Here is a 144,179-nt window from a genome sequence, read left to right as displayed (position 1 = left end):
TAGTTTTATACTTTCTTCCCACTAACCACTGTGATATAAGAATTTAGTTTGCTAACATGTAAACTAATTGTTAATTTGAATTCTAGGGGTAGTTCTAATTTTCTCTGTATGTGTGTGTTTTGCATTTCAAGCATTCTACATGGCCTTTATAATCATAAAAACAGACTTTTGAATACTAATATTAGGTGTTTCATGGATTCCTATATCGAATAATAAGAGACTGAAGAGGTCAGGGAGGTATCTCAGTGGTATGAGTGATCTAAGTTTGAAGCCTGCACCACATGCAACCATTCCCCTCCCTCACCTAACACACACACACACACACACACACACACACACACACACACACACACACACACACACCACCTCCTACTCCTACAACCTTGGAGGCTCCTGCTGACTTGGCTCTGGTGATTCTGATATTTTCAGGCCTTAGCACTAAATAACCCAACTCAGTTGACCAAGTTTAGCTGGAAGTGGCTTCCAGAGCCCCCTCTACACTTCTTGAAAGATTTTCTCCCCTCAAATGAAAATGTACATAAAGTTCTGTAGCATGTATGTATGCATATGTGAGGCTCTGTTCCTTCCTGAAAATGTATTTCTTTGTAATAACACATTGTATCACAGTGAGCTGAGGATGCCATAATGGCAAAGACCATTGTAGGCAATAAGGGATTTCCTGGCAAGGCAAGGTCACCCATTGTCAGGTGGGTACTTCTTTGCTCTTTCTCCATTCTTCCTGTCCTTTTAGTCACTGTCCTAGGCTGTTCAGGTCTTTCTCATCTCCTGCCCACATTGTCCACTCATTTACTTTTCTTATTTTTTTTGTCTCTAGGAAACTTCACCTCCACTGACTACCCTGCATTCAAGATAATTATTCATTGTTGATTATTCATTCTTATCTATGCTGTTGCCACAGGAAGGCATTCCTATTTTCTTGGTGTGGTACCTGCATGTGTGTATAATCTAGCTTCCATCCACTTTTCTAGAGGGCATCTACTTCTCCATCATATCCAAACACATAGCTTTGATCCCAACCAAATAGGATTATATTAAAATTCCTAAGCACTTCATTTTTTTTCATGATCTTTTTTTAAATTTTTTTTATTAGTGAAACACCATGAGGTACAGTTGTAGATTTACTACTTTTTGTGCTTGGGTTTCGATTATACAATGATCCGATACCCATCCCTCCACCAGTGCCCATTTTCCACCACCATGGATAATATCCCCCCCACCCCCACCCTCCCATCCCCCCCTGCCTCTGTGGCAGGGCAATCCCCTGTGTTCTCTCTCTCGTTTTGGGTGTTGTAGTCTGCAAAAGAGGCATTGAGTGGCAAACATGTTCAGTCCATAGTCTACTTTCGACATGCATCTCCCCTCCTGGGAGGATCCTCCAAACACCCTTTATTTGGTGCTCCCTTCTCTATCTGAACTTCCCTTTCCCCTAGAATACCCGGCTGGCCTCTAAGTTATGGAAAAATACTCCTGGTGCTGATCTCAGCTATTCTTGGGTGTTAGTCTCCTATTTTGTTACTTTATGTTCCCCAGATGAATGTAGTCTTTCTATGTCTGTCCCTCTCTTTCTGATTCATCTCGCTTAGCATGATACTTTCCATGTTGTACCACTTGTATGTAAATTTCATGACTTCATCTTTTCTAACAGCTACATAGTACTCCATTGTGTAGATGTACCAAAGTTTAGCACTTCATTTTTTAAATGTCTCTACCTTCCTGGAGTGTTCTTGTCTTCCTTTCTTCATCTCACAAACTCCTGTTTGCCTTTCCAGTCAGTTTCTCCCTATCCTGGGCTGAAGCAATAGCTCAGCAGGTAGGGTGTTTGCCTTGCACCTGGGTTCGATCCCTCCATTCCTCTTGGAGAGCCCGGCAAGCTACTGAGAGTATCCTACCCGCATGGCAGAACCTGGCAAGCTACCATGGCATATTCAATATGTCTAAAACAGTAACAACAAGTCTCACAATGGAGGCATTACTGGTGCCCACTTGAGCAAATTGATGAACACCAGGAGGACAATGCTACAGTGCTTCTCCCTGTCCCATTCCCAGAAATGTCTGTGGAAACATATAGTATATTTCTAATATCATAATCATTTATATGTCTGTCTCCCCCACTGGTCCATAAGTTTTAGAAGAAGGAATTACATTCACCTTTGAAACATTGCCACCTAATATGGGCCTTAACACATTCAAGGGATTTGTTAACATATCCTTGAATGGCTTTTGCCAGTGTTGTACCCTTTGGCATAAAGCAAATCATATATCTACTTTTGCCCTGGCTCTTTTGTAATGCTGACTTCACTAAGTCCACAGTCACCAAAGTGATATCTCATAGTTGTCATCTGGACTGCAGGGGAGCTTTTGGGGAGAAGCAGAGCCCCTCAATTACCAATTCTGACAATCCTCATTTTAGCTCAGGTCACCCCATACAAACAGGCAGTTGACATGTGATTGGAGAAGAAATAGAAGTATGTTTCTATTAAAACCATGTTCCTTAGGTTGTCACTCTGAATTTATATCCCTCTGGCCCTTGCCAAGTTGGCTCTTGGATATGTTCTATCCTGAAATAAGAGCATTCTTCCTAGAGCCCCAGGAGATGCCTACAATGCCTAAAGATTGAAAACAGACCTTGCAACATGGATTTGAGAATTTGTAGTTTGATACACCACTGTCCTGTATAACCTGCCCTAGATAACATGCATTTCCTTCACACCTATGATTAGAGCTTTATTGGGGTAGAAAATTCCATTGTGGAGCAGTTCTCTTACTATTCAAGGGGAAGGGAATAAAACCTAATTGGTGGAGAGTAAGTCAACGTGGTACAGAAAAAAAAATGCCACCCTTGGTCAACGCATTTTGACTTTTAGACATAATCAACTGTGGAGTATGTTTATCCGTGTTTTAAAACCAATGATACTAAGCAGCTATTAGATGCAAACTATTTGTGAGATTTCTTGCTGACTTGGCTGGAGAATAAAAGGTTGAACAACAATGAAAAAGTTATTGCCCCTAAACTGCTAATTTTCAGTAGAATACAGTATTAGGAACCGTAGAAAGTGCTGTGTGTTGGCCAACTGGTTAATGTGGAATGATGGGATGAGCATAGACTTAGCAGCTAACCACATTCAGACCAAATAAAAGTTTAGTCCATAACCTTTGACAAAGTACTGCACACTTCCCAGAACCTGTTTTCCCAACTGTGATAGGGTTCCAGTCGCTTTCCAAAGCATACTGATGGAGATGGAATGAGATAGAGCATGCAAGCTTCTGCTGAAAGTGGCCCTAGCTTTTCTCCCTTTTTCTGTCAATCAGAACTGAGACCTAGCAAGCTACCAATACCTAGGAAAACAGTCAAGGACTCAAGAAGGAGTGTCAGTAATGGAGACCCAAAGCATTGGAGGTGAAAGCTGTTGCCCCATTCTTAGAGTTTTCAGAAGAATTACTTCCTGTTCAGTGACCTTGAGTTTGCCTGCTCTGAACTTCAAAATGCTGTCAGACAGGTGAAATGTTTTCAGTTCATTTGGATTACAGTTTCTGTCAGCCTGAGAAATTGAGCTGGACTTATTCAGACCAGGAACTGAGGAGCATTGGTGCCTTCATTGCTGCTCTGTTGATGTATCCAGCTCTTTGCCAGACCGCAGAACACATAAGAAGAAAATAAAATCAACTGGCCCCAGAAGACATGGCCTTCTCCAGGTAGAGACAACTACTCTGAGCTGTAGTCTTGAGTGATGCAATCGAGTTTGGGTAATCTTACTTTACTATATTTTCTTGTAAGAAATCTCAAACATTCTACAGATGAGCACAGGCAGTGGCTATGTATCTGTAGCTTGTTCAATTTATATTTTCAGCACAGAAAATTTCAAGATCTATCTCTGATTAGTGGAAATGATCCAGCTTTCTTTTTGTGCCTTCTTTTTTTCCTGAACAAAATTTTGTGCAAAAATACTATGCTAAGGATGACACTTAGCATAATGCTGAGGCCAGAGTTATAATACAGCAGGTGGGGTGCTTGTCTTGCATGTGACCTACCTGGATTTGATCTCTGGCATCCCAGATGGTCTCCCAAAACTGTCACAAGTAATCTTTGAGCAGAGTCAGAAGTAAGTCTTGGGTACCACTGGGTATGGTCCAAAAAAAAAATAGAAAGAATGATAGTCATGCTTGGGGAATTTTGATACCATATTACAGATAAAGTGCCAGACTCATTAAGTAAAGACTGGGGATTAATTTTATTTATTGTCATTATTTATTGTCATTCTTTTTATTGTTGAATCACCATGACATATAGTTACAAAACTTCCATGATTGTGTTTCAGACATAAAATGATCAAGTATCATCCCTCCACCAGTGTACATTTTTCACCGCCAATGTCAAGGGGTCAATTCTATTTCATCTACCAGCATACTGAGGAAACTTTTCAAGCAACTCTTTACATCTTTCATGACTATGTCTCATGACTACTGTACCCATTTAGAAAATGGGTTTAATATCACCTACAGTGTAGTAGTATATTATGTACAGCATTGGTCTGTATATTAAACATTAGCATAAGCAAGGATATGACACATTATTCAATGCTAATTTGTCTCACAATTCATATCCATGAGATATTGAACAGGTAACTCAATGTTAAAAATTCTCTTTTGTACAATTAGGTTCGTATATATTACCCTTTCTGTTGGCAGAGCTAATTCAAAGTGTTGGTGGATTAAACATCCTTTCTAACTGGAAAACCTGAAAGCAATATAAAAACAATAAAGCAATGAGGACTACGCTATGAAATATGTGGTAATAACTCAGGAAAGGATAGTATGTCCTTCTGGAGATCTGCTCCTTCAATCACCTTTTAGATCTGAGGGTCACTTTATAATAGACTAGATGGATGGATCAATTATCATCAAAGAGTTGGAAAAAAAGTTTAGGCTGCTGTTAAAGTCAGACTACATTGATTATATAGCCAAATCCTTTGAATATCATATAGCTTTAAGGACAAAAGTCTAAAAGAAATCTTGATGCCAGTTCTGTGATTACCTGAATATATCTTAAACACTAAGTCATGAGCTCAAAGAGGATTGTTTTTCCAACAAGTGAATGCTCTTAGAGAATTATAACATGATTTATCCTCATAAGCCACCTAGAAGTCCGGTTATAGACTATTTGTCCTCTTCATGAGAAATTAGAAGGAAGCATGTTTCAAAGAGGAGAGATATGAAGTTATCACTATGGACCTTCATAGTATTCTTGCTTCATAGGAGCAAGGAGTTCATGAGTTGAAATGTGTCTCTTGAGAAAATCATCCCAGTTTAAATGGATCTTCAGGATAAAAAACTACGCTTTGTAAAAGTTGATTTGATTTTTAATAAATGTTAATACGCCAAAAAGAAAGATAGTTGCCTCTGACCTACAAAATTGTGAGATCCTTGAAGAAAAATGTGTATGAGATTCTGTTGATATCATATTTCTAGTTCCAGGATTCATGAACATTTGGTCTTCAGAAACCCAGTTCACCATATTTATGTCAGGAAAAGTCTGCACTATTCAGTGAGAGCTAAACCCTAATTTTCCTGTTGAGTCTCCTTTTTCACCAGTTCCCCACATGGATCAAAGGATAGTTATATGAATATAAGCAAGTGTATTTGAAATATTTCTCCTGAAATAACCAAAGAGGCACAAACTGGCCAGTTTAGCATGTTGGCTTGATAAATGGCATGACTAGTTCTAACTTTTTGATGGAAAGGCATTAAGAATTTATTTTATTTTCCAAAATTCATATATGAATGTTATAGCCCCCTTCCCCACCCCATGCGATAGTATTTGGAGATGTAGCCTTTGGGAGCTAATTAGATTTAGGTGAAGTCATGAGGGAGGGGACCATGATCTGATAAGTTCTTTAAGTTCTCTTTTAAGAAAATGTACCACAAAGCTTAGATTCTTTTTCACTGGTGCATAGAAAGCAAAATCAATGTGACCACATGATGAGAAGACCACATTACTACTTTCACCAGAAACCAACTATCCTGCCATATTTTGGGGGCTCCGAGATTTCCAGATTTCATTTGCTCAAACCTTGAGGCCTAGAAAATTTTAGTAGGGCAGCCTAGTTGACTAGAGGAAAGAAAATTCTTTCCTGAGAGATGATACCAGCATCTACCCATTGGTCACTGCCCAAATACGTCACGGGTAGCAAGCCAGGCTTTGCCATGTGGGCAAGATACTCTCAGTAGTGTTGGATGTGGGTCAGTCTCTGTGGTGTGAGATGATATCTCATTGTTGTTTTGATCTGCAACTCCCTGATGATTAGTGATACAGAGCATTTTCTCATGTGCCTCTTAGCCATTCGGATTTCTTCTTTGGAAAAGTTTCTGTTCATTTCATCACACCATTTTTGATGGGGTTAGATATTTTCTTCTTGTAGAGTTCAACCAGTGCTTTGTGTATCCTTGATATCAACCCTATATCAGATGGGTATTAGGAAAATGTCATTTCCCACTCTGTAGATTGTCTTTGTATTATCGTTACATCTTTTGAGGTGCAGAAGCTTCTTAATTTAAGATAGTCCCATTTGTTTATCTCTGTTTCCACTTGGTTGGTCAGTGGAGTGTCGTCTTTGAAGATACCATTAGCCTCAATATCGTGGAGGGTTTTGCCGAACTTGTCTTCAATGTATCTTATGAATTTTGGCCTATTGTTAAGATCTTTAATCCATTTTGATCTGACTTTTGTGCATGTTGTTAGGTCGAGGTCTAAGCCCATTTCTTTGCATGTGGTTTTCCAGTATGCCAGCAACCATTGTTTAAGAGACTTTCCTTGTTCCACTTCACATTTCTTGCTCCCTTATTAAATATTAGATGTTCATACATTTGTGACTGTGTGTATGGATATTACCCCCTGTTCCATTGGTCTGCAGCACTACCTTTGTTCTAGTACCATGCTGTTCTAATTATTACCGCTTTGTAGTAGAGTTTGAAAGTGGGGAGGATAATGCCTCCCCACGTCTTTTTCCCAAGGATTGCTTTAGCTATTCGTGGGCATTTGTTGTTCCATATGAATTTCAGGAGTGCTTGATCTACATCTTTGAAGAATTTCGTGGGTATTCTTATAGGGATCGAGTTGAAACTGTATAATGTTTTCGGGACTATTGCCATTTTGATGATGTTGATTCTTCTCATCCATGAGCAGGGGATATATTTTCATTTCCTCATGTCCTCTTTTATGTCATGGAGTTGCATTTTGTAGTTTTAATTGTAGAGATTCTTTACCTCTTTAGTTAGGCTGATTCCAAGGTATTTGATTTTCTGGGGCACAATTGTGAACGGGATTATTTTTTTTCATGTCATTTTCCTCTCTCTCATTATTTGCATATAGGAAGGCCATGGATTAGTGGGCACTGATTTTATAGCCTGTGACTTTACTGTATAAGACTATTGTTTCTAGGAGTTTCTTGGTAGAGGATTTAGGATTCTCGAGATATAGTACCATATCATCTGCCAATATTGAAAGTTGATTTCTTCCTTTCTTCTCTGGATGCGTTTAATGTCTTTTTCTTCCCTAATCGCTATTGGAAAAACTTCCAGTACTATGTTAAACAGAAGTGGTGATAGGGGGCATCCTTGTCTTGTCCCTGATCTTAGAGGAAAGGCCCTTGGTTTTTCTCCATTGAAGATGTTTGCCATGGGTTTGTCATAGATGACTTTGACTATCATGAGGAAAATTCATTCAAAATCCATTTTGGTGAGAGTTTTCATCATAAATGGGTGCTGGATCTTGTCAAAAGCTTTCTCTGCATCTATTGATATGATCATATGGTTTTTATCTTTACTTTTGTTGATATGATGGATTATGTTGATTGATTTTCTAATGTTAAACCATCCTTACCTCCCTGAGATGAATCCCACTTGGTCGTGGTGTTTGATCTTTTTGATGAATTGTTGGATTCTATTGCTAATATTTTGTTGAGAATCTTCGCATCCATGTTCATCAGGGATATTGGCCTATAGTTTTCTTTGTTGGTGGTGTCTTTGTTTTCTATAGGTATTAGGGAGATATGTGCCTCATAGAAGCTGTTTGGGAGAGTTCATGTTTTATTAATTTCCTGGAAAAGCTCGGGGATAACTGGCAAAAGGTCTTCTTTGAATGTTTGGAAGAATTCACTAGTGAATCCTTTTCGGCATGGGCTTTTGTTTTGGGGAAGATTTTTATTACTTCTTCAATTTCCTTGATATGAATGGGTCTATTCAGGTATCTTAAGACTTCCTACTTCAATCTTGGGAGATTATAGGAATACAGGAATTTATCCATTTCTTCTAGGTTCTCTTGTTTCATGGCATACAGACTCTCAAAATAGTCTCTGATGATCTTTTGAATTTCATTGATTTCTGTTGTTATGTCCCCTTTTTCATTTCTGATTTGGTTTATTAGGGTTCTCTCTCATTGTGAGTCTTGCTAGTTGTTTATCAATCTTGTTTATTTTCTCAAAGTACCAGCTCTTGGTTTTTTTGAACTTTTGGATTGTTTTTTGGGTTTTTTGGGTTTTTATGTCGTTAATTTCTGCTCTAAGTTTTATTATTTCTTTCCTTAGGCCAATTTTGGGTTCCTTTTGTTAGTCTTTTTCTAAGATCTTGAGCTGTGCGGTTAGGTTATCTTCCTGAGGAATGCTTGCAACGCTATAAATTTTTCTCTTAGCACAGCTTTAGCTACGTTCCAAAGGTTCTGGTAGTTCATGTCTTCATTCTCGCTTTTTCCAGGTATCTTTCGATTTTGTCTTCCTTCTTGACCCACTCATTGTTCAACATTGAGTTGTTTAATTTCCAGGTTTTTGATTTGTTTCTCAGTTTCTTTGTGTGATTTGCTTCTATCTTCAGTGCATTGTGGTCTGAAAAGATTGTTGATACTACTTCTATCTTCCTGATTCTAGTGAGGTATGTTTTATGGCCTAGCACATGGTCTATTTTGGAGAATGTTCCATGTGCACTGCAGAAGATTGTGTATCCTTTCTTTTGGGGGTGTAGAGCCCTGTATAGGTCTATTAGCCCTTTCTCTTCTAGTTCTTCCTTCAAAGCCAGTGTTTTCTTGTTGAGTTTTGTGCTAGTTGGTCTATCCAGAGGTGATAAGACAATGTTGAAGTCTCCAACTACTATTGTGTTGCTAGCAATGTCCTCCTTAAAATTTGTTAGCAGTTGTTTTAAGTATTTAGCTGGTCCTTCATTAGGTACACATACATTTAAGAGTGTGCTTTCTTCCTATTGTACATATCCATTGATAAATAAAAATGGCCTTGGCTATCCTTTCTAATCTTTTTCAACCTGAAATTTTTGTTGTTGAATACTAGTATGGCCACCCTAGCTTTTTTGAGGGAGCTGTTTGCTTGCAGGATTGTTTTCCATCCTTTAACTTTGAGTCTGTGTTTACTCTGTTGGTTCAGATGAATTTCTTGTAGACAGCAGAATATTGGTTTTGGTTTCTGGATTCATTTTGCCACTCTGTGTCTCTTGATTGGTGCATTTAGACCATTGACATTGAGAGAGATAATTGTCAAGGGGTTTTGTGCCTTCTTTCTGTAGGGGTTGGTTGTGTTTATAAGAGCTTTCCTTTTTATCTTATGGGAGCCCCTTTAATCCTTATTTTAGATTTGGTTTTGAATCTATGAAGTTCCTGAATTGTTGTTTATCTACAAAATGGTATTTAGTTCCAATAAGTTTGAATGAGAGTTTAGTTGGATAAAGTATTCTTGGTGAGGCATTTATTTCAGTGAGTTTTTTCACTGTATCCCACCATTGCCTTCAGGCTTGGAGAGTTTCCTCTGATAGGTTGCTGTAAATTTAAGGGGTGCTCCTTTGTATGTGATTTCCTTCTTTGACCTTGCTGCTTGCATATTATGTCTCTGTCCACAGCATCCATCATTCTGACTTTGATATGCCTTGGAGTGTTTTTGTTAGGGTTTCTTTTAGCTGACACCGTTTTGGCTCCTTGGATCGTACGTTTGCATTCTTTAACTCTGGGAACTTTTCAGCAATGATTTCTTTGACTGTGGGTTTTTCATTGAGGTTGCCTCCCTGTCCATCTGGTACTCCAATGATTCTAATGTTGTTCCTCTAGGCGTCATCCCATTGGTCTCTGATTCTCCTTAGAGCCATTTTGAGGTCTTTTCCCATTGCTTGTTTTCCCCTATGCAATTTCTGTTGCTCATCTTCAAGCTCACTGATCCTGTCTTTCACCGTATTCATCCTACTGCTAAGGGCGCCTACTGAGTTTTCAATTTCATCTACTGAATGCTTTATTTGTGACACTTCTTTTTGTAGCTTTTTTATTTCTGCTCTCATTTCTTCCTGTATTTTCTCTACTATCCATTCTACTGTTTCTTTTATTTCTTCCTTTAGTTTTCTGGATATCTCTTCCTTTGATTCTTTGAGTAAATCCTTGAAAATCCTCTGCATTTCATCTCAAAATTCCTTATTGGAGAGAGCATATTTGTGGATAACCCCAGTTGAGGATTCATGACTCTTTTCTTGTCCTCTTCTTGTAGTGGACATTTACGCTGTTTCTTCATGTTGTTTTGGTTATCTAGTGGTAAAACCCTGAAATTCATTAGTACTGTTCCCTCTTATTATGGAAAAGGATTCTGGATAAGGTCAGTCTTTGGTAGTCACCCTTCTCTCTTTCTAGAGTTTGACCTTCCTCTCAGGCATTTTTCTTTGGCTTATGATGGACATCTATTGAAGTTTTGGAAGAGGTGCTCTTTAATATTGGGCTTGTATAGCTTCTTGCATACTGGTCTTTTGTTAGAATTGGAGTAGGCCAGTGGATTATTGTTGTATTGTAGTTGAGGTTTCCAGCATTTTGTCCACAGAATTAGGTGATAAAGGCTGGGCTGAAAGTCCAGAGTGCTAGAAGTGGGAAATATAACTGCAGCTGCATGAGCAGCGGCCTGCCTCAGAGAAGGACACGCCCACTTTTGAGGAAGCCACGCCTTCTAACGTTGTGGCCATGCCCCCAGCCAATCCAGATGCTAGTCCACAAATCTGTTGGGACTGCAACTGGTTGGACTGGCACTCACTGCAAAAGTGGAGGCAGGTGCCCCAGGCCGAGTCCCAGCATCGGCAGGCTTTTAGCTTTGCGAGTTTAGGTCGGGGAGGAGGGGGACAATTCTGCCACTGGGAGGGTACCTGTATAGATGAGCAAAGGGAGGCGGGATGGCTCAGCTTTGGGCTCATGAGGAGTGCCTCAATTCCCATCCCCCGCAGACCAAGGATGAAAACTGGCTGTTCTCACCAGACGAAAACAAAGCTGAACTGCTCCAGGTACTGTCTCCTCATTCAACCAAGTACCCGCCCGGCTCCAGGGTCCTTTCCTGGAGCCGCGGCAGCTAACGTAGCCACGAGTTATTCTCCTACTACTTAGCCCATAGGAACCATAAGTTACCCTCTTAGATGGAACTTTCACTAGGTTAGCTTAACCACCAGAAACACATTAGCCAATAATTCATTAAGCCTACCTCAACTCATTCTGTGTCTCAAGCAGAATAGTAGCAGTGAGCGTGAAGGTCTAAACCACATTGGTCACAGTGGTAAAACAATGCAAAAGCCCACCAAGCTTTCTTATTGAAGAGGCTAGCCCAGAAGACACCAACAGTAATGAAGTGCTAGACAACCTATCTGACAAGGAATTTAGAAGGGAGCTACTGAGGATGCTTACAGAGCTAAAAAAAAAAAAAGTAAAACAATGCCAATAAAAGACAAGAGGATTTGAACGTAGAAATGAGGAAAACGCAAACGGAAATGTCAGACCTGAAAAACCTGGTAGGTGAATTGAAAAACTCAGTAGAAGGCCACAGAAGCAAAGTAACAGCTGCTGAGGACAGAATCAGTGAGCTTGAAGATGAAGTCTAGAGACTATCCAGAAAAGAGCAAAAAATGGAAAAGAGTCTCACAGTTTGGGAACAGGTGGCAAGAGATCGTGATGAAGTCAAAAGTGGTAACGTAAGAATTATTGGAGTCCCAGAGGGACAGGAAGAAAACCCTGATGAAGAAGAAACTGTCAAAGACATCATTACTACAACGTTTCCAGAGCTGAAGAAAACATGTGACCACATTCAGGAGGCCCGAAGGGTACCAGCTAGAAGAAATCTGAATAAAAATACCCCAAGACACATCCTGATCAAAATGACCAAAACCTTAGATAGAGATAAAATTCTGAAAGCACCAAGATCAAAGAAAGAAATTTCCTACAAGGAGCATCCTTAAGATTCACAGCTGAATTGTCTGATGAAACCCTCATGGCCCGAAAAGAGTGGTGGGATATAGTGAAAAAACTCAATGAAATAAATGCCTCACCAACGAGGCATTTACCCAGTGAGACTCTCATTCATAACAGAAGGAACAACACACAGTTTCATAGACAAACAACAGCTCAGGAACTTCATAGACTCAAAACCATGGTTACAAGAACAACTAAATGGGCTACTTTAAGACAAGACAGGCCCCTCAAATACACCAAATTTCAACACAAAAATGGGACAAAACACCATAACAATAATCTCTCTCAATGTCAGTGGGTTAAATGAACCAATTAAAAGACAAAGAGTGGCAGGACGAATTAAACTCATATTCTGCTGCCTGCGAGAAACACATCTCAATAGTCAAAGCAAACTCAGGCTCAGAGTGAAAGGCTGGAAAACAATCCTACAGGCAAACAGCTCCCATAAAAAAGCTGGGGTAGCCATCCTAGTATCAGACAATCCTATTATCAGGGGTTGGAGGTTTACTGGGATTCGTAGTGGTGAAAAATGGGCACTGCTGGAGGGATGGGTACTTGATCATTGTATAATTGAAACCCAAGCACAAAATTTTTTAAGTCTACAACTGTACCTCATGATGTTTCACTAATAAAATTTTTTTAAAAAGTTACAAAACCATCAAAAACATGGAAATAAAATTTAGTATATATTGCTAAGATTATCACAACAAGCTCCCGGGAAAGCACAAGGCAGAGTCTCCTACCCTGTGTCTGACTATCCTCGCCAGGGCCCAACAGCTGAAGACCTCCAGGCCCCAACCAAGGCCTTACTGGGGCCACTCTCCACACACTTGGATAAGCCTCAGACATAACAGAACTGGTAGAGGAACCCAGGTGTGTGGGACCCGGGGCTGAGATCTCCAAGCCTGCACAGTTTGGGACTGGACCTGTCAGTAGCTAGACAGTTACACCCTCCAACTGCCGTGTAACCCCAACAAAGGCCAGGATCCAGAGATTATCACAACAAATTTACTTTTCTCTATGTTTTCAGGGTACCTTATCCTTAAATATCCAACCCGCACGGCAGAGCCTGGCAAGCTACCCATAGTCTATGCCAAATAGACCAAATGATATGCCAAATCCAGTAATAAATGGATCTCATTTCCCTAACCCTGAATATGCAGAGTCGAGAAGGATATGGAAGGAGAGGCTGATAAAACACCAAGGCAGACATAGGCTGCCAAAACGCAGAAAAACAAAAATGATTGTCTGTACTTTTAATGCTTGTACGCTGGCATCTGCTGCATCCATTGAAGACCTTATGGTACAAGCACGAAAGATCAAGTACGACATCATTGGTCTGACCGAAACGAGAAGACATCAATCCCATCATGCTGTTTTCGACACTGGAGAAGAACTGTTCCCTGGAACATGTGATAAAAGAGGCGTCGGTGGTGTCGGTATCCTTGTCAACACAAACTTAGTCACGAGCATTGATTCATTTGAATGCCTAACAATCCGAATCGGACGATTACACTTGAATAAATGTGGCTCACTACCGGCAGTTTCTGTCTTTGTTGTCTATGCACCAACATCCAGTTATGGTGAAAGAGAAACTGAGAAATTCTACATGGAGCTGGAGAAGTTCTATAAAGAAGATCACACCTTCTACAAGATCATTGTCGGTGATTTTAATGCCAAGATAGGACCAAGAAGATCAGTCGATGAACTCCACATCGGAACCCATGACCTGGAATGGAACGAACAGGGTGACAGACTGTCTGAGTTCATCATGTCAACCAAAACCTTCCATGGTAACTCACAATTCCAAAAGGCTGAATCTAAACGTTGGACATGGGAGTCTCCCGATGGACGGTTCCACAATGAAATAGACCACATCATATTCAATCAGCGGTTTTGCCTAACCGATGTTGCTGTTGTCCCAAAATTCCAAACGGGATCAGACCACCGTCTTCTTCGTGCAAAATTCTACCTCACAGAACGAGGAGAAAAGAATGCAAGGTTTAAGAAGAGGACTCCCAGAACAACCACCAACTGGGAACTCTTTGACTCTATTGCGGCAACATGGGAAGATGCCATCATTGACAACATTGATGAGGAATACGATCGAATGATTCAGCACCTCCATGATTGTGCAAGGAATGCCAAGAGAGAGATAACCACAAAAAACCGTCTTTCTTCGAACACTCTTGAACTTATTCGCCAACGTGGCTTGGCACGTGCCTCAGGCAACCACAAGCGAACGTCCGAACTGGCAAAACAGTGCAGAGAAGCCATCAAGGATGACCTCAAAAACAGGAGAGCAGCAGTACTGGTAGATGCAGCAGAAGCTGGGAAAAACATTCGTAATGCCCGCCTGTCCTTCACCAACTACAAAACCAAGATGACTGCCCTCCGACATCATGATGGATCTATCACATCTTCCAGAAGGGCAATGGAGAAGATTATTCATGACTTCTACTCAGATCTCTTTAATAGCCACATCCACTTGCCCACATACCACATACCACATGATGGATATGTCGTTCCCAATGTTCTCCCTTTCGAAATCCAACATGCCATCTCGTCGGTAAAGAAACAAAGAGCACCTGGCCCAGACAAGATCAGACCTGAACACCTGAAGAACTTACCATCAGTACTCATCAATACATTGGCTCGACTCTTCACATGCTACCTGTCTGAATGCAAGGTTCCATCCCAATGGAAAACCAGCAGGACTGTACTACTATACAAGAAAGGAGACATCCACGACATTGGCAACTATCGCCCAATCTGCCTATTGTCTGTCATCTACAAACTATTCACTCAAGTCATCCTGAATAGGATTAGCAGAACACTAGATGAAGGACAACCATGTGAACAAGCTGGATTCCGAAAAGGATTCAGTACCATCGACCATATCCACACAATAACCAAGCTCATTGAGGTATCTCGGGAGTTCAAGATGCCGCTCTGTCTAACGTTCATTGATTTAAAGAAGGCTTTTGATTCTGTTGAGACGGAAGCGGTCATGGAAGCCCTAGCCAATCAGGGCGTACAAACTCAATACATCAGGATCCTTCATGAGCTCTATTGCGGATTCACTACCAAGATCTCACCATTCTACAAAGAAGTAATCATCCATATCAAGAGAGGGGTTCGGCAGGGTGATACCATTTCACCAAAACTCTTCAGTGCCACCCTCGAGAACATCATGCGACGACTGGAATGGGAAAACATGGGAGTGAAGATAGATGGTCGGCAACTACACCACCTCCGCTTTGCTGATGACATCGTTCTAATAACACCAAACATCAACCAAGCGGCACAAATGCTGAACGACTTTGACCGTGAATGTGGAAAGGTCGGACTACAGCTGAATCTTACGAAGACAATGTTTATGAGAAACAGCCTTGTTCCTGACGCTCCATTCACTCTCAACGGAACCACCATCTCCGAATGCAACAGTTATATATACCTAGGTCGAGAAATCAACATGATGAATGACCTGGCACCTGAGTTACGCAGGAGGAAGAGAGCGGCTTGGAATGCCTTCAAGAGCATTGAAGAAATAACTAAAAGGACAAAGAACCTCCAGCTACGAGCACATCTCTTTGATTCCACTATTCTTCCTGCATTAACATATGCCTCAGAGACCTGGACCCTACGAAAAAAGGATGAGAACACTATTCGGGTCTCTCAAAGAGGAATCGAAAGAACTATGCTTGGAATATCACGATTCACTCAAATGAGAGATAGAATCCGGAGTTCTGATCTTCGTCAACGCTCAAGAATCAGGGACGCTGTCTCATTTGCCAAGACATCAAAAATCAGATGGGCTGGACACGTAATCAGGTTTACAGACAACCGCTGGACTAGAGCCATTACTGATTTGATTCCACGAGACATCAAAAGATCACGTGGACGCCCACCTATAAGATGGTCAGACTTCTTCGTCAAGACCCTAAATGATCGGTTTGAGGCTCTACATGTTCCTAAAATGAACATATACCATTGGGCTACGCTAGCACGCAACCGGGATGAATGGAGACGTTACTGGCACCCGCTCGAATAAATCGATGAATAATGGGGATTAAGTGATTAAGTGATTGCTAAGAGAAAAAAACCAAAAATACTGACCATTCTCAGGGGATCTAGTTAGACGTGCTGCCCCAGGAAGGGGCCCTGTCACCAGGCGGGATGAGTGAGCAGAGGGAAGTAGGATTGCTCAGCTTTGGTCTTGCACGGTGTGCCTCAATTCCCATTCCCCACAGACCAAGGATGAAAACTGGCCATTCTAAGGGGATCTAGTTAGATGTGTGGCCCCGGGAAGGGACCCTGCTGCTGGGCGGGTACCTGGATGAGTGAGCGTTTTTTAAAAGTCAAGGTATAGTCCCACTTTAAAACACCTATGTTGAAATGACCCCCTTTTCATTTCTGATTCGGTTTATTAGGGTTTTCTCTCTCCCTTTCTTTGTGAGTTTTGCTAGCGGCTTATCGATCTTGTTAATTTTCTCAAAGAACCAGCTTTTGGTTTCATTGATCTTTCGGATTGTTTTTTGGGTTTCCATCTCGTTAATCTCTGCTCTGAGTTTCATTATTTCCTTTCTCCTGTTCAGGTTGTGCTCCTTTTTTTGGTCCTTCTCCAAGCTCTTAAGCTGTGAGGTTAGGTTACTTATGTGTGTTCGCTGCTCCTTCCTGAGGAATGCTTGTAGAGCTATAAACTTTCCTCTTAACACAGCCTTTGCTGTGTCCCATAAGTTTTGGTAACTCGTGTTCTCATTTTCATTCGTTTCTAGGAATCTTTTGATTTCCTCTTTGATTTCCTGTCTAATCCACTCGTTGTTCAATAGTGCACTGTTTAATTTCCAGGTGTTTGATTTAGTTTTCTGTTTTTGTGGGTGATTTACTTCTAATTTCAGCGCATTATGGTCTGAGAAGATTGTTGATACAATCTCTACCTTCTTAATTTTATGGAGCCATGGAGGATTACTCCATAACTTAGAGGCCAGCCGGGTATCCTAGAGGAAAGGGCAGTTCAGATAGAGAAGGGAGCACCAAATAAAGGATGTTTGGAGGATCCTCCCAGGAGGGGAGATGCATGTCGAAAGTAGACTATGGACTGAACATGTTTGCCACTCAATGCCTCTTTTGCAGACCACAACACCCAAACGGAGAGAGAGAACACAGGGGATTGCCCTGCCACAGAGGCAGGGGGGGATGGGGGGATGGGGGTGGGAGGGATATTATCCATGGTGGTGAAAAACGGGCACTGGTGGAGGGATGGGTATCTAATCATTGTATAATTGAAACCCAAGCACAAAAAATTGTAAATCTACAACTGTAAAAATAAATAAATAAATAAATAAATAAAACAAAAAAAAAACACCAATGTTTAAGACATCAACCTATGTATGCATCTTGTGTAGGACAAAATACAGACTATATGAAACTTCCACGAACATACTAGTAAGAAATACTGGGTCTCATTTTCACCCTCATTTCTCATTTCTCATTTCAGCAGACAAAGCTCAGAGTGATACACAGAGATAGGCCCAGGAGTGAACTGTGGAATGTAATACCACAGAAAAATTCTGAGTCAGTTACAGATAACTGCTCTGTCTGATAAGTGAATGTCAACATATCAGACCATTCTTCAAGACTCATTCACTCTCAGACAAACTAAAGGTTCAACTGTTGAGCTAATGGGAGCGGATATAGAGCAGTGTGAAGACTGTTGTGCTAGGAACAATTAGCTTGGACCCCTACACAGGTTTTACTAAGTTGCCATCAATACACTACTCAATTTCCCTGAATATTGACTTCTTCTGCTGAAACATTAATCATTAGAAATGTTCTGCTTTTATGACCAACTATTTGAATCTTCTATAAAAGATTGAGTTTTTAATGTTCCCAGAAGATCCTATGGTCAGTCATGTTCCAGTGACAAAGGACAGGACAGTAGCCTGTATCTGCTAACAGTAAGAGCATCTGGCCTTCTTGATAGTCCCTGAGTGGGTGTGAAGGGCATTCTGTGTACTGTTTTAGGCAACAAAGAGAAGAGTTTCTAAAGCTCCCCATCTCTAAGCAGTTTCAAACATTTCACAAGTTTAGAGAAAGGAATAAGTAAAGAACCTATATAATACACAGTCTCAGACACCATACTAGGTTTGTGATCCCATGGAATTGCTCTAAGAATCCTGCCCAGGCACACCCCATGTTACAAGTGAGGGGCTGTTGGATGCAGAAAAGGGAAACGATCGGCCTAGCAGGCTGATCAGAAGAGGTAGTTGAGCTGGAGGTAGTACTGACAACAGATTCCAGTCTTGCAGAGGCATCTTATCTTTGGCATAACCATTCGGGGATGGGTCCTGGGCCAATGACCCACAGCAGGTGCTCAACAGAATTGCAGGAATGGCATGAAGAAACCCTTACTGAATAGCCATGTATGCTAGGTGTTGTATTTTACCTTCTCTATTTGCACCTTCTCACCTCAACCGAGTTTGATATTGTCAAATCATGCCATGGGGAGTTGGCGAAGTTAAAGAACTCATCTTTTAAGGTACAACATATTTTAAAATTATGGTGAAGTAATGCCCATAAATGTCCCTAACAACCTACCTAGAATGCAACGTTGTCTGTGTCTTGAAAAATATTTATTTCCTCATTACTCTCTCATGGATGGAGGCCAACACAAAACTGGAAAGGAAAAGTATTATTTGACATAGCCATAACAAGAAAAGCATGGAAAAATGACAAATATATTTTTAGTGATTTGAAAAATTAAACAGCAAACTGACAAAATCCGGAATAAAAGAAAAAATAAAAGATAAATGGTTAATATCAATGAAGCAATTGAAAAACCATTGCATTCGTTTATCTTTAGAGACATAGAATTAATGCTATCATGTATATCACTATATATTAATAGTACCATGTATAAATATAGTATATGTGATCTACATATATATATATAAACATCTAGATGTAGATGTATATATACATGGAACAGAGAGAAATTAATTTTTAGTAACTGACTCATGATAGTAGAGACTTGGCAAATCTAAGATCTATAAGATAGGCTGGCAGGCTAGAGGTATATGGAATAATTTCAGTTCTAGTTCTAAAATAGTATGTTGCTGGAATTAATTCTTGCTCAGAGGATGTCTGTCTTTTTTCTATTAAGGTCTTCAACTGATTGGAAAAAGCCCAGTCATGTTATGGAAGGGGTAATGTACTTTACTCAAAGTCCAACAATTTAAATATCAATGTTATACAAAAGACTCCCTCATGGAAATATTTAGAGGCAAATTTTAGTAGTTTAATATTGGGACCAGTGAATTAGATCCAGTCCAGTTTGTGGGGGTAGGGGCAATGGCCAGGACTCCTGTTCATTTGTTACACAAAATGAGCCATTCACCTTATTTAGAGAATGAATCTTTGTTAATTGCAAATTGCTTGGCTGAGTTACCAAGCACGCTGTCTGTAGCACACATAACTCGGATCTTGACCAGGTCTTTTGCTTCTCTCAAAGTAGTGCCAGTACAAACAACCCCAAACTCAATCAAACCTGACTCAGGAACTGAGCCCTTGCTGGAACTGGGATCCTCTTCTAAAACAATAATTCAAAAATAGAAATCAATGTGAACCTATCATCAGGAAGAATCTTGTCTCACTCCCAAACTGGCCAGAGTGTTCCTGGTGGTTCCTGAATACCACAGGGCCCAAGAAATGCTGGTATCCTGGGATGCTAAGCATCAGCCAAATAGCTAAGTTTACTAGGAGTAGTCCCTAGGGCCCCCGAGTACTATTTGGGAGCCTTTACAACTACCTAGATTTTTTTCCTTTTGGTGTGATGTTTAGGAAGGAGTAAAAATATGAATATTACATCATATTCTTCCTTATCTATGTTCACATTGCCTATGAGCAATAGTTTCATAATGCTTATACTTTCTTATTAGAGAAATTCTGGTCAGGTCCTGAACATATGAAAAAAGAAATTTGTTTTTCTGGTTTTAAATAAATGTAAAACTTTTATGGGTTAATTTCCATGAACACCTCTTTTTCAGAAGAAAGTTAATTTCCAGAGGAAAAGTCATGGAAAACAAGTTCCAGAAACTTACCTGTGTTAGGTGTCTACTGATACAAGTATAACAATGTCACACTAGTGAAGGCCTTTGAGGGTAAGTTCTGCCAAGTAAGCTGGCAATGGACTCTATCTGGAACACAATAGATGTTAATATAGATGTAGATATAAGTATAAGGCAATGGACTTATAAGCTTGAGATTTGTGTGTTTTTTTCACATTATGAACTTTAAAGGATATGTTTAACTGGAAACAAAGAAAGAACATGAAATAAGCATGAGAATTTTTTGTTTCCACCTAGGCCTAAGAAGAGGAGCCATGAGCAAGAGAATAACATACTTGGGTTGCCCAGAAAAGAAAAAGCCAGACGTTTAGGCTGTGATCAGTGGATGAGGACATTCTGCTCATTGAAAGTTTGCAAAGTTTCATTTCAGGATAGGATGAAGGAAGGAAAAATAGAAATTTAGGACATTGGGCTGGAGTGATAGCACAGCAGGTAGGGCATTTGTCTTGCATATGGCTAACCCGGGTTTGATTCCCAACATCCCATATGGTCCCCCGAGCACCACCAGGAGTAATTCCTGAGTGCAGAACCAGGAGTAACCCCTGTGCATCATTGGGTGTGATCCAAAAAGAAAAAAGTAATTAGGACATTTTGAGGAAGCTAAGGGCATTAGGAACAAACTATTTCCCAAACTTCCTGGGGAGGAGGGGAAGGGGAGGGAGGCTTGCATACATCTCATTTTCTTTTTTTTTAAATTTTATTGTATTACTGTAAGTTACAAGATTTCATGTTTAGGTTACAATCACACAATGATCAAACACCCATCCCTCCACCAGTGCATATTCCCCACCACCAATATCCCTGATATATATCCCCCACTTTCCCACCCCTCCCCCTGTGTCCATGGCAGACATGATTCCCCATAATCTCTCTCTACTTTTGGGCATCATGATTTGCAATACAGACACTGAGAGCTTATCATGTTTGGTCCTTTATTTACTTTCTGCACACATCTTCCATCCCAGCCGATTCCTCCAGCCATCTTTTTCTAAGCGATCCATTCTCTATCCCAGCTGCCTTCTCCCCTTTGCTCATGAGGCAGGCTTCCAGCTATGGAGCAATCTATCTGTCCCATGTATCTACTATCCTTAGGTGTCAGTCTCATGTCATGTTGTTTTATACTCCACAAATGAGTGCAGTCCTTCTTTGTCAAAACTCACAAAGAAAGGGAGAGAGAAAACCCTAAAAAAACAAATCAGAAATGAAAAGGGGGTCATTACAACAGAAAATACAGAAATTCAAAGAATCCTCAGGGATTACTTTGAGAAGCTTTATGCCATGGAACACGAAAACCTCGAGGAAATGGATAAATTCCTAGATTCGTACATCCCATTTTCTTAAGAAACTATGTTGAAAAATTAAATGAAATATGAGTTTGGGGTAAACAAAAACTGGGTTTCATCCTGAAACATGATGAGCCTGAAACAAAAATCCTGAGCCATTGTGTGGGGGGGGTGTGATCTCCTGTGGGATACTTCAGGAAAATGGGATATAGTCCCAGAAGTGGGCTAACAACAGTTACCTAACATTTTGGTGAAAAGTTCTGATGAAAACACTGTATTCTTGAGAGCTCTCTCCATGTAAATGGATTATATGTACATGCAGAAATAAAAGGAATAAGGAAGAGAGTGATCTTTTCTTGGTTTCTGTCCTCACACTCCCCCAACTACCAGAGTTGCTTCTCAGACAAAGGAAACATTACTAAAGGCGTGGATTTGGGGATGTTTTCTAAGAATTGCTTGGGTTTTAGTGAAAAAAGAGAATTCTCCCAAACAGAATAGTCTTGTATTTTCCAAATTACATGCTCTAATTGCGTCAGAGACCCAAGGCTCCAAGTCACTCTGCAGGCTATGTGTTGGGCTTGACTCCCTGGAAGAAGAGCAAGCTGGCCAAGGCCAGTGTGGCTCAAGGTCTACCAACTGCCTTTGATTGTGTCTGCTGCAGGACTGAGTGCAGAGGGGTCTGCCTGAGCCCCCCAAGGACTTTTAGAACAATTCTGACTAAGAATGACATATTTGATTTCTAAGAAAGCACATTCTGGGTCACTGGGGCTGCCAACTCATTGGACTCTCAGGGAATTTATTGGATTTCTCATGAGCAGTGCTCCTGGGATGGTTCACTCTAGCTCACATGTTCCTGGATAATAAACCATTCTAGTGGAATGAGGAATTTGTCCATTTACCCCAGTCAGGGTCTCTCTATCTCCTAAATTTAAGAGACACAAGAATAGGAATAACACACTGACTTATATAAGATTAGCCTACCAATTCTCTCCCAGAATGTTTCTGTCCTTCCTCTTTCTCATAATTCCCCTACTCTGATCTTCTCTCTTTATTTCATTCAGTAATACACACTATTTTCCTTTTCCTCTAAAGTATATAAATGTTCACATTTAATTGATTTCTTCCTTCAAAGTGTAGAAATTTATTTTAAATAAATGCTAAGAAAAAATCTTTGTGCCTATGAATTTTGAAACAAGGAGAACAAATACTGAAGTCATATGTGATCTGTGTAAAATAATGTAATTTGGGGTCAGTCGTATCTATTGGCTCACTCTCAGATACTGTGTAAGATGCTTAAGATAAAGTTGGAATATTCAATTTAGTGACCATTCTCTGTGTCAGGATCTCTTGAAGGTTTTCATTTTCTATCATTAGTTTATTGAATCCTCTTATAACCCCTAGGAAAGACTATTACCCCTCTACTATAAGGAAATGGAGACTTAGAAGACTAAAAACTTGACAAGACTGACCAGCTAGTTAAAGGGAGTTGATCTAATCCCAGAACACCAACCTGTATTGCAAGCCTTTAATTCATGTTATCTTCTGTCATCACAACTAACCTGCAAAGTAGGTTATATTGTCCCCGCTTCATAGATGATGAAACAAATTCAAAAAGGTTGAGTAACTCATTTAATGTCACACAACTGATCAATGACATTAAAATCTGAATCGAAGCTTGTCTATCACCAGAGTATGTATTCTTCTCATCAATCCATGAGTCGCAGTCTCTAAAAGCAAGGTGTTCTTCATTTATTAAGATTATTGCAACATATAAACAGATGGTCACCATCATTAGAAAAACAAGTGTGAAGGAGGAAAAGTCACCTCTGACTGTGGGGGGAGGGGTGTCAATTAAGGCACAGAAAGCACAGAGATGGGAAATATGGATTGAAACCCATGAACCAACAACATTTCTCAGGGTTAAGATTTTTCCCCTTTACACTGACTTGCTTTTTGGAAATTCTAGTTCTGACTTTTCTTGGTAAAGTTCTTTCTCCTTAAAAAAATCTTTGGCAGAGGATATTTGAAGAGAAAAAGAATGGAATAGAAATCAATTGGAAATGGTTTTCTAAGAATATTAAACCACAGTTTCCAATAATAAAAATAAAACCCTACATATTATTAGCAATAATATTATAAAATAATAATGACCATTTTTAGCTGTGATAGAATCTTTCACCCAAATGCCAACTGCTAAGTAGTTAGCCTCATCATTAATGAAACTACCTCCTCAGTCCTGATTACAATCTTATGATGGAGAAATGGTTTTCAGAACTGCCGAGATGGGATTCTGAAAATAGGTCACTATGTTTGTACAGCATATGTGTAAAGATTTCCAGGATCCTTTTCACGCCATTTGTTTTCTTGTCCCCAAGAAAATAGCCTATCTGTGTATCTACTTTGGAAGAGGAAGAAAATGGAGCTTAGAGATATGATGGCTTCAGTTCATTTTTGTCTGAAGTGAGACTGGGTGCTGTTGTACCAGAAATAGCCTCCAAATCTCTACTCACAATGGTCTCCTGATGATTGCACAATGGAAAAGTTACATAACTCACATTTGAGCAACCTAGAATCTTGCTTCCAATCATAGGTTTCACAACCGCATAGTTGATTTCCAGTCTCCTGCATTGCACTTGGTCTAATTATCAGAGGCCAAAGAAGAAATCAGGTCAACTCCAAGAATTTGAGAAAGCAATAAAGACTCTTGAGAGCTTACAAATGGGTCAAGTCTTGGACTTTGAAGGCAAGTCTACTGATGGAGTGAAGAAAAGTTAGGATCCAGAACATCTTCACACACAAACTTTTGAGCTAGGTTAGAAAGTATGATAAGGAAATATACAGGTAGGCAGAAAAATGATATTTCCTCAAGCAGAAAGAAGCATGTTCAAAGATTCAACAGTAAGAAGCTGCATGAATTTATGAAACTGGTAGTTTAAATAACATCATTAAGCTCTGCTACATTCAACCATATTATTCAAGCAGAAGAAATTATTGCAAGTCATCCTTAGCAACTATGGAAAGTTTGAGATTCTGAATCTATTTGCACAAACTGAATCTTCACACTGACCCAGACCTCTAGGAGTCTTAGTATTAGAGTAGTAATTTATAGAGATCATGAAACTTTTCTAAGTTCTGCAGTGGTTTTCGAGTGACCCTGGAATTAATCTTAGGGTTGTAAAAGTCACAAGAAATTGGTTGCGCATCTGTGCAGGTAGTGTCTGAGATTAATGAACAGTTATACTCCTCTATAGTTTTGCAATTTCAATTTCTGAAATGAAGAGAGATCAAGAAGGGAGACTAAGTAATTTTACACAGAGAACAAGATGCACTACTGATGCTGCTTGCAGAAATTTGGAAAAAGTTATTCCCCGATCTTCTTTCTGTGCTGTTGTCTCTGCTTGCTATTTTTTCAATAAAGTCACAGTTATTGAACTTTTAATTAAGTTCTTCAGCAACTTATTTACAGGTCCATCCAGTGCTTGGGTAGCATTCTTCAGCCTATGAAATGAATGACCATTGGTGCTGCAGTACTTCATCCCAGAACATCATCCCTGAAGGGACCATATGGAGACTGCTATCATAACTTTTGTTTGCTCACTAATAATAATAAAACTAATCAATAGCTACTAGCATAAATATCCCTTTGCCCATGAAGAAAGTCATGTCACTTATAATATTTCCTTTGTTACCTCTAAGAATGATCTCAGATAGCTACTGCTAACAATGGCTTCAGTTTATAGGAGGAAACGTTTTCTGCAAAACAGCATAAAATGCGCAGTTTTATAGTTATGGATAAGTCAAATATTTGGGGACAAGTTTTTCATGTCTCCAAAGCCTATCAGCTTTCAACACATTTTCTCTTGAAGTCTTTTGAAGCTCCACATGAATACCAGTTTGAGATTCCTGGGGCTAAATGCCCTGTACGTAGTTAGATCACCCTTTAACTTCTTGTCTTGCACTGGGAGAAAAAACTCATTGTGTACTGAATAGTCAAGCAGCGAGCATAGGCCAGCTAAACAGCTATGAGTTTTCATAGCTATGTCCACTAAATGTGCCTGCTTCTGCATCAAGCAGTCCTGTTTTTCATGCTTACTGCTCTAGTCACAGCACAGTATGTGGTACATGCAAGACATTTCATAGGATTCCTTCAAGAGAGATGAGCATCTCCACCCCTATTTCTTAAAGAAGGAAGCTGAGGCTCAGAGGTACCTACTTGATATCACACTGCTAGCACACTCTCTAACTTACTTGAGAATCAGAGATTGTGAGAGTTTTGGAACTCAGGCGTAAGGTCGCTAACCCCATGCACACCATTCCAACCCATTTATACCAGAAGTCTAGATTGCCAGAGTTTTTCTAGCTACCAACTTCTTTCTTTTTTTTGTACTAAAAGAAGTTCATAAAATTGCCCTTACATTAAATGTGTGCATTGCACGTGTGTTTGTGCATATATACACATGTACCCAGGTGCACACACATGCACACACACGTGTATGTTTGTGGATACTTGGGGTGGGATTTATAAAGATATCACATCCTTCTCTAAATTTCATTTGTTTATACTTAGTAGACTCTACATTCCTGAGAATTTATTGTTAGGAAACATTTCTAGGAACCTGGTTATTTGAACCACTTTTCGATAATTCTACATGTCCTTTCATGCTCTTTGGTGTATTTACTTCAGAATGAACTAAGACTATGCCTCTGATACAAAATATGGCCTTTTATTTTACAAACTATGGCCATAATTTACAAACTATGCAGTCCTTGAATGCCCAGAAAATTTAATATCTCAGTGTGTGTGAGACTCAGATGATGGAGGCTGTCAGGTGAAAAACATGAATTTTACCATGGTGATGGTGACGGTTCTTTCTTTCTTGGGGGTAAAAGAGGGTTGCCTTCTCCATTTTAGAGACTGCAGACATCTATGATTAACTATACAAAGTGCCAGTTTGATGATAAAAGCTGTACTTAGCATTGACTCCTCTGCTATAGCAGGAGTCTGGGGGTGGGGTGAAGCTTTTGAGGATTTTTTTTTAATGGAAGCTTTTGTTAACAGCAGATATCTAATTAACTTAGGTTTTAAAACTATGGAGCTGCTGGATTCTTAAGAAGGATGGTTATCAAAATAGTTTCATCTAACATAATTATCCTAAACCTACCCTGGAAGAGAAGAAGGAAAATGTTTCTTTTTTTAAAGAGCCAATGTATTGAATGACATGGAAGCATTTTGTTGTGGGCTCCCTGTCTATGCAGTTGAGGCTAGATCAACTTACTAACCAGCATAATTATCGTAGCCAGAGTTTGTCTCTGTAAATGCCTTCCAGAATAAGGAAAACACAGCGTCTGTGCCCACAAGGATGATATGGCTCCCCCCAAGGATGAAAGGCTTCAGCTGTTCTTCAGTTATAATCAAACTGGCTCTCCCCCAGCCTCCTCTGGCTCATCCATCACACAGTAATAACAGAGTTGCTGGCTGCCGAGATCCAAAATGGTGTTTAGGACATCAAATGCTTCAACCAACTACTACCTATGTGCCTGATGACTCTTATGTATGTGTCTTCAATGCAGATCTTCCTCCTCGACTCTGCAAGACTCCAAATAATGCTCTTCTGCTGCCCACTGGCCATCTGGACTTCCACCAGTCTCTCCAAGGAAGCGTCTGCAAGATCATACTCATTGATTAGTCCCTCTTTTAGTCCCCAATATCAATGAATCTCCCTTGCACAAATTCTCTTATCAGTCCCAGTCTCCTTAAGGATTAGTTACAACTCTTATTTTTAGGGTTAAAATTGTGTCTTCTTTAGAACTGTCTCAGGTTTTCAAAAAATATGGAGAAGATAGTACCAAGTTTCTTACTATTAATTGATAGCTCATTTTTCTATTAGCATCTAATAACAGTATGAAGCATTTCTTTTGGGAGGAGGTCTATATACAGTGGTGCTCAGTGTTTAATTCTGGTTCTGTGCTCAGGGGTCATGCCTAGTGGGCATGAGGGACCATATAGGGTGCTGGGGATCAAACCCAGGTTAGTCACATGCAAGCTAACTTGCATACATACATACATACATACATACACTACCTCCTGTACTATTGGTTAATTAATACATATTTTATGGCCCCCTATGAGGTGTATTTCTTCCAATTAACAAATTGTTCAATTTGTTCCCAAGGACAACAGAACTGTCACCCTAGTAAATTAATACATATATGTTATTTACATGATAATCCCAGTAAACTGGATCTTAACATATGCTAAGACATTGACTTTGCCGTGCATTCAAGATCTATCTTATTTTTAGGAAAGGGCAGTGTTCTGCACAATTAAACAGTACTTTATTATTAATGAAAGCACAAACTTGATTCATATTTCTTTCGATTTTGCCTAATACCCTTTTCCTTTGCCCTTTCTATCCCAAATACCTTATTTCAATTGCTTATCCTATTGCTTTAGGTTCCTCTTGGTTGTGACAATCCTTCAGGCTTATCTTGTTTTTACTGACCTAGGTAACTAAAAGAAATACTGGTCATGCATATTAAGGATATTTTTTATTGGAATATGCTGAATTTTTTCATGATTGAATATATATGTTCATGTTTATGGACCATACCTGCTAGTGCAAAGGGGCTATTGCCAGCTCTTTGCCCAGGGGTTACTCAAAGGAACTTTTGATGCCAGGGACCAAACCCAGGTCTCCCACATGCAAAATATGCGCTAAGTGCATGCTATATTTCTCCAGTCCACTGACATTTTGAAGACTTTGTTTAGATATTGGAGAAGTCTGATCATTGACTGTATTAAAAGAAAAGACTAATAAATTCTGTTATGGTACCTGTTAATTTGAATCATGATTATTTATTTTCCTCTTTTTTTGCCTATAAAATTCTTTGAAGTGGACACTCTACTTATCATACAATCTAGCTCTGGGCATGAGAACAAGTCAAGGCCTGATTCATGTTTCAAGTTTTGGTTTATTTCTTCATCTGTAGATGTAATGTAACTTACTTCTTTGAACTTTTAGTGATTGAATTAAATTTCAAAATATATGCTACAGGACCTTGTGGACTATAATGCACTGAGATATATTAGTTGCTATGTTCTTGGTCACTATCACTAGGAACTACACATTAAGAAACATATCCAGGAGATGCAAGGTATTAACATTAATCTGCTCTGTATCTCATGTGATAAATCAGTGATTAGAAAGGCCAAGCTCGTCTTGACATTTTAGAGAATTTTCTTCTGTAAAATACATGTTGCACTTAGTTTTCTTTGACAGGACTATTTTGATAAGACTTCTTGACAGTGGTCCAGACCCAAAAGAAACAAAAAATATGACTCCTACTCTCAAGACTTTATATACTGACTGTCAGCTAATAACACAGGACAGCATTTGATGAGGAGCCAAGAAAAAGAACTGTGGGTTGGGGATTTCTGTGAAGGAGCTGTGCCTGGGTGGGCCTTATTGTTGCTATGGCCTAGGATGTGGGCATTGAAAGATGGAACAGATTTGGGTGGTCAGAGAGAAAGGTTGGAAAAGTCATAATCAAGAATATGGAAGGAAGGAAGGATAGAAATGCAGTGCCTGATATGGGTCCAACCTGCCAGATACAAGAAGTTATGCTATGAGGAGTAGGTGGTAATATAGAACAGGACAATAGAAAAAAGCAAGAAAACAGGATGTCGGTGATTTGAATGATGGCCTAAAGAGTAATGGAGTGACACTTAGATTTTTGAACAACTTAAGCAGATAAAGACAAAATTTGGAGCCATAGAGATAATACAGGAGGCAGTCACTTTCCATGTGACCAATGTTAAGTCTGTAGACAGATTTATAGTCCCTTGAGCACAAAACCAGGAGTAATTCCTGATCAAAGAGCCAGGGACAAGCCCTGTGTATATCCAGGTATGCTACTTCCACCCCACAAAAATAAGGTGGAATTTTTTTTAGTAGTTACATGTCTGCAATGAGCATGACTAATTGGAGACATAATAGTGGTAGGAAGATAAACATGCCATTTCATTTATTTGTTTATTCATTGGTTACATAAGCTCTCAACAAATGTGTATGGAGCTCCTACCAGCAGAAATTGGACATGAAAGTTTTTAGGCCCATGGACTACAGAAGGCGAGATTAAAGAAGTTTCTGCTATCCATATATCACAAAAAGATTATACAGAAAATAATGGAATAATATATGGGAGATAGGATAGATATATATTATTAAAACAAATGTCTGTGCATAGAGATCATTTTTAAGTGTACACTTACATTTAAATTGTATTATAGTATAATAGACTATATTATATGATAAATACATTAAAATATATTTATGCATATGAAATATGCATACCTTTGTTTCACAACACAGATTTGAAAGATTTAGCGTTATAATTAGAAAAAGGAACCTTTAGGAAATTCTCTTCTCCAAGTAGTAAAACCCATCCAACTGAAATTGATGTACTTACTGACAAATGAGGACTCTTAGAGATAGAAGCTGCTAATGCAAGCAGGTGAGTGTTTGAAACAAGTTGAATATTATAAAGACATAAATACAATCCAAATATAATCAACTGGAAACAGTAAAAAGGAGGGCCACTGTCTTCAGTCTCTGTCAAAGGACAGATAGAGAATCATCACTATGGGAAGAGCAGAAGAGCACTCTGAGGAAAAGGACGGGAAGGGCAAGACCAAAGCTGAGCTAGATGCTGGTATCACTCTTCCCTGTGAGAAACACAGGGAAAAAGAAAAGCGGACAGGCAACAGCAGAGCAGAGACAAAAGTGTCTTGGTGGAAAAGGAAGGCAAAAACCTAATGAATGGGGTAGTCAAGGAAGTCCAGTGTTTCTGGAACAATAGCACTGACATGCCCTGCAACACTGACACCTAACAGCAACCACAGTAATCAGCAGCAACCAATAGTACTTTAGAGTGGTTACTATGTCTCTGACATCATTCTAAAATGCTAAATACCTGTTTTCTTTTTGCTGTTGTTTCTGTTGTGACTAACGCAGCACAAGGCACCCAGTAATTCTCCATAAGTGAGTTGTGTTCTAGGGAAAATGACCACACTTAGGAATCAAGAGCTTTAGATAATATAGCTGGTGCTGGAATGTTAGAAATGGGGATTTTAGGTTGATAAAGTATCTGTTTCTTTTCTTGGGCTAGTTTGTCTGGTTAAATCATTAATTACTTTTAGCCAATAAAATTCTTCCTTGATAATATGCCTTCAGCCTTTCCTGTAAAAGAATACATTTCATACTTATGTGGGATTGAGTGAAACCCCACATATCCTTCAATTCAGTAACCTCTGTGGCCAATAGAAGCTCTAAATAGTCACATGCACTTTGGGAGGGATTGTGATTCTTTTTTGGGGGGCGGGGGGAGGTCACACCCGGCATTGCACAGAGGTTAATCCTGGCTCTGCACTCAGGAATTACTCCTGGCAGTGCTCGGGGGACCATATGGTATGCTGGGAATCGAACCCTGTAGGCTGCGTGTAAGGCAAACACCCTACCCACTGAGCTATCCCTCCAGCCCTGTGGTTATGATTCTTTTCCTAAAAGCATTAATCTTATAAAGTGCCATCCAAAGGAAAGGGCTCAGTACGAGCATGGACTGGATTCAAACAGGGAATTCAGGGGAGTGGACGGGAGTGGTAGGTACTTTCAAGAAAACTGCCAAAGAATTTGTTTTCATTTCTTTCAAGGGCATCTCAAAGCTGCTCTCTATTCATTCAAAGACTTACCATATACTAGAAGAAGAGTTTTCTCAGAGTTACTTTCTGTTTGGAAAAACAAGATCTTCTAAGAATGCATTTTTAGAGAGGTGAGCAACACAGTGTACCTGCAGTGCAGGTTTATGGTTCACTGACCTACTCTGTCTACCATATGCAATCACTTTGCTTCAAACAAATGTCTTTATACATTTTCTCAGCCAACAAAAGTCTTTAGAAAGAACATTCAGATATACAATGGAAATATACAATTAATATTATACAGATAGAGAATACAACTAATGAAAACAAACATTTTCATTTAAAACTAAAATTTTTAAAAGAAGCAAGAATCAGTACCAGGAGAATTACTCCATGCCTTAGAGGCCAGCCAGGCATTCTAGGGGAAAGGGCAGCTTAGATAGAGAAGGGAGCACCAAATAAAGGGTGTTTGGAGGATCCTCCCAGGATGGGAGATGCATGTTGAAAGTAGACTATGGACCGAACATGATTGCCACTCAATGCCTCTTTTGCAGACCACAACACCCAAAAGGAGAGAGAAAACAAAAAGGAATGCTGTGCCACAGAGGCAGGGTGGGATGGGGGCGATGGGGGTGGGAGGGATACTGGGATCCATGGTGATGGAAAATGGCCACTGGTGGAGGGATGGGTATTTGATCATTGTATAATCGAAACCCAAGCACAAAAATTTGTAAGTCTACAACTGTACCTCATGGTGTTTCACTAATAAAAATATTAAAAAAAAAAAGGAGCAAGAATTCTGGTGCTAAAATAAACTCAGCAAGCAACCTTTCTAAACCAACAATCCTATCCTGTCCATAGCCTTTCCTTTAATAAAAGTAGAATATTTTTAAAAAACCATGCCTCAGGCGCCCTCTAAGTAAGATTTAGTTTGAATCCCTTCCTGCTCTGATCTTCAGATGCCATCTAGAAGACTTAGAGCCAAGCATTGTTCCTTATTTGACTGAAATATTCTATCCAAGATCATCATTGGTGGATGGGGAATTCAGGGTTTCAAGCCTGGTATTAATCGGCACCCAAGATTTTTTTCTATTCATATGACAGCTTTGGATTGATTTATTTTTAATTGTATAGCATCATGAAAAAAATAAATGCAATGTTGGAGTCTATGAGGTAGACACAGCAGTAACAGGTTCTACAAACTTACATTGAATCCATAAACAATTAAAAGTCACAGGCAAAAACACATTCTTTGGGAAAGCGTTATGAGGTTAGGTGCTGAGTGTTCACACTCTGGGTAGCTGGATTAGGATGGTGGAAAATATTAGACATCAAGAGTTGTTTTTGTCATTTCAAAGAACTTGCTCATCGCCTAATTTCCTATAAGTCAATACTCTTATACAGTATTTTTAAATTAGATGTCTACAAATGTATGATTTATTTTCAATTGTATGTTTCAAATGTGTATCAGGATATGAATTATATAGGAAAGCTGTTCCAGATCCTGACCTATGGTAGTTAGTGAAAACTTGTAAGAATTTTCTACTCCCGTCTTTGAGGCCATTGATTTTCACAATAAACAAATGATTTCAACACTGGCAGGAAATATGAAGGTACACAAACAGTCTGTTATAGTTGAAACACACAGTGGGGAAATAAAAACCCATGTGGTCAAGAAAATAACCTAAATAGCTCTGAGAGAGATGCTTTCAGAATGGGAGTGATCCCTGATGTCTGACGCACTGGTCCCAGTAAGAACGATCAGGATGAGACATATTTCTTGTTCATTTGGAACTTGGATTATTTTTTTAATTGTATAACTTCATGAAAAATGAATAAATGCAATTCTGGAGTCTATAAAGTAGAGACAACAATACATGTTCTTGCAAATGAGAATCCCCAGGGTTTTTTTTTTAGCTTCCTTAGTGGAAAGGATTTCTGTAACTCCCAAAATCACACATTATTCTTGCACACAAATTTTACCAACCAAACCCTATCTCTAGATTCCATTATTCCAAAAATTAAAGCAAATTCATCTAAAATTGATGGGATACTTGGGGTAAAAATAAGGTCATGAATTAATAGTTCAATTTCATAAAACTTAATTCAGATATTTATTTCATATCCTACAGAGTGTTGCTTGAGTCAGTCAGACTGGGTTTCTATTTTTAAAGAATCACAGTCATATTGTCAACCCTCTAGGCTTTGTTTCTTTGTGTATATACTTCTACAGCCCACCTTAGATGTGAACATCTGAAGTTGCCACATTCCAATTACTGAATTAGAACTCTAAAGTTTTGGAACCCAAGCACCTGCATTTTCAAATCAACTACTTAATTTTTATTTTAATTTAGATATTCATTTATTTGTGAGGAGCTTCCCAAGCAGTGAGTGGTCAGGAAGGCTGGGGTCTCCTCTCGATGATTCTCAGTCAACTGAAACTGTGGTTCAATGAAAGGGCCTGAAAATCGGATGCTATTTGGACTCTACAGGTGCCTCATCAGTGCCACCCCAACAGTGCTTAGGGACCTCCAGGGTTGCACCTACCAATGCTTAGGGGGCCATTCTGTGAAAAGGATTAACCTGAGTCAGCTGCATATAAGCCTTATACATCTCTGGAATCTCTATTTTTGAAGCAACCAAAGTTCATTTTTTTGGTGGGTTTGAGATCATCTTCCTTAGATTCTTAATTCCCTTGCTAATATTTTTATATCTTAAACATGGATAACACTCAAGTGACCTACCTGGTGATTATGTGGAACACATTGAGAAGGAAGGGGCATGCTTTATCAGCATACCTTTCCTGAAACACTATGGTAGGAAATTACAGATGACTACAGAGAAGTCATCCAACCAAAACTCTTCTTGGTCCATACATCACAAGCACAGCCTTAAAGAAAATTAGAGGACAGTGACTTGAAGAATGATATGTAATGTAGTACATGAGATTCAAATTCATATTTGCCTACTGTAGACAGGTTCCATCTCTTCTACTAACCCAGTGTGTATTTCTCTGTGAATATTTAGCAATCTGTTAACAGAATAAAGATGCCATCTTAGTAATATTGAGTGGCTTGCTAATGCTACAGGAAATTTAATTTAGCTCCCCAAACTCCAAATGCAAGATTTTTTAGATCCTTCCAACTGTCAAAGAAATACTGTGTGAATTTCACATCCAAGAATAATGTTTCAGTGGGAAGTAGACTAGAAGTAGACCAGTCCACTTGCTAGTTCCTGATGATGATGTGTTACAAATCATTAATTTAACCTTGGGCCATAGGCTTAGTTCAATGGCTAACTAACTAGGTGGTTTTAGGCAGGGTGCCAATTGTCCATGCAGCAACTATAGTCAACCACCTAGGGGGTTTCCTGACATTTCCCTTCTCCATCAATTTCCACAATCCATGCATATCCATCAATCTCCACAATCCATGCATATCCATTCATACTGGTTTGCTTTGTAAATATCTGAGAACATTCACTCTTCATCTCCATTATTCTTTCATTTTTCATATTTAATTTCTCTAGGCATCAGAGTTACATGTAAAAATAAATTGTTTATTCCTATTCTCCTTTTAATAATAAATGCATCATTTTTTTATTATTGTTTTTATTATTATAGGTTAGGTAACATGTTGACATTGACAATAGTATTAGTATTTATGATTTTGAGGTATACAGTTATCACACCTCATCACCACCCAATATCATTTCTAGTTTATCTCATTCTTCTCTCATCACCCACCATTCTTCACTACAACTTGGAATTCTTTTTTTTTTTTTTGTAATCCAAGGTCAAGGGTCTATTATTGTTCCATGGTATCCATTCCTGTGTTTAATTTATTTACATACGACATATAAATGAGGTCAGATGGAAATTGTGTTTCTCCTCTGACTTATTTCACTGAATCTGATAGCTTCAGACCTTCAGGTTCTAATCAGTTGCTGTGAACTGGAAGATTTTTATCTAGTCCTCTACTACCATAAGAACCCTTGATTACTCTCCTACCATTTTATTCCTGTAGTTCATCTTCTCCCAATATGTTTCTTCCACAACAACCTAAGTCAAAGCATGCAATTACCTTACCTAAGACTTTCAGCAGTATCCAGTTTATCTCAGTAAAATTCAATTTCCTGCTGAAGACTAAATTTCCCAGTCTCCCTCTGCAAAGTTATCTCTGCTTCTTCTTGTTTTCTAGGTTAGGTATTTCTCTCACTTGCTCCATGTTCTTTTCTTTATTTTAAAAATATTTTTATTGAATAACCATGAACTATGGAGTACAAAGTTATTCATGGTTGAGTTTTAAGGAACATACAATGTTCCAATAATCCCTTCACCAATATCTACTTCCCTCCATCAATGTCCTCAGTTTCTTTCCTGCTCCCAGCCTGCACTTATTTTTTTCCCCTATGGTTGGCACTTATTTTTTTTTTGGTTTTTCCTTGTGCCCCTTTTTAAGGACTCGGTTTACCCTCTTGTTGGTTACTGTTAAAGCATTATGCAAGTCACTTTACCTCTTTTCAGCACCTAGTCCTGGTTCAGAGTGACGGTTTTCCTCTCTCATAGTCATAGTGGTCCCTTCCTTCATCTGTCCCATATCTCTCCCACAGCCCCAAACACCCAATGACAAATTTCCTACTAAGGACCAATTCTGCTTTTTGTTTCTATTGTCTTTGGGCATTATTATTCCCCTACAATGGTTCTTTATATCCTGCATATAAATGAGACTATGCCGTTGTGTCTCTCTCCTTCTGACTCATTTCACTCAGCATGATACTCTCCAGACCCATCCATCTAGCAGCAAATTTCATGACTTCATCTTTTCTTATGGATAAGTAGTATTCCATTATGTATACGTATCATGGCTTCTTTATCCAGTGATCTGTTCTTGGGCACTTAGTTTTTTCCCAATTTTTTGCTAACTAGTGCTACAGTGAACATAGGAACGCAGATGTCTTTTCTGCACTTTTTTTGGGGGGGGGGGGTCCTTGGAATATATTCTTAGGAGGTGGTTTGCCGGGTCTTATAGAAGTTCAATTTTAAATTTATTGATAAATGTCTGTATTGTCCTCCAAAACAGCTGAACAAGTCAAAATTCCCATTAGCAGTGAATGAGGTTTACTTTTTTGCATCCACACCAACCACTGGTAGTTGATCTTTGTGATGAGTGCTTATTCTCTTTGGTGTGAGGTGATATCTCATACCAAAGAGATTTTTCTTTTAATCTACATTCTTATGATGCTTAATGGTATAGAGCATTTTTTTCATATGCCATTTTACCATTTGTATTTTTTCTTTGAGGTAGTTTCTATTCATCTCTTCTCCTCACTTTTTCATAGGATTGGATGCTTTTTGGTTGTAAATTTCTTCCAGCATTTGTGTATCTTGAATATTAACTCTTTATCAGATGTGTGGTAGGAAAATGATTTTCTTCAGTCTACAGACTATCATTATATTCTGGTCATCATTTCCTCCAAGGTGCAGAAGCTTTTTAGTTTAACGCAGTTTAATTTTTAAAAAATCTTTGTTTTATACTTGCTTGGTCAGTGGTTTTTCAACTTTAAAGATGACTCTCAATGTCATGGAGGCTCTTCCTATATTTTCCTCTACGTACATTACAGATTCAGGTCTGATATCTGGGTCTTTAGTCTATTTTGACTTGAATTTTATGTATGGCATTAGAAAGAGATCTTAGCCACAACACTCAAAAGGAGAGAGGGAACACAAGGGATTGCCCTGCCACAGAGGCAGGGTGAGATGGGAGGGATGGGGGTGGGAGGGATACTGGGATCCGTGGTGGTGGAAAATGGGCACTGGTGGAGGGATGGGTATTTGATCATTGTATAATTGAAACCCAAGCACAAAAAAATTGTAAATCTACAACTGTACCTCATGGTGTTTCACTAAAAATAAAAAATAAAAAAATTAATAAAAAAAAGAAAAAAAAAGAAAGAAGTCTTAGTTCTTTTTTTTTTTTTGAATGTGGCCAGTTTTCCCAATACCACTTATTGAAGAGGTTTTCCTTGTTCCATTTTATATTTTTTACCGATTTATTAAAGATTAACTGACCATATACCTAAGGTTCTGTCTCAAGGTTTTCAATTCTACTCCATTGATCAGTGGGTTGTCTATTCCAATGCTATACTGTTATAATTACTACTACTTTGTAATACAGTTTGAAATGGGGAAAATTCTACCTCCTATCTTTTCCTCAAGAATTGATTTGACTATTAGGGTTGGGGGAGGGACATTGTTCCATACAAATTTCAGAGTGTTTAGTCTATTTCTTTGAAAACTTTTATGGATATTCTTATAGGTATTGCATTGAACCTGCATAATGATTTGGGTATTTTGATAATATTACTGCCATTTTGATAATATTAATCTTCCCAATCCATGAGCAGAGGATGTGTTTCCATTTCCTCCTCTCATGTCCTATTTTATTCCTTTAAGTGGCATTTTATAGTTTGCTTTGTATAGGTCTTTCACCTCTTTCCTTAAATCATTTCCTAGGTACTTGATTTTCTAAGTACAATTGTGAATGGGATTTTTTTTAAATCTCTCTCTTCTATTCCATTATTTGCATATAGGAAAGCCATGGATATTTGCATGTTGATTTTGTAGCCTGCCACTTAACTATTCAAATCTATTACTTTTAGAAGCTTTGTTGTGTGAAATGCATGCCTCATTAAGAATAATCTGTCCAGCCAGACTCTTATTCAGATCTGAAGAAACAATACCCAAATTCATACATAAACTTCCTTAGGAACTTCATGACTTCAAAGCCAAATTTACAAAAAGAAATGAAGGGGCTTCTTTAAGATAAAACGAATGTTACAAACATACAAAACTTCTACAGAAAGATGGCAGACTCCATGATGATAATCTCACTCAATGTCAGTGGCCTTAAATACATCAATTAAGAGATACAGAATGGCAGGATAGTTTAGAACCTTAAATCCAACCTCCTGCTGCCTACAAGAAACACACTTGAACAGTAAGGGCGAACAGAGACTCAAAGGCAAAGGTTTTGGAAGACACTATTTCAGCAAATAACCTCCACAAAAAGAACTGGAAGGTAATACTAGTATTAGAAACTTGATCCATTAGACTGAAACCCTCCAACTCATTTGGCCTTTCTCAAGGGAGTACTTTTCACATGCTAATTCTCCCACTCAACTTATCCTTCAGACTTCAGTTCATAATCATTGCCCTAGGGATCTTTCTCCATTCCTCCTAGCTTCTTCCCACCACTAAATCAGTTCCTCCTGTTTTTTTTTTCCCAAGTTCCCTTCACCGACCACAGTTCACAATTACACATCCTGTATGGTGAGTTCCTCTCTCATCCACTAAAGTGTAAGCTGCCTTTAGGTGAAAACTATGTGTTTCTTCACCCAACCTTGCATTCTTGGCACCTGACTACAGAACTGGAAATATAGAAAAAAAATAAAAGAAAACCCAAATAATAATAACTGTGCTAGTGGTGCTGCTGCTGATGTCATTGGCTAATATTATCAAATGCCCACCATGTGCTAGTTTTATTTCTAAAGACTTTACTGGTATCCATTCTTTTTAAACTTTGAAAACTCTGTGAAGTACTAAGCTTACTGTCTGGAAGTTAATGAAAGAACGAACAGTAATTCCTCACTCAGTGTCATCAACAAGTTCCTGGAAACTGAAAATTCAAGTGACATGACATAGAAAACAAGCACATTCTCAAATAATTTTATTTTTGTTCAGCTTCCTTAGCCTGGAATGTTTTTTTCCTAACCTACATTATAGCAAAACAGTAGTGAATGAAACAGCTTTATTTGAAAACCTCCCGTTACCTCATTTCTTTTCATCTATTTTTCTTATTGGCAGTGGAGAAAATAATATTTCAGCAAATATCAACAAAACTTGAAGTGCTTTACATTTTCTCTAAGTATTTACTAATGAAAGATGTAAATGAAATGCAATATGTCCTTAATGATAGAATCTTTTTAATATTAAAAATGAATGATCTAAAATAAAAAAGGGAGAAAGTGAAGAAAAAAGGAAGGGAGAGTGGAGGGAGCATGGGTGGGGCGAAGAGTAATTGAAGTACATCAAGGGACTCTAAAGTGATCCAAAAATGGAAGACGGAGTATTGAAAATTATATTAAATTACACGCAGGGCTCTCAGCTCTATTATCAGTCTCCGTGCCTTCATACTGCCCTTTGCTTTCTCAATCTGCACGTTATTCCCTTTTTCCATTCTTCTCCTTTGTCCTCATTAATAGAATTCTTGAATTATGCCAGGTGAGGCTCAGTGTTGAATAAATCCAAATGTAAGCAACCAAGTTCAGTAGCTATCCTCAAGGGAATGCAGTTGTGAATAATGGCTTCATACTTAATGAAGAGTAGATAAAAGGCATGAGACATTTGAGGGGACCAGGAAAAGACTTTAGGAAATAAAGAAGCTGATCTGAAGCTAGAGGGAGAATCTTGATAGGCATTAGTACTTAGGATGAAGGTGAGGAATTAAAATTAAGGCATCAAGGGTGGAGGATACAGCTTGGGAGAAGCTGTTGTGTAAGAGTGTGGTAGTCAGATGTTCTCACCTGTGCTAAACAGCATAACAAGAAAAGGGATCATAGCAAATGATGGCAAAATCTTGGCCCTTGGTACAGAAATGAGAATGCCAACAAGGGGCATGGGGGAAGGAGAATGAGGAGATGGTCTAAAGATAACATAAGGGCATTGATCAAGCATTCTGGATATTTCAGTAGCATAGAGGTGAGGTAATTACATATATTAAAACCTTAAGAGCCAACATTAGTGCATGCATATAACCCAAAATATAATCAACAAAAATTTAAAAGATGAACTTGCTAAGGAGGCTGGGTGGAGAGAGGGAAGGAATTTTGGATTATTGGTGGAGGGATGCTGACATGGTGGTGGAACTGGAGTAAGAATATTGAGTGCCTGAAACACGGTTATTCATTAATGTAAATCACAATGCCTAAATAAAAATTCATTAATTAACTGGTTTAAAATATGGAAATTTATTTTAAAATTTTTAAAGAGCTATGACATGAGGGTATGGTATAAAAGGTGGAGTGAAAATTAATACCAGAACAATTTTGAAAAGTCTTGAATTACAGTTAAAGATTTTTCTAGAAACCATTAAAATTTTCTGCCAAAAGGGTGACATGATTCCTAGAAAAATCATGTCCACTGTTATTCTCCTCTCTGCCACACCCCCTACCCAGCATCAATATTAGGTGTTATGACAACCTGGAATATCTCAAAATATTGCAACTTGCTCCCTGGGAGACAATTTTGATGAACAAATTATTAATCTAAGCAAGGACTAATGAGAACTAATGAGGACTAACCCAGGATGACTACAAGCATGTAGACAGCTGCTGCTAATAACTCCGCAAATGGGAAGATAAAGACAAAGGTGGAATCCAAATGTTTCAAGCAAGAATGATTATAGAAAACACAGTACAAGCCATTGAAAAGGGGAATGTTAAAGGATACACAAGCAGGGTAAAAAGATTTGATTTTTTAATGTTTTATTTTCTATTGTGAACTCACACTCATATAAAGATATTCTGAAAGTTTCATTGGATGTACAGTCAAGTTCTCACAAATAAGGGTTAAGAAAATCAAGGGCAGATGTACAGAAAGATTGGAAACTAGAAGTGGAACATACACTATGAATGAAATCACTCTAATAGCATTTAGAAAAGAAAATTGCTAGCAAAAATTTGACTTTAGAAGCTTATCTACTTTTTTGCTGCAGTGAGAAGTCATAAGTTTAAGCATAAGTTTGCTTTCTATGGTCTAAGATTGATGATAAATAAAAGCAAACCAGTATCCTTGGGAGTCTAGGAACGCAGCTGAACCAACTCCAGAAGATATGTCAGTGCAGTTTCAAGTTTCATCATAAAAATTATTTTGAAATATGTGTCCTATGCCAAATTACGTACTAGTTAATTTTACTATAAAAATATTTAAGGTGCATAGTCTCTCCCCTTCATATAAATAATATACATAGTCCAGTAACTCCTGAACAGGCTTTCCATTTTATCAGTTCTTTCAGTCAGGGGCACTCATACTTCAATTTCAGTTGCAGCCTAGAGAAAATGATAATGTCGGGAATTTAACAAATGCAAATGCAATTTCTTATTCTGCATTATCCACATTAGATTTATAACTCAAAGTATATCTCCAAAGTAAGTGGGTTTACCACTCTCAGACATCATTGTAAAAGTGAAGTGATATAAAATGTGTCAGGTGTATAGTAGATGTTTACTAGGTAGGAGCTCATTTGGATGATAGAAGATGAGAGATGTGAGAAGTAGAGAAGAGATATATGAGACATAAGAAAGACAGCCTTGGTAGTTTTATATTCTAAAATCTTGGAGACGGTGACATTATTTTGGCATATTTTCAACTGGTTCATAAAGAGTAAAACCCCACGAGGAAAATCAGAAATTGGCATTTGGTTTCTAACTTGGACTGAGAGAACAGAGCTAGGGAGTGAATAAGAGGTAAGAGGAAACCGAAAGCATCTCCCCCAAGGGTGTTATGGTCATTAAAAAATAGTAAATGTTGCATTTAAACAAATTGGTTAAAGCAGTTTCTATATAGTGTTGTGACTCTCTAAGGCCAGTCGTATGTACCATATCCCAAAGTTAGAATACAATGAAATTCTTTTTTGGCTTAAAACATATTCTTATCCTATCTGTGTTTCAAATACTCTTTAAAAGTTTGCCTCCAAATGGTGTTCGTCATGATATTTTAAACACTTTTAATCTACAGCAAGTTCTTCAGCCTTCTGAAATCCTCTATTATGATAGCATCCACCGTTTACTAGTGTGTTAAGACTGGTGGAATCCTCAGGCTGAGATCTCTGTCTGACAACGTTTGCAACCACCTACAAGCATGTGTTACATAGATAAAATCACACTATACTGAGTCACAAAACAACCATGTTGATTACAATGATATTTTGTTGTAATCACTGTATCATAGCAATCATAATTTTTAGTATTGGGGTCAGAAGTTTGAAATAGATCTAATATCCTGTCTCCCCAGTGCTACATAGAAAAATACATATAATTTTTTAAATCAGTAGGGGATGGTAGGACTAAATCACCTTTAACCACCCCTCCTTTAAACTCCCAGATGTTCTGAAATGACTTGGGCCTAGGAGAATAACTCAGGATTCAGGTAAACTTCTATGAAGAGCTTAGGTGAGGCAGGAGAGAAGTTGATGGAAGAATTATTTCTACTTGACGAATGGACAAGAGACAGAGAAGAGCTTGGTCACAGCTGGTTCCCATCTGGTCTTCACTCCAGAGAGCAGCTCTTACACTGGAGGAATTAGTGGAATGCTTTGTATTTGGGATTTTTATTATGCAAAATTCACTATGATCAGTTTAATAAGTTTGAGGGACAAAAGAAATGGCTCCTATAAAATTCAAGAGTCAAAAGTCTTCTTTGTAGTGATTTTGAGTACTGGGAGAGACAACTATAGTTACCTTTTTTCCTGAGGGTTATGTTAGTCTATAAGCAGCTGTTGATACTAATATTTTCTCCTCTGACCATTTCAATGCATCAGCTATAGAGAAAATGGCAGTTCCCTTGCTTTCTTGTCTAAATATCAAACTTGACTTTCTTATATCAATCCCATCTCCTCTAAACAATCACAGGAATAACAAAATGATAATATCCGCCAAACACATTCTTATATGACCTCAGCATATTTTGAAGATCTGTTATGAAAGAACAGTGACAGACAGGCAGGACAAGAATGCGTTGACATCACTTCTATGTTGGGCTGAGGTACAGCCATCACCAAAAGGACAGCAGCCTTTTCCTATCAGAGCCAGAAACCACAGCAGTGACGAAGAGGAGGCTCTGTCCCCTCCAGAGTAGATTCAGGAGCCCATGCAACAGCTGTCTGGAGCCAGAGGGTGGGACAGTTTAACCCAGGGCTAGGGAGACCTCTTATCTCCCTGGTGGTTGAAGAATTGTTTCTTACATGCCTTAGACTAACACTCTAAGCTTAGTCCAAGCAACTATTCTTCCTGAACTTTCACACAGGCGGCATTGGCTAAGCTTCAACCAAAGGAGAGAGGAATCCAAGGCCCTGTGTGCCCTCTACATCTCATACCTGGACCATGGAAAGAACTTCCCAAACAGTCTCTACTACTTTCTCCCTTTTCATAATCGTCACTCTCTGCAATGCTCTGTACACACACATTACCCCCACCCGCCTCCTTTCTAAAGCAAATTTAGAATGTGTGATTCACTGGCTTAAAAGTCTTCACTTGTTTCCAACTGCCAAGGTTGTAAAACTCATTTTCCTTAATGTGCAATTAGAGGAAGGCTTGCCTCTTTTCTGGCTCCTGTGTTTCTCTGCAGCTTCGTTTCCCTTCATCCCCACAGCTCACCATATGTCAGCCACAGAAAATCCCATAAGGAGTCCAAAACAATGAGCCTTTTTTTTTACAACCCAGTGACTTTGTACCAGCTGTTCTTTCTATGGTGGTCCATGGAGAGGCCCCTCTCATTCTTTAAGACCCTATCTCTAAGGCCACTTCCACAGGAAAGCCTTCAACTCATGCCCCTTGCAACCAAGTGTGGGATACCATTTCCTGTATCCTTCCATCACTTATCATATAATTCTCTGAGAGAAACAAGATAGCATAATATCGAAGAGGATGCATTTTTGTGACTATCATTTATATCCTAACTCTATGCATGCTATTCCCTGGAAAACAAGATCTCACACTCTATCCCTCAGTTTCCTCATTTTCCTACAAGACAAGAGAAATGTTAGTAAATACTGTATAGTACTGCTGTAAGATACAAATGTGTTAGCCACTTAAAACCCTTAGAAGAATATTTTGTGCATAATAACTCCTTGACAGGTGCTAGCTACTATTATTATGACTACTAAAATTTTGATATTTCACCATCTGTGTAGGTGTTTCTCCCCTGTCTAGAAAAGAGGGTGGTGTCTTATTCATAGCTATATTCCTGAAGCCTAATAGTTCCATATAATAGGGCCTCAATAAATGTTTATTGAATAAGTAGTTTATTTTCTAGGACATGAAATATCCCCATGACACCAGAGATTAAATCTCAAGAAACTTAATTCCTTACTTTTTTCCATGGGAAGGAAAACATTGTGTAAATCCATAAAGCACTCTGTCTTGAGCAGACGCTCAAAATTAATCTCATCCATTGCTCAATGAAGAGGGAGTCTGGTGCCCTGAGTAAACTATATGCTTTACCAGGGATTGTATGTCCTTGGAAAAATCACTTTCATTAATTGTCTCTAATATTCTTGTTGAATAACAAGCATGTAATAGACACTGTTTGGCAGACTGGGAGAAAGTATTGCATGAAACAAGGTTCCCATCATGGTGGCCCTTGATCAGAGGGAGAGCCGACCTTAAACAACTAATACAAGAAAAAGAAAAAAAAGAAGTTGAATGGTTATAGTTGCTATAAGTAAAGTAAGTTATAACGTGCACGAAAAGTCTACATTAGGAAAGTTAGTCAAGGGAAGAGTCCCTGAAGGCCAACAATAACATTTAGACTTAAATTTGAGATCTAGAGGAAAACATTCCAGGCAGAGCGGCCAGCTATTACAAGGGTCTAATGTGAAACTGAGCTTGGTTCAGAGCAATAGCACATGCTTGAAACATGGGAAATGAAGATAGGGGCAGTACAATCAGGGACAGCAAGGACATAGCTCTATGGCTAAGGACTTGCTTTGCATGCGGGAACCCTTGAGTTTGTGCCCTGGTGAACACACAAAATGACACTACAAACTTCCTCAGGGAGGAAGTCAGGGACCATATAAGTCAGAGAGAAAATATGGATTATATACAAAAGACTAAATCTTGTCATTGGAAAATTTTTGGCAAGAGATTAGTATGACTTCTTTTATACTTTCAGAAAATTAAAATCTTAAGTAAAGAAGTTACTCTATGTATGTAATTGGGAAATGAATTATGTAAGTGTAGAAGGAGGTGTCTACAGAGAAGAATTTGATGAACCAGATTCCTAATGTCGATCAACTAAAGATAGGTATGAGAGAAACTAATCAAGGATAGCTCTTCTACTTTGCTCATTCTGTTTGAGAAAATCCAATTGACAAGATACCCCTAAAATTTTAATTCAGTCCATAAATCAGGTAACACAAAAAATGTCTATTCCTTGATTGGGACTGTTAGATGAAGTATACATGAAAAGTGTAGGTTCAAAACTGTTCTCTACAGAATGTTAAGTCTGAGATTTGCAATTGGAGAAGAAAGAGAGTTGAAGAATTCAGAACCATAGATATTCAAGTACTATTCATTCGCATTCAAATAGCATGTAAAATTATGGCAGCAGGTTTGAAAACCTAGTGAGAGTGTACAGCCAAAGAAGAGATAAAGTTCCAGAGCAGAGCCCCAAAGGACAATGTTTGGATGTAGAATACTCGGAGCAAGTTAAAAAGACCAAGAGAAATTAGTATCAAAAGACCATAGATGAGGACATTATCATGGAAGCAAAGTAAAGACAGTGTTTAAACACAGAGCTGTAAACAGAGTCTGTCAAGTACTGTCAAGAGGTCAAGTAGAGAGTGTTTGCTCATTGGAAGTCTTTGTGACCTTAAAGGAATCTACTTCTCCATTTTTTTGATCACTTAAATCCAGTTTATCTATTTTTAGCAAATTGTTTTCAAACATTGTGAGGCAGAAGTACTTTTTTGAAAAATGAATTATCAAAAGGATTCCAAGGTCCAAAACAGAGCAAGATCGGAAAGGTTGTGACTGATGCAGAGATTTCAAGAATTTAACTAGCTCTTTCTCCTTGCTCCTGCAATTGAAATAAGCTTTGGAAAACCCCAAAGCTCCTTAGAGAGAGACTCAGAACTAGTGGAATATTCTGTAAAGGGCTCTTTGGTCAAGAGAATCTAGGTGTGAAAGTGGGAGCATCTCTCAATCTGGTGAGGACCAGACAATCCAGTAGTTGAGCATCTGTGTGTCATGGAGAATATGGCATCACTGGATTATAGGAAGTAATTCTTAGGATCTTTTACATTCATAATTCATTCTGGTTTCTGTAACCAGTTCCTTCCAGAGTAGGCCACTGACTGCTTAGGGGCGCACCCATTTAACTGGTTTGCCCAGATTTTGCCATTCTGCCACACCTCCAAAAAGCATCCAAAGCCCTTCCTTTGTTGCAGAATGATTCAGTGTCATTTCCATAAAATGTGGGGACCTGAGCCTAAGCTCACACACGCAATCTGTGTATACTGGGAGAATTCAAGGGAACAAGGGAACAGGACTTCCGGAGTAAGAGAGTAAGTTTCTGGTTGTCTTAAAGGAACCACCCAGCATAACAGAGTTTGAATAGAGTATGGGCCCTCAAAAGTGAGCCATGGGCTTTGCTTCATAGGAAACAGTCAAAAAAGAAATGTTTAAATTTGATAATTGGGAGAAGAGAAATAAAGATAATTGAAAGATCCTTAGAAGTGTCCAGTCAAACTGACAGAATGAGATAAAATTCTTGATTCATGGGATGCCTACTTTGACTCAGGTACTCTGGGAAAAGGGTGGGATAGATGTAAAAAGATAAGTTCCTCGAGGCACCCCTTTTGCTTATCTGATTGAGTCATCTTTCTTCCATGAGTTCTAAGAAATGCTTAGAACTGTCCAATCAGGCTCTTGATGCAAATTTCAGGCTTTTCACAATAAACACACGATTTCAACTACCAGAATTTTAGAAGGAGCATGGTTATATCACAAAAGTGTCACAACTACCTCTGAAATCTGTCTGTACCAACTCTTGATAGCTTACAGTGCTCTTTCTTATTCATAAAGAAATAGAACATTTATTTCCAATTGCTTTGCATAATCTTTTCATTTTCTGATCATTTTCTTGCTTCACTGTATTTACTTGACTAGTCTTTGGGGATTGTTTTAGAGTTCTGTTTGACTCTCTGATGTATATTGCCTATCTCAGAAACAAGTGTCTGATAGAAGAAAGTGTCATTGTAATGACACTTTTCTGAAAAGTCCTTACATAAATAACTGGTACCCATTGTTCATACTGTGTCTGGCATATCCAATACTCTCGGTAGCTTGCCGGGCTCTCCGAGAGGGGCGGAGGAATCGAACTCGGGTCGGCCATGTTGGCCGCTTGTAAGGCAAACGCCCTACCGCTGTGCTATAGCATTTAATAGGGAATACAGATGAAGTATATAAATAATTTGATCCATATAATAAGATCCAAGGAATCTACATTGAGAAAGATCTTAGGGGTGTTAATGATCTAACCTTCTCAAATTATTGTCAATCAGAGGAGTCTACATTCCAGGCTAGATCCTATCCATCGGGCTAGTCCATCAGTGTGGTGACATCCTGGAGCAAGTGAAGTTGATTAATAGTCTGGGAATTAAGGAAATCCTCCTGTAGGCAACTGGGAGACAGAATTTAAAAAGCAAAGGTAATAATGCTTAGAGGCATGATTTATTTTCTTTCTTTACTTTTGAGTTCTGAGTTCACAGAAAGTTTCCTACCAATTTATACTCAATGGCTATAGGAATAATTATCTCACAACTCCTTCTGAGGGAGGTAAAATATTCTTACTCTACAGAAAGTGATCCAGAGGAATTCAGTTCTGTGAACCAGATCATAGAGCATGCATCTGAGTATCCAACCTTCTGGGTCCTACACAAAGCAAGAACAGGGCTGTGATTTAAAGCTGAGTCTCTTTTATAAAGGGCAAATACATTTTCCTCACACCCTATGCCATGTTTAGATCTTAAGTTTATGCCTAGAGTTTTGATGTTTTAGTATCCCCCCCCCTTTTCTTTCATCTCTTAAAGATTTTGTTGTGAAGATAATCCTCTTGGAAAGTATCTTGCTTGGTGAGTTCTCAAGGCCACTGGGAATTTGACTTGAGGAATGAGGGAAATAGTTTTGATGATTCTGGACTGGATAGATAGTGTACCTTTCTGGCTGAATTCCACCCAGAAAACTCTCCAGCTTTTGTGGAGTCAAGGCAGGGGATAGGGGTGATGCAAAGACCCCTCCTGGGGTGGGAGCTTATATTGCCATGTGTCCATTTAAGGTTACCTCTGGTCATTTGTAGCTTGAAACTAATGGACCACAGATCCTAATGTTGGTATGATAGAGATCACACCCAGATTTGCATCTTAATCCTTGGAGTTGAGCAAACATCAAAAAGCTCAGCAGGTTGGTTCAGATCATTATGATAATGATTAATAACAGGCTTGTTTATGGAGTTTCTATCTGCATTGCTTGTCATTGCTTTACAGAGGAGGCTCTGTTGAGTGAAGATAAAAACAACATTGAGAACCAAATGAGTTTCCTCAAATAAATCCTTCCATCTAGGTGCTTTGACTTCAACTCACATCCTAACCATCTCTGTAATGTAATTTCCTCTTACTACACTGATTCAAAGCCACTTTACCCACATAAATGGTAAATAATAATACTAGTTGAATGTATAAACTTCTAATACAGCAAGCACATTGTGTTAGCACTGCCGGTATATGCTTCTTACTCTAGATCCAGAAAATCTAGGGGGTATGACCACTTATTGTTCATCATTTTTATTGCAAGACTTAACCCTGTGTCCCAAAGTAGGTACTCAATAAATGCTTGATGTAATGTTAAACTCATGATATCATGACTACAAGAAACTTTCTGGCACAGCCCTTTTATTTTACAGAGAAGAAAGTCTTGATAAAGTAGACACGAATTATGCAGAATCATGGAGCTAGTAACCTGAGCCTAGAAACATTCTCCTTTGACTAAACTCCTACAGCTCTTTCCACACTATATATTAATGCCTGGAAATGACAGGCTAATCAAAGATACCAGCTCCCTATCTGTTATCATGAAGGACTAAATACTTATGACCCAGGATAACCTTGTTACCAAATCTCCAAGTCTTCAACTCTCAAGGAAGAACTCCAAAGCATTGGTTCATCCCTAGGAAGAAGTTATACTAGTCTTTCAAACTAATAAGCTAGGAGAGCAAACACATACTCTTTTCATATTCTAATTTTTTTTAAGACTATAATGGAGAAAAGTCAAAGGAAAACCTATAGTTTTAAACATGGCCTAGAAAGAGAAGTGGTTCTATGTAAGGACAGAGATTAGTGTTGCCTGTGTCAGTAGGAAGTAATATGCACAGCATCACTAATTATTGCCATTATACGTTCAGTAACAAAAGCAAAGTCTCAGGTGATAAAAAGGATTTCTGGGCAATTATGCTTTGTTGGAAGAGCTTAAATAAGTTGAGTGCTATTTTTTCAACCTGATCCATTAAAAAAAGTCTAGTTACTACTACTACTACTACTACTACTACTACTACTACTACTACTACTACTACAAGGTAAAATTACAGCTAATTTTGCTTCTGAAATCTGGATCCTTGAGGACTGAATAGATGGTCAATCTCTCTCACTTAGGTCAGTTGGCCTGTCCTGGGAGCTGATATCCTGGTTTATTGTCCATATAAGGTTATTGAAACACTTGGATCAAGAGAAGTTCAAATTTATGGCCGTGGTAGTTTAGGCTCAAAACCTCTTAAATTGAGGATATGCAAGCAGATTTTTCTTCTAAATGTTGCCATGTGTCAGTAAATACAGAAAGCAGGGGGGTTTGGAGCAGTGGTTGATGTATTGACGGGTTCAAACATGTTTCATTAGGGCTCCTGGGGAAGGAAGACTGTGACACATACCCACTCTTCTGCAATTCTTATGGGCTATGTCTCAACTAAACTCATGGTTGATTTATTTGGTGACAATTAATGAAAATTAATTTGATGAAATATTGAATGGTTTATTTAAATGATTTGTTTGATTTTAAATCTAATTATTTTCTATTATCTTTATCAGAAGGGAAATCAGCTTGTTATTGCCAGAAGCAAAGTATAAGGGTCAGATTGTCCTGAGTTCTAGTTCTTCATTCATTGGCTCGCTGACCTTGGTTACTTGTTTATGTCTAGGTATACTTCAGTGTCCTTTTTCTTTTTTAAATCAGAATAGTTATGGGACTGGAAAGTTAGTATAGATATTAAGGCATATGTCTTATATATAACTGATCCTGGTTCAATTTCTGGAACCACATGATCCTTTGAGTATCACAGGGTACAGTCCAGGAGGTATCCTCTCAACACCACCAGGTATAGCCCTTGAGATCCAAAGCCCCTCTAGTGTGGTCAGGATAATGCCCTGTACCTCAAGACTTGAGCAGCAATACATCCTTGGGCTTTTTCATTGAACTGCTAGACCAGGTGCCTAAGAACTGTCTGAAGAGTACTTCTTGGAAGATCCTGAGAAACAGAGGGTGGAATGAAGGGGGAGAGAGAGAGAGAGAGAGAGAGAGAGAGAGAGAGAGAGAGAGAGAGAGAGAGAGAGAGAATAGTGATTTCTCCACTGTAGAAGTGGCTCTGAATATTAACTTAAAAAATTAAAAGCATTCCTTTCCTTTCTCTTCTTTCTCCTGGAATCTTTCATCTTAGGGTCTTAAAATAAAAAGTCCTGAGCTAGATCAAGTCAAACACATACTGTCTTTCTTTCAGTGCCTTAGCCATACTTAAGGATGACTAAAATGTAATGAAAACAGATGATTATAAATAGCCTGGTGCATTCATTAGCAATCCATCATCTAGTATGATTGATTACTCCACTCATTTTATGGGAAAGCTTCCTATGCTACTAATGAACCTGAGATCAGACTTGGTTGTTAGATGAAGGTGTTTCCCTGAGGTCACCCAGTTCATTTTCTGTATTATAAAGGTACACTTTCCATTTACTTATATTCCACCCCGCCAAGAGCACCTGTGCAGTTTCTTGAGGGTAGACTGTTGAGGCTGACTATGTGATGTGGTGAAGCTGTGCATTTGCAAAGCTAGCTTGGTTGTTACCAAAATTTTGTGTAGATTCCCTAAAATATAACCCATGAATCTTCACCCTCTTTCTAGTTAAAGAGACATGGGATGGGTGGTACTAATATGAACAGCTGATTCATCCTATAAAAATCCTTTACACCTGGTCTCTTTACAGCCTCTATCCAGGCACTTGTGTGTATGTGTATGTGTGTGTGTGTGTGTATAATATATATGTGTGTGTGTGTATAAGTGTTAATTACATAGTAAATACACTTTTCTAAAATGTGAATTTTTCTTTCACTCAACATCTCAATGCTAAGAAGACATCCTACAGCCTCCATGAAATACCACAGCTTCTTACATCTATTTGGCCTGCAAAATTCATCAAGTTGTGTTTTTTCTGACTTTCTCAGTCTCGGTTGAGACATTCCTTTAAGAACCTTATGGATATAGCACTGCATCACATTATCCTGGTTTTAGATATCATTGAAAGTCAACGTGTACTCTCAAATTAACACTAAAAGTTCAATTCAATTCTTTACCGTGAGATTTTGAGAAATTTCTTTTTTCATTTCTCCTGAAAATGTTTTTATTGATATTATAAAGGGCAATCACTTGTTCACCTACATTCTCATTTTCCAAACCAGTGTGGAGATTCTTAGAGACCTAGAACATGTTTTGTCTATTTCAGCATTTACAGTATCTAGCACAGGTTCTGGTACACTGTGGATTTCTCCCTTTCCTTCTTTCTCTCTTCCTCTCCTCTCTCCTTCCTTCCCCCCTCTCTCTTTCCCTCTTTCTCCCATCTCACTTTTGCTCTCTTCTTTTCCCTCTTTCCTCTCCTCCACTCCCTTCTCTCATTACATACACACACACACACACACACACACACACACACATACACACACACACACGCACACACTAATGAATGAATATATCAGTTCAAACCCAGGGTCATATCTATGTAAAGTCACAGCCAAAGTAAATGGAAGATGTATAAAACAGATTGGGGTCTTTATCCCTAAAAGCACTGAAACTTCAGAAGGGAAACAACTCCTTAAGTTGGTTCTCTGTCTTTTATTCTATGTGATATTTGAGTGTTAATAGATAAAGTAATTTGGTCCACTTTCCTGGAGTGAAGTTTTTAGCTTGATCTCTCCTCAACTCAGAAAGCTAAGTGCATGATGCTGCACGCCTCCTTCAGTGGAGTTAAATTAAACTTAATATCTATGACTCAAGAGTTTGCACACCAAGGCTTGGCACTTAATATTGTAATTACCCCTTTTGATTAGAACTGCCTTTCATAAGCAAATCGACGCAGTGATTTGACAAGCTTGAGGAATTGTGTTTGGAGCTCACCCTACGAGTTCCACAGGGAACTTAATCATAGTAATTACTATTGAAGTGAGATTCCAGTTCTCGATGTACTGGGAGGTAAGTGAGTAAGAGTCACAAGCTGAATCCTTTCCCATCTTAGTATAGACTGCAACTGAAAACAAGGAATGAAGGTGGAAGTAAACAGTACACAGGTTGCAGTATTTCTCCTTAGACCCAGCTCAGTCTCTGAAAATGCAGTACAATGAAAAGAATTCTTCAGTTGCTCTGTGTGTACATGTGTGTGTATTTCCTGACTCCATGAGATATGGTGGCACCAACTCTTTTGGTCTATGCTAACTGTAAGGAATACAGAGATAAGGCAGGCAAGTCCACAGACTATTTTTGAGTTCTCCAGCTAACATAAGGGTGAATGTGGACAAACTTAAACTGCTTGTTTCTGGGTCTGTAAATAATAACCCTACATAGGCTTGGCTTAGAGTCACTGACATTCCAGCCCATTTATAGATAAAACGTTCCCTGAAGGGTGAGTTTGGAAGTCCACTGGAGGTGTTTAGAATGTCGGGCTGCTTTTTACAGGACTAATGCTTCACTAAAGGCAGAAGCCTTGTTCCAAACCACAAGGGAGCCTTATAGCTACTGCTACCAATGCGTTCAGCTTTTAAATGAGTAAATGAGCTACTCTTGTGTTCTTGGTGCTGGTTTTCCTGGAGGCTGCAACCAGTTCCAAATGCTAAAATGGACCTTTTCCTATGGAACTCACAACAGGGCTCTGAGACAGGATTTTTTTCTTTTCTTCTAGAAATTGTTTATGTTGGGAGCCCTTTACTCTTGGAAACATGATATCTTGTGCATAAACCTCACAATTATGACTCCCCACTGTCCATACTTTATGGATTGCTCCCCCACCCCATACCCTTTGCTTTTCTCTCCATCATCCAAAGCCTGAAAATTCATTTAAAAATTAACAGCACAAGAAGTAGAATACCACAAGACCCAGATTACTAGCAGATGCTCTGGTGGGTGCTGGCAATAGACATGGCAACTGGAAAAAAGGCAGTTTGATGCCAGGTTTTTTTTTTCTTGCTTTTAAAAGACTACAACACAGAATCATGCAAGACTCTTTAGAATACACCTCCACTTGATTACTCAAAAATTTATTCTTTCAACAAATACCCTTTGAATAATAAAGAGTTCTGTACTTACTGCTAGATTCTAGCTCCTTGAAAGGAATAACAACAAAAATAAAAATTACTGAATCCTTATTATATGAAAGATACTATCCTAAATATTTTCTATTGAATATGTAGGCTCTGTTTTAATAACAGCCCTATGTTTAATACTCAGAAAGGAAAATAAAGACTTAGAGTAGTTAAGAATATTGTCCATGCTTGGGTCTGGAGAGATAATAAAGCAGGTTAGGCTCTTGCCTTGCATGTGTAGAACCCTGGTTTGATCTCTGGCACCCCGTATATTTCCTTAAGCCCTACCAAGAGTGCTCTTTGAGCTCAGAGCAAGTCCTGGGCACTGCTGTGTATAGAAAAAAAATAAAGTAATATCATCCTTGCCATATAGGTGGTAGGAAAGGGGTCAGGATTTGCCTCCATTATTATTCTACTGCCTAAATGAGGATTCAAGAAACTTTTCATCTAATGAGCCACATAGTAAATAGTTTAGGCATTGTGAGAAATCTGGTCTCTGTTGTTGCTTCTTCTGCTATTATAGTACCAAAGGATCCATAAGCAATACAGACCAAATAGCCATGGGCATCTTCCATTAAAAAACTACCTTGAAAGATACTGAAATTTGAATTGTATAGAGTTTTATCTTGTCTTATGAAATATCTTGTTGATTTTTTCCCCCAACTATTTAAAACTGCAAAACAATCCCTACCTCACAACCCTACAGGAGTAGGTATTGGGTCATAGTTTTAGTGATGATTATCTTAAGTTTCATTAGCAAATAAGGAAAAAAATGTTTTCTGGTTAGGAGACATACCAAGTTAAAACCTTTTCATGGCTCCTTCCAACTGTGTGTGTTTCTTCTTCTTCTTCTTTTTTTAGTTACTCTACCTCTCAACTTTATCCTCTTGGCCAAATTATGTGCATAGTACAGACCCCAGCTTAGCCTCAAACTCTTTCAGGAAGCTTTCCTAGACATATATCTTGTGCCAGGAATTCCCAGTTTTTTTCCCCCAGCATCTGTCTTCCCTTACAAAACCAAACAACAACATTCTTAGAGTTGTCTGTGTACATAGCCTCTCTGGAAGGATAGCAGATCCCACTCATTACACTCATTGCATCTTCCAGGAATCCTGACCTGATTGATCCCTGGCACTGGTAGACACACAATAGGACATCTGAAATTGTATAAGTTACAGGTGACATCTTCTCAAGAAGATTGCCCGGAGAAGAAAACTTTAGAGTCCTGGGTTGAGCACAAGGGGTCCACAAGTCAGTGAAATAGGAAAGTTATCATGGAAAAAAAATGAACGGTGCCTGGCAAGGCAAGAAACAAAAATGAGAAAAAACATCTAATGTTAAAGGAATTCAAGGAATCACCAGGATTTGGCAAACATGCCAAAGGCAAAAGATGAATCAAAAAGTGTGTATGTTGACAAGGGCCTGATTTCTGCTGCAATGGAAGGGAAGAAAATTGAAGGGTACTGAACACAGAGGTGACATGTACAAATTTGTGTTTTGGAACCGGGGTCAGAAAACCAAAGCTAATTATAGCCCACGATCACACAGTTACAATGGCAGGATGCTGGACACACAACTCAGATGTATGAACCTAACCTTAGTCTGTACTCATCTCTCAGCCTTCCCCTATCTAGGGATCCAGACCTAGGCTTAGGAGTGATGAGGGTCATTGGGGCCAAGTTCCAGCTCAAAATCATGGAGCTAATCTTGAGTGATTAAAGCCTCTGTAGAATTATTGGTGAATGAATCGATAGTGATAAGCAGAGGTTCCTTGATTCTAAGCCTTCCTTACCACTACTCTCTGAGCATGTTTCCTATTCCTCCCCAAGCCTTTTAACTTCCCCTGTTAAAGAGCTGAACTTAATTCTCTTGAAGCTTCCTTATCATAGTAGGATGCTGTAGTACTGTAGCACTGTCTCCTCCCATTGTTCATAGATTTGCTCGAGCGGGCCCAGAAACATCTCCATTGTGAGACTTGTTGTTACTGTGTTTGGCATACCGAATATGTCACGGGAAGTTTGCCAGGATTTGCTGTGAGGGAGAGATACTCTCAGTAGCTTGCTGGGCTCTCCTAGAGGGGTGGAGAAATTGAACCCAGGTCAGCAGGGTCAGCCCAGTGCAAGGCACACGACCTACCCGCTGTGCTATTGCTCCAGCTGAAGATCATAAAAAATTCTATAGGTTATTTGAAAATACATATAACTTCTAGGTGAGCTATGATTTATAAATGGTTCAGTTCTAGAAATGGAGAAAAGCAAAAAGCAGAGGAGACATCACTCTCACCCTCGAGCTACAGAGTTGAACAACTATCCAAAACTGGAGCATGGAAAAAAAAAGGATCCACACCAGATTAGCTTTGAGGGGAGGGAGCTTGTTAAGGGGATTTAAAGTCTACAATGTTAATAACCCTTTGTAGTTCCTTGGCGCCTGGCTTTTCTTGAAGCTCAAAGTATTTTGCAAACATTAGCTCATTAATCCTTCCAGTAGCCTTGTGAAGTGGGTAGAGGTAAATGTCTTATCCTCACTTGGGAGCCTTGGATTGAAGGAGAAAGGGGACTGAAGGCAGTGACTAGCGCAGGGAGGGAAGAGGCCAAGGACTGAGCTAAACAGAATAATTCCTTTTTTCCTTTCTTTGTTATTCTACTAAAGGAACTATGGATGTTGGGAAATGCATGAGTTCTGGAACCACATACAAGGATAGTGGGTTCTAACCTGGTTTCAATAGTCATGTGGCTTTGGGTAATTCTCTCAATTTTTGTGAAATCAATTTTCTTTTTGGGAAAAAAGATGAAAACAACAACCACCTCAGCAATTTAAGATCTGAGACATGTAAATGTATTGCACATGTAAAATCATTTGATTCTTGAAAGTTTGAATTTGAGACATTTTTATTAAAACTCATCAGATACTTGGTGCTATGTTATTATAGGCTTTTGTGCTCTGGTAAGTGAAGCTCAGTGCACCTGGCTCAAGTGTAGGTGTGTAGGGATGGCTTTCCAGAGTGAAAGAGCAGGAGCAGAAGTGAAGTCTGGGAGAAGCCTTAATGTTCTACCTTCAACTCATTCAAAGAAACCAGTCCATCCAACCAAGTACCACCATTTTGAGAGAAAGTTGGAAGAGGATGATATCCCAATACTTAGGAAATAAGGTTAAGAGAAGATTAGAAATGCATCTTCACCCAGAATCTCTGAGGACTTGTAGGGGATCCAATGGGGCCAGAGCTATAACATGAAGATTGCTGTCTTTAGCACAGAGAACAAAAGAAAGCAATAGTGAAATCCACAGAATAATCAATTCAGTGGGGACAAAAGGGAAGGAGTATTAAAAAAAAGTCTATTATGTAAGATAAAAGGTCATGTTTGGGCTTGAAGATCAAGTGAATAGAGAAAAGAGAATAGGCAAGAGTGAGTGTGACGAAAGGCAAAAAACTGGCTGAGGGAATGCTCGTAACAGAGGAAAAGATGGAGGGTGAGAGTGGAGGGAAAAAATAAGATGGGATGGGGTGAAGGGGAGAGTGGGGATTGAGATTGAAAGGAAGGGCTTAGAAGAAAGTGCTGGTCAGGTAAAAACTGGGGATACCTGTGAATATGTATATGGGAATAAGATCTCCTAGGAAGAGGGATGAGAAGCAGTAGTCAGAACAATGGAAAGAGAAAATCTTATCCCTAATCCAACAGATTTGAAAGCTCATTATCAAAGGTCAGCTGCTATTTTCTGTCATCTCATATTTATGGGCTCAGAGAAGAAATGAACGTGAGTGAACTTGAATGACTATTAGAGAGTATAGGATATGGTAATACTAAATTATATCTAACTTATATTTGGCTTGGTTTAAGTAACTTTTGTAACTGATATAGTCCAAGTGAGTCAGTGGCATTTTTAGTGATGAACAATAGAATCCATTTGGCTAATTTCAGCAGAAAAATACCTTTTTAAAAAGGTATTAAAATGATATCAGAGAATTCTTAGGAAATACTGAGAAATTTTTTTTTTTGAGGCTATGCTTCCAGGAACTGGATTAAAAAACCACAATATAATGGATTAGTGTTTGGTAATGATAAGAAATGAGATACTGATAAGAAAGAGGCACTGGCACTACATTAATGAATCTTGAAAACATTATGTTAAGTGAAAGAGCTTAATCCCAGAGGACCACATATTGTGCGATTCCACTTATATTCAATGTTCAGAATAGGCAAATAGACAGAAACCTGATTTGTAGCTTCTTTCGATGGGGTGGGGTTGATGAAAAGTTGGAAATGACAGAGAAGAGTTATGTGGTTTGGAGGTGGGTAATAAAAATGTTTTAAAGTCCATTGTAATGATGGATATATGACTCTATGAACACACAAAACAAACATGCAATTGTGCATTTGAAATGAGTGAATTGTGTGGTATGTGGATATATCTCAATAAAGCCATTAATAAACACACACCACAGAAAGACCAATGAAAAGAGGGTTATTATTGTCACTGCTGCCAATACTAAACAGGAAATCCAATAACTCAACTGCAATGTAACTTCCATGTTCAGGATCCCTGAGGCAATCCCTGTCTAAGGAACTCCTCTAAGTATCCACTGACTCTTCTAAAGCTCACATCTCTGCTACCACCAAAATAAACACATTGGCAGCTTCAGAAAAGTTCATTCCTTTCCCCCAGATATTTACTGCCAGTTTAAAATGTTGCATGGATTATCTGATTAAGAGAAGGGAGTGCATACGATGAGACCTAGCTGCAAAGAATATTGAAAACTGGAATTTCAGTCACTACATGGGAAATCAGGAGAATTTCTCTAGAGAAACCCAGAAGATATGAAGGAGGGAGGGATGAAGACGGGAAATACAGGGGATCTTTAGGACAGTGAACGTACTCCCTCCAAAATCATTGTGAGGTGTGGGTGTTATTATCATGATGGATGTCCAAACCCAAAGAAGTGACAACACTAAGAGTGAACGCTATAGTAAACAAACTATGGACCTTGGGGTAATTGGGATGTGGCAATTCATCTGTTATGATAAATGTACCAGTTTAGTGGGGGACATTGATAATAGGAAAGGCTATACTTATGTGGAAAGGGAGAGGACATAATTGGGAAATCTCTGTATCTTCTCTTGGTATGGTTGTGAACCTCAAAACTACTATAGAAATTCAAAGTCTATTATTGGATTTGAATTTTGAAAACTTTATATTTTGAAATCGTAGAAAATCAAAAGAAAATGTTATAGATTGTGATAATTTTAATAATCCCCCTAAGACAGTATGTTTAATTTTAGAGACAATAAACAACCACATAACGTAAAGACTGGACAGTGTGATAAGGTGGATTTCAAAAGATTTGAATCTTAGTTCTGACTGATCAGCTGTTTGGTCTTAAGTTACCTTACATCACTGATCCTCACTGGAAAATGATAACAATAATAGTTACTACATTAGGTTAAATTTCTAGAACTGGGATAATGAATATTAAGAAAAGTGTTTTGTTTCTATCAATTTTTATTAGAGGATGCACCTATTATTGACAAGTTTTCATAGTTTGGAAAGATAAGCTATTATTATGTTTTCACATTGAGTTTTTATTTATTTATTTATGATTATTGAGTCACACCATGCAGTGCTCAGGATTTACTCCTGGCTCTGCACACAAAAACTATTCCTAGAGGTGCTCAGGGGACCTGAGATGGGACACAGGGGGGTGGAACCAGGGTTGTGCAAAGCAAATGTCTTACCCTTACTACAGCTCTGGCCCCTTATTCTTTATGTTTAAGTGTTCTTGTTGCTTCTGGGAATTAGAAGCTCAGCTCTATGAAAATTATATGGAGAGTACGCAAGAAAATACTGCAAAATGTCAACAACTCTCACCGCTAGTTTGGAAAGAATGCAAATGTTTTTCCTCTTTTCTCTCTACTCATTACTTCCTATTCTGGATAGCTACTTTCAAATAGTAAAGGATCTAGTTTAAAAAAAAAAAATACAAACAACAAACAGAAAAATAAATGACGATGAAATCTTAATGATCTTTGCAGATGGAAGAGAACTGAGCAACTTTTGTTGCTTGAGGAAATCACATGACCATAAGGGACGCAATAGGAACCTGGACCCATAGCTGCAATATCATCATCATAGGAACTGCCAGGCCCAGGTGTGGTGGGAGGCAGCTACAGGTATAGCTTTATTGTCATTGTATTCCAGAGATCAACTCTGCTCAGAAAACAGGGGAGCTCTGCAAATTTCTAGAAGAAACCTTTAGGAGTCAATAAAAATTCTCAGGATGTTGTATCTTAACATAGGGAGTCCTAGTCCCGTGTTACTTTTGTTTGAGCAGAGTTAATTCTAGTGTTCTGACTTTCTATCTGGTATCGTTACTATTTTCCTGCCTCTTTGTCAAAACTCGCCCTCAAGAAACCTTACATAACCTTTCTTGATGTAACATAGGGGGTATATATTACTGCCTTTATGTAACATTGGAGTAGATGCACAATCACTAGGTCCTTCAGGAGCCCCTAGTTCAGGTAAGAAAATTCTGATGGCTTTTATTTTTGTTTCTGGTGGCCATATTGGCAGACTTGCTTATATGAAGTGATGACTTAATATTTTGGTAATATTTGAGGTGGGTAGAGAAATAGCTTGTTGATAGAGCACTTATCCTCCATGTGTGAGGCATTGGGTTTGATACCCACCTTATTAAAATAAGAGATAACTATGAAGATAAAAACATTGTAGCACAGCAGAATGGAAAAATAATGTGATATGTCTCTATCCAACTTTTATATAGCTTCTAAGAATTACATGTGTTATATATTTGGTCATGGCATTGATTTTCTTAGTGCCTCCTCTGGCTCTTTGGCTTAAGATTAACATTCTTCAGCATTTCAATGGAACCTGGTTTGTCATGATTTGATTCAGTTCTCTAACTCTCATTGTTTTAATTACCCTCTGAGACAACCCCATCAAATTCTGGCTTTTTCAAAGTACACATGCACATTTTTACATCTTTATCCATAAATATACAAAATTCTCTTATTCCTCTTTACCTTCACTATCCTTGAAGACATCTTAATTCCTCTAGGAAAAAGTGAATATTCTCTTCTGTATTCCCTAGGCATAGAAGCTTTGTCCACTCTCCAATCTGCATTCATTTACTAAGGGTCTAATCTAAAGACCTCACTGTGTTCCCATCATTTATGCACATCTATTACAGCAAGTACTTTTCTGGGTATCATTTGTTTACCTGTCTGAAAGGTGCAGCCTGGTGACAGCCAGGTGGAATGTTTGGTTAGGATAATGGAACCATTTCCTCTTTCTCCAGACCCACCCAGGTGGAGTGGCTTGTGCCCTCTTGTCTCTGAGCCCAGCCTAGCATAAAGTGATTCTTAGATCTATTCTCACAGAACCCTGAGGAAGGGCACGTACACCAGTGCTCACTGCCTATCAATCCTCTGCCTCCTCTCTGATACATTAGTTCAGTTCATAAAGATTAGGTCTCTATCTCAGATTTCCTATTAAGGTAATTCATGTCATGTCACTATTTCCATGTATTCTAGTACGCTGCGTAGGTCTTCTAAATCTAGTTTATTCCTGCCAAACACATTTTTTTTTGTCCAGAAATAGACTTGTTCCAGAGAGCCCCAGTGGCAGGTGAGGTTCTGTTTGTCACAAGTAAGAAACCAGTAACCTCTCAATGGATATTGTAAAATCTCCTATACTTTGGTTTCATAAGATTGTGCACACAATAAAGCAGCCTATCTGAGCACTTTAGTCCTCCTTTTCCAAATGCTGAATAGAACTTCCTTCCTGGATTACCATGTCACTTCAGACAGTAAGCTATACTCCTTCAGATGTTTTCTCCAGTTGGGAAGGTAAGTTTCCCTTTGGCATCTGCCCAGGTTAAGAGTTCTCTTTCTTCCCAAAGAAATTTTCCTCAACTAAAACAAAGAGAAAGCTTTGAATCGAAGATCTGACATACCTCAGTGAGGATCCAAGGTAACAGGGAAGGGAGGGATTAAAATAACCACTTTAGTGGAGTTTTTCTTTTTGTTTTTTAAATTTTGGTTTTGAGCCCACAGCCATTGGTGCTCAAGAGCTCCTCTCAACAATGAGTTCCTCTTGCTAATGCTTGAGGATCACTTCCTGTGGTGCACTGAACACAATGCGGTGCTGGGAATTGAACCTGGGTCTTCCATTTTCAAATCATGTGTTCAGGCCATTGAGTTATCTCTATAGGCCTAATGTAGCTTCATTAAAGGGTTGGGGAGAACGAATAAGGAAAGAAAACTTGTAATGAGATGTGAAAAATTGAAGAGATATAAAATAACAAAGTAGTGACCTGTTTGGATCTAGGAAAATAAAAAGAATTGCCATATCAGGAAATCATTTAATAAAAAATATTAGTATGAGCAAATCTTTATTGAATGCTTTTATGTACCAGAAGTTTCTGTTATATTTTATGCATATTCTTTTTTAATCTGTATAACAGACTTATGAAATGGGTTCCACTAGTAACCTCAATCTTAAGAAAAATAAACGCTTATAAAAATAAAATAAGTTGCCTTACTGCTGGAGCAATAGCACAACGGTAGGGCGTTTGCCTTGCACGCAGTCAACATGGCCGACCTGAGTTCGATTCCTCCGCCCCTCTCGGAGAGCCCCGCAAGCTACCAAGACTATCTCGCCCGCACGGCAGATCCTGGCAAGCTCCCCGTGACGTATTCGATATGCCAGACACAGTAACAACAAAGTCTCCAATGGAGACGTTACTGGGCCCGCTCGAGCAAATCGATGAACAACGGGAGGGCCTTTACCTTTACCTTTACCTTACAACTACAGAGAATGACCACTGATAAGGATATGGTTGAGGAAATAATGTTTCCTCTTTATAATTAATTAAAGCCATCAGTAAGAATAAATAAAACTATTCAACCAGTGGACTTAGGAAGGAATTTTTATGAGGTCATGTTAAGTGAGAAAAAACAGATACAGATAAATGCTACCTGACCCCACATTTGTTTACATTTGTACATATTTATGTTTCTGCTCGTGGAGAGTAGTAACTAGCATCAAACTGATCCAATATGTTTATGCCCTTATGTAGCACTGTAGTTGTGTCCTCCCATTGTTCATCGATTTGCTCAAGCAGGCCCAGTAATGTCTGCATTGTGAGACTTGTTACTGTGTTTGACATATTGAATACGTCACGGGTAGCTTGCCAGGCTTTGCCATGCGGGTGCGATACTTTCGGTAGCTTTCCAGGCTCTCTGAGAGGGGTGGAGGGATCGAACCCGGCTCGGCCAAGTTGGCTGCTTGCAAGGCAAACACCCTACTTGCTGTACTATCTAATAAATGATAAAGTGTTGTAAGAATTTCTATTGGTCTGTTGACCTTGGCTACCTGGGACAGGACAAGGGAGAAGGAGGTGGGGCAAAAAGGTCTTTGGTTTATATATCTTTGCATTAAAGGTCTTGTTATGATGAACTTTTTTTCATAATATGAAATCACCAAATGAAGGAAATTATATATAATAAATATTTTTCACTCACTTATATGCACTTTACCTGACTCTACATGATGACAAATTAAAAAGAATGGTTTTTCTCACCATGCTATGAATCCTTGAAGGGTTTCCAAGTCCACCCGTTTCTGAGACTATTCAGCCTCAGTATCACATAGCGTCAATTAAATTTTCATTATTATTTTCCAAACAAATGCAGATCACAAATCTGGTCACACTGGACACTGAGAGAGAAGTTTAAATGTCAGTCCAGATCTTTGGACTCCTTATTCCCCCATTTCGAGAACTATTATTTATTCATCTTTTGCATTTTCTACTAAATTTTATTTAGGCACTGTAATTTATAATACTGTTAATACAGAGCTTCAGGCATACTTTATTCCAATGCCCTGTCACCATCAGAGTGTCTGTCTCTTCACCAATGTCTCAAGGTACCTTCCCACCCACCCTCCATGCAACTATTTGGTAAACTCAGATCTGTATGCTGACTTTCAGGGTCAATGACTGTTAGTCTTTTGGTATTCCTTTGCTATGCTATGTATCACTGTCACTGTCCTCCCGTTGTTCATCGATTTGCTTGAGTGGACCCAGTAACGTCTCCTTTGTGACAATTGTTACTGTGTTTGGCATATCGAATACATCACGGGGAGCTTGCCTGGCTTTGCCGTGCGGGCGAGATACTCTCAGCAGCTTGCCAGGCTCTCCCAGAGGGGCGGAAAAATTGAACTCGGGTCTGCCATATTGGCTGCTTGCAAGGCCCTATCCGCTGTTCTATTGCTCCAGCTCATGTTATTTATATTCTACATAAAAAGATTATTCAGTGATTGTTCTTCTCCCTCTCATTTCACTCAGCATGACACTATCTAGATTTATCTGTGTAGTGATCTATTGTATTATTTCATCCTCCCTTATAGCTAAGTGATATTCCATTATGTTATCCATTTATTTGTTGTTGAACATTTAGGTTGCTTCCAAGTCTTAGCAATTGTGAATGATGCTGCAAAGAACATGAAAGTGCAAATATTTTTTCAATATAGTGAGGGAACCATCCTTTAAAAGACCAATTTTTACCATGTGAGAATCAGTCTAGTTAATGCATTGAATACTTCTAGAGGTATAAAGCATTATACACACCATTATTATTTTTTTTGCCTATCATTAAGGTAAGATGTAATAGGTTACATGAATAGTGGGTCCTTGATTATAGTCTTATACATTCATTCAACAAACATTTATTGAGTACCGAATATACGTCCAGTATTCAGGTGCTGGCTCAGCCTTATAATCTGAAAAAAAGAAAAACAGCCTTCCACCATTTTTTTGGCCAAGAGTAATTAGTACAATATCCAATGTTAGTCCCTTTTAAACTAAAGAGACTTTTATTAAGCATAAAAGTTTAGTAAACATTAAAGACCTTTTTTATTAGTTCAGAAGGATTTAATCATAAAGTATGTAAAAGAAATAAACACTATTCAGAGAAAGAGGCAATAAATGAGACAAAGCATGAGTGGGCAAAAGGAATGATGTAAAGAACTAGTATTTCTGAAAGCATACAACTTCCAGATACTGTATCATTATAATAAGTATTCACAATAACTCTGTATGAAGGGAATTGTTATTATTCAGTTTATCAGTGAGAAAATTATGGCTCAGAGAGATAGGAACAAATTTTCCCAAATTTATCAAGATGTTTTGTAGTAAGAATTCAAGTATCGCATGACATTGCATGCTATTCCTAACAAGCAATGCAAAATAAATTATCTAGCATCTGCCTGTTGGGGAGACTCGAGTGGTGGCGGGAAAATTCAAAATAATGATGGTGGGAAGGAGTAATGGTGGTGGGATTGTTGTTGAAATATTGAACGTAATCCATTGTTATGAACAACTTTATGAAAATGAAATTTAAAATAATAATTCTATGATTCGCTTGTCTAACAGCAGAAACCATGGATTTAGTTTACTACTTGGCCTCTTACAAAGGAAAGAATTCCTCCACCAAGAACTTTGAGTTCACATGGTTGTGGCAAAGTGATGGTCCTGTCAATAAGTGTATGTCATCTGGGTCATGGACACCAGTATGGGGCTTCTGGCTAGCACAACACTAGGCACACTAACATTGATAGCCCATTCCCTGCTAGGCACCTTTGTGGACAAGTCCACTTTACACAGATTATTTCCAAGTCTACCTTGAGTGATAGCACAGCAGGTAGGGTGTTTGCCTTGCATGTGGCTGACCCAGGTTCGATTCCTTCGATTCCTCCACCCCTCTCGGAGAGCTGGGAAAGGTACCGAGAGTATCCCGCCCACATGGCAGAGCCTGGCAAGCTCCTCGTGGCCTATTGGATATGCCAAAAACAGTAACAACAAGTCTCACAATGGAGACGTTAGTGATGAACAAGGGGAGGACAGTGCTACAGTGTTACAGTGCTACCTACAGTAGTTACCTGCTAAATGACCTTTTTTTTCACTTGTTTTTCTGAAGTATCCTTCATAGGAGCAATCAGAAAAGTCTTAAAACTCAAGTCTGATCTGTTCTGTCCTTGCATCAAAAAACACTTAAATGACAGCTGCCTCTGTCTACCTCCTTGCCCCTATTTCCGCCTTTATCTTATTGCCTAAACTTTTTCATTGAATGAACTTGGACATTTGACCAGACCTGACTTTTTCAATTTAATTTAATTCATTCTTTTCTTTTTAATCGCACATTTATATTGCACATTTATAGCTGCAAGAAATTTGGAGTTGCTCTTCCCTCTGTCTCAAAATGCTTTATCAGAGGGATCCAAATGACTCCTCTCTTTAGCAGCTTCAATTCTTTGTTCTATTATCACCTTCTCAGTGGCTTCTTTTCTCGCCAAAACCTTTATCCCTGTACCTATCCACTGTCCCCTCACCCCCAAGTATCAATGCCGACAGTTTCTCCAACTTTTCTCACTTCTGATATATAATGAATTCCTTTATTTGTGCTGTTCCCCATTTCTTCCTTTCATCAAAAGAATAGGACCCAAGATGGAAGACATTCTTGCTAAGTTTCCTCACTGCTGTCTTCCCTTCACTTAGTGCAGTTCCCAGAATGCAGCAAAGGGATCGTCAATAGACATTCTGGAGAATTCTACCAAGTAATTCCTGCCAAAGTTCCATCAGGAGATACAAGTGAAGCTCAAAAAATGATCATGTGCTAGGAATTGGCCCAATAGCCTTCTTAAAAAACGATGAATATTCTTTATTGCAGTAAATGAGGAAATGAATATTATTTGGGTCCTATCACTCTTGAAAATAAACTATCCAGGGCACAGCTGGTAGGGCATTTGCCTTGCATGAGACTGACCCAGGTTTGATTCCCAGCATCCCTTATGGTCCACTAAGTGCCGCCAGGAGTAACTCCTGAGTGCATAAACCTGGAGTAACCCTTGTGCATCTCCGGGTGTGATCAAAAACACAAAACAAAACAAAAACCAAACACACACACACACACACACACACACAAACACACAAAAGAAAGAAAACAAACCATACAACTTATTGTTAGAATCTTCTTTACACTTCCTCCCCACCCCAGAAATTTTGTTAATGGTTTTAGGAGCCATAAAAAAAATGTAGACCACTTTCCCAGCCCTTGCTCCAAATTAAGTTTTCTTTGTTTCTTAACATTTTGTCAGTCACCAATTGCAAGCCCGGTACTGTCAAAAGTGTTTGGCCCTGAGTAATTACTAAGGGAATGTGATGATTTCCGGCATGGGAAATATAGTGTGAATCCCACTGTAATTACTATGGAACCCATGAGGTGTAATTACCAAACAGACTGCACAAATGACACTGTGTTGTCACTGCTGCCATGGTCAGCTTCGTCTGTGTGCTTGTTTTCAAGCAGCAGCTGTCAAACCATTTTATTGCATGAACATGAGTGTTTTGATTAATTAGATGTTTTAATTTAACATTTTTCATTTTTAGTGACTAGATTCATATGCAGGAAATACATAATGCTTCATATGAAAGAAGTAACACAAAGAAAGGTCCAAGGCAATTTTTTCCTAATTTTCCCAGTGGTAGCATCTTGGAGCTATGTACAGTGATGTTACTATCCCAGTGAGGATACTGGCATTAGTATAGTCAAATTAGATAACGTTTCTTTCTCCACTCAGGATCCTCCTGTTGCCCATTTATAAAATCACTCACTTTCTCTTTGTATGCACCCCTCTCACCTTAATTCCCTCAATCACTATTCTGTTCTTTCTTTCAATTTTGTCATTTCAGGAATGCTGCGTAAATGAGATCAAGTTGTATATAAACTTTTCAAACTGGCCTTTTCATTCAGTATAATATTCTGGGGATTCCTAAACTCTTCCCTCTACATTGCTTTGCAGTGTTCTTTGTATGGATATACCATATCTGTTAAAGGATTGCTTCTAATTCAGTGCTATTAAGAAAAAAATATCTTTGATAAATATTTATTTGTAGTTTTTATGTGAACATATGTCTTCTTATGGAAAAAATGTCCAACAATCAACAGTTGGATTATATAATATTTGCATATTATATTTTCAAGAAACTGCTAAGTTTTCTTGAGGGTATCTGTACCATTTTATTCCCATTGGCAAAATATCTGTTTTTCCATATATTCTATATGAATATATTTTAACCTTTGTTTAATTTTCTTTATTTTATTAACTAGAATTTGTTGTAAAAATTAATTAAGAAGCAATTCCTCTGGTCATGGAGAGTATCATGCTAAGTGAAGTGAGTCAGAAAGAGAGGGACAGACATAGAAGGACTGCACTCAATTGTGGAATATAAAATAACATTATATGAGACTGACAATCAAGTACAGCCTGAAAAATGGCCAGGGATATTGCTCCATGGTTGGAAGCCTGCCTTATGAGCTGGAGGAAAAGGCAGCTGGAATAGAGAAGGGATCACTAAGTCAATGATGGTTGGAGGGATCAATCGTGATGGAAGATGAGTGCTGAAAGTAGATAAAGAACCAAACGTTACAGCCTCTCAGTATCTATATTGCAAACCATAATGCCCAAAAGTAGAGAGTATGGGGCAAATTGTCTGCCATAGAGGTAGGGGGAGGGATGGGGAAGGGGGTTGATATTTGGGACATTGGTGGTGGAAAATGTGCACTGGTGGAGGGATGAGTGTTTGATCTTTGTATGACTAAACTCAAACATGAAAGCTTTGTAACTGTATCTCATGGTGATTCAATTAAAATAACAAAGCATTTCCCCTTTTTCTTATTTTTTTGGAAGATAGTGTGCCAACTAATGTTAATTCTTTAAATATCTGCTAAAATTCTCTAGTGAAACCATTAATATCTGGAAGGTTTATTTTATGATTTTAAATGACAAATGTTATTTCATTTTGTAAGAAGTCTATTAAAATGATGTATTTTTGGGCTGGAGCAATAGCACAATGGGCAGGGCATTTGCCTTGCACGTGGCCACCCTGGGTTCAATTCCCAGCATCCCATATGGTCGTCCGAGCACCGCCAGGAGTAATACTTGAGCGCATGAGCCAGGAGTAAACCCTGTGCATTGCCTGGTATGACCCCCCCCCAAAAAAAAGAGAAGACAAGATGTCTTTTCATAGAGGGCGAGTTGTGCACTTTTTATTTTTAAAGGAAACTTTCCATTTCACCACCGTTATTATATATTTGTGTGTAGCTTGTTGTAGTGTATGTTCTTTGGTGATTTTCAATATCAGTTATATTACTTCCTAGATATCTATGCCAGGCTGGAGTGATAGCACAGAAGGTAGGGCTTTTGCCTTGCACACGGCCGACCCAGGTTCGATTCCTCTGTTCCTCTCAGAGAGCCCGGCAAGCTACTGAGAGTATCCTGCCCGCACGGCATTGCCTGGCACCCTCCCCATGGCGTATTTGATAGGCCAAAAACAGTAACAAGTCTCACAATGGAGACCTTACTGATGCCCGCTCAAGCAAATCGATGAACAACGATGACTGCTACAGTGCAATAGTGCAATACCTATGCCTAACATTTAATTCCTCATATCAGTAATTTGGACATTCTCCCCTCACTCTTTTATTTTGTCAGTCTTACTAGAAATTTGTCACTTTTACTGGAATTTTCAAAGAACCAGTTTTACTTTGATTTTATATATCATTTTTCTATGTTTGATTTCGCTGATTTTTACACTTGCATTTCTTATTTGTTTCCTTGTGCTTGCATTGATTTATTTTGTTCTTTAAGTGGAAGCTTGCTTGGATTATTGATTTGAACTCGCTTTAAATTTATGTACCAGTGCCATAAATTTCCATTTCAGCACTGTTTTAGCTACATCCTTCCAACTTTGATTTGTTACACTTCCATTAGCATTAAGTTCAACACATTTGTTTGTAATGTCCTGGGGAATTCTTCTTTTGACACATGGATTATTCAGAACTATGTTGTTTAGTTGCCAAGCTTTTGAAGGCTTCACTCTTAACCTTTTGTTATTTGTTTATACTTTGATTTAATTGTGTCCAGAGCACTCACTCTGTATATCTCTATATTCTTAAATTACTTGAGACTTTCTATACTCTTAAAATATATCCTCTCAGGATATATTTATTAGTTTATCTTAAATTTTGTTTTAATATAGACAAAAGCCACAACGGTTGATAGTTCTAGAGTAGAAATTGATTAGATAACAAAGCTCCGATATTAAAATCAATAAGTATTAAAAAATCTATTTTTATGTGAAAATAATTATATCTTATCATGGGGTTGTTAAGTTTTTGTCTAAGAATTTGCTAAGCTGTTTGTTGCTCATTGAGCTTTCAGTGTTGTGGGGTTTTTTTGTTGAGTTTAGTTGACTTCTGTGTTAACCACCTAATTTTGTATGTTCCTACTGGAATTTCAGTACTGAATAATTAGGAGATGTCCAGAGACTTTAGGATCTATGGTCTGGGCCAATGAGTTGATATGACAGTAGTTGTGGGATTTGGGCATGGCTACGAGGGTTCCCAGAAGTATGGGGGATGAGGAAAGCTATTCACTCGAACTCTGAGAACTACCAGACTCTCAGCCTGGGCACCAGAACATCAAAATGTATTTTGTATAGTTACTTGGAACCTTCAAAAGAATGTCCATGCTGCCTTTGTGCTACTTAGAAGGAAAGAGAAGATATTAAGTTTATAATTTATAAAGTTAAATATTAAATCTTGAGTAATTATTAAAACCAGGATACCTAATTTCCAAACCATAAAGTCATCATGTAAACTAAATAAACTAATAAACTTTATGTGTTTAATTTTTTGATACATAATAAGCACCTCATAAGTGTTTTATATCATCTATAAGATTGCCCAAGAATGAGACATTCTTAACTCCTGTAAAAGTGAAAATATTGTTTATCTAGGTATTGCTATATTGAGCCAGCGTATTTTTATTTTATTTTAATTTTTTATTAGTGAATCTCCGTGAGGTATAGTTACAGACTTACAAACTTTGGTGCTTACATTTTAGTCATACAATGATCGAGTACCCATCCCTCCACCGATGCCCATTTTCCACCACCAATGGTCCCAGCATCCCTCCTACCACTCCCACCCCGTCCCCTCCACCCTACCCCACCTCTGTTGCAGGGTATTCTCTTTCTCTCTCTCTCTCTCTCTCTCTCGGTGTTGTGGTTTGCAATAGAGGTATTAAGTGGCCATCATGTTCAGTCTAGTCTATTTTCAACCCGCATCTCCCATCCCAAGAGGGTCCTCCTAGAACCCTTTACTTGGTGGTCCCTTCTCTATCTGAGCTGCCTTTTACCCCAGCATGTGAGGCCGAGTCAGCATATTTTTAATAGTTCAATTTTTTAATATGGCTACATGTTGCATTTTGATTTTAAAAACACATTTCAAAAAGTCATTTCCAGGGGGATAAAGTTATTAAAAGTATAATGAGTACTGAAACAATAACCGAGTAGGTAGAACACTTGCCTTGCACATAGCCAACCCAGGTTAAATCCCTGGTATCCATATGGTCTCTAGAGTCCCTTCAGCAGTGATACCTGAGCCTAGAGTCTGGAGTAAATCCTGAGCATCACTGGGTGTTACCCAAAAAACAAGAAAAGTATAATGAAATGACTAGACAAAATCTTAAAATTGTCAATTACCAATACTAAAATTGTCCCAGTGATATTATGAAATCTAATATAATCAAGTAAATCTAATAAAATAATCAAATAGAATTTCAAGGAATAACAATATAATTAATAATGTTAGTAGCTTAATTTGGATTTGAACATCAAATTGAACTGAACTGAAGAGAGAATTAATGAACTGGAAAATTATTCTAAAAAAAATCACGTTGAATATAGCCCACCAAGACCAGGGTAGAGGAATATAAAAATAATTAGATTATAGAATAAGGTAGTGTTGGAAAGATTATAGAAAAATTTATGGAAAGAGTTTGATAAATAATTGGTATATAAAAGATACAAAATGATAATTATTATTCAGGTTTATGGATGATTTCAGAGAGATAGGCTTATATTTTGTAACATAGAGTCTCATTTCTGTCCATGTTATCAAAGAGAATAGAAAGGTTTTGCATGATATTCTGAAGAAAAGCATGTGTGGAAGCAAGGAGGTGGGGGTGGCAGGAAAGGCTGGTCAATTCATACATTATTAGTTCACAAAGAAAAATGCCATCTTAGCATTAAAACCTTTTCCTCTGGGATTCACTATTCACTCACCAACTTGGGAAAACCTGCTTATCTAACTGTCATTAGTCAATCTGTCATTCTAGCGTCAAAAACTATCATAATTATGGTAAACTCTTAACTCCCATAACTAAAAACTTGGCAATACCCTTACATGAGCCAATTTGTACATGAAATTGTATTCAGTAAGTGTTTTAAGCTCTAAATGCCTTGAGAATTAACACAGATCTGTACCCTAGATTTTCTTAAAGAAATCAATACAAGGATTTAGAGGCATTCAACAAATAAAAATAAAAACCTATTCAGACATTATTGCTTTTTTCACACCTTTTTCATTCTCTTCCCTTCATTCATTACCTGGGTATTTCAATGCATGGCATTTGTACCCCTTCCTCATTACTGTCACCAACAGACAATTCCATCCTGTGTCTTGACCAGCAATTAATTATCATCAGAAGGTCTTTTGCCACACACTGGCTATGTTGAATTTACCCATGTGAACCAGAAAATTGTAAGATTCCATTTCCCTGGCTCTCTCTCCACTTGTATGAAAGAACACAGAATTTCTAGAAAAGTAATATTTTTCTCTGGTTCCTATATTTTAATGAGTTTAATGTAATTTTTAATTTGTTCTACAAAAAAAATCTAAGCTACCATGTTAAATAATCCACGCTATGCTGAAAGTAGACTATGGACCGAACATGATGGCCTCTCAATACCTGTATGGCACACCATAACACTCAAAAGGACAGAGAGAGTAAGAGAGAATGTGCCTGCCATAGAGGCAGGGAGTGGGAAAGGGTAGGGATGGGGGGAGGGATAATGGGAACATTGGTGGTGGAGAATGGGCACTGGTGGAGGGATGGGTACTTGAACATTGTTTTACTGGAATGCAATAATGAAAGTTTGTAAGTCTGTAACTGCATCTCACGGCGATTCATTAAAATTTAAAAAAACAATTTAAAAATAAGCCATGCTAGCCATACACTCAGAGCTATAACCTGCTAACTGTATAGACAGAATCAAATTGTCTCCACCTTTAAAGAACATTATTGTCCATCTCTAAGCAGTCTGCTAAAGGAATATAAGGTTTACAGTCACTACAGGAAGGGACATTTTATTATGATTCTTATATGGGAGGAAGAAACATGTATCATTGTGAAATCTTCACTACATAAAATTATCCCATGAAATGCAAATGTACAAAAGATGTCCCAACCACTGCCACTTTGTGAGATTTCCAGAGTACGAGGAAATGTCATATCCAGAAATACCTGCAATTATAAGGGATAGTAATTATCTGTGCAACTGTCACAGGATGTCTCATCCTCAGAATTACAAAAGCTCTTGTTGCTGTAATCAATTACCTTCACAATGACACAATACAATACACTCTCTGGCATATCTCTTTTCTCTGGGGGTTTCTAGTATCTGAGACGATAAAGCACAAAAGTATAATTCTGATACAAAAATATCAGACAGAATGTTACCTAAATATCAGATTAAAAGTCAGCCACCTGTTTAATAAACTACCATTTATACAATGTTTACAACCATCATGCGAATTGGCTGCATTTCACATGCATGTAAATTGGACTAAGTAGCATCCAAAATTAGCATCCAAAAAATGTTCCTGAGATATTGTGCTTCGTGACTGCTCTAACTACTTTGCTTTTTATATTAGACAGCTGGAAATTAAAACAGGATAAATTATTTCCCTCACAAATGGAGAAATAGTATAATATCACTACACATACACTATGTGGTCGAAATTGCAAACCTGATTTGGGGCAGCTTCAAAAATTGATAGTTGCTTAAAACTGTTGATTGAAAATTCGAAGTTTATGTTCATTTTGAATAGTGTTTGCTTATTTTGGTAAGAGAAAGGAACTTTATAAAACTACCAGTGAAGTAATCTACCTCTTCTAATCTTTCTGGGTTCCCTGAAAGAAAAAAGTTGTATCATTGATAAAGACAGTAGGACATTAGAGTCATATTAGAGCAAACAAGAGTAGTTAGTGTGACGAGTAATGTGTGTGGTAATAGATGCAGTCAATTCTGAGTACATTCCTAGGAGTTTAACCAGTTGACTCAAATGGCTTAACTGGTTTCTGTTGTTGGTCCAACAATGGGCACAAAAAACAAATTAGACCATAGTGGACCAATGAAGACTTACCACTGCACAATATGCAAAGCAGATTTTCTAGGACCTGTCACTGTCACTGTCCTCCTGTTATTCATAGATTTGCTCAAGTGGGCCCAGTAACGTCTCCATTGTGACAATTGTTACTGTGTTTGGCATATCGAATACACCATGGGGAGCTTGCCAGGCTTTACCGTCTGGGCAAGATACTCTCGGTAGCTTGCCGGGCTCTCTGAGAGAGGCGGAGGAATCAAACTCGGGTAGGCCATGTTGGCCGCTTGTAAGGCAAATGCCCTACCTACTGTGCTATCGCTCCAGCCCTTCTAGGACCTATTGAATTTAAATTCCAGAGTCCATACTTCTCCAAGCTGTAAGTATAATATTACCATAATAAAAACATCCTACTAGCTGATGAAGGGGGGGAAAAGCTGAGAAAGGAGAGGAGCCAGATTCAAGGCTAACCACTCAGTTGAGCTATTTAATCAAACTTTGAATCCAACTGTACTGGGACCATATTTGTTACATAAGCAATATGTTTCCATAACCTACACTAGTTGAAGACCTTCTATTATTAAGAAACCAAAGTTCCCAATGTGTGGCATATTGTTGTTACTTAATAAACAAAAATTCCAGCCAAGCGAACTCTAACCCTGACTCAGCAACCAGAATAGCTAAGCAGAATCTAGTCATTGATCCTCCTTGCATCTCTGATTTTTAATTTAAAGTATTTCAAGACCAATACTTGGTCTGGATTTTTAATCCCTCAAAAACCTTCAAGATTACACTACTTTGTGCATTATTTTCTATCAGCTAGAATGAATTAAACTGGAAAGCCCACCCTTGGTCATGTCATATGATTCAACAAGCTAGTTCTGGATGAATGATAATTTAATGTTTGGTACTGGCCTAGCATATGGACTCTGATAACAAACAAGACTCTGAGATAACTAATACTTGGTCACCACTGAGCAGATACAAGTAATAGGTCAGATTTGGGAAGCTGACTGGATAAATATTAGCCTTTATCACAACTCAAACAATTACCACTGCCAAACCAAAGAGTTCTTGGGTAGGAATTGCATTACCTCTTCCGCTTTGGAAAACCAGAAATCACAATGCAATTTTGTCTCATTGCTCAGCAGATAACTCTCTTTTCTAGATGGTAAATAAAACAGTCACCACCCTATGAGTTTAAAGGTACTGCATTCTGGGACTGAAACAGTGGGTAAGGGGCCTGCCTTACATGTGGCAGACCCAGGTTCGATCCCCCACACCATATATATATATATATAGTCCCCTCAGACCTGCCAAGCATCATCCCTAAGCACAGAAACAGGAATAAACCCTGAGCACCACCAGATGTGGCCAAAAACACAAACAAAAAAGAATAAAGGCATTGCATGCCTATGTGCACTGCCCTCCAGGCAAAGAGAAGCAAGACTAGGTTACTTAGAGGTACTGCCAAAGAACTTTGGTGCTGGAGAATGTGCACTGGTGGAGGAATGGGTGTTTGATCATTGTGTGATTGTAACCCAAACATGAAAGCTTGAAACTACCTCATGGTAATTCAATAAAATTAAAAAAAAAAAAAAGGAAGAACTGGGGAGGTAGGGAGGGGGCTGGGTTTGCCCCAGGCTAACCTGAGATTCCTTGTCATAGGAGACCAGTTTGAAGAGTCTGAAAAGCTTTTAAAGATACTTCAAAAAGTCACATCCAGGAAAGAGAAGTTTCCAAATTCATGTTCTTGGCAGAATTCCATTCCAAATTTCAAAAGCTATGTCAACACAAACAATAGAAGTGAGAGAATTGAAGTAACCATCTCAGTGATTCAAGTCAAAATGTTTTCTTTTAAGTTATTCAATTGAGGCAAGAAAATTTCCCATCTGAATTACCTGGATAGTCATCTTAACTATAATTAATATCACATATTTGTAGAGTTCCTGACAATTTTCAAAGTATTTTCTCTTATCTCATAATAATCTCATTTTATCAGAAAGTGAGGGAATGGAGAAGTGATGAGACCTGCTCAAGGTAATAATACTAAAAAAATTAAACCTGACATTCAGTGATGGATGATGAGGCAAGATCAAGATAGTATTTATGATGCCTTGTAAGTGTCAGAATAAGGATTAGAACCTACATGGTCTGATCTTTCCTTACAAAAAGCAATGTTGCATTTCTTTCCTCTTTCTCTATCCCTCTCTCCTCTCATTTTTTCAGTTACATTATGTAAATCAAAGTTTTTCAGTAACACATATAAATTGACTTCAATGACAAAATAATGAAGCGAGTTAGTGATAGAGGGGAATTATTATTTGATGAGCCTTTTTTTATGTCCCAGACCTGGTGCTAAACACATTTGTACTTCATTTCATCAAGTAAATGGCTTCATAAATTGGGGATAATTAATTTAGTCATCACAGAATTTGAAGGATTTGGTGACTCTATTTCTAGCATCAAGTTCTTATGACCACTGTTCTACAGCTTTGACTCATATAAGATCATGATCACAGAGTCATAAATAAACCCAGATTACAGATGTGTGTAGCCCCCAAATGTCATGTTCTCTCGAACAAAATTATTGCAGGCAAAAATTTTGACCCCTTTCTTCCATTGGCTTGTATTATGCTAGTTCTTTCTGCAAACCATTCTGGTTCTTTCTTTTAGTGATTGCCTCATAACTCTTGAGCTCTTTGGTTGTATACTTTTCCTCCTCTTGCTATATAATCTCATAAAATTAACTCATGCCCTCTATAAATTTCTCTCATCACATACCTGCTAAGAACTTATAGTCATTTATTTCTACCCCAAAACCACTCACATGAGCTCCAGATACCCTACAAAACACCTCAACTTTCATATGTTTTATATTAAGCTTCTCATGATTTCTCAAGACCTGTTCCTTTGTGATTTCATTCTCCATTAATATAATCCAACCACCCACTTTCTTAAGCCAAATTCTAGGAGTCATACTTGACGCCCCTTTTTTCCCCTGGATGCTTTTCCAGTATTTTAACCAATCATTTATGAACTTATTTATTTCTTTTTTCAGAAACATATCTATAATCTGTTACCTCTTCACATTTTATCTACCCATGCTAAAGTCCAGGCCCTCATTTTTGCCAGAATCAGACCAATCCACTTCTAAGTGAATTTCTAGTTTATCCATGTCCCAGCTTAATGCATTTTCTATAATAATTTAAGTATATGGGTATTTTCTGAATACATGCCATGCATATTCTAGGGAATTAGCAACACTGAAATTGACATACACATGTGAGCATACACACATATTTTTATCCACAGAAAAATTGCCCTTGTTCCCAATAATCCATACTCTATAAACATACTTGGGATTAAAAACATTGGCAATAAAATACCCATTAATAACTCCCATAAAATTCAAAACTTAATTTAAACATCCTAATTAGTCAGAAAAGAACTTTTACATTCATTTCTTTTCCATGTCTTTTTTTTTTCTATCAACTCCAATTGTCTTAACTATGTGTAGTTTTCTTTAACAAGAAGCAAAAATGTGACACCATGTCTTTCTTCATATTATCTGAATACCTTTACCTCTCCTACTATCTGATTTCCACTACTTTTTAAGTTTCAATTCAGCTGTCATCTCTTCTAAAAAATTATGGCAAGGACAATGATGCTCGATAATATCTCATATTCCTTTTCCTAAATATAAGTGCAGACTCCATTTCCCAACTTCCTTTAAAAATTATTTGAGTCCATGTGATTAGTTCTGACTAATGGATGGTAAGCAAAATGTTCTTGGATCTCTTCCTAACCACCTAAAATAAAATCACTAAAATAATATTACAGATATTTTGTACTTTTACTTTCCTCGCTGAAATAACTTGGAGGTCTTTTGTTGAAATGAGAGAATCACAAATAAAAATAATCTAGAACAATATCACTCTAAAGAAGAGAGCTACCCTGAAGAATTATCTGAATTTTGGAACTCTCCTATATCTGCCCATGAAACAAATCCTTTGTTGTATTAAATTGCTGGTTCTGCTGAATATTTGTATTGTGTGAGAGCATATCCTAACCATTCCAGAAATTGTGATAAATAAAATAATGACTCATCAAATATGCCCCTGGTCTAAATCCTTTCATTTAAGCAAGTTATAGTACATAATTGAGAAAAAATAAGGTTTCCAATTGGCTAGCCCTGATACAAACATCCTAACATGTCAGAAAAAAGATTTCCACATTTATTTCTGCCCTAGAATAATTATTCTGATAGCAGGTGGTGGATAGGACACAAGTAACAGACTGGAAGGAGAAGATAAACCAATGAGAACAAGATGATTGCAAGTCAGTACTTTTTAATGTGTGATGTAAATCAAGATGCTGCTATAGAAGCCATCCAGAGCAACTCTTGCTCATCATTCCAGAACATCCATGGTGTTAGTCTTCCTTTATTTTTCCCATATTTCATTGCATGTGTGTGTGTGTACGTACGCACACATGCATACACGTGCATGTGCACATGCATGTGTTTTACAATACTATTAGTGATGATTTACTTTGTACATAGTTCCAAAACCACACCTATCACCAGTGTACCCATCTACCTCTCTGGCATGCCATTGCCCCTCCCTTTCACACACACACACACACACACACACACACACACACACATTTTTGTGGATCAGTTCTCTTGTTGTCTTTGATAATCTTTTTAAGTGATAGTGAAATGAAATGAACCTAATACCCCACTGGCATCATCAGGAGCCCCTCAAAGTCTATAGCCTAACAGGGGAGCTTATATCTGGGACGGGTTGAGGAGAGAGAAAAGAGAGATAATGTTTATCTGTGTATGTGTGTATGCATATACATACATATAGACATAATATATATATATAGTGTTTGTGTGTGTGTATGCCACAAACTTTCTTTTTAGGCTTCAAGTGTATAATAATCCTTTTGGATGAGAATCAGTTTGGGGCCATAAATCATCAGGGTCATCATTTCTTTAGGGAGACATTTGCAATAAGCCTTGGTTTAGAAGGAATGTAAATTTTCTGGAAGTCTAAAGAAGATGAATAAGCATTTTTTTTTTTTGGTTATTCATGCAGAGTGTATAGCCCCTCTCCTTTCTGAAATAAAACAGGGATGTCAACTTCATATTCTTCACTCTAGGTTTCTGGAAAGCATAACATGTCAGGGGCCTGGAGATTCAACCCCCCTTTCCATGGCCTCTGCCTGTAAGACTGGTCACAAGAAGCCATCCTGGAGTGAAGACTATCAGGCACTGAAAAGGAAGTCCGAGACAATGAGAAGCATGGCATGGCAGGAGAAAGACTTCCAGTTTCTAACCTCTCCTGTCAGATAACCTGAAGATGAATATGGATGGGAAAAGAGTGAGAGTTTTTAGGCCATAAGAATCCATGGATGTCCTCAAAACAGGCACTGGCTTAGGGACTCTGGGTCAACAGGATGACCCAGGCACTGGCTTAGGGGCTCTGGGTCAACTAATGCTAGTTCCTCTCCCTCGTTAGGTCCAGAATCTTCATACATAAGACAATATGAACTGCTTGACTTATATACCACGGGGAAGCCTATTTTTAATTCAATTCAATGCAAAATCAGTGACTACTCCTGAATGCTGGTTCCTGGGCTGAGTGCTAGAGTTTTGCAGTGCTAGTATACCCAGTATAGGTCCTCAAAGATCTCAAAGATCTCCATTTAAGTGTATTTGGCTTAGAAATAATTGCATACATTTTTAAAAGTCACAATATATATATATATATATATATATATGGAAAAGGGAAGAAAGAAGGATCAAAAGAATTATTAGTGCTGTTTAAAAAGAAGGGAGGTCTGAGAAGATATTTTGGGGGAATGAAATCTGTGAACTTGCCTTTGAAGGTCCAAACGTAATAGCCTGTATGAATAAAGCTTACAAGGAGAGAAGTGCTGAGCTTTGGACATCAGAGAGAAAACCTCATTAGAGGCCAAGGATGTGAGAAGGCTTCCAAACTTTAGGGCATGATCCTTCTATCTTGTCTCATGTGTTCCTATGGTGACCTTACCACTTTTGTAGCAATTACTCAAGAAAAAGCAAGCATACCACAGCTAAGAAGGTGGTATTATTTTTTTATCTTCTCCTATATTGTCTAATTATTGTTTATATAGTTGACCCTCAAACAACATAAGGGTTAGAGATATCATTTTTCCTTCACGTCAAAGGTCAAAAATCAATGTGGAACTTTCAATCCCTCTCAGACAACAAATGTCTCTTGGTATAGGGGAAGATTGTTTTCAGGACTCACCCCAACTTCCAAGGATATTAAAATCATCCAACATTAGTTTCTCATGGTTAGCTCTCCATAGCCAGGTCTCATGTTGGAATTGATTACATTTTCGGATGCTGAATGCAGCTCAAACAGGCAAAAGGATAAGTATAAGTGGATCCAGGTAGTACAAACCCAAGCCTATACTGCTCCAGGGTCAATTGCGTGCTCATATGTAGGCATAAATGTATTGGATCTATAACTGCGCTCAACTCCAAGTCTCCTCCGCACCCAGACTTCACCTCACCTCTTTTCTTAACTACCTTTCACCTCTTCTATTCCTTCTCCCAGATTCTTCTTGTTCACAACCATAGCAGTGGGGTTCATGCAAGAACCAAATGGCATAATCATGCAGAGTATTCAAGGAGAATCTAATTTTAAAGGTACAAGGACCACTTTAAAGGTATATGTAGGGTTAAGAGAAGATAGCAAAGATAGTTAAACCAGGGCAAATAGAGTTCTAACCTTGAAGGACCTAATAAATTAATTGCAAAACAGAGAGAAGAAAGTAGAGGAAAAACCCAACAGTTTGGAGTACATGTTTTGCATGCTAAAGGCCTGAGTGCATAATCCCCAGTATTACATGGTCCGCTGAACCCCAAAAACTGTGTTTATGAGCACTGGGCTGGAATACCACCTGAGTACCACCAGCTATGGCATAAAAACAAAAATCAAACAATAAGCAGAGATAAGGGTCTTATGGAGGTTTCCTATTTTCTACTGTGATCTTCAGTCAACACTTCCTACATTCAATACCACTTGCAGGAAAGAGACAGGGGAATATACCCTTACCTGAGTTTCCTCCCTCATTCTCATCTTTTGTGGTACTTTTCATTTTTCTACCAGAAGACAAGGAGTTTGCTAAAGTATAGACATAGTTTATAAAGGCTAAGCTTCAGAGCACAGCTAGTTATCTAGCATAACCACCTCATGTGCATTCTTCAGCAGGCTTCTTTGCCAGCATGATAACCTTATATTACTATGCTTCACACATGAGAGTTTTGTCATTGTGTTTTACACATGAGGGCTGGAGTGATAGCACAGCGGTAGGGCGTTTGCCTTGCACACAGCCAACATGGCCAACCCGAGTTCGATTCCTCCGCCCCTCTCGGAGAGCCTGGCAAGCAGAGCCTGGCAAGCTACCCGTGATGTATTCGATATGCCAAACACAGTAACAGTAAAGTCTCCAATGGAGACGTTACTGGGCCCGCTCGAGCAAATCAATGAACAACAGGAGGACCGTGACAGTGACAGTTTTACACGTAGAATCATATTGCATATTACATACTTTGACTTATCTTGCTTTTCTAATTCAACAATAGCTCACAAGCAAACCCTCCTAGCCATCTGTAGCATTGCACTCATTCTCTTTATTTTTCCTTTTGAAATTGCTACAAAATGTACTGTAAGATGATGCATACTTCCTTACTGGTAATTCTTATTTTCCAGGTGCTTTTGCCAATATAAGTATTGCTGCAGAAAAGTTCTGAATATTATCCCCTTGTATATTCATGGGACTTTTACTATTCTATGAATTCCCAGTTGGCTTAATAATCTATTTGAGAATTTCTGTACCTTCCTCTTAATTTTCTTATAAACCTTAAAGTGCTCATCAGAAATAGTTTTCAATATTTTGTTTGCATGTATATAAGTGTGATTTTAATCAAAGTTGTCAGAATGTAATCATTCTCTAAGAATATTCAATAATAACCAGCAAGATTCATCCTCTACTCACAAGTCATCCCCTCTAGGAGGACATCCCCAATCTCTCTACTCTCTAGTTATCACTGATCCTGATCTGCCTCTTTTTATCCACATATCTATCTCATCCTAAAATCACTGAATCTGATCTGCCTCTCTTTATCTACTCATCTGTTTCACTCCAAAACCTGAGAATTGGTTCTCTGCACCTCTCTATTAGTTTGATGTCTTTCAATGTGTTTGATTTTCATGTTTATTAAACCGAAAAGAAAAACCTGAAATAACAGAAAAAAAGATGAAGGAACCTTTTCAGCATCCTCTTTGGCATCCCAAGGTGGAAAAAGTTGCATAGACTCAGAACTGAGGGTCTGTATTAGTACAAATTGTGACACAGAGCGGAACATTTCTTATGTTCCACTTTTTGGACCTTGAGTTTAACAAATGAGGGCAAATAATGAGGAGCAGCCATCTGACAGGGAAGAAGAATATGAGAAAACCACAGAGCATAGATTAGACCTTCCCCAGTTTCATAGTGTTCGTCTTTGTATTATTAGGAAGGGACAATAAAAACAAAGCACCAATTCATTGAAAACATCTCCCAATAAAGCATTTCCCAAGCCAAAAAAAAAGTGCCTTGTTTTAACATCTTCCACTTGGGTTCATTAACTCTCTTTCTCCCCAAAAGTGACTCACTGCAGAGCATGTTGTCCCTGTCACCAGCCAGTCGGTGAAGTTATCATCAGAGTCTTTTTTCTCATAGTCAATTCTCTCAGCAGACATAAGAGGAACTGACAAAGCAACAATGATGATTTTGCTCATCACAAACAGAAAAATTGTTGGCGCAAGTGTTTTTTAATACATTTACTTTTTGTTCTTCACATTTTAATATTTGCTTGCCGGTGTCTCCAAGAAAGCTTAAATACATTGTGTTCTGGAAAAATTTGTCTTAGCCTTAAACTGCCAACAATGTTCTCAGTGGACCTGATTGAGACCACCATGTATGGAGCTAAATGAAAACACATCTTTTGCTGAAAGACCTGGACTTTGGTAGATTGATTCATGTCTGTGTACCCTGCTAGTCCCAGAAAGATGATGTTTGGGAGAGGCAGAGGATGAAAAGCAACCAACTGAGCTTCCATCTATAAGTAGTGACATTTAAGAACTCTCATTGGAGAAGTCAATGTCATGGATTCAGGTTATCCAATGAGGATGAAAACTTGAGTTTGTGGGCAGGCATAGTGATTGTTGATTCATTATAAGTATCTGGAATAAAATCAAAGGAATTATCTGGATTCTGGATTCTGAGACTACAGCATAGTAGAGAAAGAATAATCAAATTCTATTCCAGGGTTTCTCAACTCAGTACATTAAACAATAACCTAGGGGCTGGAGGGATGGAGTGATAATACAGTGAGTAGGGCATTTGCTTTGCAAAAAACTGACCTGAGTTGATTTGACCTTTCCACGTGGGACAAGAACGTAAATACTTCATGGAATGCCTTATTATTAGATGGCTTTTACTCTCAGAAGAATAAATGTTGACTATCTAAGTGGTTTGATTTGACTTAGCTTGGCTCTTCCTTTATCTTTCTTTTATTTTCTTTTTAAAAGGAAATTCTCCTTTTTTGACTTTAAGTATTGCTAGAAAGAATTTCTTTTAAGAATGACCCTCTCCCTTATGGTGAGCACATGAATTGACAATTCAGCTTCCATGTCACTCTTCTCAATTTGAAGAGTTTGAAAAACCAGTACAATTTATGTTATAGAAGAAAAAATTAAGTAAAAGTCATTTTTTTGGTTTCTTGTTATCACTACTGCTTAGAGAGGTTGTGATTTTCTGAAAGCAGTTTACAGGGTCTATTCAACAATATTCTGAGCTGTGACAAATAGTTACTTGTATGGCCACCTGATTTTTACCTGATTTTTTGATCCCCGGGTTGCAGGCTTAGGTTGTCATTCTGCTCCTGTTTGTATAGTAGTTGCTACAATGAAAGGATGGTTACTCCAACCCAAGATGTACTCAATTCCAGTGGTGTCCTTTAAGTGTTAGCTCTCCTGCACCAAAAAGTATAGTCTAGAACCTTTTTCTTCAGCTTTTACAACTAGTCTGAAATTGATTGTGTTAAAACCTATATTCTTTAAAATACCTTTAGCAATTTCTGTTTCCTTTCTTTAAACATATCTTTTCACCTAAAGTCCACAGTTTTATGGCCTTTTCTTTGGAATCCAAAACCATTAACTTTCCAATGTCTTTTACTTAAATGCAAATAGAATGAGTTATTTGGCCCCAGAGCTAACTTACATCCTGGGTACAGCTCTCCTGACCTGTGCAATTATTCTCTTTCTGATAGAACACCTTCACCACAAAGGACTCAGTAGCCAGTTCTTCTGCCAATGTATAGAACTCAGTACAACTCCACTTTTAGTTTAGGGCAAGAATCTGCCCTACTAGGTTGAAACAGTAAAATCAATCAGATAAAGCAACTCAGTGTCCATTTTGTCCCTGAAAACAGAGTGGTATCTTGAGTTTCTTGAAATACATGAACATATCAAGAATGGAAATCAATGTTTGTTTGTCTTGGGGGGGGTGAGCAAGTCTCTGATAAGTGACTAGTCATACCTGAGTTCCAGCCCATTCCCCACTTGGAAGAAATGCAAATGTGCATGTTCAGTCTCTTTCTATGTCAGTTTGTCAGCTCCTAAATATACCAACCTGTTTGAGAATTAGTTAAAAGATCAAACAAAATAATTTCTGAGACTCCTAGTAAATGCTGAGCAATGGTTTTTCCTTCTCATTAATTCCATTTTAAAAGATTGTAAAGATTGTAACCAATCATGGAGGTAGATTTTTATTACATGCAGGAATAGGAAAGGACCAGTATGATAACTGGCAGAATTGTCAGTCAATAAATGCTTGTTAAAATAATGAATTAATTGTCAAATAATGTAATTTAATAATTTTACAACTCCCTATGAAACTCAAAAACTTGGGGCAACTTGCCAGTCAAATAACTAATGGGTGACAGAACCAAGGATCAACCTATAACCATCTATTCCCAATTAGTGTTCTCTCCCAAATTCGTTTTTAACAAAACCGTATACAGTTCTCAAAATGATTTGTAGTCAAAATCATACTGATTTATGGAAAGCAAATCATAAATTACCCTCAAGTACTCAATTCTTAGCATCTGAGACCCATTTTACATGGAACAGGAATTCATATTTCCTATTGAAAATCACTTCAGGGACCAAGGATTACAGAGCCTATTTCCCCAAAGCAAATGTTCCCCAATTCTACATCAGGCTTTAAATAAGATGCGCAGCTTGAGGCAAAATCGAAAACACTGGATGTTGGAATGTGGAGGGAAGGAAAAGAGACCTTTATCTTGTGTGCTCAAACAATTGTTTAGAAACTTTCTCCTTTTGGGAAGTGAGAGGAGGTAAAGTCTGGATGAGGACATCCTTAGCGACACAAAAATATTATGGGTAGGCAACCTGAACTACCATGATTCACAGCAAAAATTCCCATTAAGCAAAAGAAATCACCAACAGGAAAAGAGGAGACAAAGGAATATGAGAAGCAGCTCAGTAAAACTCAATGAGGAGGAATCACGAGGTTCAGAGAAGGGGCAATTCTACAGAAAATTGCCATTGATTTGAGTGAAAATAGTTCAGAAGTTTAGAAATAATAGGATCGGGGGATGGCTTTTTGTTCTGGTCCATATTCCACATATCTCTTCTCCCTGCAACTCCCAAGGCAGATGCTTCTTGGGGATGAATTAGGCCGGGTGAAGAGAACAGGATTCTTGCCCATAATTTTTTCAGGATATCTAGTTGATTTATCTGTTGATACCACTGTGTTATGGCAGTTAAAACACTGCAACATTAGAACAAGCTGGAACAGACTTCGGGCATTCATAAAAGACAGATGAAAACCACATGTAAAAGACGTGGGAGAACCGGTCCAGATAAGAAAGTGGATGCAAACATTTGCAATCCTTTGCTTACTGCTGAACTAAGTGGGAAGCTTGCCTGCAGAACTGTCCATTCCCTGGTGCTTGTGGGACCTAGTCACCCATTGAAAGCAGGAGAGGAAGGTGGGAGGGACTTGCCTCTGTTCTGGGGCAGGTGAATGACAAAAGCAAGTGGAACAAATTTCATTGTCTTAGAGGAGCTGTCCAGACCTTAGAAGTTAGCCACACTCCTCATTTCCAACCTCACCTACTTTGAATCCATGCTCCGCTTGATCTGTTAGGGAGAAATTGGAGCTGTTTCGTCATTCTCTGGCTAGAACACTGAATTTTTTTCATTTTCTTAGGAGATACTCCAAAGGGGTTTAGGGTCAGAGATTAGGACACAAATCTGTTCAATCTTAAGTGTGTAACCTTAGGTGCAAATCTTATCCCCTCTTCTGAGTCCTCATTGGCAAAGTGATGGTGAAAATCACTCCCTCACCTATTTCAAGTGCAGAAAGTGGAAATGTTTCTGTAACTCAACAGGAAGCTCAGGAATTGGAACTCCTAAATTTGGTCACTAAAAATTTTTTTCCTCTGAGAGGAAACCTCAAAGAACCTTAAGAAAGTAACCTCAAATGTGGGACATAGACTTCATTTGTGAACTCTAAGCCAAAGCAATGAGTGTCTTACTTTATCAAATAAAAAGGAGTTCCTCCATTCCAAACGACTATTAGTATTGCTCATAGTAATTTTAATTGCTTTATAAAGAATTTCTAGAGCTTCTTACTTATTTACTTCTTTAAGTCCTTCACCCTTCTCTCTTCCCCTTTTCTTTACTTATGTTGTTGATATTATTGTTGCATCGATGGTGTTGCATACACTTTTAACTGTTGTGCTCACTGTTGTTTTTACTGTAGGTCTTGCCAGAAGTCACATTTGGCTGTGCTTGTACTCCTTTAGCTGCAGGCCTCTTACATGTACTTGCCAAAGGTTGCACTTCCTGACCATAGTATTCATGTACCTTTAATTGTGCTGCCTGTGGATATTGCACTCCCTTTTGTGGTGCTCACAATTACCTGAATATGGTGTGGCCAGAAACAATTTGCGTTGCTTGAATGCAGACAAGAGAGTTTCCAGATTCAAACACTCAGGCTGTCAGGATAGAATTCAGTGCACATGTGACTTCATGGAATTGAATCCATGACCATACAGTTGCAACACTAGAAGACAGATTATCTAAGTCACTCTCTCTCAACCATTTTCCCATCCAGCATTTTTTTCTTTCCCTAAATTCTACTTCTTGGACTACCAGTGTCTCATTATGGAGACCTCTCTCGCTCAGTTTTTCACCTGTGATTCCCTTGGCATATCCTGCGGCCTCATAAGGGCCAGCAGGCTCCAGTTTACATACACTGAAGTTACTGTGTTATTTTTCTGGACCTTAAAGTTGTTTTTGTCCTGTTTTGTTTTGCTTTGTTTGTTTTGTTTTATGTTGTTTTGTTTTGCTTTTGTCTACCCATGTGATGCTTGGGGACTACTCTCAGCTCTAGTGCTTTGGGAAATAAGCAGTTCCAGGGATTAAACCTAGGCTTTTGCATGCAAAGACTGTGCTCCAATCTTTTGCGCCCTAGAGATGGCCCTTTGAGGGGTAATTTCTACAGCCCCTTAAAATCACTTTAATGTAATATGAAAATATCATAAATCCCATAATAAAAAAAACAGCAAAAATATTGAAACCATATAACCATGGACTTCTTGGGAAGAAACCATGTTTCAATCCTTATCTGAGAGGGAAAAACCATAGAAACTAAGAAGTCCTGTGGAGAAATCAGGATTTAATCCTGGCTTAGATCTATAACTGTGCCATTTGGGGCATAGCCAGATCGTGTCTGAAGCTCCCATTTCCTTCTTCTTGCTGACTATGTTGATTAAAGGGAAGAACCCTTCTTGGAATTCTTCTCTACACACAAAATCAGAAGGGAAAAGGATCACAATGGAAATCCTTTGAGCAGAGGAAGAGGCCTGGCTGGCTGTACATGCACGGGCCCACCTGCACCTCTCTCTGGGAGGGTGAAAAGCAACTCAATGATCAGAAGCTCCTCTGCTCGGAAAAGCTGCAGGAGGAGCGAGCCAAGAGGTGCTGTGAAGAAGCCTGCTCAGCAGACGGGGAAGCACCGTGCAAAACAGGACTTCTGAAAACAAGACGCTTCAGCATTGCTCAAGGCTTAGAAACCAACATCCCTATCTAGAAAATCGAATCTGTCTTGAGGTTAGAGTTCTAGTTTATGATCCTCAGCTCCTCATGCCAGAAATGAGCTCAGTCGAAAGTGCCATTAACTACCTGTTTCTGGGGTAGGTTCCTGTCCAGATTCCTTTATCAGTCAGCTGGCTGTGAAAAACTAGATAGCATTTAATGTAGTCATTACCCAGAGAGCATAGCATTCTGCTGCTTATGTTTCCTGCAAATCCACTCCTCTGAGACTGGCAGAAACTCCAAGAAGATCATGGATAAGTTCTCTTCTCCATACTTGACTGACCTACAAACCACTATACCTGGAATAAATATAAAGTGAGCAGCACCCAAAAATAGCTTATCTCTTCTTTCTCAAGCCTTTCTTTTTCCATCCTCCACACACCCCACCAAGGCACATACAAAGACCAATCAGACTCCACAGAGTAGGCCTACGGCTGTCTCTTTCTAACCTTCTCAAAATGATTATCACCCACATCAAGGGTATGTATATTCTATCCTCTCTACTGTGCTGGGGGCCGTCATGTAATATGGTCTATATTTTATCTTCACAATCACCCGGCAAGTTGGAATCGTTCCCTGTTCATAGCCACTGAGGAGAGAAGACAGTGATACTCTTTGCCCATGCTCAGACATCATCATCTGGTCTTCAACATTTGTTCCGGCCTTGCTAGAACTGTGGCTAATGAAAACAGACACCCTAATCCGACGAGAAAGCTTCTAGCCTCGGTACCATTCCAAACAACAGTGTGGTCCTAGATGTTCAACTTAACTAGCTCTGAGCCGCAGCTCTATCCTGTTTGACTATTGCCTGTGTGCAACATGGGTTTGTGTGTATCTCTTCCCAGCGCTTGGCGTTAAGTGTCTGGGATGGTTATTGTCAGTGAGAATGCCCTAAGCTCTTTATGCAGACCCATGGTCACCTTCTGAAAGAAACAGGCAACTTCCTGATGATGTCCAGTGAGACGCTGATGATTGTACCAATGTGTGAACTAGTTTCTGGAGTTCAGCCTGGCCCTGTCCTCTTTCTAATGCAGTCCAAGTGGAATTCAAGGATTTTATAGACCAGTTTGATTCCAGAAACTCTACTAGAAACCTCTTGAACCCATCTACTTAGTGTAATTTTTAACTCCATGATTTGGAGTGTTAGTCCTTTGGACCTCAGTTTCTTTTCTCACATAAAGCTAGGAGCTAGTACCTTACCTTGTATAGGACTGATGTAAAGAGAAATTATGTGAATACACTGGCATAGTGCCCAGAATTTGAGGGACGTTCAATGGAAGTTCTTACCTTCATGTATCAGTCTTAGGAACTTGGTTAGACTTGCATGTAGCATTCAATTGCTGTTCTGAAAGCACTATCAGAATGGAGACAGAGATCAAGAAGGACTTCTTTTGTGCGGTGTGTAGATCTGTGGGGAACTCTCAACAAAAGTGTTGCTAAAAAGGAAGAACTATTTCTAAGAAAGGTTTTTAGGGATCAGCCAATAGTAGGTATCCTGTGCCTGACCTCCAGAGAGTAAAAAAAATAGAATAAAATAAAAATAAAACAAGAAAAACAAAACCAGAGATAGTATAGGAAGCAAGGCACTTAACCTTACATGCAGGTGATTCCAGTGAAATCCCCAGCACCACATATGGTCCTTCAAGCATTTCCTTTTTTAATTTAATTTAATTTTTTTAATTTTCATAATAATTTATTACATCCAATATACCAATCCCCACATCATTACACCATCCCACCACCATTGTTTCAAATTTTCCCATCACCACCCAAACCTGCCCCAAAAGTAGGCACTAAATAAGTTAATTTGCATTGTTTGTTATGAATTTGCTCGAGCGGGCCCAGTAACATCTCCATTGGAGACTTTGTTGTTACTGTGTTTGGCATATCAAATACGTCACAGGGAGCTTGCCAGGCTCTGCCGTGCGGGCAAGATACTCTCGGTAGCTTCCCGGGTTCTCCGAGAGGGGCGGAGGAATCGAACTCGGGTTGGCCATGTTGGCTGCATGCAAGACAAACGCCCTACCACTGTGCTATCGCTGGAGCGATAGCTTGTTATGAATAATCCTCTAAAAATGATCCAAAAGAATTTCCTTAGAGGAAAGTGAGTGAATATTGTTGCATCTCACCTGAAGCCATTATCCATTGTATAAGACATTACTAATATGTTGTTAGGGGTTGCTCCTTGTGTGCTAATACACACACACACACACACACACACACACACACACACAGAGAGAGAGAGAGAGAGAGAAAGAGAGAGAGAGAGAGATTGATTAATTGAAATAGGTTGCCTTCTACTTTACATCAAATGTTGTGTGCTACTCTTGGTAAAACAGTGGGATAGAGTATGAGATGTCACTCCAGGAATTCTAAAATTTTAAATACAGTGATACAGCTGTAGGTAAATTTTTAACTGAATGGTGACTTTGGGGTGTGGAGGCATCTCTGTGGCATGTTACTCTCTCTCTCTTCTGAGACTTCTTTGTGAGTCTCTGGATCATGGACATTAATGGATCCAGAGGCAGTTCATGGCTGTGACCACCAGGCTTTCAGAAAAAAGGGGAGATGGGGGAGAGGTTGTTCATTCCCAACTCCATGAGAGCCTGGAGATTTTAGTCACAAAACCCACATACCTGAGTTTTCAGCAGCTTCATTCTTATGGATGAGGCTCGTTCTGAGATGGTGGAGATCAGCCATGAGCATGGTGAAGATTGGGTATTTTTGCTTCCAGGACTCTGTTGGGGTAGGTGGAGGGACTTACCTACCCCCCTCTGGGGTGCCCTGGATGAAACAGCCTGACACAGGGTCTTGGAGGCATCTCTGCAGCATGTTGCTCTCTCTCCCTTTCTCTCTCTCTTCCAATATTTATTTGTGAGTCTCTGGATCATGGCCATTAATGAACTTATATGGTGTCAGAGTCAGTTTGTGGGTGTGACCACAGGCTCCCAAAACAAAGGGGAGATGGGGAAAGTTCACCCATTCTCAACTCTGTGAGAGCACCTCATGCATGTCTGGGATCATTTCTTTTTTTCTTTTAATTTTTTTTAATTTTATAAGTCACTCCACAATATTTGATTACATTTAATCAAATACCAATCCCATGACCATTACACCTTCCCACCATCAAATTTGGGATGTTTCCATTCCAAGCCCCAAGCCTTGTCCCAAAACACAAATGAAAGAATATATTTTATATTGTCGGTTATGAAGAAGTGCTGAACATGCTTACAAAAAAGTGTTCATATAGGAAATAATGTGAGATTGTTCTATTTTGATAGGAGCCATTAAGACATTGTATAGGATATCACTAATATGTTAAAGTTTGGATGATGTAAGCTTTGGTATATATGTCTGAAAACATGTATATATGCATATATATATATGTATCTACCTCTATGATTTGTTGCCTACTATCTGAACCCCTCCCGTTGATCGTCGATTTGCTCGAGCGGGCCCAGTAACGTCTCCATTGGAGACTTTGTTGTTACTGTGTCTGGCATATCAAATACTCTCGGTCGCTTGCCGGGCTCTCCGAGAGGGGCGGAGGAATCGAACTCGGGTCGGCCATGTTGGCCGCTTGTAAGGCGAACGCCCTACCCGCTGTGCTATCGCTCCAGCCCATCAGATATGGTGTGGTAATTATGGAGAATGGGTAGGAAGCGTCTTATGATATTTCATGCAGTCATGAAAGTGGCTGCGTGGTCCAGGAATATGTTCACTCCAGAACATGAACATAAAGAATATGTTCAATAGCACAGCGGTAGGGCGTTTGCCTTGCATGCAGCCAACATGGCCAACCCGAGTTCGATTCCTCCACCCCTCTCGGAGAGCCCGGCAAGCTACCAAGAGTATCTTGCCTACACGGCAGAGCCTGGCAAGCTCCCCGTGATGTATTCAATATGCCAAACACAGTAACAACAAAGTCTGCAATGGAGACGTTACTGGGCCCGCTCAAGCAAATCGATGATCAACGGGAGGGCCTTTACTTTACTTACTTTATGTGAGATTCAGCCAGAACGTGTAGAAAGCAGCCTGGAGCGTAGTAGTAGTTGAGTAGTGGAGGTCAGCTGCTGGGGCTGGGCCCCTTGGGGTGGGGAGGGTTCTCACTCACCCACCCCCAGGGTGCCCTGAGTGAAAACAGCCTGGTGAGGAGTCCAGTGGCATGATTATGGGGGCCTCATTTTATGCTCCCTTTACGGAGAAGCAGCTGTGCATTCTGGGGGGTGGCCGATGTGGAGATTATCTGGTGCTGGCAGGAGGTGGCTTATGGGTGTGACTCCTGGGTCTCCAGAGCCTGAGAAAAATGGGCAGAGGATCTCCACTCATGTCTGGGATAATTTCTGAGCACATAATCATAAATAGTATCTGATCACCTTCAGGTGTGACCCCAAGACCTTTCCCAAATATTTGGGGGGGGGGGGGGGAACAAGAATACACCATCTTTAGTAAATAACTTTGTCACCAGATCTTAATAACCAACTTTTATTTCAATGATTAAAGAATGGTACTTTCCAAAAGGTAAAGGTAAAGGTAAAGGTCTTCCCATTGTTCTTTGATTTGCTTGAGCGGGCCCAGTAACGTCTCCATTGGAGACTTTGTTGTTACTGTGTCTGGCATATCGAATACTTCATGGGGAGCTTGCCAGGCTCTGCCGTGCGGGCGAGATACTCTCGGTAGCTTGCCGGGCTCTCCGAGAGGGGCGGAGGAACCGAACTCTGGTCGGCCATGTTGGCTGCGTGCAAGGCAAACGCCCTACCGCTGTGCTATCACTCCAGCCCAAAAGAAAGTTCAAAAGTTCATGTTTGCCAAAAACTGTGAGGTTGATGCAGAATTGGGTCTCATAGATTGGATGGTTGTAACTAGCTGCCAATATCTCTGGTCCTAGGAATAAAGCAGACATCCAGCCAGATGAATTGACTCACTCAGAATAGGGACACATTCATTAGGCCAGCAAAAAGTTTCCTCTGGGAATCCATCCTTGTTTCTCTGCTCATACTCATTTTTGTTTCCAGCCAATTTAGCTCAACCTTAGGAAGAACATGCAAAGAACACAATTTTACTTCCTAATCTTTAGACTTAAGGCTTCATTCTGAGTCCAAGTTCCAGGTGTACCTTTTCGTCTTGTGAGCTTGGCTCATTCGAATATTTGAACAAAAAATTGCAGAGTGAAAACAAATGGACTACGGAAATCTAGAAAATGCTACTGTGATGTGGGAGAAAGGACAGAAAAACCAAGCCTAGGAAGAGGTGGGGAATGAGGAGGATATGTGTCAGATACAATCTTGACACATAGGCAGAATTGGAAGTTTAAATATAGAAGATAACCATATTCTAGGGCAACATCAACAAAGACACAGAACTAGAACACAAAAAAACCTTAAAGGGTAGGGAGTTTGATGTATTTGTATTATTTAGTATACTCTACACACAGCATTCTATTTGTATTCTTTGTGTGTGTGTGATAACAGTTCATGTTTTGTGTGTGTATCATTAAAAAACATTTTTTAAAATTTTATTGAATCACTGTGGGCTGGAGCGATAGCACAGCGGAAAGGCGTTTGCCTTGCATGCAGCCAACATGGCTGACTCAAGTTCGATTCCTCTGCCCCTCTCAGAGAGCCCGGCAAGCTACCGAGATTATCCCGCCTGCACGGCAGAGCCTGGCAAGCTACCCATGACGTACTCGATATGCCAAACACAGTAACAACAAGTCCTATAATGAAGACATTACTGGGCCCGCTCGAGCAAATCAATGAACAACAGGAGGACCGTGACTGTGATTGAATCACTGTGCAATAGTTACAAGCTTTCATGTGTGGGTTACAATCACACAATGATCAAACACCCATCGCTCCACCCGTGGACATTCCCCACCACCAATATCCCAGATATAGCCCCCCTTTCCCACCCTCCCCCTGCCTCCATGTCAGACATGATTCCCCATAATCTCTCCCTACTTTTGGGCATTATGGTTTGCAATGCAGACCCTGAGAGGTCATCGTGTTTGGTCCTTTATCTACTTTCTGCACACATCTCCCGTCCTGACCAATTCCTCCAGCCATCTTTTTCTTAGTGATCCCTTTTCTATTCCAGCTGCCTTCTTCCCTTTGCTCATGAGGCAGGCTTCCAGCTATGGAGCAATCTATCTGTCCCGTGTATCTACTCTCCTTAGGTGTCAGCCTCATGTTATGTTGTTTTATACTCCATAAATGAGTGCAGTCCTTCTATATCTGTCCCTCTCTTTCTGATTTATTTCACTTAGCATGATACTCTATTTTTATTCTCTTTTTTTTTGGTTTAGAATGATTTCATTCAGAAAAATTTCATTATTGAATCTTTTTTTTTTTATTAGTGAAACACCGTGAGGTACAGTTGTAGACTTACAAGTTGTTGTGCTTGGGTTTCAGTTATACAATGATCGAGTACCCATCCCACCACCGGTGCCCATTCTCCACCCCCACCAATCCCAGTATCCCTCCCACCCCCCCCATCCCCCATCCCATGTGTCAGGGCACTCCCTTTTGTTCTATCTCTCCTTTTGGGTGCTGTGGTCTGCAGAAGAGACATTGGGTGGCAATCATGTTCGGTCCATAGATTACTTTCAGCAGGCATCTCCCATCCTGGGCAGATCTTCCCAGTAGCCTTTATTTGGTGCTCCCTTTTCTATCTGAGCTGACTTTACCCCCTGGAGTGTGCGGCTGGCCTCTAAGCCATGGAGTGAACAACCTGGTATTTATCACAGCTGTTCTCGGGTGTTAGTCTCTTATTTTGTTACTTTATGTTACCCAGATTAATGCCATCTTTCTATGTCTGTCCCTCCCTTTCTGACTCATTTCGCTTAGCATAATATTTTCCATGTAGTACCACTTGTATGTGAATTTCATGACTTCATTTTTTTCTAACTGCTACATAGTACTCCATTGTGTAGATGTACCAAAGTTTCTTTAACCAGTCATCTGTTCTCGGGCACTCAGGTTTTTTCCAGATTCTAGCTATTGTAAAGAGTGCTGCAATGAACGAACAAGTGCAGATGTCACTTTGACTATACTTTTTGGCCTCTCCGGGGTATATTCCCGGGAGTGGTATTGCTGGGTCAAATGGGAGCTCAATTTCTAATTTTTTGAGAATCATTCATCCAGTTTTCCAAAAGGGTTGAACCAGTCGGCATTCCCGCCAGCAGTGAAGGAGGGTCCCTTTCTCGCCACATCCGCACCAACACAGGTTGCTTTTGTTCTTTTGAATTGGGCATGAAAGTTGACCTATGGTGGTGGCGCGTGGGTGAAGATCTGAGTATGGCAGAACCTTCTAGTACTCACATGTATCTAGCTTTCTTGTGCACACTAGAAAAGACCTTACTTGCCTACTAACCTAAAATTCCACAAGATGATTTGACTAATGCATTGTGTGCAAAAGTGGTTTTCACTTCCTGCCAGTGCAGTAATGTCCATAACCTCTCCTTTTGCCACTCTGTTGGAAAGTTTGTATTTTCCAAATAGTATAGCTATAAGACAGTGGGGGACACTTTATATGGCTCATGCATGAAATCTCTTAGATCTTAAGTAAACTTCTCATAAGCAAGAAATACATTCCTGGTTTTAGGTCATTGAGGTTTTAGGAATCTTTGTTACAGCAGCATAACCTAGCTTCATTAAGTAATACAAAAGTTTGCAAAAGCATACCATGAATCTATGATATGAACACCACCCTGGATCAAATAACCTACCTGCTTCTCTAAGAATACTAATTCAAAGCCTTCAGATGGCAGAGAGAGAAAGAGAGAGCGAGAGAGAGAGAGAGAGAGAGAGAGAGAGAGAGAGAGAGAGAGAGAGTTCCTCCCCTGGTGCCAAGCTTCTGGAACACTGAGTTTGCCTACTTCTATATTAGATCTGCTCTAGAGAGCAACACTGCCAATGTCTTTGTGCTTTTGTGATACCAGGGTGAAGGAAACTATTGTTGACAATCCCTCAAACTCATTGAGATTTATGTAACTTCAACAATGACCTCATAGCAGCATTTCATAGTAATAATTGCCACCATTTAGAAAATTACTGAGTCCAAAGTTGATTCCTTACAGTTTTGACAAATTTCACCTTTATATGACTCTTACAACATTTAAATTATCTTCAACTTATAGATAAGAAAACAGGTTCAGGGAAGAGACATAATTTGCCCAAGGTTTTTAGGGCTCAATGATAAGTTAATAGTACAAAGAGGTTTGGAAATTGATAAGCTCCATTGAAACCCATGTCAGAAACACAAAAAGGGTGATAAATTATGAAAGGGCTTAGAACTCTACAAGTAAAATTGTATCGGTTCTTGTGGGGCTGGGAGCTCACTTTTTGGTTTGTTCTAAGTGGGTCTCAAATATGTAAGCAAGATCCTTAATTAAAAGCCCAACAACAGACTCTCAACCCAATAATCTTCTAGCACCCTAAGTTAAGCCATGGCAAAAGTGATAAGGAGTGAGTTCCCCATTGCTAGAAGAATCTAAGCAGAGTCTATTAAACTATTTAGTGAGGACACTGTGAAGAGGTAATCTAGAAGCAGAGAAAGAGAATGTAAGGGGGGACAAGATATCTAACTGGCTTTAATATCCCTTTCAACTGAGCTTCTGACTAAAGAGGCCTTTATACCTTAGTGCCTCTGCCTTTAGGTCTTAAGGAAAACCTAAATGGATTTTCATAAAATTAAGACTTTGTCATATGTAGGGTATAAGAATAATAGAAATAACAACAATCAAACTAAAACAAAAGAAGTGTTTGGTCTATAGGACCAATCTGGCTACCAGAAGGAAAGGGGAAAGGGAGGGTGAGTTCATCAGCACTGAGGAGACAAAAAGGAAGTAAAGGTCAGAAAACTGTATTTTCACTAGTGTACGCACATCTGTGCACATGTTCATTCTCACCTATGTAGTGATACAATGCAACATTATTCCATTCAAAAATAATAATAAATAAAATTTTTTAAAACTGGGAAAAAATTAATTAGAATGTGAGGCCCACTTCTAACCATAGAGTTCCTCCCCAGTCCATGCAAGAAACTGAAAAGAATCTTTCTCCCAAGTTGTCTGGTAATAACCCTTCACATTTGCACTGGGCTTTGCAGTTGACAGAACTCTTCATTTCTTTATTGACTGGGATCCTTCCATCACCCTCTGAGCTAAAAGATTCCCAGAAAAAGCTCAGGGAGGTAGTGTACATTGTCCCGAATGACAAAGCTGGTGACTTGTATATCCTTCTGGCATCCAGCACAATCGATATTCTTTGCAGTGTATCTCAGCCGCCTTTCTGCAAGTCCAAAGATCGACTGGTAGCCTCCATTCAAGCCTAGCTCTGATACTCCTCATTTGGTTTATGTGTAATGCAATGTTTACCTAGCTCTGCTTCTGCCAAGGTTTCTAATGCAATGCTCTTGCTCACGCAAGGAACCTTTCACCTCCAGTCTCACTTTCTCCCCTGCAAATTCCTTCTTAGGAAAACACTGGACTCTTGAGTAGCCTGAACTGTTCAACTTTCCTTGCAAACTAGTAAGTTGTTTTAAGCTTTGTGCAAATCAAACATTCAGGAAACCCAGGAGGAAAGGGATCAGAGCCCAGGTGCCTAGGAGCAAGGTGTTACCCATCTCCCCACAGCCTGTGCTCTGCTCAGAGGTTACCACCTCTCTTAAGTGGCATTTCCACCTGCCTGCAGCCATCCTTCCTTGGGCAGGAATCCCATCAGATTTTACAAGCCAGGCAGGGTCAGGCCTGGTGAAAAAAAGATTGAAAATGCCCAGAGCAACAAAGGCAGCAGGTGGTTTCCCTGGGAGACCAGTGGAATGTGTGTATGTGTGTGTGTGTTTGTATGTGTGTGTGTGTGTGTGTGTATGTGAGCCAAGTGATGTGCTAGAACCAATGGAAAAACACTGAGCAGGACAATAGTATAACTGGGTACAGGAAACTAACTTGGGGTGGACCTCTTGGAATGAGGCAGGAACTTGTAAAGATGGCTTTGGAATAAAGACTTCAGTTTTCACTGTTTTCAAATATCAGGATTACTACAGTGTAGACTTGTGAGTTGTAACTATGCAGATTCAGGAATCTTTGTGGGAAACCATCCCCCTAACAAACACCCCTCCCAACAAAACCCCTAATTATTAGAAATATCCCAGCCTCTGTTCTTCCTGTACCTATTGAATACTAATGTGCTTACTAACTGTTCTTAATATCTCTGTCAATTTAATGACTCGGTGGCTCACGTTTTGGGAGCCCGAGGTGGGGAGATATATGGTAGTGAATAATTGGCCAGTTTGTGAGTTAATGAGCTAATGAGGTTCCCAAACAATCCTAAATCTTGGGTAGTCTGTGTTCATTTGGTCTTCTTATATTTTTGTTTGTGTCATTCTCTGACACCAACCCCCACTAGACAAAGGTTGAAGAGGCTAATTCAATTGGCATTAGACAATTTTTGCTATAACAACTTAATTCTACTATTGCAGTATAAAAGCAGCAAATACACATATGTGTGTATATTTTTTTTTTCATCAAAACCTATCAACATGTATTATTTATTTCTAGTGTCAAGGATCAGACCCAGGACCCCCAGCACAGGAGATATGCTGTACTACTTAATTCTATCTCTAATCTCCCAACTATATTTTTTAGAAAGGAGGAAATTGCGTCCCCAAATATGATTCAAAATGGGTTTGTTTAAGGTTGCAGAAACAAGAGGTTAGATCACGAACTGGCCTGAAGTACTCAGATCACCTCTGATCTAGCTAGTGGGCCCCCACAGTGGCTTATGTGAGGCGAACAGGAGAGAGGTGATCACTTTCTCCTGGTCCACCTCTGCCTCCCAGGATTGACTGGGAAGGCTAGGACTGATAAAGTTGCTGATGACCCCCTGCATGGCAAAGACCAGAGCCCTTTCAGCTCCACCAGGTGACTGTCAAGTCACACCTGACATCTGCTTGGTCTTCTTGGCGTGGAAGTTGATCCCCATCACCCGATTTCTCAGGGAGCCGCAGACTCAGACTGAAGCAAGGAATTGCTCATCGCAGGAAAAGAAACCCAGTCCTAGGCCTTACCCAAGCCTTCCAGGTCTTTGTCTTTTCTCACAGAAAAGAATTTCAGGAAGAGACAGAGTGGGGAAGTAAAAACATATTTTATTTGGAGGCTTTTAGGAAGTGGAAGGAGGGAGAGAAAAGGGGAGAAAGCAGCCCCTTCAAGATAAAAACATGGGCTTCTCCAAAGATGGAGAGAGCCCCAGTACATATCTCAAGAGGGAAGATGCAGGCAACGACATGTGTTCGGGCACCTCATGTGCTCGTCCACATGTTCACAAGCAGCACATGGGCTTGAGCTGCATATAACATGCACTTCCTGTGTTCAAGCTGACTTATACGGGGGTTTTTCCGAAGTGGCCGCATGTGGGACTTCTTCCTAAGAGCCCATTGCTATGGTGGTTTACCAAGGAATAGAGTTGGGAGTGGTTGATGATCTTGGAAATTCCTTTCCTGGCCTTTGTTCCTGCTGGAGTTTTTCTCAGAGGTGGGTCCAGCCCTCTCTGGGTTTTTTGGCACCAGGTGAAGTCTTACCAGGCCTTTATCTATTAGGCATAGATACAATGCTAATCAAGATAAACACACCTACCCCCCACAAATCAACCTACAAAGCTCCCTTGTCTTCACTACCAGTTTCTGTTTGGGTCCCAATCCCTGGTTATTGCTGCCCTGCTTCCTAATGTTCTTGATTACTTTGAGATGCTCTAGAAGTTATGTTAAATGACATGTAGAACATAGTCTATTGTACAAGGTCTTTTAATAAACATAATGTTTTGTAAAATATACCATGCTTTTGCTTGCAGTAATTGTTTGTTTCTTTTAATTATGAAACTGAATTCCATTGTACAGGTAGGTGATACCTTTTTGCCCCAAGAGAACTAATAATTTCTGCATTATTTTTCAGTCTTGCACAAGTAATACACACTTAATACCAATAACTAATCTATAGTTAAAACCAATATATAAAATATTCTATAGCACAAATGGTATAATTTCTAGTTAATCCCATTTCCTAAACTGATTTCAGTTGGAGTATATTCTCCTGAAATCATTGAAGTCAGGATTAATGCTGATTTATATATATATATTATTATAGGATGAGCATACCCTATGCAATTTACAGAAGTTTATCCTTTACTGATTATGGGTAGCTCATAATATAAATGCACAATAATGTATCCACTATTGATGGGTCTAGGGTGTTTCTATTTTTCTCATTCAAAATAATGCTTCCACGAGGATTTTGTAGTTATGCTCTTTATTAAATGCTCTCCAGCATGTTCAGTATTCCCTAACTGAAACTCCTCCTACTCTTAGAATCTCAAATAAGCTCATTTTGTTTTCTCTATTTATTTATTTTTGTTTTTCACTTTATTTTCTTTCCTTTTTTTTATTAGTGAATCACTGTGGGGTACAGTTTCAAAGTTACGAATTTTCTTGTTTGCATTACAGTCATACAATGATCATTTGCCCATCCCTCCACCAGTGCCCATTCTCCCCACCAGTGTTCCCAGCATCCCTCCCACCACCCTCACCCCATCCCCCACCACTCCACACCGCCTCAGCAGCAGGGAATTACCTTTTATTCTCTGTGCTTTGGGTGTTGTGGTTTGCAATAGAGATATTGAGCAGTCATTGTGTTGAGATGTGTGCCAAAAGTAGACTGTTTTCTCTCTTTACCTTCAAAATTATCTTGGATTCATTTCTTAAGACCTTGATCTCTTTTTGATGGTTGCTAGCTTAGAAGAAAACAGTTCTCTGCTAATTGTCACTGATTACTAATGGCTTTGATGCTTACTCTAATGGATAGTACACTTTCAGTGTAGTCATATCCCTCTAGAAACAATCCTTTACCCACAGATGTGAACGTTAGAGAAGCAGGACTAGGGAGACAGGTGAGAAACTTTTGACCAGAATCAATGGATCACAGTAAGTGTCTGCAGACAGATGCTATCTGTGAACCTGGCACAATGACAGAATCCCTTCATTGACAATTGATTTATATTGGTATTATTTCTAGTTTTACTGGCTTATTTTGTCTTTAGCTGCTATGAGCATTCATTGGCAAACCTAAGTTTAAACACACACACACACATATATGTATATATATATATATATATATATATATACATATTTGTTTCTTTTGGGAAAATAACTAGAAATGGAATTGCCAAGTTGTATAGCAAATAAATGATTAACTTTGCAAAAATTTCTCAAAGTTCTCCAATTTTGTTTTACCATTTTACATTCTTATTCAGCACTATGAAAGAATTACCAAATTACCATTTAAGGGATACAGAGATAGTATCGGTGTTAAAGTACTTTCCTTGTATGCAATAGACACTGGTTAAGTTTTTGATACCACATAAGGTTCCCTGAGCCGCATCAAATGACCCATGAGCACAGAGCCAGGAATAAGCCCTGAATACAGCTGAATGCGGTTGAAACAAACAAGAATTACCAGTTAATCCAACATATCACTGACACTTAACTTTTGTTGGTATTTTTTATTTTAGTCATTTTAATAGATTTGTAATAGTATCTCATTGATTTTTTGACTTGTATTACTCTGATAATTAATTTTTAGCTGCTTGTAATCATCTCTGCATCTTATTTTTTTAAATTGTCTCAAAATCTTTTTCATATTTCCCTTGAGTGTGTAACTTACTTTTAAATTTTCATTGTCTTTCTATGAAGAATTAAAAAAATTCTTTTAATAAAGTACAATTTTTCATTAGTTTTTTTCTTTAGGGTTGATGTTTCATTGTATGTCCAAATAAATCTTTGGTGAAACCAAGTTTGAAATGTTTTCTTGTATTTCTAGAAGATTCCATGTTTTTTCTGTTTTAATTAATCTTTTATTGTGTCTGAAATGCAAATCAAAATTCATTTTTTAAATTTGACTAATTACTTCAGTACCATTCAATGATAAGAATGTTCGTTACTTACTCAAACTTTTTATCCCTCTGTTTTAAATTATCTACAGGCCATGACCTCCTGTGAACCCTCAGAATATTCCAGAGGAATCACAGATGAAAATCTTGTGAATAGGTGGCTACAATAAAAGACTGGGAGACAACCAATAGTATAAAAGAAACACATGGAAGAAAAAACGTTGGAAAGGGCCATAGTTGGAAATTGAGTAAAGTCAAGTCAAGGCCCTCCCGTTGATCATTGATTTGCTTGAGCGGGCCCAGTAACGTATCCATTGGAGACTTTGTTGTTACTGTGTCTGGCATATCGAATACGTCATGGGGAGCTTGCCAGGCTCTGCTGTGCGGGTGAGATACTCTCGGTAGCTTTCCGGGCTCTCCAAGAGGGGCGGAGGAATCGAACTCGGGTCGGCCATATTGGCTGCGTGCAAGGCAAACGCACTACGCTGTGCTATCGCTCCACAATCTACACTATTTTATCTTATAAAATTATTGCCACATCCTCATGCCCAATGGCAAATTATCTTGATTATAGCTATACATTTATACTTAAAATTTGTCATTTGTGTTCCTTAATTGTCCTTTTTCAAAATTATTTTGGCTAATTTAAGTTTGGGGATCTCAAGGAAGCCGTAGAGTTGAATAAAAATGAATCTGATGCCTACATTGCAAGTACATCTTAAATAGATTAGTTTTAAGAAATCTTGTATGAATTCCTCCAATCAAATAATATAGAATATATCTTAATCTTTTCAGCTCATCTGTAGTTCCTATCAACAAATATTCTGGCTTACAATGTGGAAGCCATGTGCGCATTTTGTTATATTTACCGTCATATGTATTTTTCTTTGTTATTGTAGTCTTTGCTATATATTTATAAAACACTGTCAGTAAAAAGCTTGAAATTCCTGGTGATAGCCTTTCCTTGTTTCCAGTCATAGAGGAGAACACATCTAATCTTTCATCAAGGATTATGATGTAAATTGTAGAGTTTATGCGTGATCATTATCAAATTGAGGAAGTTACTATCTGTTCCTAATTTGCTGAGAATTTTTAAATCAGTAAGTGTTGAATTTTGGTCATCTATTGAGAAAATAATGTTTTTTTCTCATTTGTTCCTCATATGTTAGACATAATTGACCGATTTTTTTTTAAATGTTAAACAAATCTAGTATTCCTGAAATAAACCCTACTGGGATTAACTATACTAAGTCTATGATCTATTGCCAAATTTGTTATCATACTATTTCTAAGTATTTTTGTCTCTATGTTTATTAGGGAAATTATGACTGACACAGGGATTTCCTGGAACATGAAATTTTCAATACTACTGGGACAGTCCCAGGCAAAGCCACATCATTAGTCACCCTAGATATTAGTCTAGATCCTCATCCCTTTTTTCTTACTCTTTTTGTCTAGTAATTGCACCAAACTAATAATAGAGTCATAAATAAGAAGCATTATAACATTTTTTAAGCCCAAGGTTTATAAAATTAGGTTTGCTTTTCCCCTCCCACCCCTCCCTTAACTGGTTCATATGTAGAATTCACTAGAGAATGTCGATTATACCCAAAGTTTTCTTTCTGGACAGGTTTTTCAATATCTAGCTCATTTTTGAAATATATGCAGAGCTAATTATACTTTACATTTCTTTTTATCATATCTCATTTTGCTCCCTATGTATGGTAGGTAAAACAATTGCCTCCCAAAGATATTAGCACCTTAATCCCAGTACCTTTGAAGATACATCACCCAGCTCAAAGCAGTAACATTTCTATTGGGATTAAAGCTGCTAAATAATTGACCAGGCCATGGAAAATGACCTTGAATTATCTATGTGGATTTGTTCCAATAATAAAAGTACTTCATATGAAGAGGAAGCAGAAGAGAGGGAAAAAAACAGATAGTAGCAAAAAAGCAGCCTCAGTCAAATGTTGCTGGTTTCAAAGGTGGGAAGAACTGGGCTGTGTGATAGATATTTGGTGACCTTTTCTAAGAGCTGTTTTCTATAACGTTTCTTTATGACTTCCAGGATAAATTCAACACTGCTGATACCTTTATTTTGGCCCAACATGATACATTTTAGACTTCCAGCCTCTGGAATTTTAAGCTAATAAATTTGTGCATTGCTTTAAGCCAGTAATTTGCAACAATACCAATAAAAATACTGATAAAGTGTGCTATTAATTTGTCTGTTTTACCCAGGATGTCAAATTTATTTCCACAAATTTTTTATGTTATAAACTAATTTTTATTTTGAGGTCCATGAGTTCTATATACTGCCCCTCTTATATAACATATGAATAATTGACATCTCATTTATTTTTTGTTTTGTTTTGTTCGGGTGATGACACCCAGCAGTGCTCAGGGATTTCTCCTAAATCTGTGCTCAGCTATCATTCCTGGCAAACTGGAAGAACCATAGAGTGCCAAAGATCAAATCTGGCTAACTGCATGCAAGGAAAGCTCCCTACCCACTGTACTATCTCTCTGTCTCAACATATCACATTTTATCTAGATCATTTATATTTGAGATTCATTAATTATACAGATAATTTTTAAAATACACTTTGCATGTTTTTGCTGCTTTTAGACTTTTTCTATGCAGTTTATGTTATTGCCTTTTGGGTAGGGCATTTGCCTTGCATGCGGCTCACCTGGGTTCAGTTCCTCCGTCCCTCTCTTAGAGCCCGGCAAGCTACCAAGAGTATCCTGCTTGCACAGCAGAGCCTGGCAAGCTCCCCATGGCATATTCAATTTGCCAAAAAACAGTAACAACAAGTCTCACAATAGAGGCGTTACTGGTGCCCACTCGAGCAAATCGATGAACAACAGAAGAACAGTGCTACAGGACAGTGTTATCTTCTTTTAGATTAAATATCCTCTTACTATTTTATTAAAAGGGAAGTTTAAAGAAAAGTTTAGAACAGATTGGAGATCTTTCTCTGTGTATTTTTCATGTGTCTGCACATCTTGCAAGCAGAAACACTTATTACCTTGGTTCTGATGACTTTTTCCAGGATATTTGTTTGGCAAACAGTCATGGGGAATATAGTGTATCCTGTTAAAAGACAAAAGTCAAGTATGTTTACTGTACAATATAATAAATGTCTCCCTCTTGGACAAAGGTCACATAATCTATTATCCTTTCTGTAATGTCCATCTATCTTAAACTTGGGTTCCTTGCTTTGTGATCAACTAACTGCTTCTCTCATTTATCCCTTTGTTCATCCTTCTGTGAGAAGTGGGACTTGGAGTCATCACAAAGACACTAGCTATTTCTAATGTTGTATATAACCTAACTCTTGGTCTCAGATCAGGAACATTCCTATCTTCTGTGAGCATTCATGAAACTCTGGTAACCATTTGGTTAGCTTGCAAGTAAGGAAACACCTCAGACCTTAGCCAACATCTATAAGCTTTTCTTCCTTTAAAATATAGCTATCAATGCTCTTGTAAATATTACTTTAGCTGCATACCACAAACATTGGATCTTGAAATTGTATAATTCAGTGTATTTTCTAATTTCCTTTAAGTTTTTTGATTGACACATCAATTGTCAATAACTTTACTGTCTAATTACTTTTGAACTGGAAAACTTTCCGGATATCACCCTGTTACTGGTTCCTAATTTAATTTTGTAGAGGCAGAGAGTGTTTGTTTTGACTCAAATTCCATTATATTTATTGAGGCTTACTTGTGCCCATAATACAGCCTATGTCATTGTATATTCCATCTGTCTATTCCACCATTAGATGTACTGTCCTATTACTTTCAATTATATAAAGCTAGTTGATAGTACTGGTTGGCATTTTATAGTATAACTAATTTATTTAAATATATGCTATCAGTTATCAGTTAGAGTTATGTACTACTACAAACTGTCTTTTTTTAAATTCCTTCATTTTTTACTTCATGAAACTCTATAACTAGATGTATATTCTTCCAAATTTTAGATCTTTCAACAGCCTTTTGTTGCTATGGATTTTTCTATCTCTAATAGTATTTATTGTATTAAAACCTTAGAGTTTTCATTGTATATATTTTGTCATTTCTATTATTTTTTAACTTCAAGTGCTATTATGCTAACAGTGTGCCTCTTGAAAGTAACATATTGTTGACATGGCATGGCAATCTGTGTTTCATAATTGGTGTATCTAGATCACTTACAAGGAATAAACCATTGAGATGGTTGTGTTAAATCTATATAAATCTATTATCTTGCTATTGTATGTGAAATTATTAGTTATGATATGTCTCATTTGCTCTGTCACTCTCTTCATCTCTTTACTGCCCTCCTTTGGGTTAACAGTATTTCAGTTCTATATCTAGAGCGTATTTTGTTTAAGATATTACATCAACAATATTTTATGTTTTCCATTTTATTAATTTTAGTGGTTCTAAGGGGCTGGAGAGATAGCACAGTGGTAGGACATTTGCCTCCCATGTGGCCTGCCCAGCCGACCCAGGTCCGATTCCTCTGCACCTCTCGGAGAGCCTGGCAAGCTGCTGAGAGTATCTCGCCTGCACGGCAAGGCCTGGCAAGCTACCCGTGACGTATTCGATATGCCAGACACAGTAACAACAAGTCTCACAATGGAGACATTACTGGGCCTGCTCTAGCAAATCAATGAATAACGGGAGGACAGTGCTACAGTGCTACAGTGGTTCTTAGATTTAGTTTACATCTTTTCTTTGGGCTGGAGTGGTAGCACAGTGGGTAGGGCATTTGCCTTGCACACAGTCAACCCGAGTTCGATTCCTCCACTCCTCTTGGAGAGCCTAGCAAGTTACCGAGAGTATCTCGCCTGCACGGCAAAGCCTGGGAAGCTCCCAGTGACATATTCAATATGCCAAACACAGTAACAATTGTCACAATGGAGAAGTTACTGGGACCGCCCGAGCAAATCTTTTCCTTAATTCAGTCAATATATTAAAATACATCATTGTTAGCTAATGCAGTAATATTAAAATGCATATTTCGATTTCTCCTTTCCAATCAATGGTATCCAAAACTAAGAAGTGACCCTTCTGGAGTCTCTCCTAAGTGCTAATAGTACTCTGAGAGGTCTCTCTCTACTCTGACTGGGTAGAAATGGAATGTCCAATCCATTTCTGGGTAAGCTCTGAGATTTTCTTTCCTTTTGCTCTTGAGTATTTTTTCTTTGCCTCACTTCATATAGTTTAACCCTTTATACATGCAGATTTGTATCTAGTAAGACACACAAAGATACATCAATGTAGTCTTAGGGTGGAGGAATGATTGCTTGATAAGAAAAATTAAATATGCAGTGGACTTGAGGGTTTTTAGGGCGAAAAAACACATCAATTAATAGAGATTGGTAGCATGATCATTTGGAGTCTACAAAATCTCTCTCTCTTTCTGGTTTTTTTTTTGTGTGTGTGTCTATTTGTTTTCTTCTCTTCTAGTATTTATATTGAGTTACAGGACGCAAAATATAAAACAACTAACTTGTACTTGCTTTAAGTTGGGGACTCATTCTTGACTGCTCAAGGATGAATCTAGAGACCTAAACTATGTAATTATTAGTCACTGAGTTATTCTTCCTGATATTATCCAGTTTCTAGACATCGTAAATACTGAATTAAATAAGGGCCTGCTCTGGCTAGAGGGAGAAAAATATACCTAAAATTATAACATAAAATTAGATGCTGTGCCAAATAATTTCTAGTTAGAGTACTAGTAAAATTTTAGGAAACACTAACATGAAACTTCTGCTTTGATTGAACATGCCAAGAACGGTTCTGAGGAAAGTTTGATAAAGCAGTAGACATTCTCAAAGGAAAAGGACAAAAGATATTTTGAAAAGGAGAAACCATATGAAAAGTTCACAGAGACATGAAAGTGTCTCTGGATGCAAAAGTAGGTCATGGAGGAAGTTTTCTGAAAGATGACATGATAAGAGGAGACAGACATTTGATCACAGAAACAGAGTAGCTAGTGTCTCATTTCTGGAGCAGTGGGAAGTTTCTCGGTAGAAGAGTGACAGCCAGATAAACATCTCAGAAGAATACTCACATCTGGGAAAGATAAAGAAGCAAGCATGACAAGGAGAAGACTGACAACTGCATTAGGAAGCACATAGAGAAGAAATCGCTTATAGAGGGAAAAGAAGCAGGATGATCTTCAGGCAGAAGTTTGGGTCCACCATACTCATTGCAAAGGGCACTTGAGACCCTTTCAAAAAAGACTCAGGCGGTTGGAGCAATAGCACAGTGGGTAGAGTGTTTGCCTTGCATGTGGCCGACCTGGATTCAATTTCCAGCATCCCTTATGGTCCTCCAAGCACCACCAGGAGTAATTCCTAAGTGCAGAGCCAGGAGTAACCCCTGTGTATCGCCGGGTGTGACCCCCCCCAAAAAAATGCTCATCCACATTGAAGTTCAGAGTTCCATGAAGGGTTGAAAAGCAAGCCAGCAGCTCATAGATTTCTTTTCTACTTAAAGAAACTAAATTGATGGACCATTTTTATTTTCATGAGATTTTGATGAAAATAAAAATGGTCCATCACATTTTATTTTCATGAGATTTTTATAGGGCTGGAGCGATAGCACAGCAGGTAAGGCATTTACCTTGCATGCGGCTGACCCAGTCAGCCCAGGTTCGATTCTTCCGCCCCTCTCGGATTGCCCAGCAAGCTACCGAGAGTATCTCGCCCGCATGGCAAAGTCTGGCAAGCTCCCCGTGAGGTATATCATATTCGATATGCCAAACATAGTAACAAGTCTCACAATGTTATTGGGCCCGCTCGAGCAAATTGATGAACAACGGGAGGACAGTGCTACAGTGCTACAGAGATTTTGATAAGTGGATGAAATAAAAGTACTCAATTCCAAAATGTTTGTCTTTTGCAAAAAGATATAAAAATTGGAATAGTGATGAATAGAAATAAGACTTTGTTAAAATAATGGAAAGATTACAGATTTTGCAGATGTATGGTCCAAAACTCAGGAATCTCACCATGAATGAATTTCATATTATGTCATCTATGTATCAGGAGTGTGGTACTGCTGAAATGAAACAGCTTGTATTTCAGACCTCTGCTATGTGCCAACCTAGGTCTGCTCAGCTCCCTTCATGTCCCCCAGTTAAAGCTATGGCATGACTACACACCCCAGACTGCTACTATCACATTACTACTCTCCCACCAAACTGCCAGTTGCCTTAATGTCCTCTCCATAACAAGGGCCATGCTCCAGCCTGACTTCTAATTTTTGCACATCACTGCCATGTCTACAACTGACCTAACTTATCCAAGAAGGCTCAGACTCCACTAATGACTTCTCAAGAGCTTGAGAAGCATCACCTAGAAACAGAGACTGGCAAAAGCCACTGGGATGGATTTACTCTGTTGTTGTCATCAGAGTCAGGAGACAGGAAAGAATGGATTAAGTCACAGTGGTTTCAGAGGCTGTCTGAGATTTCCACATGGCCAAGCAGCCTCCCATGTTTCCTTGAGAAGTAGTAGCCAACTCAATTAAATAAGTAAAGTAAGTAAAGTAAAGGCCCTCCCGTTGATCATCGATTTGCTCGAGCGGGCCCAGTAACGTCTCCATTGGAGACTTTATTGTTACTGTGTCTGGCATATCGAATACTCTCGGTAGCTTGCCGGGCTCTCCGAGAGGGGCGGAAGAATCGAACTCGGGTTGGCCATGTTGGCTGCGTGCAAGGCGAACGCCCTACCCGCTGTGCTATCGCTCTAGCTCAATTAAATACCTCCTTACATTTGTTTTCACTCCTTATGTGCCTCATTTTCTTTCTTTTTTTTTTTCCCTCACATTACAGAACTCGGGATTCAAGATGCCACTCTGTCTAACGTTCATTGATTTAAAGAAGGCCTTTGATTCTGTTGAGACGGAAGCGGTCATGGAAGCCCTAGCCAATCAGGGCATTCAAGCCCAATACATCAGGATCCTCCGTGAGCTGTATTGCGAATTCACTACCAAGATCTCACCATTCTACAAAGAAGTAATCATCCATATCAAGAGAGGGGTTCGGCAGGGTGATACCATTTCACCAAAACTCTTCACTGCCACCCTCGAGAGCATCATGCAACGACTGGAATGGGAAAACATGGGAGTGAAGATAGATGGTCGGCAACTACACCACCTCCGCTTTGCTGATGACATCGTTCTAATAACACCAAACATCAACCGAGCGGCACAAATGCTGAACGACTTTGACCGTGAATGTGGAAAGGTCGGACTACAGCTGAATCTTACGAAGACAATGTTTATGAGAAACAGCCTTGTTCCTGACGCTCCATTCGCTCTCAACGGAACCACCATCTCCGAATGCAACAGTTATATATACCTAGGTCGAGAAATCAACATGATGAATGACCTGGCACCTGAGTTGCGCAGGAGGAAGAGAGCGGCTTGGAATGCCTTCAAGAGCATTGAAGAAATAACTAAAAGGACAAAGAACCTCCAGCTACGAGCACATCTCTTTGATTCCACTATTCTCCCTGCATTAACATATGCCTCAGAGACCTGGACCCTACGAAAACAGGATGAGAACGCTATTCGGGTCTCTCAAAGAGGAATCGAAAGAACTATGCTTGGAATATCACAATTCACTCAAATGAGAGATAGAATCCGGAGTTCTGATCTTCGTCAACGCTCAAGAATCAGGGACGCTGTCTCATTTGCCAAGACATCAAAAATCAGATGGGCTGGACACGTAATGAGGTTTACAGACAACCGCTGGACTAGAGCCATTACTGATTGGATTCCACGAGACATCAAAAGATCACGTGGACGCTCACCTATAAGATGGTCAGACTTCTTCGTCAAGACCCTAAATGATCGGTTTGAGGCTCTACATGTTCCTAAAATGAACAGATACCATTGGGCTACACTAGCATGCAACCGGGATGAATGGAGACGTTGCTGGCACCCGCTCGAATAAATCGATGAATAACGGGGATTAAGTGATTAAGATTAAGTGATTAAGATTTGTTACCCTGGAATCTACTTCCTAATCAAATATCATCATGCAAGCTTTGCCATTCTAGAAAATGTTGTCAATTTGAAGTGAGCTGGGTACATAGTAGGTTCTCATTTAATGTCCTCTTAGCGGCATATGTTTTTCTTTTCCTTATAAATTTTTATGAGGCGCAATATATGAAAACATATTTTGTGAATTTAATGAATAGTAATTATTACATGCTAGTGTAAAGCATCATTGCAAATTAATTGACATAACTGGGCTTGCCAAGGAGGGGGCTTTGTTTTCACATGGTGGATGGGCAGAGTGGTTGTGACTCACCATGGGGAAATGATTGATGTCACAGCTTTTTACTGGTTGGGCTGCCTTGGGAAAGTGACTTCTCTGAGCTCCAGTTTCCTCCTCTGTGAAATGGGACTAAACAATATCTAATACATTTCATTGCTATGTGGTCCTAATAAAATTACGGGACAACCTGGCTTTATAAAATCTTGAGTGCTATGGGAATGAAAGGGGTTATTATTTTTACCAGAAAGGCAACAGCTCAATAAATACTTGTCAGATAAATGACAGCTTGTGAAATATAGAACACTAACTCAAGCCGCGCCTAGGGTCTGGATGTATATTAGGCATGCATCCTTATTCTCAATTTATGACTCTCCCTGAAATTTTAAAAGAAAAAAGTGGGAATTATAATTCTTATTCTTGGTGACTGCATTAACCATTTCTTCTCTGACTGTTTGAAATGCAATCCAGGAATACATATATAATAACAAATAATTGCATTTGTAATAAAATATAATAGTAATCAAATCTAATAGAGTTGCTCATTTAGTTAACATAGGAATGAGTTGGTAACCACTTCAGGGATTTCTGTTTTTATCACTTATGCTTGCTATCTGTATACCTTTTGCATTGATTATATTAATTTTTCATATAATTTCTTCAAACTGATGCCTAACTTTTCACCTGATTAGTTAGGAATCAATTTCCTAGTGTTTCAGGTAAATGCACTGCAAATTCGAGATGTTTGGCAACTTGCCTCAAGTTTCAAAGTTAACAATTTTGTGCAACTACTATTGAAACCAGATTTATCTCATTCCCAGATCTGTATTAGCTCCTTTATAGCAGGCTGAAAGAATTGTCTTCCCTGCTCGCTGAAAGGACCATCCTTTCTCTCAGACTCTCTTATTCTTTCTAAAACTGTATACTCAAAAATCTGCTTTCAAAACAAAAATCGGCTTCTAGAACCCAACGACAGCTACAAAACCAAAAGGACATGTTTATCACCTATAAACTAATGACTCTCAAGGTAAAAATCTAAGAACATAATTTTATGGTGTTCTTCAATACTTATTCTATAAATACAATTCCTTGGTTGATTTAAGATACCAGCCTGACAATACTGATGCAAAGTTAATAGGAAATGTATCCAACCACTTGACACAGCTGCCACACACAGAATCCAGCATACCACAATCTCCTTGAGCATGTGCTTGGGAAGAAGCACTGTGGGATAAGGGACAATGGAAGTCCCTGTCTTCAAGTTTGTTTATTCAGTGAGTGTATATAATTTATCCTGAAAACAAAAAATATCTGATTAATAGAATATTCTTTGATTCTTTTTAAAATATCTGTTAATACACAGCTGAGGAAAAGGTAAAAATATGTCTATTAAGTTTAATTAAACCAGTAGTAATACATAAGGTACAATGCTTTGGAGGAGGAATAAATGCTAAATCTAAAATTGGAAAGATGTCCATACTTTTGACCTAGGAATCCCACCAAGGGAATTTATGAAATGTTTGGATTTATGAATTTGTTTGGAGCCTGTGATCGGCCTTGAGACTGGCAGTGACAGGGTTCTGGAATATAAGTAGTTTTAAATGATCATCATCAACATCTTCTAATAATACAAAGAGTTCATAATGATATGATGCTAAATAAAACAATAAATATGGAAATCTGAAAATTCTGTGCTACCTCACATTACCACATGCCAATGTTGGTCAACTCAAAAGGAGACTATAAGGCACAGCAGGTAGGGCATTTGCCTTGCACCCGGCCAACCCGGGTTGGATTCCCAGCATCCCATATGGTCCCCTGAGCACCGCCAGGGGTAATTCCTGAGTGCAGAGCCAGGAGTAACCGCTGTGCATCACCAGGTGTGACCCAGAAAAATTTTTTTTAAAAGGAGACTATATTTAAAGAGGGAAATTGTCAGGATTAGAAGATTGGCACTTATTCTTAAGACTGCTAAACTGGGGTCAGAGAGATAGTACAGGGGGTAGGGTATTTGCCTTGCATGCAGCCAACTAGGACTCAATCTCGGTCATCCCGTACAGTCCCATGAGCACTGCCAGGTGTAATTCTTGAATGCAGAGCCAGAAGTAACCCCTGAGCATTGCTGGGTATGGGCCAAACAAAAGACTGTTAAGCATTTCTGCCTGGAAAATCCTGAACAGAACCCTCTGACGCTAAAGTCTTCATTTTTCTAAAAAGCCAACATGCTGAGGAATGGCACTTGAGTCCCTGGCCCCTTCCCACCACCTCAAGAAACAATGCAGTCTTCGCCATTCAAAAATTTTCCGTGATTTGTTTCTTTCTTAACCTCCTTCCAGCTGAAAGAGCTCTCGAGTTCCAGCTGGAAGAGTTCACAAAGTGCTAAGTAGAAAAATATAATTTCTAGGAAAGAAAACTTAGGTAAAGGGGTTGCACGGCTGCGGGAAGTTCTGTATTTTCCTCTGGCTGTGATTTTCTATTGCCTGTTGATAATATCATCACATCTGGAATTTGTCCTTTGAATGGATGGCCCTCTCAGAAGTGGAGCATGACTACACAACCTCTCTGCCTTCCAGAAATCGGTGCCATTCAAATATTGGTGATTCCCCTGTCCCAGCCAGCTGCTTCAGAAAGGAAGAAGGGAATGGTTTGCAATGGTCTGTTCCTAGGAGAACAGAATGTAGTTTAATTAAAGGAACACTACTATTTCAACCAAATCCTTCAAAGATCACCTATGCTCCACACCCCGGCTGGGGGCTGTGATAGGGAATTATAAAAGGCTGTAAAGCAATGTGTCTTGTGTTGCTTATTGTTGGAGTTGTATTTCCAAAATAACAGAGGCAAGTGGTGTCCACAGTTTGGTCCCACAAAGGACCACTTTCACTTACAGGTCACCCTTGAATAATCACCCCTGTCCTGGAGAGCACTGTCAACAAAACAATCTTCATTAAATTCCCATAGCCAGGAATGGGGTTCAGCTATCAACTTTTCCCATTAATCTCCCCCACTGCATAGATTCAAAAACAGAGAGCCATCATACTGACTTGGTCAGAGTCATACGGGTTTTGCCCACACAGCAAGTCTCTCCTGCTCCCTGGCTTCAGTTATCTCTCAGACACTAAGAAAGGGAGGCCTTGGGGAAACACATCTTTTAGGACATCAATCAATACAGTGGGGAGATCTACTCTGGAGAAGGGACACAGAAAATTCACAGCAAAGGACCTCAGGTTTTGTAAGTGCTCTCAACACAAATAAGCACAATTCTTTCGAGCTCGGTGGGGGGTGGGGGGAGGGAAGATTGAAAATTTCCTGATAATATGGAGAAGCCAAGGGAGGGAGAGAGAAAAACAATTTTTAGGCTTCTCCCTCCTCAAAGATGCACTGTGTGAGATGCAAATCAAAACAACAATGAGATATCATCTCACACCACAGAGACAGGCACATATTCAAAAGAGCAAAAGTGACCAGTGCTGGCATGGATGTGGGAGGGAAAAGGGACACTCTTTCACTGTTGGTGGGCATGCCCACTAGTCTAGCCTTTTTGGAAAACAATATGAACAGTCCTTCAAAAACTAGAAATTGAGCTTCCCTATGACCCTGCAATACCACTTCTGGGAATATACCCCAAGGATGCAAAAAAGCACAGTAGAAATGACATCTGTACCTATATGTTCATTGCAGCACTGTTCACAATAGCCAAAATCTGGAAACAACCCAAGTGCCCTAGAACAGATGACTGGTTAAAGAAATTTTGGTACATCTACACAGTGAAATATTATGAAGCTGTCAGGAGAGATGAAGTCATGAACTTTGCTTATGAATAGATAGACATGGAGAGTATCATGCTAAGAGAAATGAGTCATAAAGCGAGGGGCAGACATAGAAAGGACTGCACTCATTTGTGGAACATAAAACAACATAACATGAGGCTGACTCCTAAGGACAGTAGATATAGAGGACAGATAGATTGCACCATAGCTGAAAGCCTGCCTCATGAGCCAAGGGGAGAAGGCAGCTGGAATAGAGAAGGGATCACTAAAAAAATGATGGCTGGAGGAATTGGTCAATGGGAGGTGTGTGCAGAAAGTAGAAAAAGAACAAAACATGACAACCTCTCAGTGTCCGTATTGCAAATCATAACGCCCAAAATTAGAGAGAGATTATCAGGAATCATAAAACCCAGCTCCCGGAAGAGAACAGTGCAGAGTCTCCTGCCCCTGCGCCTGGCTGTCCTCACCAGGGCCCCTTGGAGGGGAGCGGGTTGAGTTTTCCTCCCCGCCCCGACCAGGGCTCCAGCAGCCGAAGACCTCCAGGACCAGCCACCACCATGCTGAGACCACTCTCTGCACACATGAAGGTACCGGCAGAGGGACAAAGCCACGCGGGTTCACCAATAACCTCCACCAAAAAACTCCTAGAAACAATAGACTCGTATAGTAAAGTTGCAGGTTATAAAATCAATACCCAAAAGTCCATGGCTTTCCTATACGCAAACAGTGAGAGAGAAGAAAGCAACATGAAAAAAACAATCCCGTTCACAATTGTGCCCCAGAAAATCAAGTACCTAGGAATCAGCTTAACTAAGGAAGTAAAGGACCTGTACGAAGAAAACTACAAAACGCTACTTCAGGAAATAAAAGAGGACATGAGGAAATGGAAAGATATCCCCTGCTCACGGGTCGGGAGACTTAACATTGTCAAAATGGCAATACTACCGAAAGCATTGTATAAATTCAATGCAATCCCTATAAGGATACCCATGACATTCTTCAAAGAAATGGAGCAAACACTCCTGAAATTTATATGGAACAATAAGCCCCCACGAATAGCTAAAGCAATTCTTGGGAAAAAGTAAATGGGAGGAATCAACCTCCCGAACTTCAAACTGTACTACAAAGCAGTAATAATTAAAACAGCATGGTACTGGAACAAAGGCAGAACTGCAGACCAATGGAACAGGGTTGAATACACTGACATCACCCCTCAATCATATGCTCATCTAATCTTTGATAAAGGTGCAAGTAATGTGAAGTGGAGTAAGGAAAGCCTCTTTAATAAATTGTGTTGGCATCACTGGATGGCTACATGCAAAAAAATAGGCTCAGAACTCTGCCTAACACCATGTACAAAAGTAAGATCAAAATGGATTAAAGACCTCAACATCAGACCAGAAACCATAAGGTACATTGAAGATAAAGTTGGCAAAACCCTCCATGATATTGAAGCTAATGGTATCTTCAAAGATGCCACGCCACTGGCCAAGCAAGTGAAAACAGAGATAGATAAATGGGACTATCTTAAACTAAGAAGCTTCTGCACCTCCAAAGAAACAGTGACCAAAATACAAAGACAGTCTACAGAATGGGAAAGGATATTCGCCGAATACACATCTGACAAGGGGTTGATATCCAGGATATACAAAATACCGGTTAAACTCCACAAGAAGAAAACATCCAACCCCATCCAAAAATGGGGCAATGAAATGAACAGAAACTTTCTCAAAGAAGAAATCCGAATGGCAAAAAAGCACATGAGAAAATGCTCTACATCATTAATCATCAGAGAGATGCAGATCAAAACCACAATGAGATACCATCTCACACCTCAGAGACTGGCCCACATTCAAAAGAACAAAAGCAACCGATGCTGGCGTGGATGTGCCGAGAAAGGGACACTCCTTCACTGTTGGTGGGAATGTCCACTGGTTCAGCCCTTCTGGACAACAGTATGGACGATTCTCAAAAAATTACAAATTGAGCTCCCATTTGACCCAGCAATACCACTCCTGGGAATATATCCCAGAGAGGCAAAAATGTATAGTCGAAGTGACATCTGCACTTGTTTGTTCATTGCAGCACTCTTTACAATAGCCAGAAACTGGAAGAAACCTGAATGCCCAAGAACAGATGACTGGTTAAAGAAACTTTGGTACATCTACACAATGGAGTACTATGTAGCTGTTAGAAAAGATGAAGTCATGAATTTTACATACAAGTGGTACAATATGGAAAGTATCATGCTAAGCGAAATGAGTCAGAAAGAGAGGGATAGACATAGAAAGATTGCATTCATCTGGGGGATATAAAGTAACAAAGTATGAGATTAATACCCAAGAATAGCTGAGATCAGCACCAGGAGGATTACTCCATAACTTAGAGGCCAGCCGGGTATCCTAGAGGAAAGGGCAGTTCAGATAGAGAAGGGAGCACCAAATAAAGGATGTTTGGAGGATCCTCCCAGGAGGGGAGATGCATGTCGAAAGTAGACTATGGACTGAACATGTTTGCCACTCAATGCCTCTTTTGCAGACTACAACACCCAAACGGAGAGAGAGAACACAGCGGATTGCCCTGCCACAGAGGCAGGGGGGGATGGGGGGATGGGGGTGGGAGGGATATTATCCATGGTGGTGAAAAACGGGCACTGGTGTAGGGATGGGTATCTGATCATTGTATAATTGAAACCCAAGCACAAAAAATTGTAAATCTACAACTGTAAAAAAAATAAATAAATAAAAAATAAAATAAATAAATAAAAAATAAAAAAAAAATAAAATAAAAAAATAAAAAAAAAAGCCACGCGGGTTCCGAGGCCGAGATCTCCAAGCCTATTCGGTGGGGCCGAGCATCCTCCACCCAGATCCTCCAAATTCCAGTAGGTAGGGTCACACCCACCAACTGGCCCCCTGGCGCCGTGTAATCCCATCAGCGGCCAAGATTCAGAGACTATAAAACCCAGCTCCCGGAAGCGTGCGGCCGCGCGACATCCTATCATCTCATTCCTACTTTAGACAAACCGTCAGGCTACCGAATGTAGCCTGCCCACACGGCAGAGTCTGGCAAACTCCCCGTGGCGTACCCAATATGCCAAATACCAGTAACAAAGAAGGGTCTCATTCTCCTAACTCTGAAAGAGCCTTTGAATATGGCACTTTAAAAAAAAAATCTCAGGGCTAGGACGAAGAGACATTACTGGGGCCTGCTCAAAGCAATCGACGAATAACAGGATGGTTGTGATTGATTGTGATTCATCAGGAATCATGTCTGCCAGTCAGGCAGAGGGAGGGTGGGAAGGGGGGTTATACTAGGGATATTGGTGATAGGGAATGTACACTAGTGGAGAGATGATCATTGTGTGATTGTAACCCAAACATAAAAGCTTATAGCTATCTCTCAGTGATTAAATAAAATTAATAAAAATAAAAAGATGCCCTGTGCTTGGGAGCTGTGATTTCTAGTTATTTTTATAATTTTGGAGAAAGGAAACAAACCTTTCTTCCTTCCTTCCTTCCTTCCTTCCTTCCTTCCTTCCTTCCTTCCTTCCTATCTTTCTTTCTTCCTTCCTTCCTATCTTTCTTTCTTTTGTTCATATGTTTTTTCATTCTTTCTTCCTTTGTTGTTTATATTTCAATTCCACATATAATATATATCTCACAAAAGATATATATTATATCATAGTCCCGGTCCTACCATTGTTCATCAATTTGCTCGAGCGGGCCCAGTAACATCTCCATCGTGAGACTTCTTGTTACTGTGTTTGACATATTGAATACACCAGCTTGCCAGGGGTAGCTTGCCAGGCTCTGCCATGTGGGCGAGATACTCTTGGTAGCTTGCCGGGCTCTCCGAGAGGGGCAGAGGAATTGAACTCGGGTTGGCCATGTTGGCTGCGTGCAAGGCAAACGCCCTACCGCTGTGCTATCTCTTCAGCCCATATATTATATATATATTTGCAAATATATTTAATTGAATCACCATGAAATGCACAGTTACAAAGTTGTTCATCTTTGAATTTCAGTCATATAATCTTCCATCACTTCACCAGTATACCAATGTCCCCATTTTCCCTCTCGCCACCTCCCTGCCTCTATGGCAGGCACATTATCTCTCTCTCTCTCTCTCTCTCTCTCTGTCTATCTCTGTCTTTCTGTCTCTCTCTTTCATTTCCTTCTGGGTATTATGGTTTGCAATACAGGTACTGAAAGACCATCATATTTGTCCCTTTACCTTCTTCCAGCACTCAGGAAACAAATATTTCTGAAGCCTTGTTCTGTGCCAATGATTGCGTCAGCCCTTTCTCATATTTACATTGAACCAGAGCAACATTCAGTTGTCACCTTGCTATACTATAGAAGATCTCACTACACCACAACTTCCCCCACCATATACACACAGAGACTGCACCATCAACATTAGCAAGGCTAGTTTCAGTGAAAATTGCCAGACAGAGGATTGGAAACAGAAGCTCTGCCTCTAGTTCCCATAAACAACCAGTTCCTGGCTCATCCTCCCCCCAAAGGCGGCTCTCTCTTCTCAGGGAACTCAGAGACCCAGAAAGCGGAAAGAAAGAGAAGCTACAACCTAAAGAAAGCTTTCCCAGCCAGGAGGATTCAGATGTCAAAGCTCTGCTTTAAAAAAATATATATGGTGTTTTGTGTGCATATGTATGGCTGAATTAATGATCAAGTGCCCAAGACAGACGTTTTCTTTCCAGAAGGGTGGGGAGAATGCCATGACATTACTGGCAGGTCCATGGCCTCGCCTGGCTCTCCCTCCTGTCTTCATCTCTGCTCCTCCACAGACAGCTGGCAGGTGGCAGACAGAAGCAGCCAGGTGGCCAAGGAAAGCAAGGACCTCCAGCACCCTACAGAAAACACCTTTATGCAAATGTTTACAGACCTGTGAAAGCAGAAACAGGGGCACCAGAACAACAAAGGGAAAAAGAGGAGGAAGGAAATAAAAAAAGGGAAAGCAATATGAGGAGTGAGAAAGTGATGGAAAAAGAGAAAAAACAAGGAGTCCAACCATACAGGGTTCAAGTGACTGACCAGACTAGGTGAGTCATGAAAATCAAGATAACACAGGGCTGGAAAGATAATACAGTAAGTTGGACACTTGACTTATATGTTGTTGACCTGGGTTTGATCTCCGGGACCTTATACCGTCCCTGGAGCCCCATAAAAGTGATCCCTGAGTGCACAGCCAGCAGTAAGCCCTGAGCACTGCTGTGTGTGACCCCAAAACCAAATCAGCAAGCAAAAGATCAAGAGGAGCCCAAATTAGGAGCAAATGAGGAAAAAAAGAATTCTTTGAGGAAGCTCAAAGAAACTATAAAAATAAAAACTTGAGAAGGAAAACAGAGAGAGAATGGAGACAGAGAAGAATCACCCCTGAGAGGCTTCCTTCCACTCTCTCATTCTGTACCGTGGTCCCATGGTTGAGAAAGTCCACACATAAAGGTGAAGTCCCTATTAAAAAATCACACAGCACAACCAAGTGTCATGAACCAAGTGGCTGGAATTCGTTGCACACTAGTGTCACTCCAAAATGCAGCCTGCCAAGTATTTTGACAGAACATGGAACCAAGACAAGTCTTAATTCCCAGCTGAGAGGGGCATATCTCAAGAGCCCAACTATTGGGTCCAACGCGCGACCCCCCTGGCCTTCAGACCACATGGCCCTGCCACAAAGCAGGTGCAAAGGATCCTCTGTGGATGAAGCATCAAAAGGATAAGTAAAGCTGTTCCCACCAAAGCTCACCCCAAATCCTAAGCAGGTGAGTAGCAAGGAGCACTACTTCTGTTTCGTGCAGACCCAGTGAGAAAGCCCTGTAAGTGAGCCAGAGGTGTGGGATTCTTGTTTTAATTTAGAGCTGAGCTGTCAAGTGCTTTTCAGTCGACTTGACAAGCAGTGGTCATCACCATGTTTTTTCCTGGCTTAGGCACTGAACTTAATTAGTCATATTTTTTTTTCCAAACTGAGGCTCCCCTTTACTTCTGCCAGGCCATAAAGCTACGTGTCAGGCCCTTCATTTTATGGGCCTTAATAAGTGCTGGCACTTATCTAAAACACACAGAAGCTCCGTGAACATACTCGCTGCTGTCATCTATACTTCCATGAGAAATGAAGACTCAGAGAGTTCAAATTTCTTGCCCAGATGGTACACAGTCACATTAAATGAAATGCCCCCGGTATCTTGCTCTCAGGGAAACAAAGTTGTCCTGTGTAACTGTTTTTACCTGATGAGCAGATCCTCAAGGGTGCTGGAAAAAAAGAAACTTTATGCTTTTCCACATCTTCCCCATAACAAGAACTTTTCCCTATTCAGATTTTGCTTAAAATCTCCTCCCATCATTCTTACTAATGTATTTGTCGGACTCATAACTATTAAAAATGTATAAATTTTGTCTGAAGGGGGCCTTTCCTAGCAATGCTCTAGGACTGACTTCTGGCTCTGTGCCTTGGGATCACTCCAGGTGGTACTCAGAGAACCATGTGTGGTGTCAAGGTTGGAACTAGAGTCAGAAGTGTGCAAGGAAAGTGCTTTAAGCCAGGTACTATTCTCTTACTCCAGATACACAATTTTGGGGAAGAAATTAACATTTATTTACAGTTTTGTGGGATTTCAGGGGTTTAACTTTGTTCATCTATGTGTATGTAGATGTCACTACGTACACAATTTTAAAAAAGGATTTCCCTCTCCTTTGTGGACTATAAACAAACATAGTAAGGAAACAACAAATGACCAAAGACATTAGAACTGGAAATTTTGTTTCTAGAACTGAGCTTATCTGGGAGGGCTGGGGCTTGAGACTCTGGTGGAGAGAATCAGGATCTCTGGTATGGTGTTGGAATGATGTGCGCATGAAAAATATAATTAACAGTGTTATAAACCAGGGTACTTCAAAAACATTGTGAAACAAACAAAAAAATCAAAGAAACAGAAAAGACAAACAAAAATCAAAGGTCTTCTTTCACTGCCCTCTAAGTTGGCTGAGGGAAGGGGAGGGGGGCACTGATAGAGGGATGTTAGGGTATACTCAGATCAATCCCATAACCTTCTCAGGAATTTGGGGCAGCAACTCTTGCAATGAACTGGACCCACAAGAATGTTTCCTTTTTAATAATTAAAAAGTTCCAAGAACAATTGCATTATAGTCACATCCAGTATTAAAAAAAAAAGTTTTCCCTTTTTCTGGCCTGCAGTTATTCCTCCCAAGTGAATTCCTACAGTGGGAATCGACATGAATTGTGACCATGTCATTCTGGCACTAGGAAAGGGATTTCAGTCATTATTTTTACAATGGTAGAAATCACACACAGCTTCACATTCTGGGCACATGTATTGAGCCCTTTGTCCTTTAAACTCTGTTAGCTTTTTCTTCATGGATAACGTGGGTTCTAAGACCTAGAGATCACTGATGCTCTCCTTAGTTCTCAGCCCAGAGACTAAAGAGTCCTTCTTTCACAGTTATTGTAGCAGCATGTAAAGGCCCTGGAAGAAACCCAATTTTAAGGGGATGAGGTCCATAATTACTATACTGCAGCCATGATCCTGTGAACAAGTCACTGCTGATTCTGATTTAATGCAAAACAGAGTCCATGACCAAATATGAGCTGGAATATACCTTCAGAAGATACATTGGGATGATGACTTGCTAAAAGCATTGATTCAGTGCTAAGAGGCTCAAGATTTTAAAAGTCTCAGTTGATTGGATTCAGGGAATAGGATATTGGCAATGTTGATTTCAGCATTTCTCAGAACTAAGTATGTTTGCCAATGGCTCTGAAGCATTACGGCCCCACTCTCAATATGAGCCACATGGGGAGAGGGGGGAAGAAATTTTTTAAGCTCTCTGAATCAAAGACTATATCTTAAATCATGCACCCAACCACACTTGCTCAGGTTCCATGCTCACCAAGTGTTGGGCACGAGCAGTGCCTCATTCCAAAGCAGCAGTCACCAATATGGCCAGCAGAAAAAGCTCACAAGTGCACTACAGTGTGCTTAATTCTGCTCTGTTAACTCAGGCGCGTTAGAGCTAGATGTCTCAAGAGGTCCTTCACGGTATGGTTCCAGGAGAAACCTGGCCAACAGAGGAATTTGCAGGCAAAGTGCAAAGCCAAGATGAAGCAGTAGCAGGACTGTCAGAACTTACTTATGATTGTGGATATAGATGCCCCAGGGGTTCCCACAAGTCCTCAACTCTCCTTGGCTCTCCATTACATCCACTTCTCTGTATTCTGTGACCCCAGACTTCCCACCGATACTTGGCTGCAGCTCCGCAGAAGTGGTGGACCCACAGAGGCCATGTCCACGTCATCCCGAATGCACCACTCCACACCCACAGCACATGGGAGACAGAGTGAGCCAGAGACACAGAATTTCATAACTGGAGAAAAAGAGTTCATTTCCAAGGTTATGAAAACACAGAAAGAAAAAATCATGCTAGGGCCAGAGAGACAGTATGAGGGATAAAGCACTTGTCTTCCATGTGACTGACACTGATTTTATCTCCAGCACCACAAACGGTCCCCAAGCCCTTCCAGGAATAGCCCACCTGAGCACTTCCAGGTGTGGTCCAAAAACAGAAAAGCAACTAAGCTTTATTAACTTGCAGCATAGATATTTTCCAAGTAATTAGAGAAAATAGATTTTAGGACTATTGTTGAATTGGATCCAGTATGTTGTACCATCCCTCTCATTCTGACTGACTTCACTTAGGATGAGATCCTCTAGTTCCATTCGTGTCACTAAAAATTGCATGGTTTTGTTCTTTCTTAGAGATGCGTAGCATTCCATTGTATATATAATACCACAACCTCTTGATCCTTTCATCGGTAGTTGGGCATTTTGGTTGTTTTAATTTCTTGGCTATCGTACTAAGTGTAGCAATAAACAGAAGAATGCATATATCCTTTTGAATTCATGTTTTTGTGTTTGAGGTATAGATGCCAAGAAGTGGTATTGTTGGATTATATGGAAGTTCTATTCCTATATTTTATAGATGCGATGGATATGGGTTGGAAGTACGCTCATAAGAAACCAATAGTATTTTAACACCCCCCCAAATTAGTTAAATTAATTAAAGAAAAGTTGCAAGATAAATAACAACCTTTTCCTGGAGCAGCCTTTGCTCCTAATAAAAATTAATTAAGAAAGAAAAAAGAAATCATTTTAGAGTGACCTGTGATATGGACAGGCAGACTGCCATTTAAAAAATAAATTTTAGGGGCTGAAGTGATAGCACAGCGGGTAGGGCATTTGCCTTGCAGACTACCAACCCGGGTTTGATTCCCAGCATCCCATATGGTCCCCCAAGCACCTCCAGGAGTAATTCCTGAGTGAAGAGCTCCAGGAGTAACCCCTGTGCATCGCTGGGTGTGACCCAAAAAGCAAAAAAAAATTTTTTTTTAATTTATTTTCATAAAGTTGTTGACAGTAATGGATTACATTCAATATTTTGGCACCAGTCTCACCACCATTACACCTTCCTACCATCATTGCTGTGAATTTTCCCACCACCACTCAAAACTGCTGAAAAGGCAGATGCTAGATAATTTATTTTATATTGCTTGTTATGAGTAGCATAAAATGGCACAACTGCAAAAGTGGCCGCACACTCCGGAATTCTAAAATTTTTGATAACTAGGGTCTGGAGAAATCTCTGCAGAGAGCTGCTCAGTTCTGAGATTCTCTTGTGTGTCTCTGGATCATGGCCGTTAAGGAGCTTAAACAGTAGCTGGAGGAAGTTTGTGGGCGTGACCTCCAGGGTCCCTTAGGATGAGGAGATGAGAAGGACCGGCCCATCCCCTATCCCTTGAGGCCTGGAGTTTGCCATCACTGAACCTGGCCACCTGCAATTCTCATTGGGTTCTGGAAGTTGGTGGTTGCCGGGATTCCTAGGGGGCAGTTGGAGGGATGACACCTGCTCCCGTCTGAGGCATCCCAAGAAAATTGGCCTGTATTAAAATCCAGAGGCTGCTCAGTTCTGAGATTCTTTTATGTGTTTCCAGACTGCCATTTTTTAAAAGTGAATGATAAAGACCTTGACAATGAATGTTATAAAGACTCCAGTTAATCAAAAGTGTGAAATATACAGAAAAGAATCAATTCACTTTGTACAGGAAGGAGGAAAACCCAAACACAACCTATCTAAATCTAAACACCTGTCTTTACTTGGAAATGTCATATCCTCAATATCTTACTGAGGAGGAATTTGAACTATGTTAAATATTGTCATACATGCATTTGTGGACGTGAGACTATGTGGCTATGAGGAAGACTGGTGTGGTGATTAACTGTAGGGACTTGTGGGCAAATTTTTTGTGTTGAAATCCTGTCCCTGTCGCTTTCGAGTTGGATGAACTCAAACTCTCTGTTCCATAGTTTCTTCCACTTACAGTTAAGTTAGGTAATAGTAGCACATACCAATTAGTGCTATATTTTAAATGTACTATTTTTGTGAAGGTTTGATGACTAAATGAATCGATATATGTGAATACAAATTTCTAAGTACTTTTAGAAGAGCTCTCAACCTATACCAAATGTTATATGGGTTTTTATTATAGAAAAATTTACTTATTTTTCACTCAAAAATGCAAATTCAACCTCCTTAGTCAAAAATTTTTTTTCTATTTTTCTAGTTCTAGCAGATGGAGATTCTACCCTCCTCCAAATACCTCAGATTTGTTAGAACTAGGTAATTCCTTCTGCAATTGATCCAACAAAACATGACTGAAAGTGAGCAAGCAAGGTGAGACCACTCCAGCAAAATTCAGCTTTCCTAGACTTCCTTGGTTGTAAGTTTTGTTGGGGGTTCTGCTTGTCTGCCTGATGAGAAATGAAATTCCATTTAAAAGACTTATAACATATTTTTTTAATAATTTATTTCTTTATTGAATCACTGTGGGAAAAGTTACAGAGCTTTCGGGTTTAGGTCTCAGTCATGTAAGTATCAAACACATTTCCCTTTACCAATACTTATTTTTAACCGGGAACCCCAATAGAACCCCACCTCCCACCCCTCCCAATTCCTGTGAGGCAGATGAGTTCTAGTTAATACTCTATCTACTTTGACTAGATACATTGTTTCAATAGAAGATGAACAATTATTGTTTAGAGTTTACGACCCCCCTCCCCAATCAGATATGCTGAAACAGCGTTGTGAAATGATTTGCTTTCTACAGCTGGGTTTAAGAATTAAATGATGCTGGTTTAATTCGGTTTTGGATTTCTGCTGTTTTACTTATTAACCCTGGAAGTATTTCTATGAAAAGTTAGATAGTTAAGAGATTGGTTTCTGTGCTCTGGAATCGTGGCCATGCCAGAGAGCCACTCGTGGGGGGCAGCTGGTGACCTCGGTCGGGCGTGAAGGACGGCCCAGAACGCCCCCCTTCCCTTGAGGTCCCTGCCGCTCCCACCACCCCCGGCTCAAACCTGCTGTCCACAAGGCTCCGGTGCGGCCACCATCTTTCTTTCCAGAGAGGAGCGGGCGAGTGGGTCAACACCCTTTCCCCTCCGGGCAGGCATGCTGGAGTGGTTTAACACATAGTCCATTTGCTTTTCTGCTCCAAGCGGGTGGCTCTCTGTGCTAAGTCCTTGTGCCTCCGGGGCCGTGGCTGTGCCGGAGAGCCACTCATGGGGGGCAGCTGGTGACCTCGGTCGGGCGTGAAGGACGGCCCAGAACACCCCTCTTCCCATGAGGCCCCTGCCGCCCCCTGCCCCCAGCTCAAACCTGGATTTATAACATATTTGATAAAAGTTTAGGCAACACAATTATATTAGTGTTAACATTTGTGGTATTGCACAAAATTTTGTACTTCATCACCATAAAATGCCCAAGACCATTCACCATTGGAATTATTTTTTAAGTGGACATAGCACGTCTTTTCAAATTTTCTGGGTATTCCTTCAATCCCTGATGTAAAAGACTATTTCTTTTACCTCAAATATAGCATAGTAGAAGAGCACCTGCCTAAAATGTGTGAAACCTTTAGTTTGACGTCCAACACCCACAAAGACCTCTTCTCTTGTTTCTGAAAAAAAAATTGTTATTTCTTGGTTCCCACTAAAGTTCATACCTTAGCCACTTGCCCTGGGAAACTGAATCAAATAGCTTCCTCAATTATACCATATAGAATGGAAGGGTTGTTCCCATTTGGAGAAATTTGTTTTCACTTTTTCTTTGCCATCCTCTTTGATGACACCCTTTGTCACCCTCTCAGGGATGGGTAGTGGTCTTTCCAAACAACACAGATGCTCGCTGAGACCCTTCCTCTGTTCTACCTTAGGTTCTATGGGAAAACACAGAGGTGGTCAAGCTGGAATGAATGTGAAATTAGAGGCACTGTCCTGCTCTGCACTCTTTACATCTTTGACCAGCATCTTCTGTGACTTGGTGGCAGATGGCAGGGAAATGGAGGGAACAGATCTGGGTCTTCTGCACTTTATATCTCTGAGGCTTTACCTATGACACTTTAACAAATGCCTTAAAGTTCATGCAGGGGTATGTGCTCCTTTGTGAATATAAGATCCCTCCCATGGCACTATCTTCCTCTCAAAGCACAAATTTAGGGAAATACTTAACTCAGAAGAATTCACCCAGAAACTACTTAGTCAAGCCTAAGGAAGCAGAATAAATAAGACATCACTGCACCTGCTTCTGTAGATACTCCAGAGAAATACTGGGTGATGGAAGGGGGTGCCCAGTAAGATGAGGCTAAGTGGAGCCCCTGTCTCTTCTGTGAGCACAGAGGAAATTTCCAGGGGGAGGCTAAGGTACCTGAGGTGCTATCAAGCAGATTTTCAAGAGGCAGGTGAATGGAGCAGCAGTCTGCTGAACCAGGAGGTCTGGATGGAGATAATAATCACATCCCTGGATGCCCAGATGACAGGAATTGGAAGAATGAGTGGCACTCGGGAGATCTCTGTGGACATATGGTCAGCAAGCCTGAGAATGGATGAAGGAGGAGTTAGGTCTGGCATCCAATTTTGGATCCCCAAAGATCAAACTCCCAGAGGAGGTTGAGGTCCTTTTGGGTATTTCACTGCTTTTAGAGAGACCTACACAAGGGGCAGGAAGGGGCCTGTTGACCCAGGCTGCCCCTTCTGGATTGTTTCAATGACTCTGAACCAATTCTCACAACGAATCAGTTCATGATCTCTTTCACTCCCTTTTTCAGATCCCTCACCATTAACAAGCACGCAGAGAAGTCAGCCTTGGTTTCCTCTGTGACCTGGTCCCTGGGCTCTCAGTGGGACTCAGAGCTCAACCTCTTCAGGGCTTCAGGAAGGAGAACTGTGCTTCATTTCAAAAATCCCCCCTGAGATTGATTCCTTGTTTCTAGGAAAGTGGAAGATCAAGCTGTGTCCCTCTCAAGGTTTGTTCTCCCTGGGGTTTTGGTCCTCCTGCCTGTCCCTGAGAGTGTGAAAATTGACCTCTTAACCTTGGGCCTTAAAAATCCCATTTTGGATCCCCAGAGGTCAGTAAATGTGGGATTGAGACTCTTGGCTCCTGGAAACAGAGGATAGGTAACGGGCAAATTCTCTACTTCAACCACCTGAGCCTGAGGGGAGTGAATTTTACTCCCTCTCCTATGAGGCTTATTTTTTCTGGAGTGACTTTGGAGATTCCACAGTTTAAGGATGTGATGCTTAAAATACAACACACACACACACACACACACACACACACACACACACAATAAGAGTATGGCTACCAACACCTGCTTATCCAAAGATATAAAATAGCTTTTAGAGTGACACAAAGTCTCCTCTCTGCACTTATTTCACATCACAGGGCACATCATAAACGAGTTGATGAATCAGGATCCAGAAATTCTATCATGTGACTTAACCAGCCTTCTTTACCCCATCCATTCTGATTGAAGTGGAAACATTCCATGGGAATTAACTTTCCAAAACTGACACTTATCCAGAGAGGCAGGAAATAGCTTGCTTTCATATCCACTGTAAAGAGTTCACTCTAAAATAAAATAAAATGGAACCAAACACCCCTGGCATCTAATCTGAGTACAAATTGAAAACTATACTGGTGTTTACTTGGTTCAGGGATTTATTAGGAAAGAGTTGCCCAACATTAATAATCATGATGTTTAGCTGGAATGGAACTCTAGCCCTGTCTTTACAGACCCTGAGGGACATGAGAATACCTGTCCATAGTCTCCTCATGTTCAGGGAGGGAGGGGATGTTTGATGGAGGACACAAATGAGAAGCTCCACCACCATGGCCTTGACATGGGTTTACATATACAAGATTCATCACACAATTGAGGAAACTAAGGTTCAAGTGGGTTAAATTCTTGCCAACAAAGTGGAGAAGAAAGAATTTATATCTGTTTGGCTTCTTTCATGTCAAATGCCTTGATTTATCCAACTGACACAGAAATCCTGTGTGTGTGCACGTGTGTGTGTGTTTTTGAGTATGTGTTTATTTTTTATTATATATATATTTTATTTTCATAAAAGTAATTCACAACAGTTCATTACAGATAACATTCAAACACCAATCCCACCACCGAGCATCTTCCCACTACAATAAGAAGGAAGTGTGGGAAGATTGCTGTATTTCATTCTGGAGCCATTTGAGCCTGAATATAATAGTATACAAACATGTATGTTAAAAACAAACAGATGTGTGCTACTTTTAAAAAGTAAGTGAAATAGGATGTAAGAAGTCATGTGGCCGCTCCAGGAAATTCCGTGGTGCTCTCTTCCGGGAGCTTTAGTTTATAGTCTCTGGGTCTTGGCCTTTGATGAGATTACATGGCATCAGAGGCATTTTGTGGATGTGATTGCCAAGTTACTGGAAAACTAGGGAACTGGGAGGAGAAGGCCCAGTCCCGATTCAAGTGGGCTTGGAGATCTCAGTCACGGGTTGCTGCATACCTGGGTTTTCCTGCTGGTTTTCTCTTGAGTGAGGTTTATCCCGTCTTGGGTGAGGTTCATTCCCTCTTGAGTGAGGCTCAATCTAGCATGTGGAGACTTTCAGCATGGTGGCAGTTGTGTTCTGGAGGATTTTGGCTGCCAGGGTTCTGCTTGGGGTGCAGAGGGACACTCAACCAGCCCTCTCTGAGGTGCCCCTGTGAATACAGCCTGGCATGACATCAGGACATTCTGCCGTGTGTTTGTTTTTGTGTGTGTTTTTTCTTCCCAGGGAATATTTTGTCATATCTGGAGACATTTTTCATTATCACAACAGGAAAATACTATTGGCATTTAATGGGTAGAGACGAGAAATACAGCTTAAAATCCTACAATGCACTTAACAGCCCCATCCCTGAAGTATACTCTGGCTCCTAATATCAGGTGTACTGGATTGGGAACCCTGAATTGAACTCAAATGCCAGGTGAGTGCCAAAGCATGTCAGTTTTGAAGAATAAATATCAATTCTCTTCTCACATCACACTGAGAAAATAGGAGTTCCTTGATAGTACACAATTTCTGTCTTCAATATAAAAGAATACACTGTGGGAATACTTTTTTTTCCCCACTGAAATTACTTGAGGGACAATGATTGATTTCAAATAAAACATTTGTGGGGAGAACTACTTTGGCAATTTTCCTTCCTTTCTCTGATTCATGATGGGCCCTTAAAATTGTAGGGCCTTTGTAGTAGAAGACCAAGATCCTTGACCCAAAGGCCTAGCTTCCTTTTAGAGATTTTCCAGGAAGACATATGGCTGAGGAACACTGGGAAATGAGCATACCAGACACATGGTACAGTCACATGGTACAATCTCCTGAAATTGTGTGAAGAGTGGAGTCTGGAACTGTTTCTCATCAGGATCACACTTCAGAAGCCCCCAGTGTCAGTTGAATGAGTTGGGGGGGGGGGGTTCTCAGGAGCAAGATTGACAAGTTGAAAATAAATAAGAAGAGGGGAATAGATTGGAATCACTGGAACCACACCCAAGAAATTTTTAGAAATGGGAGATCCAAGGGTGAAGTCAGGAGATAAATAAATCATGGAAGAGAACAGACCAAGGGAAACAGGCAAGAATGAAGCAAGAACATGTGAACACAATCAGGGCTTGTTTGAGGATCTGTCTGCTTATTTTAGGGGTTCCAGAGAAGCCAAGCAGAATATAAGCCTGCCTTGACTTTGGACAAAAATCTAGGTTGCCTCCCTGAAGACTTGGCCTTCTCTGACTCCTTTAAGAAGGAAAAGCTCTATGTATCAAGGTAGAAGCCCTAGCCCTTCTCCATTCAAAGCTGGCCAGTAAGGTCAGGAAAGGGGGAAAGAATTCCACAGGCTGGTGCCAGTACAGTTTTTGAGAACACATTCGGTGGGAGAAGACTGATGCTACGCTTTGTGCCTTCATGGATGGAGATCACAGGTTGAAAACAGGACCAAAAGGACAAAATGTTTGACGCATTGCCTGTATGAAGACTTGAGAAGAATGTACCCCAGCCCACACAGGGCCTGCACACCTCGGGTAGAAGCCGGCCTGTGCCATACTGTACTTAGCCTGTGTTCTCCAATTTCATCATTTCTGGCTCAAAATGGGACAGCAATTTTCATTTCTTTATGGGCTTAAGTAATCTATTGCAAATGTCACCAGCAGGCTGTAATGCATTCTTGCTGAGGAAACTGTTCTTTTTCTTCAGCAACTTTCTGGTGGAAGATTTTCTGGGCCTGGTAACTGTTTTACATTAGCTATAATGGTGTTTACATTGGATGTACTGATGTTTAAATCACTGGACATATTTGTTATTAGCAGAGAGTCAGTGGCATTGTTTGGTATGAGTATTTGGGTGTAGGCAGGGGGAAGGGGCTTCTATTAGTATTTTTAATATTTTACAAGAGAACTTGCAGAGATGTTTATAATAATAGCAATACTGTTTATCTTGCCTGGATTATGTTGAAGCAACTTTAATTGTATTCATATTAAACATATCAATGTTGGAACTGATGTAATATGTTTAGCATTAATATAAAGGTTGCTATGTTGGGGGCTTTTGAGATAGAATTAAAGAACCAGAAAGACAATAGGACATATGGAAAGCATTTGAGGGTTTTCTGTTCTTGTCTAACAAGAAGGATTAGTGCGTTTGCCGAAATACAGTATAAGATGTACAGTGGGCTGTAATGCTAGCATCTGTTTCCCTTACGATGGCGTTCTCTTGGCTCATAAGTGTGTGTGCACGCGATTGCTCTGGGGTCCTTGCATTCTCATAAGTTCCACCAGAGCCCAAATGTCAGGGATACTTCAGATGCTTTGCAGCTGGCTGTCGCACCCAGAGATGTTTCAAAATGGATTTTGTAATGGCTTATAAAAGTCCCACATTGTGCATGGGCAGTTATTGAGTGTGATATAGTGTGTGCAAGAATGTTCCAAATTCCCTCCGTGCTGTATCCATCAATCTGGCTCTATTAGAGCTGGCAGGATAATGGCTGGAGTGAGTCTCTGGACTTTATCTCCGGCTGAAAGAAGCATCCTAATTATCCACTCATCAGTGCTACCCTACTCTTGGCTCAGAGGGACAGCTGCCAGATCAGCCCCAGAAATTCCAAATCCGCCCAGTCACTGCTCAGGCCCGTGAAGGCCAACAGGCAAGATTGGGTCCAACCCCGCTGGGAACGATGGTCCCAATAAATCCTGGAAATCTATCAGAAGACTCAACTGGAGGCACCATCCCGCTTAACCCCTCAAGGCTGGGTTTCCTTTTCCTCCTCCCTCCATCCAGTCCAATCTCATAAGCTGAGATGCTTCTCTGAGACCCTCCAGAGAAAACTCATACCCAGCTCAGGCAAGAGCCTCAGTTTTCCCTAATGTGGAACAATATCTGTCCCTCTCTCCTAGTACCAGGGGAATAATTAAATATTGGGTGTGGGAGGTAGGGTGAAGAAACTAGCTCTGAGTCCTTGGAGCAGATATACGCATTTATTATCAAACCAGTTTTAAAAAACTTAGTGGAATATTTAAGAAATGACCAGCTTCCTCACCAAGTATATACCTGTTTCCTAGGAGAGCAACTGTATCACTGTCATCCCATTGTTGATCGATTTACTCAAGTGGGTGGCAGTAATGTCTCCATTCGTCCCAGTCCTGAGATTTTAGCAGCCTCTCCTTACTCGTCTTTCTCAACACTGCCATATTAGAGGCTCTTTCAGGGTCAGGGGAATGAGACCCTTTATTGTTACTGTTTTTGGCATATCTAATACGCCAACAGGAAGCTTGCCAGGCTCTGTGGTGTGGGATACTCTTGGTAACTTGCCGGGCTCTCAGAATAGAACAATATTGATAAAGAAATTACTTCACTATACAATACTTCTCACCAATATTATGCCAGAAGCTTATGTGATGATCACCATTATGATTTTGATTCTCCATTTATTGATGAGGTAAAGGCGCAAAAAATGAGTGCACTTGTCCACTTGCTCACTCATGGTGCTTGTACTCCTCGGTGCTGAGAACTCAGTCCAGAGAGCAGAGGCTCCCCTCTCACTGTGGCTCGGGCGGGGGGCGGGGGGGGGGAGTTCTAATTCCTTCACTCTCCCAGGTCACTTTGTTGCTTCGCTTGCAGGAATCCTCTAAGAGATCTGCATATATGGAAGGGAACAGGGGCACACAGGCGTACCTAGCTAGAAAATAAGATTCGGAGAGCTTTGAAGACAGAAGAGACAGAGTAGTGTCATTTACAAAAAGTAAGGAACAGCAGTGAGTGGAATGCAGCATTAATTTCTGAGGTGTTCTGGGAAATTTGGAAGAACCTGAATCAGTGAAGGATGAGAAGGGCATTCTAGGCTGAGAACACAGGTGTAGGAATGAGAGGAATATAGGGTGGTGGCGGTGATGGGGGTTATTTTCCTTAGATTCCAGGGATCCCAATGACTATAAGTAAAGTAAAGTAAAGGCCCTCCCGTTGATCATTGATTTGCTCGAGCGGGCCCAGTAACGTCTCCGTTGGAGACTTTGTTGTTACTGTGTTTGGCATATCGAATACGTCACGGGGAGCTTGCCAGGCTCTGCCATGCGGGCAAGATACTCTCTGTAGCTTGCCAGGTTCTCCGAGAGGGGCGGAGGAATCGAACTCGGGTTGGCCATGTTGGCTGCGTGCAAGGCAAACACCCTACCGCTGTGCTATCGCTCCACCCTGAAGCAAAAGCACAGCGGTAGGGCGTTTGCCTTGCACGCAGCCAACATGGCTGACCCAATGACTATGGAAAAGGATAAAGGCACAGGTCCCACAGAGTGCTGGTGGGGATCACTTGGGAGCAAGCTGAGATGTTTCCAGAAATGAGAAGCCAAGAGAGCCTGAGGATCACACCAATATGACCAGTCAGGTTTCTAGAAGAGTAATTGGAAATCTTTGCTGAAAGTAGGAAGGAAAGGTGACGATGACAGAGCTTCAGGCCAAGATAAGACAGGCCCTTGACTAGAGTGGAATGAGGCAGAAAACATGGAGGCTAGAAAGATCAGGTAGGAGATGCATAACTACCCCCTTTTCTCACCCCCATCATTGTGGCACTTGTGGTAGAGTACCTATTGGCGATGGAAACTGGCACTGGTGAGAGGGCTTGAGGCACAAAATAATATGCCCCCGCAATATTCTAATCAGAGTGCACATCCGGGCACTGGTGGATGTCACCTCAGATAAAGACACAGAAAGTTGTGGTCATTTTCTAAGGCAGACACAACAAAGGACAGAAGGGGTGGCATGCATCCCAGAAATGTCTTCTTTTCCAGGGTGTGGAGTTGCAGTCCCTGATGTCAACTGGGGTCTTCTGAGGTTGTTCTCATTGGCTTATGGATGCCTATCTTTTCTGGTCTCCCTGGTATCCCCTCTGGATCTTTTTGAGTTCTCAATTTCTCTTCTTCTAGGGACACAAGTATTATTGAATTGGGCTTTATGTTTATCTTTTAAAGAGTCTCTTTAAAAACTCTCCAAGTGCAATTATAGTTTGAGGTATTGGGGAGTTAGAATTTTACTACTCATATGGGGAAAATTGTCTGCCATGAAGGCAGGGAGAGGGTGGTGAAGGGGGGGTGGTATGCCAGGGATATTGGTGGTGGGGAATGTAAACTGGTGGAGGGATGGGTGTTTGATCATTGTGTGATTGTAACCCAAACATGAAAGCTTGTAACTATCTCACATTGATTCAATAAAATTTAAAAAAAAAAGAATTTTACTACTTATTTGGACGACACAATTTAGTCCATGACAGAGAAATTATAATTTCCCCCCATATGTCTAATGTCAAGCCAACCCTCCTCAAGTAGAGTAATTAGAAGACAATGAAAAAAAGACAGAAGACTTATCATCTTCCAAAAGTAACAGGCAGAAAGAGCCAAGTGAGGGTATGATCAAGTCCCCCAGTTCATTTAATAGGTTTGTTATGAGGATTAATCAGGTGAACACATATCCAGATCTTAGATTATGTCTGATATGTAACCAATGCCCAACAGGAACATCCTAGGGCCTGCCTGGGAAGGAGATAGAGGCAATTGATGGTACATTGTTTTGTTTTTAATGAATTTTGTTTACTATTTTTTTTATCTATGAACAATAAGGCTTAAGCATTTCTCTCCACATTTTACAAAGTTTTTGGAAATGCATGCATTTGTCTTCTATCTTATCCTCTTTTGAGAGGACAAATTCACCCCCATGACCCCCCAAATGTCCAATTCTCAAAAGAGGACAAACAATATTATAATATTTTATAAATACTTAGTCAACATTTATTTTGTGGGGCTTGTATACAATTCTAATACAAATTATGTTAAGGATTATGTTCTCTGATAATTTGTTCCCTTGTTCAAAGGAATTTAATTTTTATTTTTTTAATTTAATTTTATTTTATTTTATTTTATTTTTTTCTTTTGTTTTTGTTTTTGTTTCTTGTTTTTTGGGGTTACACCCAGAAGTACTCAGGAGTCACTACTGTAGTAGTATTGTATTGTTCGGTGTTTGGGGATCAGTCCTGGCAATGCTCAGGTGAGTCATATATGCCAGGATCAAACCCAGGTCTTCTACATGCAAAGCATGCACTCCAACCTGTTGAGTTATTTTTCTGGCTTCATATGCACAGACATTCCTCATTTTTCAGTGGTTCTGGAACTCTCTTTCTGATGGCTCTGGAACTCTCTTTTGTTTTTGGTTATTTTCTAAATCAGACCAACTTTTTAGGAGAACTGATAAAGGGTTTACATTTAGACATTAAAAAAAAATCACTAACTTAAGCATGCCATATCAAGATTCCCTTCTGTTTCAACCTTAACGGACAGCTTATTGCTATTACATGTCACAAAATACTCAGTATGCAGCTGCTAGCAAAGCATCTTTTAAAATCTTCGAAGTAAAGGCATTTTGTACTTAGGTCAGGGCAGGATCCATGTTCATTTTATCATTTATGTAATGTGTTACACAGTGTTGCTAAATAAACTAGTACGTATTTCCTGTTCATTCCCGGAAGTGTGGTCTACAAAGGATCAGTGGCCCTGGGAAGAGGTCCAGCTGCCCTCTGTTCAGTTCCTTTCTGTTCAAGTTGTTCTTTCCATCTCAGTAGGCACAGAGGGTCCGCGATAATAATTTCTGCTTGCCAGAGGTGTTGGCTCTTGACAAAATTAAGGAAAAGAACATTTTAGGTTAGAGGAAGTGATTACCAAATAAAAATTTTTTAAAAAATAGAGGAAGTGATTACCCATGCAAGTGAGGGATTCAGAAGATAAGACCTCCTTAAAGGACAGGAGTGAAAAAAATACTTTGCTTTGAAGAAGAAATGTCATGAGAAAAAAGAATATAGGAAGTGTGAAAAGCTCTTGAAATTTGGTTCAAGAGGGGAAGAAGGAAATGACTGAAAAAAAAGAAAGAAGAATAAGAAAGAGAGAGAGAGCAAAGGAAGGGAAGGAAGAAAGGAAGGAAGGAAGGAAGGAAGGAAGGAAGAAAGAAAGAAAGAAAGAAAGAAAGAAAGAAAGAAAGAAAGAAAGAAAGAAAGAATTGGAAGAAATATAGGGCTAAAAAAAGGTGTTTATTTGTTTAGTGTATTTTCACTCATAGAGAGGTTGTGGTTTTAAGTGAAATTTATGAAACTTTGCTTCACTTTACTGATTTTCCTTTCAGTTGCTTTTGTGCTTATTGTTTTGCTTTTTTTTTAATCAACAAGAAAAGAACTTTGTTCCTAACATGGTCCCAAATAATTTACATGCTATTGGGTCATATGAGGGCCTCTCAGAAGAAGGAAACCCTTCAAAGAGAACTAGATCAGGGAACAGAGAGAATATGTGAGTTATGGCATTCACTTTGCATGCAGCCGACCCAGGTTTGACCCCCAGCACCACAAAGGTCTCCAAGCCCCACTAGCACAAAGCCAGGAGTAAACCCAGAGTCCAGCCTAGTGTGTCTCCAAAAACCAAGAAAGAAAAAAAGACAAGGAAAAAAGACTGAATCAAAGTGGTAAATATTACAACCAAATTTATCAAATTTTATTTAAAATAGCTTTTTAAATAATGGTTAATTTTATCTGCTTTTAAAATTGTATTGAATTAAAGTATACATTAAGTAAGACATCCATGTGGAACCTGTTGAAATCCTAGACACACACACACACACACACACACACACACACACACACACATACACAACCTTCTGGGAAGATTTTGATGCCTTCAGTTTAATCCCCCATTCCTATAAGCAGTAAAGACCTTAGAGGCAACAGATGAAGACTCCTGTTCCTGAACTCAATAAAAAAATGAAATTTACCAAACTTTTACTTTTTATCAGCATAATATCTGTGAGGTTCATCTAAGTAGTAGATTCATTATTTTGTTCATTTTTTATTGCTTTATTTTGTTACTATATTGCAAGTTATGTGGCCATCCTTCCTTCTATTAATAGACATCTGGATGCTTCTCTTTGGGATTCTATGAATAAAGGCACTATGAGCATGCTAAAAACTGTCTGTGAGAGACAGACATATTTTGTCTGTCAGTAGCATGTCCTGGAATGGGGCAGATAAGTACTAGATAAGTGTCAGTTTGATCACGATCACGACCATCCTGTTGTTCGTCGATTGCCTCGAGCAGGCCCCAGTAACGTCTCCTTTGTCCTAGCACTGAGATTTTTTTAAAAAGTGCCATATTCAAGGCTCTTTCAGGGTTAGGAGAATGAGACCCATCATTGTTACTGGTATTTGGCATATTGGGTACACCACGGGGAGTTTGCCAGATTCTGCCGTGTGGGCAGGTTATATTTGGTAGCCTTCCAGGTTTGTCCAAAGAAAGAAACACCATGGTTTCATCGAACCCGGATCAGCTGCATGCAAGGGAAATACCCTACCTGCCGTACTATTGCTCCAGCCCCTGGTATTAAAGTTTGGGACTTCTCCATAACCTATAGGATAAGGCTAGAGGCCAGAACTTGGTGTCTTCCTCTATTTCCCTTGTCCATTTTTCTGACCTCTCACTGTTACTCTCTTGCACATGCCCAGTGACCATCTGAATGCTTAATGGTCTCATGCCTCCAGGTCTGCACTCTTGCCTTTATAACGGTGGTACTTTCCCCCCTTCTCATTGGAAACCTGCTATTCCCCCCCTTAATATTCTAAGTAAAATTATCCCTTCAGCTAATCTTTCTATGATCTTTTCTCTCCTTTTCAATCAGTAGCATTTTCATCAGTGCTCTGAAGCGTTGGCATGTACCTCTACTGGCTCAATCACTCACTACTGAGGTTACTCAGTTAAAAACAATCACCTCCTCCAACGCAAAGCCTGTGTCCTGGTCATTTCTTTCCTCAAATCAGCACAAAATTTCAAATAAAAAGGGGTCTTCACTCCTGGAAATATATCCCAGAGAGGCAAAAATGTATAGTCGAAGTGACATCTGCACTTGTTTGTTCATTGCAGCACTTTTTACAATAGCCAGAATCTGGAAAAAACCTGAGTGCCCAAGAACAGATGACTGCTTAAAGAAACTTTGGTACATCTACACAATGGAGTACTATGTAGCTGTTAGAAAAGATGAAGTCATGAAATTTACATACAAGTGGTACTACATGGAAAGTATCATGCTAAGCGAAATGAGTCCGTGAGAGGGACAGATGTAAAAAGATTGCATTCATCTGGGGGACATAAAGTAACAAAATAGGAGATTAATACCCAAGAATAGCCGAGATCAGTACCAGAAGGATTACTCCATGTCTTAGAGGCCAGTCGGGCATTCTAGAGGAAAGGGCAGCTCAGATAGAGAAGGGAGCACCAAATAAAGGGTGTTTGGAGGATCCTCCCAGGAGGGGAGATGCATGTCGAAAGTAGACTATGGACTGAACATGTTTGCCACTCAATGCCTCTTTTGAAGACCACAGCACCCAAAAGGAGAGAGAGAACAAAAGGGAATACCCTGCCACAAAGGCAGGATGGGATAGGAGGGGATGGGTGTGGGAAGGATACTGGGATCCATGGTGGTAGAAAATGGGCACTGGTGGAGGGATGGGTATTTGATCATTGTATATCGAAACCCAAGCACAAAAATTTGTAAATCTACAACTCTACCTCATGGTGTTTCACTAATAAATTTTTTTTTAAAAAAGGGTCTTAGCAAATATTTTAAAAACTTAATGAATGAGTTGAATTAAGTTTTTTTAAAAGAGACAAGGACGCTATCCTAATTTTCTTTTTTGCCTAGTGATACAGCACCAAGAGGTGAACCGTTCCATTCTGTGACATTTCAAGTGGAATCACTTGTCTTTTGCAACAAAAAGTGAAGACAAAAGTGAAAAAGAGATAGAAATGGAACTTCAAGTGACAAGTTCCTTCTCTCTTCCAAGGAATGCATTTTCCAAACTCTAAAAGACACAAGGGTGATTCATTGGCCATATCCCGTAACAGCAAACACTCAACTACAAACTATTATATCTTTTTTTTTTTGGCAAACTGTCTAGATATTTCTAAATATCCAGATGTTCCGCCTAATATAACCCAAACAAGTCTGATTCTTTGTCACATTTTATTAAGATATTTAGTATCATGGAAACAGAACTTTGGTTGAGTTGTAAATTCAGGAAAAATAGAGGCAGGGTAGAAACTTTGACCTGCTTACTGTCCACTTAAGGATGCCTCGAGATGAGAGAGGAGTAAAGAGCTCTAGTTGAGATATGTCGTCATGAAATTCAGCCAGTCCCAAGGGCATCCTGGGTAGTATGCTTTCTGCTGGCTGCACACAAGTATATGCGGAACTTCTGTCTCTTCAATCTCTCCCAGCTCTTCTGAAAACCAACACCATTCCTAGACATAAGAGGCACTTTTCAACTTCTTACGCATGAACTGTGCTCTGAAGTTTCTTCTCCCAATTTTTATTCAGTTCATCTTTTCAATTCCAGAATCCTAGCTATGCCACCCCCAAGCTGAGTTGAACATGAACTTCTACCCTCTTCTCTCAATTTATTCAATGTCCAAATCCTTTCAAGAGTCAACTCAAAAACCTTCTCCCTATCTAAAGTGGCCTCATGCCATCCAGAACCACCAAGTTCTCCACTCTCTCATCCTATTTGTGGGAAGTCCTTTCAAGGTAGCATCCATCTTGCAATATATTGTGTCCCAGGAAGAAAATGACAAATGTAAAATGTTGACTAAATGTGAAGTGAAAAAGATATTTCAGGATTAAAGAGCTTGACTTGCATGGAGCAGACCCCAATTTGATTCCCCAACACTGCATGTAGTTCCCTGGAAAGCACTAGAATGATCCTTGAGCACAGAGGGAGGTAGAAGTCCTAAGCACTAACAAGTATAGCCAAAAGCAAAACATAATATTCACTAAATGTGACAATTTCAATTTATGACTTGTGGCTATAGTCTGTATGTGGCTACAGGGGGCAGGGAAGGAGCTCTGGATTAGGAGATAGTTTATCTGCATTTCTCACTGGATCCACCATCTCCTAGCTCTATGTCTAAAAGACAAGTTTCCCACCCATTCTAAGTCTTAAAAACCTCATTTGAAAATAGGCAGGGTCTTTGCAATTGGGGTAGCAGGATAGCTGCTAAATCAGAATTAAGTCATAGAAGATCTGGAAGGCAGTTCTATCAACATTTTTCTTCTTCTGAGCTAGAGATACATGATTCATTTTGGATATAACTTTTTTGTTCATAAAAAGGTGCCTTTTTTCTTCAATATACCAGAACCAATTGTTCTTTTCCCCTCTTGATCAAAGATACCATTCCCTGCGATCTCTAGACCCAAAACAGATACAGTCTCTGGAAAAAGATTGAGCAATTTTCAGAAAGAAAACAGACTAGAAGTGGCATTTAAGACAGTGGTAGAGGGTCTTGGGCATTTTGGAGTCATGAAGGTACAGTAATCTTGTATGACAAAACCATGTAACCATGTTACCTAAGATATATTTTTAAAACAAAATACAGTAATAATCATTTTGAACAAAATAACAGCCTTTCTTACCTCCAAAAATAATGTGTTTTTATCTTTTAATTTTAAGAGAGTGCCTTCCAAGCAATACTCTGGGACCCCAAGGGATACTTCTAAAAATAACTACCGAATCAGATTAAACTGTTGAATGTTTGGGTTTCAGGTGCCATTCTCTTCAGGATGCGATTCTTGGAACCAATACAACCACTCAGTGATGCTCAAGGACCACCAACTTCACTTGGGTGATGTTAGAGGGCCACCAAAGACCACACCTAGGAATTCTGGGGATCAAACAAGAGCGTCCTTAGCCTCTAGCTCATGTATGTTTTAAAATTCAAGAGGAACTACACAATGGGAGAGACAGTGTCTTCCCCTGCAGATATGGCCACTTACTGGCCACAAGAGAGACATGCTTCCAAGGGAGATACAGTCATCCTCTTCAAGGCACAAAGCACAGAGATTACACAACACTGTGCCCCAGCCAAGAGAAGAGAAAGCACTGCTTCCTATATTCAGGGATGATTTCCTAAGTAACATTTCTCCTTCCAAACAACACTGTTGCTGCTCATATTTCAAAACGGCTCGAGTCCTCGAAAATTCCCACTGAAATACAAATTGATCTCTAGTTATCAAGCATTGACCTAATATTGATCATTGAAATGAAGGTTCTCATCATCTCAGAAATGGGATTACTAAAGTTTGGCAATCAGGGTCTTTGTTCTAAGCTGTTCAATTTTAAAAAAGCAACAACAAATCGGAGAATATCAAAAGCCAACACCTTGCATTTCATTACAGCACCAGGGCATCATGGGGGAAATATGCCAGCTCCAGTTAGGTGATTTTGGTGAGGTGTTGGTTCATAACTTTTCTGTCATGTGGGAGTCTGGTTAGAGCAAGATGGACAGGTTCCTAGGTTTCTGTTCTCTGTGCTGCAAGAAACTGTAGGGCTGGAATTAAGGCTGAATTATTTCTACCTAAATTATTTCTCAGTTTTGTTTTGTTTTGTTTTGCTGTTCAGTGATCACACTCAACAATGCCCTGGGAAGTGGTGGGCACCATGGCCACCTCTAACAATGCTGGAAGTTCATATTGGAAGTCTGACAATGCTCTATATCCCAGGGTTCAAACCCAGAGCCTACTATATGTAAAGCATGTGCTTGACCTATGGACCCATATTCTTGGCCTCCAGCTTAGAATATTTATATATCACCAATTTCCAACCTGGCCTGGTGTGACACAGTCCTATGTCAATGTTTAATAAGGAATGAAGGTTTTATCAAACTGAGACTCAGAAGACAGGCAAACACAAGAGAAGCATTTGGCCTTTTAGCACGGAAGCAGTGAATAGATTCTGCCACACTAAATTGCTTAGTCACCGGAGAATTGGACTTGGGCTTCTTAAATCACGCTCTGACTCAGATGAGGATTCCTTCCTGAGCCTGGGTAGGGCTGAACTTCTTCCTGGGAGGCCCAGGGTTCTGGCTGCAAAGAGAAGAGGGTTGTGCTGTCTGAGAGCTTAACAACATCTGCCTGTCCCTCTGGAGGGCAAGTCAATACATCTTTCCTCCGGGCCTGCTGAGCTATGAAGCGTCCCTTGTTGTCTGCAGAGAGGATGCTTCCTGACCTCTTTCCCCTCATCCCTTTCCTTTCCCGCTCTTCTCCTTTACCTCCTAGATCATATACAATGGCAGGTTGCATAAAAGCCGCAAATTCCTAGCTATATGTAGCAGAGAGCGGCTGTTTGTCCCAAAATACCATGTCGCTGACTACAGCAAACACAAATTATAAGCTTCGTCCAATCACAGTTATAGGACCAGTCATTTTTGGTTTCCAAAAATGACGGCGAGTGCGTGCTTCTGCAGCTGGCAGTGGCACCGGTCTGGTTTCAGATCTCAAGTGTGCACAGATGCACATGGAGACTAGGATCCTGAGTGACCGGTTCAGAAAGGGAAATAGGAACAGGAAGAGAGGAAGTACAACTCACCAGACGTGCTCCACTGGTATGGATCTCAGAAATAAATTATTTTAAAACATGGGGTTATATATCACCACACCCAAGATGGCCAGCACTCCTATTACAGGTACATCATTTACTGATATCAAAGGTGACAACAAAGGAGACATCAAATCAATGGTGACAACAAAAGAGAAAGCAAATGGTCACCCCATAGACTAGAGCAAAAGCAGATGGCTATGGCCTGGGCGATAGAGAGCTAAGCCTGGAAGCTGACATGGCAATTGGTTTGTGACCTTGAGTGTGTCAGCCCATTTTTTTTCTGAGTAACCTTGTGAATAAAGGTGAGGCAGGTAATACCACCCACCTCTTTGTATTGTCTTGAGGGTAAAGATGAGGGGAACTGCGAAAGTGTCAGTCACATGTTTGGCACAGAGCAGCCTGGGTCAAGAGCAGTTAGCTAGGAGCTGCAA

Source organism: Sorex fumeus, unplaced genomic scaffold (genome assembly GCF_029834395.1).
Source record: "Sorex fumeus unplaced genomic scaffold, SorFum_2.1 ptg000034l, whole genome shotgun sequence".
NCBI lineage: Eukaryota > Metazoa > Chordata > Mammalia > Eulipotyphla > Soricidae > Sorex > Sorex fumeus.
Note: the sequence above shows the minus strand (reverse complement) of the source record.